Genomic DNA, 144,179 nt, shown 5'->3' on the forward strand with positions numbered 1-144,179 from the left:
GAGTGCCCTCAAGGACTCATGTCTGGTGAGTATGGATAGTATATCGAGACTGTCCAACACCACCACTGCAATATGAGATTCACATTGTTTGCAACATGGCAACACGAGTTTTCAGAAAAACAATAAGGCAATTGTATCACAATAAATGTGGACATTTGCACTGGATAACCGGACACAAATGTTGCTCCAGAAATCGGAACTAATAGTCACTGCTGAAGGTTTGTCCCTCAGGTGTAGCAGGCTTAAGGATAACACCTTTGTAGTCATATGCCACAATCTGAATAAGGATCCCAAGACTAGATTCCTGTCAGAATTTCTGTGGACATGGCCAACATGAGCGACACCATTCATTCAACTGGTGCTTTAATTCAGGCTTGTAGAATTGTTCCTACATCTCATTAATGGTGATAATATGCTGTAGGAATGTGTCGCCTTTGTTGTGATATCTGTCCAGGTGGATGCCTGTCAGTGCACACCTGTGCCCTTTCTGTACATCGATGAGTTGATGTGAAAACACAATGAATGCAATTTTCCTCATGTCAAGACATTTCATCAGTATGTGCCACACCATTTCATGACTGAGACCAACCTCTATCGGTAATTCCCAGACAGCACATCAATGGTGTATGGAACTGAGACAACTTACGACATCAATCTGATCTTGAAGAATGGATGGCTGATCTGTGTGGCGCATATCTGCAGTCTCATTCTGAGTGGCACAAAGGCATTGACCCACTGTGCAACCACCCTATACAGTAAAGTATTCTGGCCACGGGCAACCTTGATTTTAATCCACAAATATTTACCACCTTCTGGAGACATGCTTTAGAGGGGTGGAATTGACACTCCTCAGCTGAATGCTAGACAGCAACAGTACTCTCAACTGGATGCCTCTCAAATGCACACTCCACACCAATACTGGTGCTACCTGATTGCTCCCATATTCTATTAGCGCACGCCGAAGCTCCTGCAAGTGTCTGGGCTATATTGGCACTTACTTTATTTACAGCCATCATATTGTTGTTTGTTTTTCAGGACAGTAAGTTGATAGATGGATACTTATGCAGTCAAATCACTAGTATTTCGATGTGTTATTTTCCAACCATAATCATTTTCCAAGCATAATCATCAGTGGTCTTTTAGCCACTCTCAGCTGCCAGTGTTCATGTTACTTTGGTTTAATATTTAACACACACTGTGTAAATTTTTTTATATTTTTTCAATGATTTACGAAGCTTTACGAAGCTGGGAGATCACACTTACTGAACATATTGAACTACAAGGAGTCCTATATGTGGGGCCAGCAGAGTATCTGTGGAAGTTAGTACAACTACTATAATGTCATGGAGATGTAGAACTTATACTTCTGATGTACAGATATTAGGTTAACAAATGACACATTAAAAATTGATTATATTTGACAAATTTTCATTATTAATGGTTTTCAAATCTGTCTCCATTTAAAACAAAAATACATATTCAAAAACATTAACAAATACAATTTACAACCATCATTTCACAAGAAAACAATCTCTCTCTCTCTCTCTCTCTCTCTCTCTCTCTCTCTCTGACACACAGACGCACACACACACACACACACACACACACGCACACGCACACGCACACGCACGCAAACCTGCATGCACATGCATGAAACAAAGCAAAAATAAGCCCATCGAATAATGGAATATTGCCTTTTCCGCATAATAAAGCACTTGGAAGTCACTTATAACACTGTCCGAAAAGTGAGCTGCATATTTACTGACTGTCTTACTGACACAATGAAGAAGTCTCACACAGCATTATTGAACTTGCTACACATGCAGGGATCCTTTATGTAGTAATAAGTTACATAATTTCTTCACTGTGGCTGTAAACTCAGACAAAGCATTAGCAGACCAAGTAGTAGAAAGCCAAAATAATGTGAAAGCTTCAGTACTACAGTGACATATTCAGAAGGCTTAAACAGTCATGGGCAATCATACACTGTACTGAATGCCAATACTTCATGAACTGCGATGTGAGGAGGCAGGAAAAAGTTGCTAACAGGCAAGGGATGAAATATTAAAGCCTTAAGTAAAACAGTGTGGAAGAAGTCTAGAGAGTCTTTTGTTGCTTCTGGTCATCTTTTACTTTCTGTTAGTATTAATGCACACTTCTGTTTCATTTGTCTCTTTATGAGAATACAGCATGTCTACCAATTCAAAGCCCTCAAACCTACTGATTAACTTCAAGTTTGTGTGATAGTTCAATATGCTTAACTTGTTCTGTCTGGTGGATATTACTTTTTACTTTTTGTATGGATTGTTATTGTACCTCATTGTTTGATGCTTGTTTTTTCTTGTTTATACTATTTGATTCTGCAATGTTAATTGATGATCTTCACAAAAAAAATAAAAAAGATACTGAGAGAATGTGTTTTGGTGCACAGGAGGTGAAAAGAGAAACATTTCTAGCCATTTCTTGAAACTGTCTTTGCAAGATTTGAGTGAACACTGGATGATTCTGCTGTTCTGGAATTTCAATCAAACTCGGGTATATCATCAAATGAGTAACCCGGATATCGTCGAAATGCACAATATGCTATGCGTATGTGGTATGCTCCTGGCAAAAACATGATGGATCCCAAAATGAGTAAAGGCCATGTCCGATCCGCGTACTGGAACAAAAGAGAGAGACAACAAAATGACTGAATCTTTAAACCCAATTTACAAAAAAGGAGATACAAAAATGCATTAACTATTGTAGTATTATGAAAGTACAGGGTGTCCATAAAGTCCCTTTACAACATCAAAATTTTATTACAATGGCAGGTGTTGTAATACACTCCTGGAAATGGAAAAAAGAACACATTGACACCGGTGTGTCAGACCCACCATACTTGCTCCGGACACTGCGAGAGGGCTGTACAAGCAATGATCACACGCACGGCACAGCGGACACACCAGGAACCGCGGTGTTGGCCGTCGAATGGCGCTAGCTGCGCAGCATTTGTGCACCGCCGCCGTCAGTGTCAGCCAGTTTGCCGTGGCATACGGAGCTCCATCGCAGTCTTTAACACTGGTAGCATGCCGCGACAGCGTGGACGTGAACCGTATGTGCAGTTGACTGACTTTGAGCGAGGGCATATATAGTGGGCATGCGAGAGGCCGGGTGGACGTACCGCCGAATTGCTCAACACGTGGGGCGTGAGGTCTCCACAGTACATCGATGTTGTCGCCAGTGGTCGGCGGAAGGTGCACGTGCCCGTCGACCTGGGACCGGACCGCAGCGACGCACGCCAAGACCGTAGGATCCTACGCAGTGCCGTAGGGGACCGCACCGCCACTTCCCAGCAAATTAGGGACACTGTTGCTCCTGGGGTATCGGCGAGGACCATTCGCAACCGTCTCCATGAAGCTGGGCTACGGTCCCGCACACCGTTAGGCCGTCTTCCGCTCACGCCCCAACATCGTGCAGCCCGCCTCCAGTGGTGTCGCGACAGGCGTGAATGGAGGGACGAATGGAGACGTGTCGTCTTCAGCGATGAGAGTCGCTTCTGCCTTGGTGCCAATGATGGTCGTATGCGTGTTTGGCGCTGTGCAGGTGAGCGCCACAATCAGGACTGCATATGACCGAGGCACACAGGGCCAACACCCGGCATCATGATGTGGGGAGCGATCTCCTACACTGGCCGTACACCACTGGTGATCGTCGAGGGGACACTGAATAGTGCACGGTACATCCAAACCGTCATCGAACCCATCGTTCCACCATTCCTAGACCGGCAAGAGAACTTGCTGTTCCAACAGGACAATGCACGTCCGCATGTATCCCGTGCCACCCAACGTGCTCTAGAAGGTGTAAGTCAACTACCCTGGCCAGCAAGATCTCCGGATCTGTCCCCCATTGAGCATGTTTGGGACTGGATGAAGCGTCGTCTCACGCGGTCTGCACGTCCAGCACGAACGCTGGTCCAACTGAGGCGCCAGGTGGAATTGGCATGGCAAGCCATTCCACAGGACTACATCCAGCATCTCTACGATCGTCTCCATGGGAGAATAGCAGCCTGCATTGCTGCGAAAGGTGGATATACACTGTACTAGTGCCGACATTGTGCATGCTCTGTTGCCTGTGTCTATGTGCCTGTGGTTCTGTCAGTGTGATCATGTGATGTATCTGACCCCAGGAATGTGTCAATAAAGTTTCCCCTTCCTGGGACAATGAATTCACGGTGTTCTTATTTCAATTTCCAGGAGTGTATTTTAACAAAATTTCTTTTACTGTAATAACTGTTTACTAAAGTTTTTATATATACTAACATTTTGTGTTTCAGATACTCTGTTGATGGAAGGAACTGAATCTCTATGAAATGGCAACTCCTCAAGAGAAGGCACAATATGTGTCCTGGTTTATTGAGACAAAATCGGATGTTCAGACTCAATGAAAATTCAGAATGAAGTATGGAAAAGATTCACCACCACGCCTTTCAATCCATGCATGGCACAAAAATTTTATGGAGGCTGGGCCAGTGTTGGATAAAGGGAGGAGCAGGCGATCACGAGCATCTGAGGAAAACATCGATCATGTTTTAAACGTCTTCACTCATTCCCCTATGAAGTCCATCTGCACTGCTGCCAGACAGTTGCAATTACCACGTTCAACTATGCATAAGATCTTTCACAATAACTTATGGTTGTACACTTACAAAGTGCAACTGTTACCAACACTTGAGCCAAATGATGAGCCAAAACGGACAGAGTTTGCACTCAACATGTTGGAATGCCTTTCGGAGGATGAAGCATTCCTCATGCAAGTTTGTTTCGGTAAAGAGGCAACTTTTCATGTTTCTGGGACATTAAACAGACACAATGTGAGAATATGGGGATCTGAACACTTCCATGTGACTAGGGAGCTTCACCAGGGTAGTCCAAAAGTGAATGTGTGGTGTGGAAACATGTGCAACCAAATAATTGGTCCATTTTTCGAGTCAACAATTACTGCAGATGTTCACCTCGACCTTCTGACCGAAGATGGAGCACCACAATTGATTGACTTATACAACCAACTATCATTTTCCAGCAAGATGGTGCACCACCACATTGGGGACTGCATGTTCGTCAGTTCCTCAATGAAACATTTCCAGGCAGATGGATTGGGAGGGATAGGCCAATTCCTTGGCCACCGTGTTTGCCAAATATCACTCCGCTGGACTTTTTTTTATGGGAGTATGTAAAAGATATTGTGCATCAAACGCAGATACGGGACATTGCTGACTTGAAGCAAAGGATTTGTAATGCCATTGCCACCATTGATGATGCTATGCTACAGCCAACATGGCAAGAAATCGAGTACCGTCTTTATGTGCTTTGTGCAACTAAACTAAAGGCACCCATATAGAGGTCGATTAAACATTGTCAAAAAGCTTTTATAAACACTGATTACAATAAAAGAAATGTTAAAATATTTCAGCAACTGCTGTTGTCATAAAATTTTGAAGTTGTGAAGGGACTTTATGGACATCTTGTATCTAAAACTAACTTTTTTCTGGCATGAGGAAAAACAAGTTAAAATACTGCAAGCCATTAATTTTACTTCAGATTTGTTGTTACTAGTTGCTACTCAACAGATCTCTTTGTTGCTATGTCTTACACTTAATTAAAAGTATTCCTCTATGTGCAAACTAACTTCACATTTGTGACAATAGTGGATGGGTGCAATCGTAGGGATAAGTTGAGCAGCACCATATTTTAATTTGTTCAGTTTTCTAAACATGAAACCAGTGATTGCCCACCATTAAAACTGGTAGTCTCTGCTAACTGAATCCATAACAGCCACAAAATTTTCCAGGAAAATGGCACTAGCAGAATCAGCAGGCTGCATACAGTAACCCCTTTATCAAAATTTTATACTCCAGCACAGTCACGTCATTCCTCTAACTTTTGGTAAAATTTCTCTAAAACTGCTCTGAATTTTTCTTCCTTTTTTTCTTTTTCTTTTGAAAATGTAAACTGATTTGTATGTGCAACACAAAACTTGAAAATACAGTTTAAATATATGCTACATTTTGAACAAGATGAAGCAAACTATTATTCTGTGGTGCTCACCTTAGCTTCAATATGCCCAGTCACAAGTAAGCTGCCCACTAAAAGCAGAATTGTGCCTCCAAAGCAGAGCACTGATGCCAGGACTATTGACTTCCAAGGTATCTGAGCAGCTGGCTTCTCAAACTGCAAACAGTATACCTAAAGCTGTTAAATGCTTCATATAATGAATCTAGTGTGAAAATTGAGCTCCCTTGTGTTTCTAAAATATACAGGTAATATCCACAACCTCTCTACAGATTATGCAGTAAAGAGTTATCAGTAGCTATTGCACCACATAACTATTTATTATATATAATGCATAACTATTTATTATACACAATAGATAATTATTTATTATATACAAAAGATAACTATTTATTATATACAAAAGACATCTTGCACATATCTGAAGATTTATTTCTTAATACAATGTGTACTTCTTACCCTTTTACTATTTTTGGCAAGCTATCACTAAGAAAGTAATGTATATGACACGAGATATTTACTTAAAATTCACTCCCTTAAAAACTACAGGGGCAAGTGACTCCTTTTTAATGCTTCAAATATGCAATTTGAAGGGAATCTGATACATAGTAAACTGCTGTGTAGTATAATTACCAGTAATTACATGTCAAGAAAGAAAGAAAGAAAAAAAAAAAAACCAAAGTGTGATAGCTACATATATGCATTATCTGTTGAAAAATCATCCAATTTACATAAGGAAATGCAAGTCTGAAATGAATAAATTTACAACTCAGGATGAAGGATTGTACTGACATGATGTATCAGATATAAAAAACTTTATTTGTAAAATATATAAAAAAATTTATTTGTCAAAGATATAAAAAAATAAAATTCTTAATGCTACAGGAAGAGCATTACGGACAATTCTGCAGTACACATTGCAAAGTACGGCTTAAATGTGCTTGGCAAACAAACAGAAAATCAATAATGGTTGCCAGGCAGCAAGTACACACATTTCTGAAGAGAACAAACATATTGATTGGACATCTTGGTGGAACTCATGTCCAAATGCGGTGACATGACATGAATTTAAAAAAAAAAAAAACTTGTGGGTAAGTTACTCTGAAGAGTTATTGGTTTAATAGTAAATAACACAACAACATTTCTTTACTGACATACATACAGTACACTGTCCCATAGTATGTTTTACCATGATGGTCTTTGTAATAGAATAATGGAAACCATTAATATCTCTGCCATGTTAAATAACAATTTTCCATTTTCTCTAATTTAACACTTAACATAACTGAAATCATATAAAACTGTACCCTCATGACAAAGTTCTCCATAACACTGGAATATTAGGCATCCATGGTAATTATACACTGTCTCTCCTCCCCTGCTTTCCTTTTAAAAAACAATCACCACCACCATATGGTCTCAATTTATTCCCCCTAAGATTTGTAGGGCTATGGTTTTATCTCCACACTATTTACCATGAGACTAACATAATAGAAGACAAAAATGAGTATGGCTATTGAATAACTGCTACAACGGTGTCTGTTCACAAAGTGTGCTCTATTTTGTTTCATTTGTCATCTGCATCTTTTTCCAGTGTATTTCATTTTGAATATCCAAACACATTTCAACCCTTCTAAATAACCATTGTGGGTAATACACATCAGTTTGGTGGTGGTGACTTCACTGAAGACAACTGGTTTGAATCCTCTTGGTGGAAAGAAAAGTTTCAGTACAAATATTTTGTAGCAAAGGGGAGAGGTGGTAGTATAAGTATTTTGGTCAGCACAGACCACACGCCAATATCCTAGGCTGTCTCCTGATTTTTTCCTCATTATGTATGAAGACATATGACACAAATCAGAGACTTGGTAAGGCAGGCAGCTTCCTAGGTCTATCCAAGGGTAGTGTACTATGTGCCAGCACAGGAGCCTATCTCCTCTCTTCCTTTTACTCCATTAAAAAAGCTACATAGTACAAGTGCACGTTACATACCTACACAAGATACAGACACATGCAATACCTGTTAATTTGTAAGGTTAGAGGAGGGCAAATCTTACCCTGGGCAGCAATGAAGAATTCTCATTTGTTCCGTATGCTCATATACACAAATTTTGGACCAATTTTAACTTGGAACATGTTTTCCAGACTTTCATGGAGCACACTCAATGAGTTCACTATGAAAGTTATGGATCTGGTCTACACAGCTATTTTCTTCTGTAGTGGCAATTTGCTATTAAAATATCCTGCAGTAGCTACTCAGTAATGGCATGTTACATAAATTTAACAATGTTTATATACCTTGGAAGAAATTAAGTGCAACAGAAAAATGAACAATGTTGGTTAATACTAACTGTTCTAACCCAAGAACACTGTAACCTTATAACATGAAAAAGCATAAACACATGAAAGACAAAATATATATAACAGACAATACACCAGTGGCTGGCAGAGCCTTGCACTCTGGCCTACATAGTAATTAGTTCTAACAGGGAGTGCAGCAACTGCTGTCGTACTAGCAGGCCCGGTGGTCTCTAGTGGTTGAATCAAGCACAAACTTCATGCGCAAACTATTAAGTCTGTACACTTTTTGCTTAATAATCCCATTTGTTACTCTCATTTTCTCCAAACTGACAGTTTATTTTCAGTTCATTTCTAAGTTCACAATCATTTGCAATACTAACGACAATCATTTTAATCTAAAATGTCACATGTCTTTTTTAATCCATAAATCTACCATCTTTTTCAGAGTGTGGTGCCATTTTTTGCTAAAACCTTAACTTTTTTGTCTCCCTTTCATCTACTTGGACAATTTGTCAATGTTGTCTTTGTAGCGTGCCACAGACAATTTGCAATGTTGTATTTGTATCTGGCATATAAATACAGTGAGATATAGTGCAGTCATATCACAAACCGACTATTGTTTAATACTTAGTGCTGTAACTACCAAATTTGCATGGGCACATTTGGCAGTTTCAGCACTAAGTATTAGGCAATATCCAATTTGTGATATGCCTGCACTATATCTCACTGGATTTATATGCCAGATGCAAATATAACATTGCAAATTATTTATGGCATGCTGCAAAGACAAAATTGATAAACTGTTCAAACACACACACACACACACACACACACACACACACACACACAGGGGATAGGCAAAATAATGTGAACAGTGGTAGTCATGTAACAGGATGGTTGTGTTTGACGGTCAACAACGCAGGCAAGGCCCGTGTTGCGCTGGACTGTGTGTGTTCATTATGGACCAGGCATCAGTGTAGGTTGTTTATGAGTAGTGCACACTTCATAACTTGCATTCAGAGGCCGAGGTTGAAGTGTAATGAAAGACCTAACAGAGTTCCACAGAAGGCAGATTGTGGGGGCCTGATTAGCTGGAGCATCAGTAACCAAAACAGCCAACTTATCAACTGTTTCAACAATCACGACAGCCTACACAAAACATAGTAAGACATCATTGTGTAAATATAATAGTAAGTACAAATCAAAATTAAATGAAAGAGACTGTCATACGCTAACATGAATTGTGCCAAATCAACACAACTATGGTGGCTAAAGTGACTGCAGAGCTCAATAGCCATCTTCAAAACCCAATATCTATCAACATTATCCTCCAAGAACTCCAGAAAGTGAATATTCATGGACGAGCTGCTATACCGAAACCTTTAGTGACAACCAACGTAAAGCATGATGTCAGCAGCATATATCCTGGATGGCCGATCAGTGGAAACACATCATATGGTCCACAAAGACAACATTTTCGTTATTTCCAACATCGGGCTAGGTTTACGTCTGGAGAATGTTAAAAGAAGCCTACAATCCTAACTGCTTGATTCCACTGGTTACACATTGAGGTGGGAGTGTGATGGTGTGGGCAGCCATATCATGGTATTCTGCTGGTTCCATCATTACTCTCAAAGGCCATGTTACAGCCCATTATTATGTTATCATTTTAGGTGATCAGGTGCACCCGATTCAAATGATGTTGCCCAAAAATGATGACATATTTCAGTATGATAATGCACCCATTCACACAGGCAGGACAATAGAATTGTAGTATGAGGAGTACACAACTGAGCTGCAGCATCTTCCCTGGCCAGCACAGTTCCCAGACTTGAACATTATTGTGCCCTTGTGGGCGGTGTTGCAGTGCCGACTCTGGAGCAGATTTCTGCCTCCCTCATTACTACATGATTTAGAAGAGGTTCCGATTGAAGAGTAGCATAACATTCTATTGGAGACTATACAATTGTTACATGCCAGTATTCCAAGGTGGATTGCAGCTACAACGTATAAAAGGTACTCCCAACAAATGCAAAGCAGCACGGGATATTTTCAAATAACAACATTTCCAAGTCCAGGCACAAGACATACTTCTGGAGCAAGAGACAGTCAATAATTACTTAATACAGCTGAAAGACAAGTTCAAACAAAATGATACACATACATTCCGCTTGGTTCTGGGCCAATTGTAATGGATGCTTTCCATAGTATCTTTATCACTCCAAAACAACTTGTAAACACTGTGTCAAAGTTCTACAATCTCAGAAGTATGGGCTGTTATTAATTCACAAATAATGATGTAGTAGTAGTAGTAGTAGTAGTAGTAGTAGTAGTAGTAATAATAATAATAATAATAATAAACTTAAGAAAGACAATAAATATTTTCTGTCAGCCACTTATTTTTCATTTTCAATATGTCTGGAATTTTCCTTGATGTACTCAAAATGCTAAGTTACGTCAGTTTTCAGTTATGTACAGATAGCTAAATAACTACTTCAAATAGCATGACCTCTTTCTGTAAGCCACTTATTTTTCATTTTCAATATGTCTGGAATTTTCCTTGATGTACTCAAAATGCTAAGTTACATCAGTTTTCAGTTATGTGCAGTTAGCTAAATACACTCCTGGAAATTGAAATAAGAACACCGTGAATTCATTGTCCCAGGAAGGGGAAACTTTATTGACACATTCCTGGGGTCAGATACATCACATGATCACACTGACAGAACCACAGGCACATAGACACAGGCAACAGAGCATGCACAATGTCGGCACTAGTACAGTGTATATCCACCTTTCGCAGCAATGCAGGCTGCTATTCTCCCATGGAGACGATCGTAGAGATGCTGGATGTAGTCCTGTGGAACGGCTTGCCATGCCATTTCCACCTGGCGCCTCAGTTGGACCAGCGTTCGTGCTGGACGTGCAGACCGCGCGAGACGACGCTTCATCCAGTCCCAAACATGCTCAATGGGGGACAGATCCGGAGATCTTGCTGGCCAGGGTAGTTGACTTACACCTTCTAGAGCACGTTGGGTGGCACGGGATGCATGCGGACGTGCATTGTCCTGTTGGAACAGCAAGTTCCCTTGCCGGTCTAGGAATGGTAGAACGGTCGGTTCGATGACGGTTTGGATGTACCGTGCACTATTCAGTGTCCCCTCGACGATCACCAGTGGTGTACGGCCAGTGTAGGAGATCGCTCCCCACACCATAATGCCGGGTGTTGGCCCTGTGTGCCTCGGTCGTATGCAGTCCTGATTGTGGCGCTCACCTGCACGTCGCCAAACACGCATACGACCATCATTGGCACTAAGGCAGAAGCGACTCTCATCGCCGAAGACGACACATCTCCATTCGTCCCTCCATTCACGCCTGTCGCGACACCACTGGAGGCGGGCTGCACGATGTTGGGGCGTGAGCGGTAGACAGCCTAACGGTGTGCGGGACCGTAGCCCAGCTTCATGGAGACGGTTGCGAATGGTCCTCGCCGATACCCCAGGAGCAACAGTGTCCCTAATTTGCTGGGAAGTGGCGGTGCGGTCCCCTACGGCACTGCGTAGGATCCTACGGTCTTGGCGTGCGTCGCTGCGGTCCGGTCCCAGGTCGACGGGCACGTGCACCTTCCGCCGACCACTGGCGACAACATCGATGTACTGTGGAGACCTCACGCCCCACGTGTTGAGCAATTCGGCGGTACGTCCACCCGGCCTCCCGCATGCCCACTATACGCCCTCGCTCAAAGTCCGTCAACTGCACATACGGTTCACGTCCACACTGTCGCGGCATGCTACCAGTGTTAAAGACTGCGATGGAGCTCCGTATGCCACGGCAAACTGGCTGACACTGACAGCGGCGGTGCACAAATGCTGCGCAGCTAGCACCATTCGACGGCCAACACCGCGGTTCCTGGTGTGTCCGCTGTGCCGTGCGTGTGATCATTGCTTGTACAGCCCTCTCGCAGTGTCCGGAGCAAGTATGGTGGGTCTGACACACCGGTGTCAATGTGTTCTTTTTTCCATTTCCAGGAGTGTAACTACTTCAAATAGCATGACCTCCTTCTGTCAGCCACTTATTTTTCATTTTCAATATGGCTGGAATTTTCCTTGATGTACTCAAAATGCTAAGTTACGCCAGTTTTCAGTTATGTACAGTTAGCTAAATAACTACTTCAAATAGCATGACCTCTCCAACAGTCTGGATTCCAACACGGTCAAAACGCTACTACTGCTGTCACTTAAGTGCTAACAGCTTTTGAGAATAAGGATCTGGTGTCTGTTGTACTTTGTGATCTCAGTAAAGTTTATGACTATATAATCTTTACCATCCTATTAGCAACACTGGAATTTTATGGTATACACAACTTATCTTTAGTTCTAATCAAGTCCTGTTTAAGCAACAAGACGTGTCATCACAGTTAAAAACAGATGCTATTGACTGAAGGAGGTTGGGAGTAATGTGATGGAGGGCTCAATCCTTGGTCCATTTCTTTTCATTGGTGTAATTCCCATACAGAAGCTAATATGGTAACATGTTATGCAGGTGATACAATATTGTTTTAATACACACAAAAACAGCATAGACATCCACTAGGCAACTCAAGAAAAATTAGAATTAGCAATGAATTGGTTTTATTGTAATGAGCCCTCCTGCAACTATGTATATCATAAGCCAAAAACTGATGTACCTTCTATACAACATGATCAGATGATCTGCAACATGTATCTTATGAGACAAATAAAATCCTGATAAAACACAGGAACTAATTCTAGGATTAACTTAAGTTGTAAAAAGTATGTCAGTGAGACTTTAATACTGATTCTACTTTAAAGTGAAAGGAACATATTATCTAAGACTGCAAGAGAATAGTCATGTGTGCTGTCTTATATGAAAACTGATAGTTGCAGTCACTAATGCTTAACTTAAGGTGGTGTACGCCTATTCTGGCATTATTCTGTCACACATCTCCTACAGCATAATGATTTCAAGACATTCCTGTTACATCAGTGAAATTCTGAAAAATAGAGGAGATACTCACTGTTGTTAACCTAAGCGGCTATACAGCAATATTTTATGTCAGAAACAACTTACTGGTAAAAACTGGAAACTTACATTAAGTTACATGTTTAAAATATTTTTAATAAATTTTCAGAATCTGCTCAGTACTTACCCAATCATATTTGGTTATGGGCTGTTATTAATTCACAAATAATGATGTAGTAGTAGTAGTAGTAGTTATGGTTGGTTACTGAAACACCCCCACTACAAAGTACAGGGAATTTTTGAAATTATCAGTGTTTATATTAGGTTTTAGGAATCCCAATTCCGTTTTTAAAAAAGTGGGAACTAAACTGTAAAAATGTTTCTGTAAAAATACCATTGCTATCAATTGTTTATTTAATTACCTAATCCAATCTGCTGCACATGAACAATGGTTGAATTGTGAATTTTGTCTTATTACCTGCAACGACACTGTGGAGATGGAACTGGTGTGCCTATTACATTCACCCATTATCATGTGAACCAAGTTTGAATACTTGAAAACCATTGAGTAACAGATTTGTATTATTGACCATTGTTCACTGTGGTTGTGTCTTTGTCATCTCAGTGTATAGACTTTAGTATACAAACAACAACTTCTGTGTTCTGTTTTAATTAAACTGAAAGCAGAACAAGCATCTCTGTTGCCACTTACCATACAAAAGCTTATTATGGCATTTGAGTGCCATTCAGAATGGAAAAAAAAATAATTTATGCAATATTAAGAGAGTTATGTATTTAGATTTGCTTAGATGAAAGGCACAACAGAAGGAAAAATGCTGATGTAGTGCATTGTACCAATGCCTAAGGTACAATCCACAATCTAGAAAGTTAATCTGAGGACTTGTTTTTGTCTTCTGTCTTATTATTAATAAAACAAAAGGCTTCTTTATCAGAGAGAGAGAGAGAGAGAGAGAGAGAGAGAGAGAGAGAGAGAGAGAGAGAGAGATCCATGAACAATTTATGAGGAATAATCTTAAATCTTAGCTATCTTTTTTTTTTATTTCAAAAAAAAAAAAAAAAAAAAGGGTTGCACCCAATGTTTTACATTAGGTGTTTCCACACTTTGGTGTTATCCAGGCTGAAGTAAGCATTTTAGCATTTTTTTTTGTTTACTTTCAACTATTAACATGGTATTAAATGAGATGTAGGGATGAAGAAAAACTTTGCAATAATTACTAAAAAATGCCAAATGTGTAAGGTGGAAAGCATAACAATTAAAATCACGTCAGTACATTATAAACAGGACTTTTGGTACTGGGATAGAAATGTTTGGTGAGGACATTACTGTACTGATCTATCTTTGCCCATCAAACATTGGAACTCGTAAATAATACTCTAGCAATGGTGAAATATTGCTTTTAAATAAAGTTATCACCTCAATGGGAGACCTGAACAACGTGCTTTCTTCCTGCAGGTGGTACAACATTCACCAAAAAGGGTTACTGACCCTGTTCAGAAAATCTGGATAACAGTTACCATTGCTTGTCTGTTGTTTTACAATTGTTGGTTTAAGCTGCTGCCACCGAACTTACTGCACTGACATAGCTTATACGGCAGGAATAAGATCAGTCATTGAACTTTTTGAACAGATAGTGTGTTTAAATGTAGTATTGTAACAGCCATAAAAAAACTGGAGATAAACAAACCACCTCTAATAGTGTGCTTTCTGCTGTCCAGTTGATTGGTTGTTTCCATTTTCTGCATAATGTTTCAACAACTGACTCACCCATCTTCTTCTGGTGCTGCTATTATGTGTATTCACTACCTGGTTTCCAACCAGACTGTGAGCTACTGTTGGCCTCATGCTGCTATTTACAGCTGAGTTCAGTTCCCGATGTCCACTGTGCTCGTTTTTTTTCACAGAGCATGCACTAATACTCTATGAAATACAAATTCCTTTACCATTTTTAAGCTCCAATGGATGTGACAGTTGGTGAGATTTTAATAAATTGAGGGACCCCAAGATTTGCTTATTGAAACCTACCTCCCTTTAATTAAGTCTCCTGACATCTTTATTTCGATATATTATTTAATTATACTGTCCCAGAAACTTAGCTTTCACACTATGATACTGGTCTCATTAGATTTCATTTCATGATTACATTCAAGGCAGTGCTCAGCAACAGCTGATTTGCTTGGCTGTTTTAGCTGGATGTGTCACTTATGTTTCTTGCATCTCTCCTTCAGTTCTGATAATTGGCCCAATGTAAAACATGCCATATTCGCATGAAATGGGATACACACCTGGCTTTTCGAGACAGATCGTCTTTAACATTTAACACACTTATCATGTATACATATTCTGTAAATTAACTTGTTCATTTTGAAAAAAGAATCGTTCAAATAATGATCTATGGAACATGTAACTAACTAACTAACTTAAGTCTGTTCATACGGCGGCCACCTAGATGATGCCTCCATAAAACACCATGATCCTAAACCTCTCACCTTGTTAGAGCAGTTTTATTATCTATGCTGAGAGCTAAGACACTGTCCTCACTGCTCCATAACCTCTCCTTCTTCTATTCATCCCTCTTTTCCTACTTGTAGGCAAACTCTAAACAACTCTGTCATCACACTCATCCAAATTAAGCTCATTCACCACATACAATACTTTGTATTTGATAGCTGCTATGAGTTCCATGCCAGAAAGTCTTCTGTACAATACTGCTGCAAACATCTGGAGCACTGCATTGATGAGTACTTCCTCTGACAGTGGCCAGTGTAGCAGCCATGTGTGTGAAAGTTGTCCTTGTGTGAATGCAAGTTTTTTATTTCCGAGAAAGGATTTTTTTTGTCTGAAAGCTTAAATGTAGAGCTGTCTTTTTTGTTGTGCCAGTTTGTGACTCAGCGCCTTCTCTACATTGTGAGTGGCAACCTAACTTTTTTAAATATTGTTACGCATTTACTACGTAATAATTGTGATGAACTTCAATCTTTCTTCCTTAGGAATAACTGTATATTTACAGCAGGCATGGTATAAAGCAATTAGTAGATATGATTCTAAGGATACTATTTCTCAGGATTTTAATTTTTCCTGAAATGTGTAGCATTTTTATTATTCACAAAGAAGAGTTGGCTACTCAATTAAAATCACTCACAAGACACTATCGAACATTCATCTTAAGAATAATGTGTTTTATTGTGAAATGCTTGTGTCTATCTTTTCTCATTTTAATGTATTAGAAACTGTCATTGTGGCGTGGAATTTTTCAAATCACTCAGGAAGACAGAGGTCTGTGTTCTATGATCTACATTCCTTGTTCCCAACAGGCCTTGGACGTTCTAGCTGGATTTGTCATCTATTCTACTTATGACAACTTCTGAGGAAAATTATGAGCTCAGTTTCCAACTGCAGATGATGCATATGTGCCTTTATTTAGTTCTACTCCCTTCTGAACCAACTGCTTTGGCAGTACACTAATTAAAAGTTGATAAAGGATACTTTTTGATCTTCTGATGCTGTGAATAATAGAAGAAATATAGAAGGAAATCTTCTTGCACTATTTTACAGGCTATTGCTGAAAGAGATACAAGCTCATCAACTGATCTCTTCAGTTACCAGTCTGCAGCTAGTGGTCCCGCGGTCGCATTCCACTTCCCGAGCACTGGGTCCCAGGTTCAATTCCCGGCAGGGTCAGGGATTTTCGCCTGCCTTGAGATGACTGGGTGTTTGTGTTGTACTCATCATTTCATCATCATTCATGAAAGTGGTGAGATTGGACTGAGCAAAGGTTGGGAATTTGTATGGGCACTAATAACCACACAGTTGAGTGCCCCACAAACCAATCATCATCATCATCATCCCCATCTTCTTTTAACACCCCCTTTAGGTCTGGCTTTAATTTCTTAACATGCTGGCTCCTTGATTCAACACTGCCGTATTATTATCTTAAGCTACATTAACAATATATAGTGTCATACCACCTTATGCTTCCAGAATTAATATTTTATCCCTGTTTACAATATTTTTTATTGGTCCCTTCAATTTCTCAAAGTTGAGAATGTCAATTCTTACCACCTTTCGCATTATGATAATTATAAATTCCCCACTATTTACACTCAATGAAATAATGTTAATGGCGAGAAAGGAAAAACCTGTAACTGAGATGTAATGATGCTGACAAGGTGTCAGCTTTCGAGCAGTATTCACAAACACTGCACAATAAGCTTTCTTCCATAACAATAACTGTACCGTAAGCAGTATTCTTCATAGTTATGTAATCGAATAAAATGTTGATTTCTGCCTAAGTTCCTTGTTAATCTGAACAAAAGGAAAGTTGTCAACTATAAAGTAGAGCTATAGTAACACGCTTTCCATATAATATACACACTACCTTCAAACCATTACTGATGTGATGCCTCCTGTAAAAGAAGTATGAACTAGATGGGAATTGTGGGCATATTATTTTGTAAAAAATGGATTAACTTTGATCTGCAGGGAGATGTTATCAACTGATGTATGGCACTGTTTATTCACAATACATTGTGGTTTCTGAAGTGATAGTTTAGTCGGGAAAAATGGCAAAGCCTAACCAATTTAAACATAATCTAATTGTCACAAAATTTATGCGATTATTTCAACATATGCCCTGGTTTCAGAGGTGTTGGTTTGCTAACTTTTAACTGTGCATTCCAATCTATATCATGTCTTATAGAATTATGTTTCACAATGCCATACCCATTATAAGCTACTATTCTGTATTTCGTACATGTGCTGGCACAAGTTGTCTGCAGCACACCGGTCAACAAAGATGAAGCGCGAAGATAGATTAGTGGGCACTGGATCAAGTGCATCTATCATGAGAGAGGCCAGAGACATATTCACAAGCAACATGCTGCCAACACCCTCTTGACAGCATGTATTTAGGCCGCCACTTTCCGTAATGCCTTTCTCATTCAATCATACAGTTTGGCATTTCTCTGTGTACTTGCAGAGCATGTTTAGTTCGTTACACACTATGACAGGGTGTAGTGACCAGATTAGCAACTACAGCAGGACTAATTTACTACAATCAGAATTGTGCTTTACATCAGTCTGCAAGAGGACTATTACTGATGAGCTTATACCACAAAACATGGACTCGATTCAAGTTAAGTAAATGTTTCCAGTTCATGTAAATAAAAAACTGTATTAATCATGTTTCCTTGCAGTACACGACTCTACAATGGTGCACGAGGATAATTCAGTGGTGAGTGGAGTTAATCAACTTGGCCAAAGATTTTTCTTTCTTCTTTTGGGCTTTAGCTTGCGGTGTGCTCGTATTCAAGTGTTTCTATTAGCTGATTTGTTGTTGTGTTCCAATGATGTCTGACGATAAGAAGCAATGTGAAGTTTGATTGCAAAATTCGAATTCTCTCACATCGGTTGACTTACTTGATCTGCACAGCCGATCTTCTTCTCTGGATTGCCGGCTCTGTCGATCTCTAAAACCTTCTCCGAAGAATAATGCTGGTTATGGTAATTTATAAGACTATCTATTTTTCAAATAATTTAGTACTTGAATTATACCTGTAGTTCAGTCATGATGTATTTCAACTTCCGCAAGTAACATATTCACCATTTCTCACATTAATATTCAAATGATAACAAATCAACCAATTCATCTTGCTTTAGACTCAAAAAATGGCTCTGAGCACTATGCGACTTAACTTCTGAGGTCATCAGTCCCCTAGAACTTAGAACTAATTAAACCTAACTAACCTAAGGACATCACACACATCCATGCCCGAGGCAGGATTCGAACCTGTGACCGTAGCGGTCACGCGGTTCCAGACTGAAGCGCCTTTAACTGCACGGCCACACCGGCCGGCGCTTTAGACTCAATTAAATACATCTGCAATATATTTGGTTTAACAACCACATAATATATGAATATGTCTTGCCTCTAGCGAGTAAAATATGTGAAGTACAATTAACAATGATTCAACTGTTCTTCTTTTTCCTCGTTACAATAGACAACGATATAAAACACCATAAGATACATAAACACTCCTTGTTCTTCCGATATGTCTTCTGTGGCGCAAGCGGTAAACACTTGTCGATGCTGTTCAACCACTGCGTCTACCTTGTGCTCGTGACTTCTTTCCAGCCTGCACACACAAACGGGTCGAGCAGGATGTATGTTCTCTCACACTTATTCTTAAAATATCGTGTGTTCGAGATGGTAAAAGGACGAGTGGTTCTAGAATTTATGTGGAAATTCTCGAAGCACTACAATGTTCTTGGATGTATTCCAGGAGGGGAGCCACAGAACTAATCAAATTTCTCTTTTCAGAGGCTTTCCTTGCTTTTTGATATAACATATTTTCGTAAACCACGAATTCCCCAACCCTTCACAACCCTGTGCCCCCGCCCCAGCCACAGATGGCCAGTGTGTTGGATTTAACACCACAAGTTTTTCAGTTTCAGAACCAACAATTCACTACCTTACTGGTTACAGTACAACAACTAGTGGCTGTGCAAGCGGCATCAACTGCACAATCACAACCGACCAACCAAGTAGCCCAACAAGTGCCGCCGACCAGTATACCAACATTTTGACAATTTAAGGAAACAGAGGAGGAATGGATTGAATACCTGACTCAGTTCCAAGAACACTGTCAAGTTCATCGTGTTCAAGGTACTGCAAAGTTATAATACTTCCTTTTGATTGCGATTTCCTCAGTGTTCAAGTTAACACAAAAACCATTCCCAACCGTGTCTCTCGACAAACTTGTCTATAACAAAGTAGTTGCTACAATAATCCAATACTATGACCAGCAAGTCCAAATAGCTGCAACTAGATATAAGTTCTTTCACTTGCAGAAAAAGCTGGAACAGACACACCACCAGTGGTACACAGAATTAACAGGCATGACATGAAATGTAAATTTAAGTGTAGTTGTGTCAACTTTTACAGTGATTTAATGACACGTGATGCAATAACATTAAATGTTCCAGGTAGCAGAATATGGGAACAGATCTTAAAGTACTCTGGCCATCAATTCCCCAAGTATTGCAAATCTTAGAGCAATATGATTTGGTGCCATAGCGACCAATAAGTTTGACTACACCCCGATTTGTCAGGCTTTTTCGCGACCGCCCCAAGCAGCCACAACAACGAACACATACACAGCTGCACGGACAGCCATGTAGAGAGGTAAACAGACCTGTGAACTTAGTGAAGTCTTGCCCGAGATGTTTTGCTTGTCATAAAACACAGGACTGGCCCTCGCATAACGCAACGTGTTACATGTGTGGGACAAAATGGCAATGTCCAAGCAGTTTGTTTGCAATGGCACAAAAACGCCAATTTTGCCTGGTCCCAGAAAAAAACAGGCTTGTGCACATGCAGTGAACGCTGTGTTTTCAAAACCTACAACAAGTTCTGACGAAAGTAAGATTAAGACTGTGCTGCCTTCTCACCCTAGTGCTGTGAACAACAGTCTAACAAACTATTTGTCTCATTATGAATTGCTGGCCATCGTGCGAACTTCCAGTTAGCCACAGATGCCTCAGTAACTTTGCTTAATCGTGCCATGTACCAATTGTTAGGCTCATCACTCCTTTCTAAATCTAGCAGGCACCTCACTGCTTAGAACAGACAGGAAATTCCAGTGCGTGGGCAGTGCAATCTGCCTGCCACTTACAAATTGCACACTAGGGTAGTGAACTTTACTGTGCTGAAATCAAGAGACAGTGAAAACATATTTGGTTTAGATGCCTTTGATTTGTTTGAACTTAACATCGAAGACTATGTAATTTCAGTGTCTGCTTTTGAGCCAAAAGACAGCATAGCTAGCTTGCTAACGATTTCCTGGATTATTTTCAGAAGGAATGGGAAAAGCTACAGGAATGCGAAAGGCTAATAACTTTGTAGCACATGTTACATTGAAAGACAAAGCACACCCTAAGTTTTTCCGGGCCCGCCCCGTTCCAGTTACTATAAGAAACAAAGTAGCCAGTGAATTGAAAGAATTGCAAGATAATGTAATTGCTCCCATTCAAGATAGTCAATGGGTGAGTCCTCTCATTTTGTTGCCTAAGCCTTCTGGTCGCATACGCATTTCTGTTGACTTCAAGTCTACAGTCAACACACAGACAATAGTTGACACTTATCTGTTACCTCACCCCGAGGATCTCATGGCCAGGCTTGGTGCAGGACATTACTTTTGTACGTTAGATTTGCGTGATGCCTACTTGCAGTTTCCATTGGATGAAGAATCACAGAAACTGTTTTTTGTAAATACACACTTAGGACTGTTTGAGTATTTGTGTTTGCCCTTTGGCAGTGCTTCCGCACCTGCCATTTTTCAACATTACTTGGAACAGCTGACTGCAAAAAGCGCTATTTTGTTCAAACTACCTCGACAATATTGTCGTCTCAGGTCGTACAACAAAGGAACACACTGCCAATTTGTATAGTCTTTTTCAAGTGTTGTCAGAAGCAGGACTCAAGTGTCATTTCAAAAAGTGTGACTTTTTCCAAACTGAACTACAGTATTTAGGTCATGTGACAAAATCAGGGTGTGCATCCCCTCCAATCTCATTTGCTTGCAATCTGTGACCTGCCTGTTCCCTATGGAATTGGCACTGTGGTTTTTCACAGAATTGGTGCACAAGACAAACCCACTGTTATTGCTTCAAAGTTGTCAACTCAAACTCAGTGGAATTATTCACTAATTGAAAAAAAGAGTCTCTCACAATTGCGTATGGTGTGACCATATTCCATTATTATTTGTATGGTCACACATTATTTTCGGCAACAGATCGCAAGCCTTTGCGGTCCTTGTTTCAACTGTCAAAGCTGGTTTCTACATGCACTGATCAAAATTGCATTGTTAGGCTTTGTTGCTTTCGCAGTATTGGTGTGAAATTGTGTACAGATTTATGGCAAAGCATGGTGCTGAAGGAAAATTGCACAGGCCATGGAAGAAGACCTAGATCTCAAGATTTTGTTGCATTACATTGACATGCCTTGACCTCGTTCATTGAACAGCATCCAAAACTCAGCTGTGCGCTGACATTTTGCACGTTGGCCTGACCTTTCAGTTCAACAGGGTGTGAGTCCAGTTCAAAACGACAGTGGACAATTGGGTGTGCTTGCTCCCATAGTGATGTGTTGTGACTGCTCCACCAAGGACACTGGGGATTTGTTCGCAGTAAACAGTTAGTGTGACAGCATTATACTTGGCACAGCATGGATGCCCATACTGAAGAGATGACATCACAGTGGTGCACATGCACGGAAAACCAATTTGCTCCACCATAAACCTTCTCAGCTTGGCCTAAGACTCAATTCTCATGGCAACGAGTGCACATAGACTTTGTGGGACCATTTTGGAATACTCGTCGGCTCATAGTAGTAGACTCTCTTAGCATATCACGTAGAACCATTCAAGTGTTGTCCTCCATATTTTGCATAGAGGGTTTTCCAGAAGTATTGTGTCGAAAAACGGATCACAATTCACTTCACGTTACTTTGAACAGTTTTGTGAACATAATTCACGTTCGTCATCTAACAAGAGCTCCGTTTCACCCCCAGTCCAATGGAGAAGCAGAAAGCTTTGTATGAACTTTTAAACAACAGATGCCCAAGCTTTGCACCACCCACACACGGGAACAGGCACTGCAACTCTTTCTCGCCCTCCTATCACTCCTACTCATGAGACGGACCATCACCAGTGGAACTTCTGCATGGCCACCACCATCAGACGCTGCTACAACTGCTACACTCACTGCAACATCTGGCACCACCAATGGTCTGCAATGCACTGGCTCTTTTATGTGCTCGATTTCAGGTCCCGATGGTTTGCAGCGCCACCACCAGAACCAAATTCATGCGTGTCATTTGCCCCATGATTCTGCTGCTTTTCTCCCCCCAGACTGAAGGGCTAAGGGGACCGCTCAGCCTTCACAGCTGCACACTGGTGCCATCAGGGCACCCCAGGAGGAGCAGATGGATGATGCACCCTCACTCCCACTGTCCCCAGTCGCCGACCCGATGGACATGGGCCCGTTGTCGCCATCATCACCCCAGAACATGCCCTCAGGCCTAGATGTGTGCCCAGGCGACAGTTTTCTGGATGATGTTCCTGTTGCCTTGCAAGCCAGTTGGCAGGGTACAGTCGAGAGTACGCTATCCTTCACAGTCATTATTAAAAATAAATAAACTTAATGAATACTGGGTGATAGTGTTAACTAAATATATGTCACAATTAAATTTTATTACAATGAAACAATGCTTTAGATGCACAAGGCCACATGTATGGAGACAGAGCTCTCATGAAAGATAAGTAATTTAGGTTGTAATTAATTATAGTTGAACACTTTTAACTAATTAAATATGTTCTTTAGTGTACTCTTCAAGCTCACCATTAATAGTTTTTCTTTTATTTGCGTAGTGTTCTAGTGATTGCGAAAAGTTCGTTTGTTTACTTACTGCTACTTAGGCCTAATTTTTCGAGTGTGCATATTTAGTGTTATACCGCAATTGGAAGCACATTTGCTGTAGTTTAACTGATTAAATACGTTCATTAGGCTGCTTTTCAAGCTCACCATTAAAGGTTTTTCCTTCATTTGCGTATTGTTCCAGTAATCGCGAAAAGTTCGTTTTGTTTATATTTCGCGGCTTTGCCTTACTTTCCGAGTGTGCATACTTACCGTTATACCGCAATCTTATGTGCATTTGGTATAAATTAACTAATTAAATACGTTCATTAGTGTGCTCTTCAAGCTTGCCATTAAAGGTTTTTCTTTTATTTGCATCTTCTTCCACTTCTCGAAAAAAGTTCATTTTGTATAGGCCTAATTTTTGATGGTGCATATTTAGTGTTATATCACAAATTTAAGTGAATTTGGTAATAGTTTACTTACATATTAGTTTCCAAAACATATTTAGTGTCCTTTTGCATCTGTATTTAATATATAATTGTTATCGCTTAGTAAATCCCTTAACTAATTTCCAAACTACCATGGATACTAAGTGTATGAGCTGCAGTAGGAAAGTTAGTTCAATTAATGACTCAACAATTAGAAATTTCAGAGAAAATCTTCAGCAGTTAGACTGGGATGAGGTGTACAAGGAACCTGATGCTAATTTAAAATATAACTTATTTCATGATACACTTGTAAGAAACCATGCAAAAAAACCTCGGCTTACTAAAGGAATAAAAATATCTTGTAACCACAAAAGGGAACTGTATCTAACAACAAAAAAGAGTAATGACCCAGAAACAGCCAAATATTATAAAAACTACTGTGCTACATTAAAAAAAATCCAGAAGCATGTGCATCATGTCTGAGATTAATACCTCTGATAACAAAATCAAAACAATTTGGAATATTATTACAAGGGAGACAGGGCAATCAAGAGTACAGGATGACGGCATCACCATCAAAGCCAATGGAAACTTGATAAACAACAAGCCGGAAGTTGAAAACATTTTGAATAATCATTTTTTAAATGTTGTACAGAAAATAGGATCTAAATGTTCATTAGAAGAAGCAAGGCAGTTAATGGAAGAGGCCTTACCCACACCATTTGATACAATTGAAATTTCACCCACCTCTCCTCCTGAAATTAGGAAGATAATAAATTCTCTCAAGAATAAAAGCTCACATGGAATTGATGGCATTTCCAGCAGGATAATAAAAGCTTGTTCCCAAGAAATAAGTGGGATTCTTAGCCACATGTGTAATAGCTCTCTGAAGCACGGTATTTTCCCAGATACACTGAAGTATGCCATTGTTAAGCCACTGCATAAAAAAGGGGATACATCTGATGTCATCAACTACCGTCCAATCTCTCTTCTGACTGCCTTATCCAAAATTCTTGAAAAAGTAATGTATTGTAGAGTAGCTTCACACCTCTGTAAAAATAAAGTTTTAACAAAATGTCAGTTTGGTTTCCAGAAGGGTTTTTCAACGGAAAATGCTATATATACACTCCTGGAAATGGAAAAAAGAACACACTGACACCGGTGTGTCAGACCCACCATACTTGCTCCGGACACTGCGAGAGGGTTGTACAAGCAATGATCACACGCATGGCACAGCGGACACACCAGGAACCGCGGTGTTGGCCGTCGAATGGCGCTAGCTGCGCAGCATTTGTGCACCGCCGCCGTCAGTGTCAGCCAGTTTGCCGTGGCATACGGAGCTCCATCGCAGTCTTTAACACTGGTAGCATGCCGCGACAGCGTGGATGTGAACCGTATGTGCAGCTGACGGACTTTGAGCGAGGGCGTATAGTGGGCATGCGGGAGGCCGGGTGGACGTACCGCCGAATTGCTCAACACGTGGGGCGTGAGGTCTCCACAGTACATCGATGTTGTCGCCAGTGGTCGGCGGAAGGTGCACGTGCCCGTCGACCTGGGACCGGACCGCAGCGACGCACGCCAAGACCGTAGGATCCTACGCAGTGCCGTAGGGGACCGCACCGCCACTTCCCAGCAAATTAGGGACACTGTTGCTCCTGGGGTATCGGCGAGGACCATTCGCAACCGTCTCCATGAAGCTGGGCTACGGTCCCGCACACCGTTAGGCCGTCTTCCGCTCACGCCCCAACATCGTGCAGCCCGCCTCCAGTGGTGTCGCGACAGGCGTGAATGGAGGGACGAATGGAGATGTGTCGTCTTCGGCGATGAGAGTCGCTTCTGCCTTAGTGCCAATGATGGTCGTATGCGTGTTTGGCGCCGTGCAGGTGAGCGCCACAATCAGGACTGCATACGACCGAGGCACACAGGGCCAACACCCGGCATCATGGTGTGGGGAGCGATCTCCTACACTGGCCGTACACCACTGGTGATCGTCGAGGGGACACTGAATAGTGCACGGTACATCCAAACCGTCATCGAACCCATCGTTCTACCATTCCTAGACCGGCAAGGGAACTTGCTGTTCCAACAGGACAATGCACGTCCGCATGCATCCCGTGCCACCCAACGTGCTCTAGAAGGTGTAAGTCAACTACCCTGGCCAGCAAGATCTCCGGATCTGTCCCCCATTGAGCATGTTTGGGACTGGATGAAGCGTCGTCTCGCGCGGTCTGCACGTCCAGCACGAACGCTGGTCCAACTGAGGCGCCAGGTGGAAATGGCATGGCAAGCCGTTCCACAGGACTACATCCAGCATCTCTACGATCGTCTCCATGGGAGAATAGCAGCCTGCATTGCTGCGAAAGGTGGATATACACTGTACTAGTGCCGACATTGTGCATGCTCTGTTGCCTGTGTCTATGTGCCTGTGGTTCTGTCAGTGTGATCATGTGATGTATCTGACCCCAGGAATGTGTCAATAAAGTTTCCCCTTCCTGGGACAATGAATTCACGGTGTTCTTATTTCAATTTCCAGGAGTGTATTTTCACTAATGAAATATTAAATACTCTGAGTAACCGGAAGTCACCTGTTGGGATTTTTTGTGATCTATCAATGGCTTTTGATTGTGTAAATCATGGAATACTTCTAGATAAGCTCAAGTACTGAGGTATGAATGGGACAGTGCTCAAATGGTTTGAATCATACTTAACTGGAAAAGTGCAGAAAGTTGAAATAAGCAGTTCACATAACATGCAAAAAACTGGTGATTTCTCAAACTGGGGAACAATCAAGAATGGAGTGCCGCAAGGTTCAGTCTTGGGTCCTTTGCTGTTCTTAATATATGTTAATGACTTGCCATTCTATATTCACGAAGATGCAAAGCTGGTACTTTTTTCCGATGATGCAAGTATAGCTATCACACCCAACAGACAAGAATTAACTGGTGACATTGTAAACGATGTTTTTCAGAAAATCATTAAGTGTTTCTTTGCAAATGGGCTCTCATTAAACTTTGACAAAACACCGTATATACAGTTCCACACAGTAAGTGGAATGACACCATTAATAAAAATAGACTTCGATCAGAAATCGGTAGCTAAGGTAGAATATTCAAAATTTCTAGGTGTATGCATTGATGAAGGGTTGAACTGGAAAAAACACACTAAGGATCTGCTGAAGCATTTGAGTTCAGCTACTTATGCTATTAGGATCATTGCAAATTTTGGCGATATACATCTCAGTAAATTAGCTTACCACACCTATTTTCATTCTTTGCTTTCGTATGGCATCATATTTGGGGTAACTCATCGTTGAGTAAAAAAGTGTTCATTGCACAAAAGCGTCTAATCAGAATAATTGCTGGAGCTCATCCAAGATCATCCTGCAGACACTTATTTAAAGAGCTAGAGATCTTCGCTGTAGCCTCACAATATTTATATTCACTTATGAAATTTGTTATTAACAATCTGAACGAATTCAAAAGTAATAGCAGTGTACATTGCTACAACACTAAGAGAAAGGATGAACTTCACTACTCAATGTTAAATCTAACTTTGGCTCAGAAGGGGGTAAATTATGCTGCCACAAAAGTCTTTGGTCACTTACCTAACAGCATAAGAAGTCTGACAGATAGCCATATAGCATTTAAAAGGAAATTAAAAGAATTTCTTAATGGTAACTCCTTCTACTCATTAGATGAATTTTTGGATATAGTAAGTGGGTAATTTCCCCAACCCCAACAAAAAAGTGTCATGTAATATTTTGTGTAATGTAATGTCTATACAAGACACCTTTTATTAACCTGACACGTTCCATATCATTACGAAGTGTCGTATTCATGATCTATGGAATAAGTACTAATCTAATCTAATCTAATAAACCATTTAAATAGGCAACAGGCATAAGATCAGTTGCAGAGTAATGTGAATTATTTCCTCATTTTCAAAAATTTATATCCTTGTTCAGTCAGATATCAGTGTTGAAATTTTTAGAATATGTTGCTTTCATATAGGTGTACAAACTGTGCAAAAATCATATTTTTATATTCAGTACCACCTGAGATAATTAACCCCAAACTTTACAAACAATGAAAATTTTCAAATTTCTAAAATTCACAAAAAATTAAGGAAACATTTGTAAGTGTTCTTGCTCTATAAGAATCTAGTAGTGTGTGATATCTAACTATAGGAAAAAATATACTCTCATAAATCACTCCTTGTTTGTAATTTTTGGGCCTAAAAAGTGGATTTTTGAACATTTGGATACCAAACTTTGGAGGTCAGTCCAGAGATATTCGTATTTTTGCTAACGTCTCTAAACTGAAACATCGTCACGCTCTAACAAATGAAAATAGACGCCATTCAGTAAAGATGAAAGGTAAAATGTTTTAAAAAAACTGTTTTGAACGTCTCAATTATAGGGTAATTACATATAAAGAAAATTAAAATATTTAAAAATGGTAAAGCAACCAACTTAATTTTTATTGGAACACTTCATTTGGACTGACTGACCCTGCTGCACATGCAGTATGACATTGCAGAGCCATATGCTGAACACGATGGTCTTTGCTCTTGGTAGTGTCATGTGGCCATCTGGGGCCCAGTCTTCTTGTAACTGTACTTTCTTATGACCACCACTGCCAGCAATCATGTATAGTGGCTCCATTCCTGCCAAGTCTTTGTGCAGTATTCTAGAAAGAACATCCAGTTTCTCATAGCATTATTAAATGACCTCATGCAAACTCAGCGAGGTGTTGATAATGGTGTCTTTGTCATCTTGAAGGCATTCTTGACTAACATCAACTCATGACATCCAATCTCAAAGATAACTAAAGCTCTTGACCTTTACACTGTATATTTAATGAAAACTTGATTTGCACTCTTACCTGACTGGTACGAAATCTGAATAGATTAATTTCATCTTTCAGAAGTAGAAACACACTTGCCAACTTTTGTTTTTGTCGCACAACTCCTTCTAGGTGTTGCGATTTTTTTTTCCTGTCAAATGTGTTACCTATCTGATACAGCAGAGGCCTTTTATCTGTACTAGTTAACAAGAGGAGAATGATCTTCTTGCAGAAATAGCAAACAGCCAATCAGTTGCCAAATAGAAGTATTAAAACCCATTTACCATGGTTTCAACATTTACAAAATATGTTTTCTTCAGGAGGAAATATTGACAACTGGATTACATGTTATGTTGTAGCAGAGGTACATTAAAATACAGCTGAAAGGTGTCATTCAAATATCCTCTGGCACAACATGTAATCCAGTTGTCAATATTTCCTTCTGAAGAAGACTTTTTGTAACTATGGTAAAAGGATTTTAATAAACCTTCCAATTTGCAGCTGATTGGCCATTTACTATTTCTACAAGAAGATTTCATCCTATGGTTGCTGCTCCAGCCAGGTACACAGTTTTGAAGAGAATGATGATGTGAGCTACTGAAATAAGATAATATATGAAAGTATAGTAACTTTCTAACACAAGAATTAAAATGAGTGACTAGAGTTACAAACAATTAGTACTCCACATCTGACACCTACACCTACATCTACATCTACATCTACATCCATACTCCGCAAGCCACCTGACGGTATGTGGCGGAGGGTACTTTGAGTACCTCTATCGGTTCTCCCTTCTATTCCAGACTCGTATTGTTCGTGGAAAGAAGGATTGTCGCTTTGCTTTTGTATGGGCTCTAATCTCTCTGATTTTATCCTCATGGTCTCTTCGCGAGATATACGTAGGAGGGAGCAATATACTGCTTGACTCTTCAGTGAAGGTATGTTCTCGAAACTTCAACAAAAGCCCGTACCGAGCTACTGAGCGTCTCTCCTGCAGAGTCTTCCACTGCAGTTTATCTATCATCTCCGTAACGCTTTCGCAATTATTAAATGATCCTTTAAGGAAGCGCGCTGCTCTCCGCTGGATCTTCTCTATCTCTTCTATCAACCCTATCTGGCACGGATCCCACACTGCTGAGCAGTATTCAAGCAGTGGGCAAACAAGTGTACTGTAACCTACTTCCTTTGTTTTCGGATTGCATTTCCTTAGGATTCTTCCAATGAATTTCAGTCTGGCATCTGCTTTGCCAACGATCAACTTTATATGTTCATTCCATTTTAAATCACTCCTAATGCATACTCCCATATAATTTATGGAATTAACTGCTTCCAGTTGCTGACCTGCTATTTTGTAGCTAAATGATAAGGGATCTATCTTTCTACGTATTCGCAGCACATTACACTTGTCTACATTGAGATTCAATTGCCATTCCCTACACCATGCGTCAATTCGCTGCAGATCCTCCTGCATTTCAGTACAATTTTCCATTGTTACAACCTCTAGATATACCACAGCATCATCCGAAAAAAGCCTCAGTGAACTTCCAATGACATCCACAAGGTCATTTATGTATATTGTGAATAGCAACGGTCCTACGACACTCCCCTGCGGCACACCTGAAATCACTCTTACTTCGGAAGACTTCTCTCCATTTAGAATGACATGCTGCGTTCTGTTATTTAGGAACTCTTCAATCCAATCACACAATTGGTCTGATAGTCCATATGCTCTTACTTTGTTCATTAAAAGACTGCAGGGAACTGTATCGAACACCTTGTGGAAGTCAAGGAACATGGCATCTACCTGTGAACCCGTGTTTATGGCCCTCTGAGTCTCGTGGACGAATAGCGCGAGCTGGGCTTCACACGACCATCTTTTTCGAAACCCATGCTGATTCCTACAGAGTAGATTTCTAGTCTCCAGAAAAGTCATTAAACTCGAACATAATACGTGTTCCAAAATTCTACAACTGATCGACGTTAGAGATATAGGTCTATAGTTCTGCACATCTGTTCGACGTCCCTTCTTGAAAACAGGGATGACCTGTGCCCTTTTCCAATCCTTCTTTGGTCATCAGTCTACTGACTGGTTTGATGCGGCCCGCCACGAATTCCTTTCCTGTGCTAACCTCTTCATCTCAGAGTAGCACTTGCAACCTACGTCCTCAATTATTTGCTTGACGTATTCCAATCTCTGTCTTCTTCTACAGTTTTTGCCCTCTACAGCTCCCTCTAGTACCATGGACGTCATTCCCTCATGTCTTAGCAGATGTCCTATCATCCTGTACCTTCTCCTTATCAGTGTTTTCCACATATTTCTTTCCTCACCGATTCTGCGTAGAACCTCCTCATTCCTTACCTTATCAGTCCACCTAATTTTCAACATTCGTCTAAAGCACCACATATCAAATGCTTCGATTCTCTTCTGTTCCGTTTTTCCCACAGTCCATGCTTCACTACCATACAATGCTGTACTCCAGACGTACATCCTCAGAAATTTCTTCCTCAAATTAAGGCCGGTATTTGATATTAGTACACTTCTCTTGGCCAGAAATGCCTTTTTTGCCATAGCGAGTCTGCTTTTGATGTCCTCTTTGCTCCGTCCGTCATTGGCTATTTTACTGCCTAGGTAGCAGAATTCCTTAACTTCATTGACTTCGTGACCATCAATCCTGATGTTAAGTTTCTCGCTGTTCTCATTTCTACGACTTCTCATTACCTTCGTCTTTCTCCGATTTACTCTCAAACCATACTGTGTACTCATTAGACTGTTCATTCCGTTCAGCAGATCATTTAATTCTTCTTCACTTTCACTCAGGATAGCAATGTCATCAGCGAATCGTATCATTGATATCCTTTCACCTTGTATTTTAATTCGACTCCTGAACCTTTCTTTTATTTCCATCATTGCTTCCTCCATGTACAAATTGAAGAGTAGGGGCGAAAGGCTACAGCCTTGTCTTAAACCCTTCTTAATACGAGCACTTCGTTCTTGATCGTCCACTCTTATTATTCCCTCTTGGTTGTTGTACATATTGTATATGACCCGTCTCTCCCTATAGCTTACCCCTACTTTTTTCAGAATCTCGAACAGCTTGCACCATTTTATATTGTCGAACGCTTTTTCCAGGTCGACAAATCCTATGAAAGTGTCTTGATTTTTCTTTACCCTTGCTTCCATTATTAGCCGTAACGTCAGAATTGCCTCTCTTGTCCCTTTACTTTTCCTAAAGCCAAACTGATCGTCACCTAGCGCATTCTCAATTTTCTTTTCCATTCTTCTCTATATTATTCTTGTAAGCAGCTTCGATGCTGAGCTGTTAAGCTGATTGTGCGATAATTCTCGCACTTGTCAGCTCTTGCCGTCTTCGGAATTGTGTGGATGATGCTTTTCCGAAAGTCAGATGGTATATCGCCAAACTCATATATTCTACACACCAACGTGAATAGTCATTTTGTTGCCACTTCCCCCAATGATTTTAGAAATTCTGATGGAATGTTATCTATCCCTTCTGCCTTATTTGACCATAAGTCCTCCAAAGCTCTTTTAAATTCCGATTCTAATACTGGATCCCCTATCTCTTCTAAATCGACTCCTGTTTCTTCTTCTATCACATCAGACAAATCTTCACCCTCATAGAGGCTTTCAATGTATTCTTTCCACCTATCTGCTCTCTCCTCTGCATTTAACAGTGGAATTCCCATTGCACTCTTAATGTTACCACTGTTGCTTTTAATGTCACCAAAGGTTGTTTTGACTTTCCTGTATGCTGAGTCTGTCCTTCCAACAATCATATCTTTTTCGATATCTTTACATTTTTCCTGCAGCCATTTTGTCTTAGCTTCCCTGCACTTCCTATTTATTTCATTCCTAAGCGACTTATATTTCTGTATTCCTGATTTTCCCGGAACATGTTTGTACTTCCTCCTTTCATCAATCAAATGAAGTATTTCTTCTGTTACCCATGGTTTCTTCGCAGCTACCTTCTTTGTACCTATGTTTTCCTTCCCAACTTCTGTGATGGCCCTTTTTAGAGATGTCCATTCCTCTTCAACTGTACTGCCTACTGCGCTATTCCTTATTGCTGTATCTATAGCGTTAGAGAACTTCAAACGTATCTCGTCATTCCTTAGTACTTCTTTCCGTATTGATTCTTCCTGACTAATGTCTTGAACTTCAGCCTACTCTTCATCACTACTATATTGTGAGTCTATATCTGCTCCTGGGTACGCCTTACAGTCCAGTATCTGATTTCGGAATCTCTGTCTGACCATGATGTAATCTAATTGAAATCTTCCCGTATCTCCCGGCCTTTTCCAAGTATACCTCCTCCTCTTGTGATTCTTGAACAGGGTATTCGCTATTACTAGCTGAAACTTGTTACAGAACTCAATTAGTCTTCCTCCTCTTTCATTCCTCGTCCCAAGCCCATATTCTCCTGTAACCTTTTCTTCTACTCCTTCCCCTACAACTGCATTCCAGTTGCCCATGACTATTAGATTTTCGTCCCCCTTTACATACTGCATTACCCTTTCAATATCCTCATACACTTTCTCTATCTGTTCATCTTCAGCTCGCGAAGTCGGCATGTATACCTGAAATATCGTTGTCGGTGTTAGTCTGCTGTCGATTCTGATTAGAACAACCCGGTCACTGAACTGTTCACAGTAACACACTCTCTGCCCTACCTTCCTATTCATAAAGAATCCTACACCTGTTATACCATTTTCTGCTGCTGTTGATATTACCCGATACTCATCTGACCAGAAATCCTTGTCTTCCTTCCACTTCACTTCACTGACCCCTACTATATCTTGATTGAGCCTTTGCATTTTCCTTTTCAGATTTTCTAGTTTCCCTACCACGTTCAAGCTTCTGACATTCCACGCCCCGACTCGTAGAACGTTATCCTTTCGTTGATTATTCAATCTTTTTCTCATGGTAACCTCCCCCTTGGCAGTCCCCTCCCGGAGATCCGAATGGGGGACTATTCCAGAATCTTTTGCCAATGGAGAGATCATCATGACACTTTTTCAAATACAGGCCACATGTCCTGTGGATACACGTTACGTGTCTTTAATGCAGTGTTTTCCATTGCCTTCTGCATCCTCATGTCGTTGATCATTGCTGATTCTTCCACCTTTAGAGGCAATTTCCCACCCCTAGGACAAGAGAGTGCCCTGAACCTCTATCCACTCCTCCGCCCTCTTTGACAAGGCCGTTGGCAGAAGATACTATGTGTAAAATCGAACTGGTATCCCATCAGGTCCAGCGGCCCGAACTGGTATCCCATCAGGTCCAGCGGCCTTTCCTCTTTTGAGCGATTTTAATTGTTTCTCTATCTCTCTGTCGTCTATTTCGATATCTACCATTTTGTCATCTGTGCGAAAATCTAGAGAAGGAACTACAGTGCAGTCTTCCTCTGTGAAACAGCTTTGGAAAAAGACATTTAGTATTTCGGCCTTTAGTCTGTCATCCTCTCTTTCAGTATCATTTTGGTCACAGAGTGTCTGGACATTTTGTTTTGATCCACCTACCGCTTTGACATAAGACCAAAATTTCTTAGGATTTTCTGCTAAGTCACTACATAGAACTTTACTTTCGAATTCATTGAACGCCTCTCGCATAGCCCTCCTCACACTACATTTCGCTTTGCGTAATTTTTGTTTGTCTGCAAGGCTTTGGCTATGTTTATGTTTGCTGTGAAGTTCCCTTTGCTTCCACAGCAGTTTTCTAACTCTGTTGTTGTACCACAGTGGCTCTTTTACATCTCTTACGATCTTGCTTGGCACATACTCATCTAACGCATATTGTACGATGGTTTTGAACTTTGTCCACTGATGCTCAACACTACCTGTACTTGAGACAAAACTTTTGTGTTGAGCCATCAGGTACTCTGTAATCTGCTTTTTGTCACTTTTGCTAAACAGAAAAATCTTCCTACCTTTTTTCATATTTCTATTTACGGCTGAAATCATCGATGCAGTAACCGCTTTATGATCACTGATTCCCTGTTCTGCATTAACTGTTTCAAATAGTTCGGGTCTGTTTGTCACCAGAAGGTCTAATATGTTATCGCCACGAGTCGGTTCTCTGTTTAACTGCTGAAGGTAGTTTTAAGATAATGCGCTTAAAAAGATTTCACTGGATTCTTTGTCCCTGCCAACCGTTATAAGCGTCTGAGTCTCCCAGTCTATATCCCGCAAATTAAAATCTCCACCCAGAACTATAACATGGTCGGGAAATCTACTCGAAATATTTTCCAAATTTTCCTTCAGGTGCTCTGCCACAACAACTGCTGAGCCAGGGGGCCTATAGAGACTTCCAATTACCATGTTTGAGCCTGCTTTAACCGTGTCCTTCACCCAAATTATTTCACATTTCGGATCTCCGTCAATTTCCTTTGATACTATTGCACTTTTTATCGCTATAAACACTCCTACCCCTTCACTGTCCAGCCTGTCTCTGCGGTATACATTCCAATCTGAGTTTAGAATCTCATTACTGTATAAATCTGGTTTCAGCCAACTTTCTGTCCCTAGTACTATGTGGGCATTGTGACCGTTTATTAATGAGAGCAGTTCTGGGACCTTTCTATAGACACTCCTGCAGTTTACTATTAGCACATTAATATTGTTATTCCCTGTTGCATTTTGCCTACTCCTACCTTGCCACGTCTCAGGAGGCGTCTTGTCAGGCCTATGGAGGGAATTCTCTAACCTAAAAAACCCACATGTGCACTCCACACGTACTCCGCTACCCTTGCAGCCGCTTCCGGCGTGTAGTGCACGCCTGACCTATTCAGGGGGACCCTACATTTCTCCACCCGATAGCGGAGGTCGAGAAATTTGCACCCCAGATCTCCGCAGAATCGTCTGAGCCTCTGGTTTAAGCCTTCTACTCGGCTCCAAACCAGAGGACCGCGATCGGTTCTGGGAACGATACGACAAATAGTTAGCTCAGATTCCACCCCATGAGCAAGGCTTTCCGCCTTCACCAATTACGCCAACCGCCTGTACAAACTGAGGATGACCTCTGAACCCAGATGGCATGAGTCATTGGTGCCGACATGAGCAACAATTTGAAGTCGGGTGCACCCAGTGCTCTCTATCGCCGCCGGCAGGGCCTCCTCCACATCTCGGATGAGACCCCCTGGCAAGCAGACAGAGTGAACACTGGCCTTCTTCCCCGGACTTTCCGCTATTTCCCTAAGGGGCTCCATCACCCGCCTAACGTTGGAGCTCCCAATAACTAATAAACCCCTCCCCCCGTGTGCCTGCTCGGACCTTGCTGAAGGAGCGGCCACATGCCCTCTGACAGGCAGAGTGGGCGATGCCACACTGCCAGCTTCCACATTGACCCTCCGCTCGTGCGGCGCAAACGCCGCTGAACCCGCCACTCCCCTTGCGGCCGGTACCCGCGAAGATGTCTCGACAGCAGGGACAGTGGGTGAAGCATGTAACACCTGGGGTGTACCATGCAACACACCAGACTCCCCACTGCCGTTGCATTCCTAGGCAGCAGCCTGAAGACGGCCGACTGCGGCCATCAACATGCTCAGCTGTTCACGAACAGTGGCCAGCTCCTCCTGCGTACGTACACAGCAGTCACACATCCTATCCATCCTAAGAAATCAATTTACTGTAGAGAGTTAATCAACTTTTAACTAGACTGCTAATTCACTAAAGGCGGCTGATAGTTGCCTAAACTGTGGTTGCTAGACACTTCTTGTAGAAAACAATGAAAATAACACTACCTGTCTCTGGACTGTATTGAAAACAAACACTAGCACTGCTGGCACTATGGATCACTAAAGGGACTCTCTCTGACTGTATTCAAAACAAACACGAAATCCATGGAACACTATTACTAGCACTCGACAATTAAAGCTTCCTAAAAGCAAAAACACACAGAAGAAGAAGTGACAAGTAAGAAAAATACAGTTAATACTTAAATTAACGTAGCTCGCTGCACAGCAGACGGGACAGACGGCAGTTACGACGACACTGTATTGTCAGTTTTGATACAGTAACACCGGCCAACTTAACTTACTTTTGATGAATGGCTTCTAGCACAGTGAAAAGAATGGGTAGCTCTTAGAGTGTATTTAAGATGCTGTTGGTAGTTCAGAAACTGAATGTTAAATGAAAATCACACAACTTCATCTTTCAGCTAATGGTACAGCAACCTCCTGATGTGTTCAAGATAGAATAAGGAAATTAAATAGATAAAAAGTCATTTTGCCACCAAGACTGCCTATTCTTTCTTGAATGTTAAATGGTAAAAGTAACAATGAACAGTAATGTTTCACAGATGATGGGTAAAATCAAGTGAATGACTACAACTATCTTATTGATCCTCACATATCTGAAGTTTATTTTTATCATTTACAATAAACTGTTTGATACGTACAATGTAAACACGGTCATATCATACTCAATCCGTACAATTTTTATCAAGCTTGCTTGCAGAGAGAGAGAGAGAGAGAGAGAGAGAGAGCGCACTCTTACAATATTTATTTTACTTCTATACTGTTTTTGGTATGTACGTTTTGATGGTACACTGATCTGCGGCACAGACCAAGGTCTTGAGAAGGGTAAAAAGAGGACAGTTTGGTTGTGAGTTGGTAAAGGCAACACATGTGATCATATGTGAATAAGTACAATTCTTGTTATGTATTTTATGCATATTGTATTTCAATGAATGATTATGTCCACTATTTTTATGATGTCATGAGTCAAGGTGGATGAACATCAGTATGTTCAATATTATGTTGGTCGTATCAGCAGTCTTTGTGAGGTAATGTTGCAGTTCACTCCCAAAGACTGTTACTGGTACAAAATGATGTGACATATACAGGGTGATTCATGAAGATATGCAAATATTTTAATATCTTATTCTAAAAATAAAACTAAAGAAAAAAGTTCACATAAACATAGGTCTGCAAATGTTTAGTTACGGAGTTATGGCTAATAAAAGATTTCACCTGAAATTTAGCATCTTTGCTAATATGAAGCCATTGCAAAACTGTACAAGGTTAGAGTAAAGCATGATTTCCATTTATTTTGTTGTTATTGATATGGTGAATCTAATAAAACATGTCCCGGACATGTATCTGCAGTAGTTTTCCTGAACACTCAGAAAAGCAAAGCGTAATTTAGTAAAAATTTTAATTTATTAACTACTTGGCCCAACTTGCTTTTTAAATTCCAGACAACTGCACAAAGTTTTCAACAGAAGTTGTAGAGAATTTAATTTTGGAAAAATTATGGTAATAACATTAACTGACAGTGGACTCCTGGACAGGTGAGTACAGGGTTATAAATACAAAATAAAATCGAGGTAATACAAAGCAAAATAGAATTGTATGTCAGCTAGTATGAAAAGCATAGTGAACGCATTATTATAGCCAAGACAAGCATGAAACCAACCCCCACCACAGTAGTGCAATTTTATACGCCAACTACCTGCACAGATGATGAAGAAAATGAAATAATGAATGATCAAACAAAAGAAATTATTCTAATAGTTATGGGAGAGGAAAAATAGTAGGATAATACTGACTGGGGGAAAGGAATGAAAGAGGAAGCCATCTGGTAGAATTTTGCACAGAGCATGATTTAATCATTTCGAATCCTTGGTTTATGAATCATGAAAGAAGGCTGTATACGTGGCACAGACCTACAGAAACTGGAAGGTGTCTGACTTATTACACAGTGGTAAAATGGAGATTTCACAACCATAAAACAAGAGAGCTTCTGTAAAGTTTGGAAGGTAGGAGACGATATACTGGCAGAAGTAAAGCTGTGAGTACTGGGTGTGTCGTGCTTCGGTAGCTCAGATGGTAGAGCACTTGCCCGCGAAAGGCAAAGGTCCCGAGTTCGAGTCTCGGTCGGGCACACAGTTTTAATGGTTCAAATGGCTCTGAGCACTATGGGACTTAACATCTATGGTCATCAGTCCCCTAGAACTTAGAACTACTTAAACCTAACTAACCTAAGGACAGCACACAACACCCAGCCATCACGAGGCAGAGAAAATCCCTGACCCCGCCGGGAATCGAACCCGGGAACCCGGGCGTGGGAAGCGATAACGCTACCGCACGACCACGAGATGCGGGCCACACAGTTTTAATCTGCCAGGAAGTTTCATATCAGCGCACACTACGCTGCAGAGTGAAAATCTCATTCTGGATAAAACATTTCCATGGGCAGATGTGAACTCTAATCACAATTCATAGTTTATGAACTGTAGATTAAAACCGGAGAACCTGCAAGAAGAACCAAATGTTCTGAGTGTTTCAAAAGGAGCATAAGGCAACAAATAATTGAAATAGGGAAAAGAACATAGTATAAGAAGAACGGATAACTTTGAGAGATGAAATAGTGAAGGCAGCAGAGGATAAAATTGATAAAAAGACAAGGTCTAGTAGTAATCCTTGGATATCACAGAAGATATTGAATTTAACTAATGAAATGAAACTTCTCTTAGAACTTAAGTTACAGAAAGGTAAACCAACATTTACAGCATATGTTGATTAGAGGAAACTTTTGACAATGTTAACTGGAAGACACTCTGAAATCTGATGGAAGCAGAGGTAAAACAAAAGGAGCAACAGATTATATACAACTTTTACAAAAACTGAACAACTGTTATAAAACTCTAAGGGATCTCCTCACCAGAGAGAGGATTACAGGAACATGATAGTATGCAACCTCCTGTTGTAGAATCCAGCTGCATGAAAGCTGTCAGTAATAAATACTGACGAGTGCAAGCCAAGTGCTGTGATCCACTTCCTACTCATGGAAGGAAGAACACATACAAAAAAATTTTCATGAATCTAAATGGTTTACAGCGAAGGTGTTATGGACAGAACAAGTATGTTTAAGTGGTGTAGGGAGATTAGTGGAGGCAGAAGAAATGTTCATGATGAACAGTGGAATGGAAGACCTTCCATTTTGACCAATGAGCTGGTAAAAAAAATTGAGGAAACTCTTTGTGAATACAGCTGGCTGACTGCGGATGAAATTTCTGCTTTGTTTCCACAACTCTCCAGAGCTCTCTTACACAATACTCTCTCAGAAATGCTGGGCGACCGGAAATTGTGCACAATATGGCTTCCGATACAGGTGACAGAGCAGTCCAAGAGATATCGGGTCAATAGTGCCTACAGGTTTCTTGAGCATCTTGAACTGGAAGGAGAGAATTTTCTGAGCTCTACTGTGGCTGGATATGAAATGTGGGTGTATCATTAGACCCCTGAGGCAAAAACATAGTCTTCATAGTGGCACCACAGTAATTCCCCATCTGCCAAAAAATTCAAAACCATGTTTTCGGGCCAAAAAAATCATTCCCTTAGTGTTTGGGGAATGGAAAGGCATCATTTTGGTTGAAATTCTGTCTCGTGGGAGACCATCAACACAAAACGATATTGTAAGAGCCCAAGGAACTCACAAGAGGCATTCAATACAAAAGCTGGGAAATGCTAATGAGAGAGAAGTGTGTTCATTGCACAACAAAGCCCGTCCTCGTACAGCCGTAGCCATCAAGGTGCTTCTTGGCTCATTTGATTGAGATGTTTTGAACTCATCCTCCCTTCTCCCCTCCAAACTACTTCCTCCCCCCCCCCCTCCACCATATTCCCCTGGCTTGACACATGATGCAGACTATCATTATTCCACCACCCTGAAGACATATGAGTGGAATTAAATTTTCAACCGATGAGCTGATGCAGAAAGAGGTTCGGAGTGGGGGAAGGAGCTAGAGACAGAGTTCTTCAAGGAGGGCATAAAGAAGCCTTTGCCAAGGCTCATCATGGGGTGGCAATTATGTGAAAAAAGTCAACAAATGTAGCAACAATATCCTTGTAATACAATTTTTGTAAGAAGATATATATATCTAGTACACTTACTTTCTGAACGTGCTCGTATTTTCCTACAGTGTAGGCCCATGTGAAATGAAAGTGGATGATAAGCTGTTCAGATCAGGAGAGAATAGAAGCCTTTGAGATGTGGTACTACAGAAGAATGCTGAATATTAGATGGGTAGGTTTTGTAATTAATGTGGAGGTAATGAAGAGAATTGAGGAGAAACAAATCTTGTGGCACAACTTGTATGAAATAAGAGATCGGTTGAGAGGACCCATTCAAACCAATGAAACATCAATTTAGTTTTCTAAGGAAGTAAGAGGGAGGGTGGGGGGAATTGTATAGGGAGATAATGACACAATACAGTACGCAGATTCAAATGGATGCAGGTTACACTAGTTATGCAGAGATGATGAGGCTTGCACAGGATAGAGTAGCTTGGGTGGAGAGCTGCAACTACCCAGTCTTCAGACAACATGATGATGATGACAGCCATGTATGCTGTTCTACCTGGAGGTGGTTATACAATAACTACCAAGAAATCTCCCTCATTTTATATTTCCTCATATTACTAGTTTTCCTTGTAATACCACTTGATACTTTTTAATCACAGCCTACAATGTTCACATGTGCATCAAGAGTAAGTTCCTCAATTATGAAAGAATTAAATTCCTCCATGTACTGAGCAAAACTGATTGATTACAAGGCAACATTCTATCGATCCAATGTAAGAATGCGAAGGGAGGAACACACACACACACACACACACACACACACACACACACACACACACACCTGCCCTCCACCCCCACTTATTTTCTTCCTCTAGTGTTCTGATTTAAGTTCTTATTACAAGATACAAACAAAATTCAGCAGTGTGTAACAGGCATATCTTTGCAACACAGTAGCTCCATGAATTGGCTTCTCATGCCATCTACAGACTTTCGTCTGAAGATAGCCATACAGACCCAAACTGGTTACTGGAATTAAAAATAAATAATTTATTGCTATGTGGACTATTTTATTGATTATGTAATCAGTTCAGCTCCGAACGACATGCTGAGCATGTAAAACAATAAAATGGATGATTTCATCTCAAATCATATAAGTGATGTCAATTTGTGGTCATGAATTTCTCTGAAAAAAAAAAAAAAAAGACCTCTATATCGTAAGTATTAAGAAACAAAGTATTTTATTTTAATTTTTGTAAATAGTACGGCCCCTTGTGAAAAATGTATCTTTTGTAAATAATTCTTAAATCAGTATAGAACAAAAAATATATAACTAATAAAGCAAAAGTACTGGAGACCTGGCATATGTTTTGTGTTAAAGCTCCCTCTTAGTGTGTTGAAATTTAGTTGACACCCACAAACTTATGAGCATCCTTTCACTTACAAATTTAAGATGAAAATATGAAGTTTCAAGTTAATTTTCCACTTACTTTTTTTTTCTAATTTGGAAATATAACAGAATGCTACCTTTTCTGTCATATTACGAAATACTACTGATGTAACTATAAACACGATCTTCCTTGTTTCAGCTATCAGCATTATGTAAATACACTCCTGGAAATGGAAAAAAGAACACATTGACACCGGTGTGTCAGACCCACCATACTTGCTCTGGACACTGCGAGAGGGCTGTACAAGCAATGATCACACGCACGGCACAGCGGACACACCAGGAACCGCGGTGTTGGCCGTCGAATGGCGCTAGCTGCGCAGCATTTGTGCACCGCCGCCGTCAGTGTCAGCCAGTTTGCCGTGGCATACGGAGCTCCATCGCAGTCTTTAACACTGGTAGCATGCCGCGACAGCGTGGACGTGAACCGTATGTGCAGCTGACGGACTTTGAGCGAGGGTGTATAGTGGGCATGCGGGAGGCCGGGTGGACGTACCGCCGAATTGCTCAACACGTGGGGCGTGAGGTCTCCACAGTACATCGATGTTGTCGCCAGTGGTCGGCGGAAGGTGCACGTGCCCGTCGACCTGGGACCGGACCGCAGCGACGCACGGATGCACGCCAAGACCGTAGGATCCTACGCAGTGTCGTAGGGGACCGCACCGCCACTTCCCAGCAAATTAGGGACACTGTTGCTCCTGGGGTATCGGCGAGGACCATTCGCAACCGTCTCCATGAAGCTGGGCTACGGTCCCGCACACCGTTAGGCCGTCTTCCGCTCACGCCCCAACATCGTGCAGCCCACCTCCAGTGGTGTCGCGACAGGCGTGAATGGAGGGACGAATGGAGACGTGTCGTCTTCAGCGATGAGAGTCGCTTCTGCCTTGGTGCCAATGATGGTCGTATGCGTGTTTGGCGCCGTGCAGGTGAGCGCCACAATCAGGAGTGCATATGACCGAGGCACACAGGGCCAACACCTGGCATCATGGTGTGGGGAGCGATCTCCTACACTGGCCGTACACCACTGGTGATCGTCGAGGGGACACTGAATAGTGCACGGTACATCCAAACCGTCATCGAACCCATCGTTCTACCATTCCTAGACCGGCAAGGGAACTTGCTGTTCCAACAGGACAATGCACGTCCGCATGTATCCCGTGCCACCCAACGTGCTCTAGAAGGTGTAAGTCAACTACCCTGGCCAGCAAGATCTCCGGATCTGTCCCCCATTGAGCATGTTTGGGACTGGATGAAGCGTCGTCTCGCGCGGTCTGCACGTCCAGCACGAACGTTGGTCCAACTGAGGCGCCAGGTGGAAATGGCATGGCAAGCCATTCCACAGGACTACATCCAGCATCTCTACGATCGTCTCCATGGGAGAATAGCAGCCTGCATTGCTGCGAAAGGTGGATATACACTGTACTAGTGCCGACATTGTGCATGCTCTGTTGCCTGTGTCTATGTGCCCGTGGTTCTGTCAGTGTGATCATGTGATGTATCTGACCCCAGGAATGTGTCAATAAAGTTTCCCCTTCCTGGGACAATGAATTCACGGTGTTCTTATTTCAATTTCCAGGAGTGTATTTATAACTAAAAATTTAAAAAATGTATTTTTCCAAGTTTTTTAATGAATTATTTACTCAAAAACCTCTGTATGAAAACCTTTGAGAATTACACACAATATTGCTTGGTTAATATTTTACTAGACAGTGCAAACACAGTGGGCAATATTTTTCTGTGTAAAGTGTTAAAAAAAATTTTTCAACATTCTGCATATTTTGCATCACTGAATTTCTAGTCTAAAATATGCATGTTGGCAACACTGTATCCAGCACTCTTCTATTTATAACACACGAGTGAGAACTTGCACATAAACCACTCTGCATCGAGTTTTGTGTTTGATTTAAACTTTTTGTTGGATGCAACGGCAGTGAGGAAATACAGTAGTGAAAGAGTGAGGTGTGTGGGCTATGAAAAAAGACACATGAAGGTGGTGTTCAAGAAAAGTGAGAAGCACTTCACAGTTGTTGGAAATCTGTCAGAGGTATTACTGAAATATATTGGTATTAGTATCATATCCATTGTGCAAAAATTGCTGCACTCACTACAAGAAGAAATTCATTCACAACCAACCTGAATGATCACCATCACCTGAATGTGAAACTGAAGAAGACTGTGCAGGTGTTTATATTTCTGGGTGTGGAATTGTTGATGTGTTGAATGTTAGTATTTCTGCTGTAGCTCCTACAATATCTCTCCTTAAAATGTCCAGGAAAGGTAAGAAGCACAAGAAGAAAACAGTATGTAAAAAGAAACGTGGAAGACATTGAAACAAGTTTTACACATGCAACATCTTCAAAACTTTGTGAAATGTAAAATGTAGATGCACTTGGCGCAGAACCTGAAGATGTATACGAAATGTGATGTGTGGTTTCAAAACCTTAATACTGCTATCTCAGCAGCCACTTATACTGAAAAGGTACAGTTACTGATACTGATACCACATAGCTACTCTGAGCAGCACATAAAGAAATTTATATCCACTTCCTCACATTATTTGATTTCAGAAGCTCACAGAATAAAGAATGAGAAAGGTCATGTGGAATAATCGGGTCTACTGCCGGATGTTTGTGTCACTCTGGCACAATATTTCGGCCACGTAACTCGTTGCCTTCTTCAGGTGCTACCTGAGACTGCCGTATTGGAGGATCTTGTCCAGTATTTATGCCCGCAGGGCACCCAACGCCCGGCGGGCATAAATATTGGACAAGATCCTCCAATACGGCAGTCTCAGGTAGCACCTGAAGAAGGCAACGAGTTACGTGGCCGAAATATTGTGCCAGAGTGACACAAACATCCGGCAGTAGACCCAATTATTCCACATGTCAAGATCTCGCCTGGAAAGCCTGAAGAGTTAATGAGAAAGGTATTTGGGCATGCCCAGATTCTTACTGTGGGCATTCATTGTAAGATGACACACTTACTGTTGCTCAGAAATATTACCTAAGTGATGACAAAGATTGCAGCAGGCAAAGTCCTAACCATGCTGATATTATCCCTGTCAGTGAAAATGCTGAAAAAGTTAAAAAGTAAAAACATATATGACAAGATCAATAAGGAGAGAAGGAGAGCATATCTCCTAATGAAAAAGGAGAACCCAGATTTAAACATTCGTCTCACAAAATTCTAATCCTTACGACCAAATTGAGTAAAATGCAAGTCAGTGAAAGACGTATGCACAGGTATTTACTACACTAATTTGAAACTTTTTTGTTTCACTGTAAGCAGTGTCACAGGAAAGAAGTACAAAGAGATGGACTTGATGCTTCTGTGTATATGTCAAGAAACACAAGATAAATGTCAGTTGCAGGAGTGTCTAATGTGCCCTGGTGCTGAAGTGATGACTGTTGAAGCATTACACCATAAGGGTACAGACAATGATGTAACCTATGCATTGTGGGAGGGAGGAGAGTTGATGAAAAAGACAGTTGAGCCAGCTAAATTTGTTACTGAGGTCAGGCTCACCATCATATCGGGAGGATTCAGAAATAACAGTTTTGCATGACATTTACTTAAAATCACCTATAAATTTAAATACACACATCAAAAAAAGTTTTGCATCACTCCGGTTCCCAGAACTTCTGAAGATAGACACTGACTGTGGATATTGTATCACAGACACAGTTCCTTTGACTGTTCAGAGATGTCACTAAACCCACCCAAAGATGTAAACAACCATGGGTGATTAGTGCCTATTAGATGGAGAGGGTCTGACAGCCAATCAGTTCCAGTCATTCCACCAGGAAGGAGGTACACGGCTCGTGTTCAACCATGCCCCGATGGTTGATACCACAGTTCGATCACGTCCGCATTGTTGCTTTGTGCCAGGGAGGGCTCTCAACAAGGGAAGTGTCCATAAATCTCGGAGTGAACCAAAGCGATGTTGTTCGGACATAGATACAGAGAAACAGGAACTGTTGATGACATGCCTCACTCGGGCCTGGTTACTACTGCAGTGGATGACCACTACCTACGGATTATGGCTCGGAGGAACCATGACAGCAATGCAGCCACAGAATGCTGTCTTATGACTCAAACTGTCTGCAATAGGCTGCATGATGCGCAGCTTCACTCCTGATATCCATGGTGAGGTCCATCTTTGCAACCACAACACCATGCAGCGCAGTACAGATGGGCCCAACAACATGCCGAATGGACCGCTCAGGATTGGCATCATGTCCCCTTCACCTATGAGTGCCACATATGCCTTCAACCAGACAATCGTCGGAGATGTGTTTGGAGGCAACCCTGTCGGGCTGAATGCTTTAGACACACTGTCCATCGAGTGCAGCAAGGTGGCCGTTCCCTGCTGTTTTGGGATGACATTATGTGGGGCCGACTTACACCGCTGGTACTCATGGAGGGTGCTGTAACGGCTATATGATACGTGAATGCCATCCTCCAACCGATAGTGCAACCATATCGGCAGCATATTGGTGAGGCATTTGTCTTCATCGATGACAATTTGCACCCCTATCGTACACATCTTGTGAATGACTTCCTTCAGGATAACAACATCGCTTGACTAGAGTGGCCAGCATGTTCTCCAGATGTGAACCCTATCGAATGTGCCTGGGATAGACTGAGAATGGCTGTTTATGGAAGACATCACCAACTACTCTGAGGGATCTATGCCTAATCGACGTTGAGGAGTGGGACAATCTGGACCAACAGTGCCTTGATAAACTTGTGGATAGTATGCCACGACAAATATAAGCATGCATCAATGCAAGAGGACGTGCTACTTGCTATTAGAGGTACCGGTATGTACAGCAATCTGGACCACCACCTCTGAATGTCTCACTGTACGGTGGTACAACATGCATGGGTTTCATGAGCACTAAAATGGGTGGAAATGGTGTTTATGTTGATCTCTATTCCAATTTTATGTATAGGTTCAGGAACTCTCAGAACCAACGTGATTCAAAACTTTTTCTGATGTGTGTATTTTTTATTTTCAGCTTGAGAGTAGAGCTAGGCTGACCTAAAAAAATTCTCACATTTTGTCTAAACAAATATTGCCTACTGTGATTGTACATTCCCTAAGTGCAATGACCAACTAATGTACCATGAAATTTTTAGAACATTTAGGATGGTGGTTTTGAATAAAATCATTTCTGAATAACAAAAAAATCACATTCTTTCATCTTTATGTAAAAAATATTTTGACAGTTTAAGAATTTCATGCATTTGTGTCATAGCTGACAGCAGTCCTTCCACTTCATCACTTATGAAGACAGTCAACTTTTTCAAAACATAATTTTGAAATTTACAAATTTTCATAGTTTATTCCCCCCCCCCCCCAAAAAAAAAAAAAAAGAAGCTCAGAAGTGTGTATAAATTGATCATGTCTCACAGTAATGGGAAAAAGTTTTTATTGAAAATAAATTCATATTTATATCACTTTTCGTTTCTTTGCTACAATTTTTCTTTTTTCCCTTTCATGACATTTTCACAAATACTCTCATCAGTGTTTTAACAAATTGAAACATTGTAGTTTTGGAGAGGTGTCATGTGGAACTTCAACATAGCCTATATTTTTACCAGCAAACTTTGAAATAGTGATGTCATACATTCACTCTTGACCTGTATGATTTGAGATGAAACTGCCCAGATATACGAAACACATAAGAAAAATTGGATAAGAGGAATATTTGATATGAGTCGTCACCTTCGACCAGAGACATAGAAAACATGCGATAAGTGCCACAAACAACATGGTAACTGGATTGTGATATCAGTGGCAACTTCTCCAAAGGGGCTAATCATCGATCTATCATCACAACCATTTTCCTTTTTTTTTAGTTTAACATTTATTGGCTCAGCCAACTAACAAAAAAACTGTGAATAAACAAACCAAAAGGTGAAGTCAAAGAAGCCATTACGATTACATCCAGGTCACAGTCAATGACTTGTATCAAGTATTCCTCCTGGCTTGAAAAATCAAATACCTGTGCATCAATGAAATCAATGGTGTCATTCCCAGGTAATCTTTGATAGGCCACCCTCCCATAAGTAGTAACCTTTCTACGGGACATATCCACTGCAGGAACTGTTGCAGTTTGATGGCTGCTGACGTTTGACCTGAACTGGCAGGTACAGGATGAATGCACCTTCACCAGTTTGCCTGACTGGAACACACATTTATAATGGATACTAAATAATAATAAAATGTAGCTTTTAGGATGAGACTCTGCATATCACTATTATCATACCTTTCACATATATGAAATAAATGAATTATCTGCAAGATATATACCAATAAAAATACAATTTCTGGGATTTCAGACCAATACCTGTCTTTTTGAGACAGTGCTGTTAAATTGTTCAAGGAATTGATCTAAAATGCAGGTATCTGGGTTATCATCCTGGCTGAGCATGCTGTTTTATATTGTTACATTCCATCAACACAATACATACTCTCATTTCATTTATTCGCCCGCGGATCACCTTATAATGATATCGGGTTTGTCGTCATAATACCGTGTGTGTGTGGGGGGGGGGGGGGGGGGGGAGAAGAGTTGCAAATATATAGAATACACAAGAATGCTTTATGAGGATAGGACATGTGGTGGAGCCTGGCCTTGATGAAGGAACCATCCCAGCATTTTCCTGAAATAAATTAGGTACAACACGGGAAACCTAAATTAGGACAGCAGGACATAGACAAAATTCCATCTCATCTGCCCAAATGGTAGGTCAGCAACTTAAAAACTGACTGTCTCATTCAGTTTCTCCTTATTGTATTATGTTATTTTGTTCACATACAATACACACACTGTCACTGCACACACTATGGACAACTGCTGGCGACTCCAGAACCATGAAAATGCTGCTATGCCCTTGCATTCCCTTCAGTCCATTTTGAAAAACTGGCTCCAGGACCATAAACGTACTACCATGAGTAACACACATCTCCACGTCCTCCTTTCAGTCTGTCTGGAAGACTGAGCCAGCACTCCCCTGTGGTGAGATGTTGAACTTAGGGGAATGAGAAGACATTACTACAATGTATTATAGATCTTGGCACTACAGTATTGCAATGTGACAAGGGTGTTCTACTTATATCCTTTCATGATTAAACATTATTCTGAATCCTCTAAGTAATATTTGACTGTGTAGTACGTATTACTTATGATGAATGTTTCAGAAGCTTTTTTCAAAGACATGTATTTTAGTAATCTTCTTCATCTCATTGGGCAATTAATTCTAGATACAGTTTTATTCTCTGATAGCAAATGCTGTTCTGAGGGTTTTTTCCCCCTCCCCCTTGTTAGCTGTAAGTCCAAACTGGCTCTTGTTCTGTGATTATGTATAGATCTACTAGTTAAATACTAAGTAATGTCTTTTCTGATCTGCACAACAGATTGGTAGATGTATTCACTAGGTGCTGCAACAATATCCAGTTTCTTAAACAGTTCTTTGCAATGAGCAGTCTTTTTTTCTGCAATTTAAAAGTTGTGTCAGTGTTTTGTGCCTTCGATCTCCAGAAAAAAATCCCATAGCTAAGAACAGGGTGTAAATAGAAACAATATGTGACTACAAGACACTGGCTGTTATAAACTGGTGCTAGAACCCTAAGAGCAAAAAGTTCTGTTGACATCCTTCCTGCCAGTATCTTTGTGCCTAAATTCCATGTTAACTGAGAAATATTCATCCCCAAAAACTTCATGTTTGTTATACAATTTATAATTACATCATCTAAACTTAATGGGACAGGACTACATTCTCTCTCTAAAAGTCAAAAATAAATGCAAATTTAAGAAAAAGTGTCTCTTATTATTATCATCTTCAAGGCAGAACAATATTAATCATCTTATTAGGAGGAAAAAAGAAGGTAAGCTTTGTAAAGTTCTTATAGCAGTGCTGTCTCCATAATGCGGCACACTTAAAATAATACATCTGTAAGTGCATGCATGTTTTAAGCATGGGGAAATTAAAAAAACAGCAAAAATGGAAGAACAGAGAAAGTTGCAGATGCAGTGAAGAGAGGAAAATAAATAAAAAACCGAGGGAAAGCAAATATGGATATAGACTTTGTGTGTGTGTGTGTGTGTGTGTGTGTGTGTGTGTAAACAAATGGTCATAAAATGTATCAGAAGTACTACACTTGCACGACTACTCTGTACATTGACATCTTCGTACATACACTCCGAACCAACATGAAGTAAATGGCAGAAGGTGCATCTCATAATTCCATACACTAATATCCCCCCCCCCCCCCTCTGATTATCACAAAGTAGTTATTGCTTTTTTGTGTCTGTCAATTTAGATTTTCCAATACTGCCAACATGTGTGTTAATGGAAATAATGACATTTCCAAACTTGAAGTACTCTATGTTTTATGTGTCTGTAAATAAAATACTTACTGAAAGAGAAAAAAATAATAAATTTTGAAATACTTATATGACATACTGTTTACATTGAAAGTGAAACACAGCAATTTCATGTAGATACATAGAAGTATAAATTTTTTGGCAAATCCGGTATGACAAGGACCTCAGATTCACGATACAGGCTCATGCTCTGCCTGACTATGCTGTTTTACGTTTTTTCCTAAATCACTTTAAGCAACTGCCAAGATGGTTCATTTAAAAAAAAGCCAAGTTCATATGTCTGTAAACATGAACTATGTCTTTCTTGCATTAATCTGACAGATCTCATCAAAAAATTATCTTTGAAAAAATAAATTTCTGATACTGTGCATAGTAGCACAATGAAAACATTACTAGTTATGACTCTTCAAATATGGCGGCAAGTAGTATGGTTACAAGTGAGTTAGCTCCCAAGAAAAGTAGAATTCTGATGAGTATAAAGTGCATAAAGTGTAGTAAAGTCGTGAAAAACGGAATTCTGTGTGATGAGTGTGACGGTTGGTTACATTTTCGATGTGCAAAGTTAGAAGAAGACAATCTTCCAGACGAAAACAGCGAATGGTGATGCAATGTCTGTCTGAAGAGTAAGGACAATATGGTGCCGATGGAGGAAGATAAACATGAGGTAAACGCTGACTATAATACTTTACAAGCTATCTTATCAGTGGTAATTGAAGAGAACCTAGCTCTGGCCAAAGAAAACGAACAACTGAAGAAGGAATACACTGCAATTAATCAGGAAGTCATAAACAAATTTCCCAAGAAGAAGTTAGTGTCATGTACACAGAACCAAGCAATCAATGTAGGCCATTAGATCGCCTACAAAGACAATGGCAGGCTGTTCCCGTCACAAAACGCGGTAGAGTCTGTGTAAACTTTCCACCCTTGGAAAACAGATTTAGTGTTCTTGCTACAGAAAAAAACATTAAAGTAGACTCACAAGTCAACGTGCTTAACACAAGTAAGGTTAATGAAAGTGAAGTGAGTAATAGGTGTAGCAACAATATTACATCAACTGTCAATAGAAGTGAAGTGAATAATGGGTGCAGTAAAAATATTACGTCAACTGTCAGTAGAAGTAATGAAACTGAAAACCACAAGAAAGCAAGCCACAATTGCAGACCTAGGCCTGTGAAAATACAGTTATTTGCAGACAGTCAAGGAAGGAAATTAAGGGATATAGTTGAGAACAATTCAAGCCACCATATCTCAGCCACAATAAAACCTAGTGCAAAATTTAAAGATGTAGCAGGTTCTTCACCAGCAGAAGCCATGGAACTGGCAGTTTTTCTGGCTGAATCAAATGACGTAGCGAGAAATGAAGGAAAATACTTCTTGTCCTCATTAAAGAAGAAACTGCAGGAACTACAAAATACAAAAATTCTCATCTTTTCAATACCATTTCGGCATGATCTTCCATCCTGGTCGTGTGTGAATGTTGAAGTGACAAGAGTAAATGAAGAAAATTTGTAAATACTTTAAAAATGTCTGTTTTGTAAACACAACTAACTTAGGTACAAGATTTCACACTGTTCATGGTCTCCATCTGAATCAACTCAGAAAGAAGTATGTGAGTAATGAAATCATAAAACTAGCCAATGAGTTAGGCATAACAAAAATCGAGAGCTCTAAGTCAATACCACTTAGATTTAAGGAAAACTCTTTTTTAGAGGTAGCAAAGAAGGGCTGAGACCAACAGCTTTGCCCAGATTCATACTGGATGACCAGATTAAAGATAAGAATAATATAATAAATGTCAGTAACACTAGAGAGAAATATAGCAGTAATGATGAATGCCTCATTAACAAAAACCACTCACCAACTTTGTCTTTCAAGATAGGTTATCTCAATATTGAAAGTATAAGTGGGAAACACATAATTTTAAACGAATTTGCAACTGAGAACTTATTTGATGCATTATGCTTAAGTGAGCACTGGTGTAAAGGAAATGAAATATCTTTTCATGTACTAGATGATTTCCACTTAGCAAACAGTTTTAGCAGAGAGCAACATATTCATGGGGGTGTATCAATTTACATTAAGAGGGGATTAATAAATTGTAGTAATGAACTAGATCTAGGATTTTTGTGCAGTGAGATACATTTTTAAGCCACAGGCATATATCTGGATCATTTAAAAATTGCTATTGTATCTCTTTATAGATCACCAGATGGAAGTCCATTAATATTTTTAGAAAAACTTGAGACTTTACTAAATTTCTTTCTTAGTCCTCAGTGGAAGAAATATAGTATTGTGATTGGTGGTGACATCAATGCCGCATTTGATGTAAACAAAGATGTGCACACTGTAAATGAATTTAAAAACCTGTTACAACAATTCAACTTCATTTTTACGAACTGCAAACCCACAAGACAGTCCGCTTGTCTCGACAGCATACTTACAAATGTCAAAAAAGAGTTACTGTCTTCAGATGTAGCTGTCTTCGATTTCTCGGACCATGACTCAGTTTGGGTAAAAATAGGTACAGACAGGCCTAACATGGAGTATAAGGAGTTTAAAGAGCCTAAAATAGTCATCACAAGACCAATAACGCAAGAAAAATTGTCTAATTTCATGGTCTCACTCAGTAATTATGACTGATCACATCTGTTTACCAATAATGCTCAGGGCTCTGCCAATACATTGTTTGATAGATTTTTTCATTATTTCTTAAATATATTCGAGACCAACTGCCCTCAGTACAAATGTAAAGTTAACCCTAAAAGTAACAGTAATAGACATAGGGATAAGAGTCCATGGTATACCGCTCAACTAGCCAATATGAAAAGAAGGCTGTTGTTGTATAGAGATTCTTACAGACTTCAGAAAACTAATATGGCCAAACAAAGGTACTCAAGAGCACAAAAGGAATATAAGTATGCTTTAAATGAGGCCAAAAAACAACATAACCTAGTCAGCATTGAGTCATCAAAAAATAAATGCAGAAAAGCATGGACTATAATAAATTCAGTGGCCAAAAGCAAGCAGAAAGTTGAGGTAGTAATTTCAGCAGACGAATTTAATAACTACTGTATAAAATCTGTTAACCAAATTAGGGAAAGCATTGTGAGGCCACAAGAGACTGTTGCTGATCTCATTAAATACCATAATGTAGACTACACCCTGAACGATAAATTCCTTTTAACAGAGGTCACACCAGATGTTGTTTTAACTCTTAGACCCTCTGATAGTGAAGATATATATGGTATTTCTTGTAATATGTTAAAAAAGATAATTGGCTACATAGTATATCCTCTTACTAAATGTATAAATAGATGTCTAATTGAAGGAGTATTCCCAGAAGTATTAAAATTATCTAGGGTAGTGCCCATTTACAAGAAAGGAGACAAAAACTGCCCATCTAGCTATCGCCCAATATCCCTGACACCTATTTTATCTAAAGTTTTGGAATCCATCATCAACTCCCAGTTGTGTGATTATCTGACATGTAATAACATTATTACTGTGGTACAATTTGGCCTTAGGAAGGGCAAATCCACAGTCCATGCCATTGACTCCCTGATTAAAAAAGTTCTTAATGCTTATGAAGGAAAAAAATTTGTTCAGGCTACCTTTTGTGATCTTAGCAAAGCCTTCGATTCTGTGGAGCATATTTCACTCCTCAACAAACTAGTTTATTACGGAATCACAAACAGTGAAGTTGACAACATTTTTGAATCTTTCCTCAGCAACCACAGACAAATTGTTTGTATGGGTAAACAGAGATCACAGCTACCTGAAGTTAAGTGCAGTGTGCCACAAGGCTCAGTATTATGACCTCTGCTATTTATCCTAATGACAAACGATCTACCATCCTACATAAATACTCACTCCATTCTCTATGCAGATGATACCACTTTTTTCAATATTAGCTCAGACATTGATATGCTCCAAACTGTGGCAAATGACACAATATCACAGGCATCAGTCTGGTTCCGAGCTAATGGGTTCCTGCTTAATGAGAGTAAAACTCAAAAGATTGTATTTAGTTTGAGAGATCCGCTAGCAGAAGACTTCAAGAATAGTGTTAAGTTCTTAGGTATTGTTATAGATACTAAACTGACTTGGGAGCTACATATTAAATACATTAGTGCAAGGCTGTCTAGAGTGGTATATTTGTTAAAGAATTTAATAAACCATGTACCTGCGGCCTATGTAAGATCAGCCTACTTTGCTTTTTTTCAAAGTATTATATCTTATGGGCTTTTAATATGGGGCAATAGCTCACACCTTCAGGACAGTCTGGTACTTCAGAAGAAAGTAATTCGAATTATCACAAACAGTGATAAACTGGCCCACTGCAAACCACTGTTTATCAACTTAAAAATATTAACTGTGATAAACATGTATTTTTACACTGCCCTACTGCATATAAAGAGCAACTTATCAGAATACCAGCGTAGAAGAGATGTACACTCTCATGGAACCAGAAATAGTAGCAATCTTGACATACCTTACTACAGATTATCCAAGTCATTGAACAGCTACGAAGTGGTGGGTATGAAGATGTTTAATAATTTGCCACCAGAATGGTAGAAGCTCCATTTGATTTATTTAAAGACAAATTGTTCAGTTGGTTAGCTGCAAATCCATACTACTCACTTCAGGAATTTTAAGACTGTAAAATATCATAGTGGTACCGATTTGGAGAGTGCAGCATAATTTCTTTAACTGAATCAGTTATGATGCAATGCTATCACATTATTTCATTTTAAATATTGTATTTTATGTAAAACCTATGTCACATATTGATCTTTAACCCATGTATATATGCTGTAGATTAGATTAGATTTACTTTCATTCCAATTGATCCGTAGTGAGGAGGTCCTCCAAGATGTGGAACATGTCAGAAAAACAACAATACACGACAAATATTTGCAACTAAAACAAGTAAGCTAATGTACCATTCCACAGGTCCCAAGTGGAATGGTCGTCATTTTTTAATGAACACTAAGAGTCATTTTACAAATACTAATGCACTGAATTTAAAATAATTTTTTTTTATTTATTTATAAGGTAAGAAACATGTAATACAACTACTGTAATACTTATTTACAATGAACACATTACTGCACTGAAATGGTGCAGAAGTTAGATTATACTTACACACACACACACACACACACACACACACACACACACACACACACAAATTTTCAATGAACACATTACTGCACTGAAATTGTGCAGAAATTATGTTGTACTTATATACAAATCAGTTGGTTTTACTAAGAAATTCATCAATGGAGTAGAAGGAGTTGGCCACCAATAAATCCTTTAGGCTTCTCTTAAACTGAATTTCATTGGTTGTTAAGCTTTTTATGGCTGCTGGCAAGTTATTGAAAATGTGTGTTCCTGAATAATGCACACCTTTTTGTACAAGACTAAGTGACTTTAAATCCTTGTGAAGATTATTCTTATTTCTAGTATTGATTCCATGAATTGAGCTGTTGGTTTGAAAAAGTGATATATTTTTAATGACAAATTTCATTAAGGAATAAATATATTGGGAAGCAGTAGTTAGTATCCCTAGTTCCCTAAACAGGCTTCTGCAGGATGTTCTTGAGTTCACACCACTTATAACTCTTACTGCACGTTTTTGTGCCCGGAAAACTTTAGCTTGGCTTGATGAATTACCCCAAAAAATAATCCCATATGACATTATGGAATGAAAGTAAGCCTAGTACGACAGCTTTTTCATTTTTATATCCCCTATGTCTGACAAAATTCGCATTGCAAACAGAGATTTGTTAAGACGCTTCAGCAGTTCTGTGGTGTGCTCCTCCCAGTTGAATTTATTATCAAGCTGTAATCCCAAGAATTTAACACTGTCCACTTCTTCTATCTTCTTGTCATCATATGTTAGACATATACTTTTGGGACACCCCTTACAAGTTCTGAACTGCATGTAGTGTGTTTTTTCAAAGTTTAGTGACAAAGAATTGGCTAGGAACCAGTGATTAATGTCCACAAATATTTTATTGGATGATCTTTCTAAGTCTACACTTGATTTGCTATTTATTGCAATGTTTGTATCATCGGCAAACAAAACAAACTTGGCATCTGGTAATGTTAATGATGAAAGGTCATTGATATACACAAGAAAAGGTAAGGGCCCCAAAATGGAACCTTGTGGGACCCCACATGTAATTAGTTCCCAGTTGGATGATGCCTGATAGCTTGATACAGGTCTCTTTCCTAGTAACACCCTTTGTTTCCTGCCAGAGATATAAGATTTGAACCATTTTGCAGCATTTCCCGTTACACTATAATATTCTAGTTTACTTAAAAGGTTATTGTGATTTACATAGTCAAATGCCTTTGACAGATCACAAAATATACCAGTTGCCTGCAATTTTTTGTCTAATGAATTAAGCACATTTTCACTGTAAGTGTAGATAGCCTTCTCAATATCAGAATCTTTTAGAAATCCAAACTGTGACTTTGACAGTATGTTATTTGAGATAAGATGGTTATAAAGACGACTGTACATTACTTTTTCGAAAATTTTTGAGAATGCTGGCAAAAGTGAAATTGGACGGAAATTTGATGCTATTTCTTTATCTCCCTTCTTAAACAGTGGCTTAACTTCAGCATATTTCAGCCATTCAGGAAATATTCCACTAATAAACGACTGGTTACACAGATAGCTTAATATGTTACTTAGCTCAGAATCACATTCTTTAATTAACTTTGTTGATATTTCATCATACCCACTAGATGTTTTTGATTTTAAAGATTTTATGATGGACATTATTTCTGTTGGGGTAGTGAGGGTCAAATTCATATTATGGAAGTTACTTGAAATGTCTGGTCTAAGGTAATCCATAGCAGCATCTACCGAACCTGACAACCCCATCTTTTCAGTAACAGTTATAAAATGTTTGTTAAAAAGTTCTGCAACACTATACACATCTGTCACCAATGTATCATTTACTCTTAATGCTATTTGTTCCTCTTCATGTCTGGTTCTACCGGTCTCATCCTTCACTATATCACATATTGTCATTATTTTGTTATCTGATATGACTATCTTTTCCTTGTAATATATTTGCTTTGACATCCGTATTACAGTCTTTAATATTTTGCAGTATTTCTTATAATGTGCTATAGCATCAACAATGGAAATGTTTCGGATTGACAGATAGTTTTCTTTTTGTTTTTCAAGATACCCCTATTCCTCGAGTAATCCATGGCTTCTTTGTAGACTTTGCTCTAACCTTGGTAAGTTTTGGGGGAAAGCAGTGTTCGAATAAGGTAAGCACTTTATTAGCAAAAATGTTATATTTTTCTTCATGCCATGAGCACTGTAAACATCAGTCCAGTGAATGTCTCTGAGGAGTGTCCTATAATAATCAATTTTTGGCTTACTGATTACCCTCTTGAGCTCAGATTTAACAGATTTTATATCCTGTTCAGTATTAACATTTAACAGAAGGAACTGCATGTCATGGTCTGAGAGGCCACTGACTATTGGTTTTGTAATATAATTTTGTTCATTGGACTTTTCTATAAAGATATTATCAATGGCTGTTTGTGAGCAAGTGGCTATCCTAGTGGGGAACTTTACAGTGGGAATTAAGTTGAGTGATAGTGTTACTAACTCAAATACGTTCTTATTGGGAGAGTCTTTAAGGAAATCTACATTGAAATCACCAGCAACCACTATTTCTTTGTTTTTGGTTGTTAAATGGGCCAGTACAGCTTCAAGGTGGTTTACGAACAGATTAAAGTTACCTGCAGGTGCTCGATATACACTTAATATTATGAAGGATTTTTTGTGAAATTCTAATCCTGTTGCACATGCTTCCATATGCTGTTCTAGGCAAAATTTATGAATGTCTATGTTCTTAAATTTATGACAGTTCCTGATGAATGTGGCAACTCCTCCTTTCTCCATTTCTGATCTACAAAAGTGAGATGCTAACCTAAACCCTGTAACACTTAAAAGTTCTATACCAGTGGTCACATGATGTTCAGAGAGGCAGATTATGTCAGCTGGGTTTGAAGACTCTAATTCATCTATGCAGATAGTTAATTCATTAATTTTATTTCTCAGTCCTCGAATATTTTGATGCAATAAAGATAGCTGACATTTCACATTGACTGAGTTAAAATTGGGTGGAGTTAAAATATCTGCTGCCAGTTGAAAATTCTTAACCAATGGCTGTTTATGCTGATGTAATAAGCTGGAATTATGTTTTTTGATTTCTTTCTCAAACTGAAGGTTTGTCTCAGTTCTAACCTCTCTTAAAATTTGCTTTCTTTCTGTCCTCACTACCCTAAAAAAGGGTCTTTTCTGAATCCTATAACCACTGATATTTTACCACTCATGACAGTGCCTCCCCCCTTTAACTTTCCTGCTATTTCCCCAGCCAATTTACCCTTCCCCTTCCTGTATATATGTAACTTGACTTTGTCAATTGCTGTAATAGCTAAACGACAGTAAAATTTGATTCATTCATTCATTCATTCACTGGCAACTGACATCACAGAATTTTCATACATGCCTTCTTCCCTGCCCCTTTCCACAACAAATTGTTAACATGAAAATAAACAAATCCGGTTAAACTTTTACATGTGACATTTACTTGAAGCTACATATTTCAACACAGTGTATGGGTAAGGTGTTATAAATCAGCTTTGTAAATAAAATGCAATGGTTTTAAAGTTTAACCATTCTAACCAAAATTCTCTCACATACTCCAGCTGCCACCAACATTATTTAATAACGTAACGATGTAAGAATAAGTAGGCTCCATATGCACACTCCAAGAGAGTGCTATACTTTAATTTTTGCCATATGATTTTGGCTGTAGAACTACTGAAACCTAAACGTGACTCGTAGTATCCTCGCTAAATTGACTGTTGTTTACTTTGATGGTGTGTTATGGTTTAACGTGTAAAGTACATGGAATTAGCTTGCAGTCTGCGGGTATTACGAATAACTGTGTCTATCCTATTGCCTTCAAATTTGGCCCGGGTTCCTGCAGCAAACTTTATTGTTTCACTTTGTTCCTATATAACATGAAGTTCACAACACCTGAAATTCAAAACACAGACCGCAATAGGAGATAATGTTACCTTGTTACATGTACTTTTCTTAGATAACAGTAATTAAGTTGTAAATTTTATTAGTTGTTCCTGAAACGCTTTGGAAGGTGTTAATAGACAGTGTTTGATAGTTTCTGAAATTTACAGATCTGTCTCTCTAATATGACAGGTTATATCTACTAACTGTTCGTTCTTTCAACTAGAATTACTCACCTGACCAATTATGTATTTATTTATTACACGTACTAAAGTAAATATTTTCCGCTTGTCAAATTCTAGCGCACCTACTACTGTACGCAATTCTGTAAACAATACTTTCACTGTAAACACTACCACGCGATAACATTTTACGACATAAACACGCTCTAGTACGAGAATGGGACTACTAGATGTCAGGACGAGTAATATACTGACTGTGAGAAGGCGGGTTTTCGTTTCCCCGCAAAATTCTCTGGTTGACACTTGGAAAGAAAATTCACTGTGACCTTTTTTTACACTTATAAAGTTCTGTGAAGGGATGTTGATGATAATATGGAGATTTATAGCTCTTTTAAGGCGCACTAATTTTTATAGACCTCCGTAAGCCCACTGCGAATATTTCCTTATTCTCTCTCATCCTTAAAAAGTGGATATTTCAAATAGCACAGATTAGTGCTAAAATGGTCAGGAACTGTTATGAAATACGGCGGAACAAAGATGGACAGCGCGAACGTATTAAAATTTACATTCGCTAAAAATTTGTGTTCGATTTCGGGGCTATTGCTTTTCAACGCCCGACTGACTCTCATAATAATCAAACAACATACACATCTGCTACAATCTACGTTCATACATCCATATTTTGCAAACTTTTGTGAAGTGCGTGCCAGAGGATACTTCCCATTGTACAGTTACGAGGTCTTATTTCCGTTTCATTCACGTATGGAGCGTAGGAATAGGAATAAAGACTTTTTAAATACCTCTATGCGCGTTGTAATTAACCTGAACTTATTCCGTAGGGATCGTGACCATCCCTTCGTGGGCATTAAGTAGGTGGTTCTAGTTTATTACTGTTGTCTTCATTTAAAGTCTTTTCTCGAAACTTTGTAAGGTAATGCTTTCGGGTTCATTTGCGACAATCTTCTAATATTTAGCATCTCTGTGACACTATTCCACGTGTCAAATAAACCTGCGACCATTCATGCTGCACTCCTCTATATACGTTCAGTATCTCTTGTGACCGTGTTTCGTAAGGGTCCCACACGCTTGAGCAATATTGTAGGATGAGTTACACGCAGGCGTGGATCCACCATTTATAAAAAATGTAATAAATGATGTAGAAACATAATACGTGTGCCGGCCGGTGTGGCCGTGCGGTTAAAGGCGCTTCAGTCTGGAACCGCGTGACCGCTACGGTCGCAGGTTTGAATCCTGCCTCGGGCATGGATGTGTGTGATGTCCTTAGGTTAGTTAGGTTTAATTAGTTCTAAGTTCTAGGCGACTGATGACCTCAGAAGTTAAGTCGCATAGTGCTCAGAGCCATTTGAACCATAATACGTGTCTCCTACAACCAGCGTTTGGAAAAATTATAATTATATTCTTGGTGTCATTAGGAATATGCCGATGGACGTGCATATGCGTAAGACTGCGTTTCGATTTTTGGTCATGGCTGCTCTTAAACTCGTCTTCGGCGTCACAACGAAAATGGTTTGTCAGCAGATGCAATTGTCCCTGGAAGCGTTAAATGAACCAGTACATTTAAGTGTGTTACGAGAAATCGCACCCAGCCAATATCAGTGGTCATCAAGAGCAATACTGACACTGTGAGTTGGGGGACAGAGTGGGTACCAGTGCAGTTTGTTAGTGCAGGTTGCCTACATTTAGAGGAAAGCATACATTCAGGGGCAAACCAATTGTTCTCTTTTGATTGACAGATCCTTAACCCATTGTCCCTCCACCCATCCAACTGCCCCTCCTCCTTCCCCTCCACATCCTCCTCCATCCCTCAGGGAACTTCTCTCGCTGATACAAGCACACTTTTGATCTCAATTTGATTGTCTAATTAATTAAATCAATCAATTATTTAACCTCGATCTCTGAGAAACACCCCTGTCTTCCCCCTCCCCTCCCTCACCCGGAAATTGACTAGAAAAAGACTCAGTTGATTGGTCTTTTGGAGGGAAAATTGCAACGTACGGAATAGTGTTTAAACAATTTAGAAAATCTGTGGAATATTGTTTATTTAAAAAAATTATGGGATATAAGGTGAAATACAGAATATTTAAACAATTGTGATGCTCTTATATCCTCATCATGTAAGAAATACTCATGAAACAGTCATCACACTTAATCACACTGATAAAAATCTTTTGATCGCAAAGCACACACCTTCCATTGCCCCACACTCAGCGCTGGTTCGTGTCACCCATGCAGGCATCCGGGAGTTTGGGTGCACCCGGCATCCCATAAAGAGACATGTCCATCAGCAGCTGCACCATGGGCCGGTGTCCAAGATGTGTCTGCTTGGGCCCCGCAGCTGACCGACTGGATGTCATGCTCATCCCTGAATAACAGCATCTGTTGGCAGCAGCCCTTTCATACCTGATACCTGACAAATTCCTGTCAAAACATGTGTCCTCTGCCTCTTCCTCTTCCTGCCCAACTGCCAGTCCTGCACATGCCAGAGGTTGTGATCAGACCAAACAGCAAACAAAGCAGCATTTACCAAGTAAACCTCTGTGGGATACCGATGCACACAAGAACTCCTTCCAAGGCAAGTGCCTGATTGAGACTGAATTGAGCCATGGGCTCTAAGCTGCCTTCTGAGCTGAAGAGGCAGGAAATTCAATTATATAGCATAGGATATATTGTTCATTTATAAATTTCAAATAGCAGAGACTGGATCTCACTTTTATTTGGCGGGAAAAGCCTACATCCATCAAGTACATGTCCTAGTTACATAATTACACTACTGCGGATTGGAGGTGTCGTCTTACTGAAAATTTATCATGAGTGCACTCAGCTTGACATGCAGGGATCGACTGAGCTCATGCACAGTGCTGACTGACTGACTGACTGACAGAGGATGTACCACACCCTACCCTCGCCCCTCCCTCCCCACCCATCCCAGAAGAAATTGGTAGAAAAAAGAGTCACTCTGTGCTGGAGAAGAAGGTTATCACTACACGAAATTGAAATCAAAATCAATAACATATAACGTCTTTCTTTCATCAGATTGCGGGAGACAGGGTTCCCCCTTTTGGGTAGACTGCACATCCCCACCCTCCCTCCACATGACATAATAAATGTAATAACCAGGGAATCGAATGAAGTGCAGTATAGTAGCCACTGTTGGGGGGTCTCTCTTGTATGTGTTTATCGTTAGGGCACCACCACAAAGGGCAAAGCAGCCCAGTGTCCTAATTACAGATCACTTTACTAAATACCACCGACCACAGATTGGATATCGGCCTCATTCTATCTCAAGGCCCCCAAACAAAGCATCAAGTAGTGATATTCTGTTGATCAACAACTTCCAGACTCACTTCCTGTCTGTCTCTCTCAAGAGGCCACTCCCTGTTTGTCTGTGTAAACCAACATCTCCAAACACGAAGATGGAGGTTTTCATCTCTCTTCAGAATGCTGTATTCCTATTGGTTAATGCTGGAGACAAAAGGAAAGCTGATGCAATTTCGATATCAAAAATAGAGTGCTGGGGATATATTTCTTGCATTGGAGTCTTAACAGCATTGCATTCCACATGACTAATTGGTCAGAAGCCGCACAGCTCTAACGTTATATCACGTTTTAAGTACAAAACTGTGTAGCCTTGGAATGCATATGTTTATGTTCTCTCTTGCAAATACCTACTTGGTACTGACCCCAGACACTAGAACAATACTTCTGGATTGATAGCACAATAGATTTACATAAAATGCCTCAAACTACATCCATCTGGATCTCCATCATATATATAAACCACACGTTTCTTCTGCATAACCATCTGTTATGTCGTCACAACACTTTCATATGTACTACACACCAATAAGGGATGCTATCCTGCTCGGCATGTGCACTTGGATGGGTGCCGTGAGTAAGATTGCTGCAGCACATGGGTTATGGGTTTGGGTCGCTCTGCTCCTTCATGAGATGTGGAATGTAGCAGTCTACTTCTGATCATCTGAAAATTAAATCGGTGATTATCCCAAGAATGCGAGAATGCTCTGTGACTCCTATCTGTATAGTGAAGGAAGGGCGATCACAGCTGTAAATTGCGCACTATGATTGAGGTGCTAGAAAATATGTAGATTGCTGTCTTGTACAATTTGGTTCATATGTTCGGGAGTTAACAATGAATGGATGTATTGCATAGTCATCAATCTACATCGCAATCTGGTATATGGTACTTGCAATGTAGTGCAGGGGCGGTTTAGCGATGATACAGAAATTGAGAACGATGTTGCAGCATCACAGGTTGGTATTCAAATTACCGAAAAACTGGTAAAATGCTTATTACAGTACATTGATGGTGTCCTTTCCATCCCATCTGTCCGCTGTATGCTGTTGATTATCACATAATGATTGACTGACATCACATGTTTGAGATGAAGAAAGAGTTTTGGCAGAGGGGCAACACCTTCTGGGGATGGCTAGCACTGAAACAGTCATTGGGTACATGACTTCTGTATGAGGGATCAATCGAAACATAGCACCAAGCCATCTGCTATCTCGTCATTGTGAAAGATGAATTTAAATGGAGAGGTTGTCAGTCATCTTTAGACAGCTGTTTGCAAACACCCCACAATGCCGCAAAAGTCCTCCAGTTTTGAAATGTTGTGACTGTCTTTTAGTTAAAATCATCCTCTCTCTCTCTCTGTGTGTGTGTGTGTGTGTGTGTGTGTGTGTGTGTGTTGTGGCAGATGTGATGTCCAGTTTTCAGTCAGAGCCAATGGGTTGAAACGTGTTTATGTCAGTTCAGAACCTGACACAGACCTCGAAGCTGTGGTGGAAAAAATAAAATGTTTGGCAGTGTATAAAGCTATGTCATATGCTGCTTGGACGTGTAACTGCAGAAAAAAATAATGTATCAAACACCAACACAGGCTCTCTCTCTTGTGATTGACAGTCTGTGGCATTTGGTCCTCCTATGGTACAGGCAATGACACTTTACACTGGTCTGTGCAGGTGACTTCGATCACTGAGTGGATCAATACCTGTACATTTAAAGGGGGTCATCATATGTACTCGATGCCAGCATGCAGACGGTATTTGTTTTCGATATGTATATTGGAAGATAGGGGCGTGCTAAAATCTTATCGAGTTCTCTACCAGATGACGTTAGCGGAGTTTTTATAAGTCTCAGTTTTTTATTCTCTGTTGGATGGTACAAAATAACAACGATAGAATGTTTAGGTGACAGACGTGAATGCACCCTGTGGGGTACAGATCTTCTTTGGGCTGCAATAGCTGTATGAGATTTGGAGATGCATGACCATGCAGTAGCAAAACCCTCGTTCTTCTTCCAGTTCCCATACTGTCTCTTTCTGTCACTACCTCGTGTTGCAGGAGAAAGCTTCGTTTGGTGTTGGCGTTACATATCGTACACTTTTGGCGAAACTATGACAACATATTCCCATTTCCACCGAATGATCAAACCATGGTCCTGTCACATTGACTTAGCTCAACCTGTTCCTACACAGGATGCAGAATGTGGTAGATATACCACTGTCTGACCTGTGCTCATTTCCCACTTAAATTGGAATGATCACATGCACAAAGCTGCAGGGAGGACAGGGCACAGACTGAGGAACATTTACAAGATGCATAGGGGCTGCCTAAAAACCATGTTGGAGTTTTACTGGGCCAGGTACTAAGAATGTGCCGACCTGTCTGATCTTGCCCATGACAGCAAGGGCTGGAGAAGTGACCAGTGTGCTGGGTGAGCGCGACAGAGGCGGATGTGTGTGTGTTGCGTGAGAGAAGATTCAAAATGATGGATGTTTTCGCTGGACGTATTGATAACATCTGTGTTCCTACCACTAGAATCATCTCTGGATGCCCTCCACGGCCGGGGGTGGCGCACTCCTGCATATACACACATCCATGATGCGGTTGTGGCCGCGGCTGTAGTTTCCTCGGGCCCTAAACTTCGGCGCTGATGGTGTACGAATGGGTGGATCGCTGTTTTTGGATGTCTGGCAGGTGAATGCGCGGGATGTACAAGTGTTTCAGTGATCTCTAACATCTGTCCACAGGAGCTACTGCTACGGACTGGGTCGTGGTTTAACTGTGTTGTGTTTGGCACTCCTCAATACATTGCAGTGGACTCTGTCTTGCAGTGATATTTGCTTTTGTCTCTATCCTGTCACGTAGTAGAGCTCTCCTTCTTCGGAATGTAGTGGAGAGAACCTATTTAGGAAATCTATAGTGCTTTAAAAATCTAGTCGCGATGCCAAATTTCCGACTGATAGCGATCTCCAACATCTAGCCATTATAACTACTACTGCTATGGATTGGTTCGTGGTTTGAGTGTGTCATGTTTAGTGCTTATCAATACATTGCAGTGGACTCTGTCTTGCCGTAGTATTTGCCATTGTCTCTATCCTATCTTGCTGTAGAACAACCTCCTCCTCCTTCTGAATGTAGCGGAGAGAACCAATTTAGGAATTCTGTAGTGCTTGGAAAACCCTCGAACATCCTATTCCCAACTGACGGAGATCTCTGACATCTAGCCATGAGAGCTTATTGCTACATTTTAGATTGTGGTTCAAGTGAGTCGTGTTTAGTGTTTCTCAATACGTCGCAGTGGACTCTTTCTTACAGTGGTATTTGGTATTGTCCCTGTTCTGTCATGCAGTACAACCTTCTTTCCTCCTTCAGGAGAGAGAACCAATTTACGAAGTCAATAGTACTTTTGTAAGATGTATGCTTCGCCGGCGATGGGCGAGACATGACAGAATCTCTGACCAGAGAGTAGTTTGTCGTTAGTTGTTGCTTGTCGCTAGTTTGCGCTTGTCTGCGTGAATCGACAGTGGTCTGGGCTAGTCTGCGCGAGTCGACAGTAATAGTCTGGTGGAGTCGGCATGTGTCGGCTGTGTGCTCTGCTCGCGACTCTGGTCAGGACTCTGGAGGATGAGTATTGTTGTAGAAGGTAAAGAAGCAGCCTTGCGCATATTTAATAATGTATGTTAATTGTAATTTAATTTGTTCCAAGAAATGCCCCAATAATAATTTTATAATATAAAGTAACTCTTTTAAAAGAAAAGCATTCATTTCAATTTAAAGAACATTTGCAATGCATGATCATTCCTTCCAAGAATATATATATATATATATATATATATATATATATATATATATATATATATATATATATACGCCAGCATTGCACGAAGATGTGTCAAAAAAAATCTAATTAAGAGCAGATATAATTGCAGTTTTTATTGAGGTAAGAAATTTTGCTTTTTTTATTCAGAATACAGGGCCGAAGGGCAGCGCTGCTGTCCTCATAAAATTCATCAGGTTACTAAACTTCTTTTATTATTTTTGGTGTTTAGGAATATTTCTGTTACGAACTTGACATAAAATGAGAAAAGAATTTTGTGAGAACATTAAATGTGAATGCATTTCTGCACACAGACCATAAATGGGAGCCAATTTTGTTCAGAGGTTACAATATTTAAAATTCATTTAATTATTTTTTGTGGCGAGGTTACACTTGGCTCATTTCCATTTTCATTTAATTAATATTGTGTGGGGAGGTTACACTTTTAAAAACCCAATCGTGACCTCAGATTTCCGAATGATGAATTTATTGTTTCCCATAGCTGTATTGTGTGCACGCATGCGTTAGGTACGGGCTGGCATGGCCGGCGCAGGTGTGGGTCTCTCTCTCCCAGCCAGCGCGGATGGGGCTACCATCCAGTCGGCGGACGTCGCACTTCGTGGTTGCGAGTTTGTGTCATCCTCAGGATTGTTTTTCACCATATATGTTTACTGGAAACGTTGCGGTGGAGGAGGGTGTTCATGATCTCAAACGTCGGTGCGTGCAGGACTGCAGATATATTTAGCGCTACAATCTACTTGTAGCGAAAATTTCATTACTTGATTTGCACAATGTTTGCGCTCAAACGTTGAAAATATGTTTTATTATGAAGAAGGATCATCCTAAGGTAGAAGTGAGTGTTTTAAGCGATCTATTTGACTCTTGTAAATTGTTAAACAATTAATTTGACAGGGTAGTGCAAATGAATTATTTCACTCCATTTTTGATATCTAAATTGTGTCAGCTTTCTCTTTGTCTCCAGTATTAGCCAATAGGAATACAGTATTCTGAGAAGAAATGAAAACCTCCATAATCGTGTTTGGAGACGTTGGTTTACACAGACAAGCAAGGAGCGCTCTCTTGAGAGAGACAGAGACAGGAAGCGAGTCTGGAATTTGCCGATCAACAGAATGCCACCACTTGATGCATTGTATGGGGACCGTGAGATCGAAGGGGGCCGATATGCGGTCTGTGGTCAGTGGTATTTAGTAACGTGATCTGTAATTATGACATTGGGCTGTTTTGACCTTTGTGGCAATCCCTGACGGTAGACACACACGAGGGAGACCCCAACGGTGGCTACTATACCGCACTTCATTCCATTTCCTGGTGATTACAGTTATTATATCATGGGGAGCAAGGTTGGGAGGGTGCAGTTATGACGCCTACCCAAATTGGAGAACCCTATCTCCTGTAAACTGATTAAATAAAGAATGTGTATCATTATACGAGGGCTTTTCGGAAAGTAAGGGACGATAGGTCGCGCAATGGAAACCACAATGAAAATCAAAACTGTTTTATTTGCAACAGTTAGCTACAACTTCCAGTTACTTATCTCCATAGTCGCCGATCCGACTTAGACGTTTGTCGTAGAGTTGTACCAACTTTCCAATACACTTGTTATAGAAGGCAACCGCCAGTGCATTCCGCCAATTCTCTACGCTGGCCTACAACTCGTTGTCTGTGCCAAAAGGTTGTCTTCGTAGCTATTGGTTAATGTGTGGAGAGATGAAACTCACAGGTAGACAATTACGGACTGTATTGTAGGTAACCAAAAATTTCCAGTAGAAAACGATACAGGAGCGTCTTCATTGCCCCTGCAGAATGCGGCTGAGAATTGTCTTGAAGAAGAAAACGGAGGTCAGTTACGTAATGTTGGTTGCATAGCTTCAGGCTAAATTTCTCACCAGGCCCACGTACTTGGCGGGAGACACTATTGGTCTAGGTATCTCTGTGTGCTCCCTGTGTGCCCAGAGCTAAAAAGAACGACGTAATGCGATCGAAGGGCATAGTAGAGACACTGCCCAATACACCTGTGCAAAACTTCATCGGATTTGCATTGTAGTTTCCATTTCTCGACCGATCGTTCCTTACTTTCCGAATAACCCTCGTATTATTGACTTTGATTTGAATTTCATGTCATGAGATCCTCCCTCTCCAACACAGAGTTAGTCTTTTTCTTACCAATTTTTCTGGGAGGGGGGAGGGAGGGGGCAAGGGTAGGGGGGGGGGGGTGAGACGTCCTCTGGTGGTGGCACTGTGCACTAGCTCAGTCGATCCCTGCACCTCATGGTGAGCACCCTCATGAAAAATTTCCAATAAAGCGACACCTTAAACCTGCAGCAGTGTAAGTATGTAGTTAGATGTAGTTGATAGGTGTGAACTTTTCCCACCAAAGAATGAAAATTGAATGCTATCAATAAACAGTATAGTCTATGCTATATAATTGAATTTCCTGTTGCGAGATCCTTTCTCTCCATCACGGATGGCAGCTTAGAGCCCATGGCTGAATCAATTCCCAGTCAGGCATTTGCCTTGGAAGGGGTTCTTGCATGCATCGGTAGTCTGCTGTGGTTTGCCACGTAAATGCTGCTTCGTTTGCATTTTGGTCTGATCGCAATTGACTGCACATGTAGGCCTGACAGTTGGGCACTGCAATAGGTGAGAGAGAGAGAGCATGTGTTTCAACAGGAATTTCTTGGGTTTCAAGTATCAGAGAGTTGCTGCCACCTGATGCTTTTGTTCGAGATTAGTGTGACATCCAGTCTGTCAGATGTGAGGCCTGAACAGACAAGACTTGGACACAGGCACATGGCATGGCAACTGACATACACGTCACTTTTCAGGGCCTATGGTGCACCCCAACTCTGATTATCCTGTATGGGTGGTGCGAGCCAGGACTGGGTGCAGGGCAGTGGATGATGCATGACTGTCTCATGAGTGAATGGGGATAAAAAGGCATTGCAATTGTTAAATATTCCATATATCAACTTCTACCCCTTAAATTATCTAAATAAACATTGTTCCATACATTGTCTAAATTGTTTAAACAATATGCAATTCACTGCAACTGATTTCCTGCCAAATTCTTTATATACATAAATAAACTATATTCTTTATGCAGTCTTGTATCCCATAAATTGTTTAAATATCCACACATTGTCTAAACTGTTTGAACAATATTCCATACATTGCGATCGATTTCCCACCAAATTCTTTAAATAAATAAATAAAATATATTTTCTAAATTGTTTAAACAATATCCCATACACTGCAATCGATTTCCTTCCAAAGGGCAGATCAACTGTGTGTTCTCCCCCTAATTTCTGGGAGGGTAAGGGGAGGGGGAGGTCTTGGGGACATTTCCCAGAGGGGGGATTTAATTAAATGATCGATTTAATTAATTAGTCAATTAAATTGATATCAAAAGCGTTCTTGTATTGGTGAGGCAAGTTCCCAAAGGCATGGGGAAGGGTAAGGAGGATGGGGTGGTGGAGGGGGAGGAGTGGGGGGAAAAATACATAAAGTGCATGTCAATCGAAAGGAAGAATTATCCCCAGGAGGTCATAAACCTCTTAGCAGAACAATAGGTTGAGGACCTGTCAATCAAATGTATACTTGCTACTGATGTAGGCAACCCACAATGTAATCTGAAACGAAGTTTGCCCTACTACTATCGAGGCATATACGCGTTCTCACATCGCCAAAGTATCGTTACTTGTTGTTAAAATCCTATAACAGTGTGGCATAGTCTATTTAAGTATTTTCTCTTCTGGTAGCAAAAAATCTTTTCTTATCTTTTACGTTATGGATCACAGGGCTAGTATATTAAAATCATTTATGGCTCATGATGGAGTGTTAAGATGACAGGAAGCCTTCTCACTTTCAAACTTCCTTACTGTAACCAAATGCCTCGCCACATACGAAGTTCCTTAAGTTAACAGCACAGAGAAGTTGTAAATATCAGGTTTATGCTACGTATCACTTTATAAATTCGATAATACATCTGATTTTATTACGATAGTCGCCTCTCCCTGTGTAGGTGAGAGATTCAAATATCGCTAAAGGATAGCGTCGCAACTTTGCATGGCGAGTAATTTTCTTTTTTCTTTTAGAGGAACATTACTGAGGACCGACATTTGAAGCTGACCGCAGACGGATTCTACCTCCGGCAACAAACATTTCTCGTAAGGACCACACTATTAAAAACACCATCACAGCCACTGTGTTACTGCCACCCTGAATAAAAAGCGGTCATGGTTCTACAAGCACACAAAAGAGTCGCTGATAGTGTTATGCTTTCTGGTAGATATGTTGTCTGTGATTTGGAATCAAGATTATCCACTGAACCACACACTTGCGTTCGATCCTATGGAGATGTCTTTGAATGATTACAGCCACTGGTGACTCATATTCGTGACACGCTCATGTCTCGAAACGAGTCGCCTTTTTTCGAACCTATCTGTTACAGCAGAACGCCAGCGCGAGTTTTTAGACACTCTCTCTGCATCTTGTAATTGCTCCTCAGTCTCTGCCCGCCCTCCGTGCAGCTTTGTGCTGTGATCGTTCCAGTTTCAGTTGGAACTGAGCAATAGTCAGAAAGCGCTTACGTACCACTTTCTGCAACCCGTGGACAATCAGGTTAATGCGACAGGACTGTTTTTGACCACTCGGTATCAAGGCTCCGCCAACCATGTGCAATATGTAACACCAGCGCCAAACGAAGCTTTCTCCTGCAACGCTAGGTAGTAGAAAAGACAGTACGAGCAGCTACAGTGGCGTCCGCGACACACGCACAGACACAGACAAGCAGAAAACAGAGCAAATGCACTGCAACTGTTGAATATCTGGTTGGAGGTGACTGGATGCATTCGAGTACAGTGCTATACTATGCCGTCCGACCAGAAAAATATTGCGTTTACGCAAGGCGTTGGCAACTGTACTACATTTACAAGCAATATTAGAATACAGAGTGACAAGTGATGTCATGATCGCATGAGCAGAAGTGACACAAAATCTATAAAATTACGAAAAATGATGGAAAATACACATAAATTCAGGAATACCCCGAAATGTGGGAAAATTGATGGAGTGCTTGCATGTCTTCTGTTTGGTGAAGGAAAATTCTTGTACATGGGATCGAGTATGCGACAGCAAGAGGAATACGAGAAAAAATTGACATGGAAGCACCGGGAACTAGGGAAGCAGTCATTTTTTTTTTTTTTTTGTCGGCAGTGATAAGACGGAGCAGAAGCCTAGTGTGAGCCCAGAGTTGCCGGCAACCACCTTATAGATTTTTGTAAAGTGTCCTTAGCTAAAGAGCGTTGTATTACTAGCTGGGATGACTGCAATATATAACTACGGAATGGATCGCGTGTTTAACCCTGTGCAGGACTGTGTAGGTGTTTTAAACCCTAACAGATAGTATTTATAATGCGCTTCTCTGTACTCTCCGCGAATCAGAACCTTGTGGTGTCAGTTAAAAAACAGTTGTTGTGTGGTTTATTTAAGAACATTGTACTGTACGTTTGTTCAGGTTATAGGTATACAAGCAGGTTTCCTGCTGTCTTTGATGCTTTCCTGGAAAAGAGAGGCATCTGACACTAAAGTGATATAGATCTGCGTTAAAGGACTATAGAAAGTAGATGGAGTGATCGATTGAGGGGGAGAGGGATATGTTACTGCAGGGCGTTTATCACACATTTAACCATTTTTCCCGTTGTTCTCTCGGGGTGTATCGGTTGTCTGGTATAACCTGCGACCGACTGGTATACTACTTCGTGTTCTGCTTGTGACTTAGAGGAGCACAACTACCTGCGATCGTTAACAGCAAACCTCTGCAAACGACAGTCATCAGAGAAATTCCAACTCATGTGAGATGAAACATGTCCACCGGTGGAAAACCTGTTCCACTACCCTCCTCCAGACGAATGAAGATATATGTGAAGTAATCCATTTCTCTGCCCATCTTGGACGTAAATCGAGTCTTCAGTTTCTTATAGGTATGAAACGACTGTTACTATACTTTTCATATTCGTTCTATCCTAATGTCTGCAAGCGAATCATCGCGGGAGGGCAACTCGTAGAATTTTTTAGTAGGTTGTTGTACAAGATGCGCAAACATTTTCGTATAAAATCAAACAGCAGGTAGGTATGTCAGCAACATGACAATATACATATGGAAAACTGTGGAAGCTGTATGGAAAATGACATAAAATCGGTAAAATTCTAGGAAAACCTGGTACCATGACGCAAAGTTGATGCGAGATACGTAAAAATATCTAAAATCGCGAAAACCTAGTAAAATTATGGAAACTGACTGAGAATACGTAAAATTAGAGAAAAATACTGTGAAAAGGGTTCTCAGAGAAATCAGTAAAATTGTGTGCTCTGGAAGAGGAGAATAGACTGATGCTACATATACACACCTTAATAGTGGAAAGAAGAGGCATTCTAGAAACTGGTGTCAAGGCGAAAAGGCAATATTATCCCGTACATGTCCGCCCCCGGTAGCTGAGTGGTCAGCGTGACAGAATGTCAATCCTAAGGGCCCGGGTTCGATTCCCGGTTGGGTTGGAGATTTTCTCCGCTCAGGGACTGGGTGTTGTGTTGTCCTAATCATCATCATTTCATCCCCATCGACGCGCAGGTCGCCGAAGTGGCGTCAACTCGAAAGACCTGCACCAGGCGAACGGTCTACCCGACGGGAGGCCCTAACCACACGACATTTCATTTCATTTCATCCCGTACATGAGCAATTCAGCCTAATATCAGGCTACGATTTCTGTGTGCAAGAGGAAGGTTACTAGGGGAAGTGGTAAACTGCAGTAAGACTTACATCTCCGCTGGCTACTGATCATGGCGTTTACTTCCTCGTAAGATGTCACTGTTTATTCGTGTGCATTTTCGGCTGTCGACTATCATTTGATAGGTTCTTGTGAAGATATCATAATTTACGAAGCATAATCAGGATTGAACTGCGAAAACAGCAAGCGTCCTATGCCTTTGGAAACCTATCTAGTGTTTGTGTTACAAGGAATAGTGTTTTCTTTGGTGTACAAGGTAGTAGTTTTACCACTTTATAATTTGTCATCGTAGTTTGTCATAGAGAAACTTGCAGGTAGAATGTATGTCATGCGCTGGGAATACATTTCTTACATTGGAATATTAACAGCGTTGCATTCCTCATGACTGATAAGTCGGGAGCCGCACTGCTCTAGAACTATAGCATGTTTTAAGTACAAAACCGAGTAGTTTTAGGAATGTGTTTATTTTCCACCTTCATTTCTCTCTTACCAATACCTTATTGGTATTGATCCCAGGCACTAGAAAAATACTTTAGAATTGATAGCGCAGTTGGTTTAAGTAAAATGCTTCAAACTACGTCCGACTGAAACTCCATCTTGCACAAAAACACACGTTTCTTCTTCTTAACCATTTGTTAAATCATCACAACACTTGCATGTCTACTATACACTCAAAACGAGTGCTAACCTCCTCGACATGCACGCTTCTGGAGGAATCTTGTGTACGTGGATGGGTGCCATGAGTAAAGCCTACTTTCCCCGACAACATTGGGTTGCGCCACTCGTTGCGTGGAATGATTTGCACGCAAATGGTTTCATATATGACTGTAGACACGACGAAACCAGTATATGCTTTCGTCGTTTTGTGGGTTCCTGAGTCGTGTCTGAAATCGAAGTTTTGGCAGCTGCACATCGCACGAGTTGTGACTGAGTTAAAGCTTGTTGCGTGGAATCACTGCACACACACACACACACACACACACACACACACACACACACACACACACACACACACAAAAAAACGTGTTTCGATTCGTGACTGGATGAAGAAAAGACGTCAGCTCGGTTGCTCAGCATCCTCGCTGAAATGATTTGTAATGGAAGACCGAAGAAGTTCTTTTAATTATCTTAGAATGTTACCAAAACTGTTAACGTTTCTTCTAAACAGAGTTAATTATGCGATAAGGAATAAAGATATTGTAATGCATGAAGCACTGTCACTAGAACTAATATTACATATCACATTGCATGCATTACAATCGAGAACACTCGACATGCTATTAAGAAGCGGTTTTAGTTGGTGATGAAGCTTTTTCAATAACAGCAATAAGTATTAACATTAATAATTATCAACATGAACAGCAGTAATTATTCGAAGCACGCCGCATTAAGGAGAGAATGGTTTGCAAACTACTCTCTTGAAGATAGATATGTACAACGACAATATTTCAAAAATCAAACATTTTTGAATGGGGAGCATTGCTGCGACGTTTTAAATAGATGAATATTGAATGAAGAATGTAGCTTCTTGATTTGTGTGGCTTTCTCTCCTGTCAAAAATATTCCTTAAAAAAAAAAGAGTGGGCCGACCCGAACGATGGGATTTTAGTCTTGTAGACAAGAGCATTTCTACAGCTAGAATTACATTTGCATGTATTTTTCATAATTCAGTTGTATATGTGCTCCTAATTCAAGAAACTTTGCCCTATGGCTCAGATATTGTTAAACTATCTATGTTCTGATCGCACATGACGGTCCCAGGAGCAGCAATATGTTGCTTAATTTTGTAATCAACGTAACTGAAATCCCACAAACACTTATGCAAAGCATAGATATCCAAAAAGCGAACATTATTCTCCGTTCCCCGCTTCATATTTCGGTTTGTCTACACTCTACGAACACACTCAAAACTCATGCAACTAGTGTCGACCAAGTTGGAACACGCCGAAACTGTATAGTTTCACCGACGAGTTGCGCAAACGCGCGGCGCGCATGCGCAGTGGCCGGTAGCGCAGTTGCTTCAACCTAGTGTCGTCGTGTAAATTAGGCTTAAGATTGGTGCAGAACAGCAGTTACTGACTCGGCTTGCTTTGTTCCTTCACGAGACGTGGAATGTAGCGGTCTACTTCTTGTCAGCTGCCGATTAAATTGGCGACAGTTTTGCAGGAAAGTTTGGTCAAAGACAATGCGGGGAAATCTTTCAATCTCTAACTTTACCCTACGAATGCGAGAATGCTCTGTGACTCCCATCCGTACAGCGAATGATGTGCAATCGTAAAACGTAAATTACGCATTATGTACAGGGTGTCTCATTTGTCTTGAGCACCCTAAATAACTGTTCGTCCAGATGCAAATTACAAAATGTTTCAAGGAAATGTTCTTTAGACGTCAGGGGGACATCAATCATCATGATTGCCTTCGTTGTAGTTTTTTTTTCAGATATATGAACATTGGCGTGACTTTTTTACATGGCACACTGAATTTTTTATTCGGTAATTCATTTCCTCTCCTAAAGACCTATTCAAAATGTATTACAGTGTACCATCCATTGAAACACAACGTTATTAATTACATAACACAACATTGAGCCTGGGCTCACAAACTCGTCCACTTGCTGGAATTATCAGAAAACAAATGAAAACCAGGAAAAAACACGACACAAAATTGACTTTGACTCTCCTGTAGCATTGCCCAGGAGCAGAACATTCAAAGGTGCTCAAAGTGGTGACCCTGGACACCGAAACCCTGGTGCACTCGATGAATGAAAGAATTATTTACTGCTTCCAGTGTTGCCTGCTGAAGAGAATTACAAGCAAGCACGATACGTTCCTTCATGCCCTCTGAAGTTGTTGGAATATCGCGATGGACAACGTCTTTAATGCATCCCCTAAGAAAAAAGCCCAGAGGATTTAAATCAGGAGACGTAGCAGGAAAAATAACTGTTCCACCTCGACCAATCCATCTGGCGGGATACCTTCGGTTCAGAACACAACGAGCACGCAAGGCATTGTGGGCTGGACATCCATCGTGTTGGTACCACATAAGCATTCAGATTCTTAGGGGCACTTCATCCAGAAAAGCAGGAAGAATTCGTCTGAGGAAGTTGGCATACACTGTGCCGTTTAGACTAATACTGATGAAATAAGGGCCAATAATTGTAGTACCAAGCATCCCACACCAGACGTTAACCCTCCATTGACGCTGATGTTCCACCTGTCTAAGCCATCGTGCGTTGTCGCTGGACCAATAATGCATGTTCCTTGTTTTTACCCGTCCTTTGTTTGAGAAGGAGCATTCATCGGTAAATAGAACATTCTAGAAGTAGTTCGGGTTGGCGAGGATTTGCTGCTGTGCCCACTGACAGAACTGTACACGATTTTGGAAATCATTCCCATGAAATTCTTGATGTAGGTGTACATAGTAAGAATGGAACCGGTGACCTGTAAGAAAAAATACTGTACACTGCTTTTAGGAATACCAATCTCGTTTCAAGTTGTCGTGTGCTCACATATGGATTCATAGCAACGGAAGCGAGAACAGTAACTTAGGCAGCTTTGTCTGTGCGAGTGCTACAGCGATTGCGTTGTCGTGGGTTGAAAGTTCCCGTTTCCTGAAGCGTCGCAACAAGACGAGAAAACATCCGTCAGGAAGGTGGGTTCTTGTCAGGATATCGCTTCTGTACAGTTCCGCTGCCTGCGTAGCATTTCACCTACCTTCAACAACAACAACAACAACAATAAAAGAAACATTATGTCGATGAAGTTTGCTGGAAGCACAGCCTTTACTGTATGCCTACTCTACACAACAGTATTTAAAAGGACTAAACTACTGTACTAAATGCGCCCATACATAAGAAAACAGTACTGCATTTACTGTTCTGCTAACTTACATTCCCCATAGATGAGCAGCATTTCTACCTTCTCTTCGTTGGTGTACATTCTACTCACACACCTCTTCAGCTGATGATGGTTGACGAAACGATGGGTGTGCATTCAACTTATGTTTACATTTGTCCTCTGTCAATGTCAGCATGTGGATGTGTTCGATTATCCCCAAGTATCTGCACTAAGCGCTGGGAGCGTCAACGTCAATGATGGGTTATATAATTAATAACGTTGCGTTTCAGTGAATGGTACACTGTGATACATTTTTGAATAGGTCTTTAGGAGAGGAAATGAATTACTGAATAAAAAATACAGGGTGCTATTTAAAAAAAAGTCATACCGCTGTTCATATCTTTGTAAAAAACAAAACTACAACGAAGGCAGTCATCCAGATTGCTTGAAACATTTTGTAATTTGCATCTGGACAAACAGTTATTTAGGGTGGCCAAGATAAATGGGAAATCCTATATATACTGTATATATGTTCTCGCGAAGTAGTGTAGGGTTGATTTCGTGATGATACAAAAATTGGGAAGCATGCTGCCGTGTCACTGGTCTGCCTTGAAATTACGGACAAAATACTTGTAAAATTGCTAAAGTTGATCGCACTATAAACTGTGATGCTTATTATATTACATCGATGGTGTCTTTTCGATCCCATCCGTTCACTTTTATGCTGTTGATTACCACATAATGGTTAACTGACATCACTTGTTTCCGATAGAGAGAGAGTCTTGGTGGAGGGGCAACATCCTATGGGGATGGTCTGCATCGAAACGTGCTCACATACATGACTACAATATGGGGATCAATCAGACGAGGCACCTAGACGTCTGCTACCACGTCACTGTGAAATATAACTTGAAATGTAGAGGTCATCAATGAGGGATCAATCGAAACGAAACATATAGACATCTGCTACCACATCACTCTAAAAGATAACTTCAAATGTAGAAGAGGTCATCAGACAGCTGTCTGGAAACGCCTCACAATGCCGCAAAACTCTTTCAGTTTGCGGAAAGGTTGCACTTCTGTTACGTTGAACGATTCTCTTCAGTCGTCGTTGATCCCATTCTTGCAAGATCCGCAGCGATGTCGGAGATCTGATGTTTTATCGGATTCCTGATATTCACTGTACACTCGTGAAATGGTCGTATGGGAAAATCCTCACTTCATCGCTACCTCAGAGATGCTGTGTCCCATCGCTCGTTCGCTGATTATAACACCACGATGAAACTCACTTAAATCCTGATAACCTGCCGTTGTAGCAGCAGTAACCGATCGAACAACTGCCCCAGACACTTGTTGTCTTATATAGGCGTTGCTGACAGCAGCGCCGTAATCTGCCTGTCTACATATCTCTGTATTTGAATACGCATGCCTATACGAGTTTCTTTGCCGCTTCAATGTAGTACAGGCCTGGTATTTACAACTTCTCTATCATTTTACCTTAAGAGACTTCGTATGTGGCGAGGCATGTGATTATTTTAAGGGAGCTCGAATGTGAGGAGGCATCCTGTGATAGAGGTAGATCTTAGCACTCCATCATGAGCCAAAAATGAGTTTAATATTTTAGTCCTGTGATGCATGACGTAACAGATAAGAAAAGATTTTTTTCTACGTGATGAGAAAATACTTAGAGAAAATGTAGACTATGTCATACTATTGTAGGATTTTCACAACAAACAACGATGCTGTAGCGATGTGAAAACGCGTGTGTGCCTCGATGTCTTCTGCCTTGGAAAATAACTCGTATAAAGTGGAGAAATCTAAATTTCACGTGAGAAATTCGTGGTGTATGGTGAACAAAGCAACTGCCTCGGACCGGTAAAGTAAATGCCTTAAATTGGTGGCTGTAAACGGCTCTGAGCACTATGCGACTTAACTTCTGGGGTCATCAGTCGCCTAGAACTTAGAACTAATTAAACCTAACTAACCTAAGGACATCACACACATCCATGCCCGAGGCAGGATTCGAACCTGCGACCGTAGTGGTCGCTCGGCTCCAGACTGTAGCACCTAGAACCGCACGGCCACTGCGGCCGGCGGGCTGGTGGCTGTAAGTCAGGCTGGATTTGTGTAGAATTACTGTGTATGTACAATCTGCAGCTGCTTGTTGCGCAGTGCCCTGTGGATAGCTGCAAGGGCGGTCACGCGGCTTAGGCAACTGGAAGTTGCGGTTTAGCTCAGCCTGTGATGGGTACAAAGAATGCGCCGACTGGTCTGATCGTGCCCACGGCAGTGAGGGCTGGCGAAGTGACCAGTGTGCTGGGTAAGTGCGACAGAAGCACACGTGCGATTTCCGTCAGAGACGATTCAATATGGACGTGTGTTTGAGTTGGACGTATTGATAACATCCGAACTCCTACCACTCGAACCATCCCGTACCCCATCCATGGCCAGGGTGGTGCACTCCGGCATACACACGCATCCAAGACTGCGGCTGTGGTAGTTTTCACCGACCTCTGAGTGTTGGCGTTTCGTGTGGACTTCGGGACAAAAGCGCGCAGGATGTGCGAGTGTTTCAGCGATCTCCGACATCTGGCCATGACCGCTACTGCTATGGGTTGGATCGTGGCTTAAGTGTCTCATGTTTAGTGCTTCTCAGTACACTGCAGTGGACTCTGTGTTGCAGTGATATCTGGTGTTGTCCCTTTCCTTTCACGCACTAGACCCTTCCTTCTTCCGAATGTTGTAAAGAGAGCTAATTTAGGAATTGTATAGTGCTTTGAAAACCTAGTCACGACACCCGTTTCTTGAACGATAGCGGCTCTGACATCTAGCCATGACAATTTATTACTATGGACCGGATCGTGGTTTGAGTGTGTCATGTTTAGTGTTTCTGAATACATCGCAGTGGACTCTGTCTTGCAGTGTCATTTGCTGTTCTCTCTATCCTATCATGCAGAAGGCATGTAATGGAAAGAACCAGTTTAGGAATTGTATAGTGCATTAAAAACTCAGTTGCGACGTCAAATTTCCGGTTGATGGTGATCTCTGACATGTAGGCATGATGTCCTCGGAGTCTTTCCCGGTGGCACATCTGAATAAAATCTTCTCGTTTTTGAAGCCGCGCCAATTTGATGAAAATTCTGACTGCCGTGGCTGGCACGATTTTCCGCTTATGTACCTTCGTTTACAGCCACTGCCACCAATCAGAGAAAACCAAAAAGACTTGTGTGCTTGGAAGGTGAGATGGGCAGCTCATAGCAGCTCCGGCCTGCCGCGGAACCGAGTGACGTCAGATAGCGCGAGGGACCGGCGCCACTTTTGAAACTGCCGCTCCCAGTTCCCTACAAGCGTTAAGCGTCCGTCGTTGCTTCCTTTCCACATCCTGCCATACTGTGGGGCAACGAGCAGCAAGTTAGGACGTATACTGCAGGGACATGGATTGAGACCAGTGTTCCAGCTCGCCCCTAAGTTTCGAGATATGTTGCGCCCTGTGAAAGACGACATAGCTCTTCGTGTGTCCGGTGAGTTTGGTGTTCCTAGCAAATGCGGCAGCATCTATAGAGGCCAGACATTTCGCAAAGTTGCTGAGTGTTGCACCGAGCACAAGAGATATATTAAACAAAGGGAGCTTGTCAAGTCTGCCATAACTGAGCACTGCTTGGAAAACGGACACAAAATACAGTTTGCGCCCAGTTTTGGCCCATGCGTCATCACAGTGGGATTCCATTGTCCCTCGCGCCATCTGACGTCATTTGGTTCCGAGACAGGCCGGAGCTGCTATGAGCTGCCCAACTCACCTTGCACGCACACATCGTTTTAGCCCTCCCTGAGTAGTGCCAGCAGCCGTAATCGTGGGTATATATGTGGAAAATCGTGCCAGCCACGGCAGTCGGTAGTTTTACACCTGCCGACGATGGCGGAGTGAGCCATCGAAAGCTCGAGAATTTTATTCGAATTGACATGGCTTGAAAACCGAGAAGATTTTATTCATCTAGCATGACAAATTATTACTATGGATTGTATCACGGTTTTAGTGTGTACTATGTTTAGTGCCTCTCAAAACATCACAGAGGACTCTGTCTTGGTATTTGTTGTTGTTGTTGCTACTATCCCATCACGGGGTAGACCCTTTCCTCCCTCCTTCTTCATCCTAATGTAGAGGACAGAACCAATCAACATACGAATTCTACAGCCTTTTCAAAAAGAAAATGCACTTAGCAGACTTGTAGTGGTCGGGAACTTTACAACCCTGGTATAAATTCATGCCGAAATTTGAAATTCCAACTATCATTTCATACATCACAGCTTCCATTAGTGACGCCAAATAATAATTCGTTGGATTATTTAATGAAATTTCTTGTCAAAAACATAATACTATTGTTTATGCATGCAAATCTATTGTGCAGGTCTATATTTTTTTTATTTCGAGTAGTTTTAAACTGTGTGAATAAAATTGTTTAAACACTATATTAACGATTTTATTAATTTTTTCCGTGCCACATCTTCTGAAGCAACATTTGTGGTATCTTCAAGATGAGATATTCCGAGCCAGATTTAATAACTCCTTAACAGTGCGTGAACTGCACCACAGGGAGTGCGCTAGGAAGTCTGGGTCAGTTTAGAGCTCACGGCAGAATGAACTGTCCCATGCTAGTTCCCATGTCATTTGTATTGCAAACTACAGCTCTCTCCGTCTCTCTGTCCTCTCCCTCTCTCTCTCTCTCTCTCCCTCCCTCTTTGTATGCAACCACACTGTTTTTAAAGTGTATTTCGAGTCAGCCTCCTACTAGTTTTGTGACATCGTCAATTTGTGTGAGTGTGAAATAGCTACGGTGTCCACTTTATATCCCCTACATCATGATCACGTGGCCGGAAATAAATTATTTATGAACTTCAGCAGTATTTCAGGATCGATTCCTAATCGGGTATTTGCTTTGGAAGGAAGGCGTCTCTCACGTATGCTGGTATCTGACGGACTGGGTCACGCACACAGACCACTTGAGACGGCAGCCGACAGCCGACAGTGGCGTGGCGAGCGCGCTAGCGTTTCGAAAATCCCTCCCGTGAGTCCCTGCTCCGGGCAGCCTGCGAGCGTGGCAAGACGCGAGAAAGTTTTTCAGATATGTTTAACTGGTCTGTGAAAGTGTAAATAAGTGTTTCCTTTTGCGATAGGAATGAAAAAGTATCACAATTGTTTAAATATTGCATACATCAATTTGTATCCTGTAAATTGCTTAAATAAACAACATTCCACAGATTCCTTAAATTGTTTAAACAATATTCCATACAATGTAATCGATTTCCCGCCAAATACTTTACATAAATAAATGAATTGTATACCACATGAGGCCTCATATCCCATAAATTGTTTAAATAGCCAATATTCCACATATTGTCTAAATTGTTTAAACAATATTCTATACACTGGAATCTAATGCCCACCAAATTCTTTAAATAAATGAACAAACTATATTGTCTAAATGGTTTAAACAATATTCCATACATTGCAATTGATTTCCCTCCAAATAACCAATCAACTGAATCTTTTTTTCCATCAATTTCCGGGTGGGGAAGGGGAGGGGGAAGATGAGGGGTTTCCCAGAGGTGGGGTTAATTAATTGATCGATTTAATTAATTAGTCAATCAAATTGATATCAAAAGTGAGTTTGTGTCGATGAGGGAAGTTCCCAGAGGGATGGGGGAGGAGGAGGGGGTAGGGGGGGGATAGGTGGAGGACCAATAGGTTACGGACCTGTCAGTCAAAAGGAAGGATTATCCACAGGGGTCATAATCCTCTTAGCAGAACAATACGTTAAGGACCTGTCAATCAAAGGAGGACAATAGGCTTGCCCCAGAATGTATGCTTGCTGCTGAATGTATGCAGTCGTCAATAGTAAATTGCACCGGTGCCCACTTTGTTCTCCTACTACAGTGAGCCAGCGCCTAGGGCTGTTTATGTGGCGATATTAGTAATAGGTAACCTACATAAATGAATGTCTTATAGCAAGTGCACGGTAAGTTTGCCATCGGCGCCGAGGTACTGATCTTTGAAAGCCCACAACATTTGGGCACATAGTGTCGACTTCTCTGTTCCAGATTGCTGCCACTCTTAGTGACATTAGCGTTGAGACACCATAATTGTCAAATGAAGTGTTGTTGTGTTTTCTGTCTGAATGGATGATTAATAGATTAATAGCAGTGACTGCACTAACACTGAAATGCATTATGCAAAATCAGACACGAGCACAAATGTTTGATAAATGTTTCGAACGTCATTTTTCTTCCACTCATTGCTTTGTATTACTGAAGCCTCAATTTAATTTCAAAATCCTTGCTCCAGATGTGTACCACATTTGAAGATTATCTCCTAATGCAGATTACGAAACCATGTTATTTCCGCTTGAAATTTGTACCACTGCGGTTGATCAGTACAAGGAACACACGCCCATGAGTTGTGGGCATCGGAAGACAAACAGAGAGACCTTCCCCTATGACGTTCCTTCACCCTGCAACGACAAATCTATGTGATTCTGCACCTACTGCTTCGCCCGTCAGGTACTGGCCAACTGATTCGGCGAAGGATACAGCCAACCAGTTGCCAATGCTAAGTATTTATTCTTTACCACTAAACTGAAGCACAAAAATTATTTACTTAATGTTCCTTGTGATAAACTGTTTTGGCGTTCTCATCCATATTTGCGCTTAATCGATTGCACGCAATCCTAATTGCGTCCTCTAATTCGGAATTTTTGACCATCTTGTGAGACAATATTCTGTTATACTGCGATTAAAATTACTTTGCACCTGAAAACTGACGAAAGGGATGTCTGCGTTACACCTTTCACGTAGCACCAACCGCTGCACCAGATTTTACGTCGGGCAGGACGTAACAGGCAGTGTCCGTATGCTAGACTGCAAGATATGATGGGCCCAGTCAGATACCAGAGAATGCATGGTCCTAAATGTCAAGTGAAATGTAATTTTAATCACACTAAAGATGCAATTAACATCTCCAACTTACTGGATAAACTTCCCTGTCCTTGCTAAGCCACTTACGCAGTGGTCAGTACATCGAAAAAGCTTTAAATAAAACCTCGACCTCACAGATTTTCATAATTTGAAGAGTTCTCGCAAATCCACTTTTCTAATTATTGGTCACATTTACTACAATATAAGGAAAATATACATTGCTACTCACCGTAAAGATGACATTCCGCTCCCAGCCGCAAGAGAAGATGTGTGTGTGTGAGGTATGTATGCATGCGTGAATGAATGTGTGTGTGTGTTTCCATTTGTGAAGAATTCTTTGGCCAGAAGGTAAACTGCAAGTGGCTTTTCGTGTTGGCTGTCTGCAACTCAATGTCTCTGGAGTGAGTAGCAATCTCTCTTTTTTTCTTATACAGGATGTTTCCGTAAGAGCGTGCAAACATTTAACAGCTTATAGAGGATGCTCCACTGAACAATTTGAGGTAGGGAACCTGGGGTGGGAGAAGCCAGCTTAAGGAGATAGCAGAAATAAAATCGCATTACTGTGTACTTTTTTATTTGCATTAGTTACAGTTACCTACAAATACCAATCATTGACACAATGCACATACCATTTGTACTGTATCTTACAAAATGTGCTGAAACTGACGGCCTTCAACCTCAATGCAAACAAGACATCGGCGAACAATATTCTGACGCACACTGACAGATATCCCTGTTGTGCTTTGAATCACATCATAGGCAGCTACAATTCTAGTAACTAATTTCATCTCTGTACCCATCGGGGTCTCATACACAAGTGACCTTAGATATGCCCATAGGAAGAGGATTCAGGTCAGGTGATCTCGCAGACCATTGAACAGGACCTTCCCTTCCAATCCACTGACTAGGAAGTACGGCATTGAAATGGTTGCTGACATCCACACTAAAGTGAGGCGGTGCACTGTCACGTTGTATCTACATCAACTCACGGATAGCCAAGGGTACAGGTAGGACTCTTTGCACAAACCTCAAGATATTCACAGCAAAACGTACGTGATGGTGTGACTCTATTGCAGCGTGAGGGTTTTCCTCAGCCCACACATGGCCGTTCGGAATACCATCATGATCAAATGAGGTCTCGTCACTAAACAGCACGATGTGAAGAAAATGTGGTTGATCAATCCATTGTTGGAGCAATCACTGACATAAATGCGACCCTTGGTGCAAAGTCAGTCAAAAGTATTGCATGGACGCGTGGGTGATACGGGTGTAATTGTTGTTCGTCGGGTAATCGCCACACGCTAGTACGTGCAGCGCCTATTTCACGTGCAATACGACGAGTACTTGTAGTGGGGCCCGCTGTAACAAGTTGCAGCACCTCGTCTTCAAAATCGGGCTTGTGAGTGGTCCTCATTTTAGTAAGTCCCTCGTTTCTTCTTTCCAATGAACCAGTCTCGATCGAGAAAATAAACACTCATCGTGACGGATGACGCCTATTAAGAAATCGTTCCCTGTACAGCCTTCCGGCAGCAAGGGCATCGCAACGTACTGCCCCATCCACAAGGTGCATGTCAGTGAGTTAAGCGGAACTGTGCCGTACTGCTGCCCCATCGTACTGTACAGTACGTCTCTGAATAGCACTGAGCGATGAGCGGATCTGTCGTTGAGTTATGGCACGTTCTGTCAAGGACCAATGTAAATACGATACAGCAGAGTCACCTTATCTAGAAGTAAAGTAAACAAAACCTGCGTCATGACTTCCTAGTAATCAGATTCACCCTTCTTGTTTCCTTGCAGGAAGTAACGAATGTATGTGAAAGTAAACAACACAGTACGTGTAAATTTTTTACGCATATTAGTTGTAAATAAGCTGAAAACAGCAATGCTAGACAAAGAGGTAGACAAGTTTACTTGTATATCTCCTTAAGCTGGCTTCGCCGACCCCACGTGCCTTACCTCAAGTTATTTAGTGGACCATTGTGTATGTCCTCTTACATTTTTGCACGCTCTTACGGAAATACCCTGTATAGTTGATATTCCAAGCTCGAGTTTTTGTTGGTAACATTTGTCATGGGTAGTATTATTCCATAGTAGATTCGCGAGAAGCTGGTATCCCAAAGTACCGATCGCTTCATGTTGGCACCGTTTGGAACACTTCGTGCTGACTGTGGTCTCTTCCTATTTGCTGCCAGCCACGCAATGTAGCAGCTGTGATATAATGGTTCGATGGTTAAGTGTTGTGGGTTTTACTACATGTGCGAATGACTTTAATAATAGTATTTGTCCTTGTGAAGTTGTACTGCAACAGCCTTAACTAATTTAAACTTCCTTGCTAAAAATAATTGTCTAACTTGAGGATGACCGTCTTTGCAATGCGCATTTCCGAATCCATGTTACTTCCGTCTACATCATAGCAGCTGAACGGTACGAGTTGCGGATACCTGTGAGTTGTACTGGAAGACAAACAATAAAGCATTCACCCTCCCACAACCTCCAACCCCGCAGTGGCCCCTCTGTCCTTGAGATGAGCGGCCAACTCTATTCACCCACGGCGAAATTCAACAGTCAATTAAAATGAAGCACGACTTAAGTCGTTACTGTCTCTGTAAATACTTTTTTTGTTACTGGACAGGAAAACTACGCTGTTGAGAAGCTCTTAGCGTTAGTGAACGCTTTAAGACATGGTTGTTAGTTGCTAGATGAAAATTATTATAAAATACGGGCTGCACAAAGCGGGCGACAGTCTGACGACCATTGATTTAGATCAGTCAGGGGAAGTTCTTTTTCCTATTCTTTTTCTAGAGCCCATTTATCTCGCCACAGCAACATTTCATCTTTTAGCAGAAGGGAAGCAGCACACTTATTGACGGCAAGAAGCAATGCGAAATTGTGGAGGAGGGACTCCTATAACTTTGTAATTTTCACTAGTAGAGTTGTTAATAACATTCTCTAGAAGAAAAAATTGTGCCTGAAAGACGTCCAAGTCTTCACCAGATATATTTCTCGCCGACCTATGATTACAAATTCTAATGAGGTTGCATAGATTGATACTCTGTAGCATTCCCTGGCTGAATTCATTCCACTGTTGGCACGATAAATTTGGCGTTAGTTGTGGTGAGGGATTCGAGGAATAATGAGATAGACGCTCAGTTGATTGATTAGATTTTCTGCACGTTGCCGGACGTTAGTAAAACTAGCGTCCACATTATCCCGACATCTGGCAAAAATGGAAATCGTGTTATTGACTTGCAAAGCCCCCTCGCTAAGATTGAGCGCCATCTTCTTTAGTAATTTACTCGGAGACTGCGTTAGAGACAGTAAATCGGACGCAGTACTGATATCATGAACTGTGTGCGGCATAACGTTGTCATCTCTTAAGCTGCCTTGCAAACTGTGCTGGTTCCACTCCATCCTCAAATAAGTCCCTGCTATCTTCGCCTAATCAACTGCAAACTAGAATACTCTCTCATGCCGCTCTACCCATCAAATCTTACAAAGTTATGCAAGTGCACATCTCGAGGTATTCATTTAGGCACTTTTTCATTTCGGGTGTGATTTAAAGAAAGCATCAACACCTTTTATAACTGCAACAGTGCCCCGCTCCCAGATAGCAGGCACGTTGGAGCTACATGAAATAAGATTGTTCAGAATGTGGCCATAGCATGGCGTATTAACAGAGCTTTTCCTTCTGAACCTCCGAGGCAGCACTCGAACTTCGGAAAGCATAACGACACGTCCACCTGGGGCGGTGCAACAGGATGGACAGTCGCATGTGTCCTTCTGGGCGCCAGAATGTAGCGATGAAGTGGTGCCCCACATTAGGAGCCAAAGTGTAGCGGTTCAGGGGTGCAATGACCGCTACTGAGGGGTGAGAGAGCGGTTCTTCTTGTGGTAAGGACAGGGATGGAACTCCCACCTGAGAACTGTCGCTTCGATGTGTTTGCAAGGAGTCTGCGAAGCTACAGCAGCTACGCGGTACGCGCTCTCGTCCGATGCCGAGGCCCAGCGTCGACCCACGGCGTCCAGGTCACACGGTCATAGCCAGGTGCCGATTTCGCAGCCTGCGGCGCCGACAAGTGCTGTCACTAGGGCGGCGGCAACTCCTACAACCTGAGCTCAATTGTCTGCCATGTTTCCCCCAAAGCATAGGACATTCAGACTTGTTCACGTATGAGTCACGATGAGAGTGGCGATTTGCAATTGAATGTGGTGAAGTATTTGTTGTAAATGTGGGGGGCCGCTCAGCTGTGAACTACACTAACCAACGCAAAAATGGTTTTAGCTTTTTTAGATTTCCAAGTGACCGCGAACGAAGAAGAAGAAGCGCCATAAATTGTCGGGGAGACAACTACGAACCAGGACCTGGCGCTCAATTTTGTATATTGTAAATAGTTACAAATTTGAAGTTACAAACTTGAAGCTAACTGTATACAACTGCTTTTCATCCCCCAGTTGAAATCTATACAGAAGCAGTTTGCCTCAAATTTTTTTCGATTCTTGAGCTGTTTTCACAATTGGCTGGTCGTGCGGTTCTAGGCGCTTCAGTCTGGAACCGCGTGACCGCTACGCTCGCAGGTTCGAATCCTGCCTTGGGCATGGATGTGTGTGATGTCCTTAGGTTAGTTAGGTTTAAGTAGTTCTAAGTTCTAGGGGACTGATGACCACAGATGTTAAGTCCCATAGTGCTCAGAGCCATCTGAACCATCTGAACCACAATTGGCAAAGTGGAGAGGAGTATTAATTATGACGTGTTTACACATCGTTATCATAACATAATACTTAACGGTATTTCTTATACAGGTAGGATGGGATGAGTGATAATTAAGATATTTTTAGAACAAACTGGTCATTGTGAGGGAACCTGCACAAATGAGACAACTTCCAAAGATTACAGTTTTTATCACAACTCAGCAAGCAGCAAACCTATCATGAAGTACAAACAATGAACAGTAGTTAAATGTTAGATGAAACTATTAATAAAAACTTGTTTCAGTGTAAGATGAAACAATATTTTTCACCCCTCTGCACAATAAAAATGTCACATTTTTTGAGGTACCTACTTACAATTACAAAATAAACACCACTTTTACACGTGCTTATATACGGACGAAAACTAGTAAATAGGCACGGGTTGTTACTGTGTAATATACATATTTTAAGTCATTGGTATCGAGTTCTTAACTCATTACATTTAACATTTAGAAACTACTATGCAAATTCCCAGCTTAGATATCTATAGCCGTGTAACACTGCATTTCGATTCCCTGTTACATGAAAAGGGCATTCTAAATCTCTCTGCAGAGATTAATTACTGCTCGGTACACTACATACATGCAGTATCAAATATTTTATAAGAAATATTGTAAAAAGTTGCTTGAATATGTCAACCACCCGCAAGGTAGACATTGCCAAATCCTCAGATTTGGGGGAAACGTGGCGGATGATCCAGCCTAGCCCAGGTATGCTGAGGCCCAGGAGTCAGCTGTGCATGTCTCAGGCATGGTGTGGCTGCCTGCGGTAGGCGCCAGCATCACAGAAGTCTGCCAGAATTCTTGCAGGGAACGACAGCTTCTGGGGTGTCGCTCGCAACTGAAAGCGGAGGCACATGGCGCCAGACACCCACACCATCCGTAGGAGGACGAGCGGCTGTACTGCCCGGGCCACAGCCTGCTGCCCGTCTGCTGCCCGCCTCTCCCTCTCTCCCCGAAGTGCAGGTCCCTGGCTGCTGTTGGAGTGAGCCTGAAGGTGGCTCACCAGTAGAAAGGCGCGAAATCTAGGAAGGAGGAGTTAGTGTAGTGCCAGAAAATAGTCGGCAGAGGCAGAGGCACAAATTCGTGATAGCTGCTTGCTAACCCATAGCACTCCGACACCTGGTGCATCATCATAGCCGGTATCACTGGACTGCCAATACATCTGCTAGAATTGACGGGTATTTATACCGGTGAAAAGCTCATTTACTGATCCAAGGCACCGTTTCGAGCCGTGTATGGGACAAGAAATCCGTGGCTGGACGCTGTAGAAGCTTCCTGGCCCTTCCTACAAAAGCACCATCTTTCTGCTGAATCGTCGGGATTGTAGTGCTCGGCCTGGCTCTCCTCGCAATGAGTAAACAGCCCTGCTGGAACGATAGGAATGCCAACGCTTTGGCACCTGCCGGTTGCGTACGGCTGCTTCAGGTGCTGTGCCTGAGTTGCCATTTTCCACAGTACTGCCCAAAAAACTGTGACAGCTCGAAAATACATCTCTCCTTCTCGATACCTGGCCCCTGACTCTTTACCCTGCAGTGACACGCAAAAAAAAAAAAAAAAACGATAGGAATGCCAACGCTTTGGCACCTGCCGGTTGCGTACGGCTGCTTCAGGTGCTGTGCCTGAGTTGCCATTTTCCACAGTACTGCCCAAAAAACTGTGACAGCTCGAAAATACATCTCTCCTTCTCGATACCTGGCCCCTGACTCTTTACCCTGCAGTGACACGCAAAAAAAAAAAAAAAAAAAAAAAAAAAGCTCAGTGGACATGGACAACAACGTACAGTGTTTACAATGTTTTCCTAAGTACAAGGCATTTTGCATTTTGACCTACGAGTTTCATAGGCTGTGAATTTGCCCTACAGCTTTAGCCTTCTGGTTCCTCGCTTATCTATGTTCGAAGAAATTTTCCGACAGCTTCATTTACAACTAACAGGTCAAAACTTTCGTTCCCACTAACAAACAGTCTATTGGTTCCCATAAAATCATTTAACACAATATACACCTGCTAATATCACCTCACGCAAGTCACCCACCATGGCAACTCTCCACGAGTTATTTGTGTTATTTAACATCTCACGAGAATCACTCAGGGGCCTCATGGTCTCTCAATACTGTTTTATAACGTGTTAAATACTGGAAAGCATATCCCTTTCCTTAGTGGGGGTTGCCAGTCCTCCATCAGGTGCCTCCGCAGGTGACAATTCGAGGAATACTCACTATATATATGAACCTGGATCTGCCTAACTCTGCCTAACTCAGTTACATAAATCAACCCATTTTCTTAACACACCTAATGTGCAATACATATTAAACAAAGTAGGTTTGACAGAGCATCTACCACATGCAGTTTTGAGCTGCAGAGCAATTCCACGACTTTATTTTAGCAGAGCACACTACACGGCAGTTAATTAACCGAAATATGCGCAATACAGCTCACAATGTTTAAGCACAGTAGGATCTATAGCACATCACCCACAAGCATAGATGTTACAGCTATATCTCGTATATCTCGTATTTCTGTCAAGTATTCCTCTTGCTGTCACAGTTTGTCCTCTTGTGTAGCAGTAATGGTATGGTTTCACCGTGATATCGTCGAGCTTTCGTAGAGACGAGTCAAGCAATTGCACTGAAGTTCTAACTATTTCACTTTCGGCTACTTTGCAACGTCGTCATTCAGAAGTCACGTGCATAATATCGTAAATAGGAGACTGTATAGGATTTGTCAGTTTAGCGCATAAGAAAATACTGAGCAATGAATAGTTCCAACTACGACAGAGATCGCACTAATAATAGGAGGATGTTTTCAAGGATTAAGCCCATGAGGCTATATATACAGATAAAAGCAGATACCGATTTCTCTCACTACGTAACGCATTACCTCGTTTAAGATCTTCTATGTAACGATCAGAGATACAGTGTTGGTCATTTGATAGAGAAGTCCCAAATTAGTCTAGTCCCATACTCGTATAATCGAAACGTGTTAAGTGAATACGCGTAAATACGAAGAATAGCCAGTATTCCAGCATAGGGGCTACAAACCAACGATCTGCCCACGGCAGCTAAGTACCAAATGGGATTGGATGTGTTATACAGATATAATCTAGTCCATTAAACGTTGACTCTCGCTATATTCTTGCCATTAACGAATGTTCGGCCAGCCGTTGTGGCCGAGCGGTTCTAGGCGCTTCAATCTGGACCACTACGGTCGCAGGTTCGATCCTGGGTATGGATGTGTGTGATGTCCATAGGTTGGTTAGGTTTAAGTAGTTCTAAGTTCAAGGGGACTGATGACCTCAGATTTAAGTCCCATAGTCCTCAGAGCCATATGAACCATTTTTTGAACGAATGTTCCAGCTTTCCAATTCACTCTGCCTCATACAACGCCACCTTATAGGCCTAATCCTTAAACGAGCTTCGTGATGTATTTTTCCGGATGCTATGGGTGCCAGTAAGCTGTGTAGAGCATTTGGGCTGCAGGTAGGGTTTCTTTAGAATATCGTTTTCACTGTAGGTCAAGTTAATCCATTACATCGTTGTTATTTACAAGATACTGACACCATGTCACGGATTCCCCGCTTATAAAGCGTTAATGATTCCATGTTTTAAACAAAAACCGTTTGAACAATACAGAGCGTTGTGAATGATTATCTCGTGTAGTACAAGTATGTCAGCGAATTTTTAGGAAATTTGTGGTACGCATTTACAGAACTTACCTAAGAGAAAAATTAAGAGGATGTTTTTCCGAAAAACAGGGCCCCACGCGCTGACACCATGACAGCAGACGACGACAGCAATATCACAAGCTGTCGACGTTTGTGTATGAGATACTAACAGCTACATCGCAAGCCGAGGTCTTCAGAGCACGAGGCCACGCTGCAGATGATGAAAGAGAGAGACAGGCCGACACACACACGAGCACACGCACAAAAATCGGTAGTCATTCTGCTGCCTCAGCATCAACCTTGAAACACGTGGATGGATGTACCTGAGACGATGTCAGAGTGTCTAACAGAAGACGTAATTTTCAGATGATCTAACAAATATTTTTCATTAGACATCTGTCTCTCTAAATATGGAGAATATTTCCAGTAATGAGTATTTGCATTTATCTGGCAGTGAGTTTTTGCGATTAGTGTCCTTGATGTCTGTTTCAATTCTAAAATGTGTATGTAAAAACTATATTATAAAGTTACAGCAGCTCAACATTTTACCAAAATTACATTGATGTCTTTCGAATGTTTCTTGTTTGCGAACGTCGTAATGACATTCAGCTGAAATTAATTGTATAGTCTGTTATGAATTTGAGCCACGTTATGATTCTGATGAGCATTCTCATCCCACATCTCGCTATCTATTTCGAGAAATCCTTTATTTCGAAGAATGTCAGGAGATGGTAGAGAAATCATGATTACTTAGTCTTACGGGGAGTTCTTGCAGCATCATACTAATTAACAATATTACCGTAAAACACCATCTACTTAATTTAAATTGTTATTCTGTTGAATAAAAAAATCTATGTTCGTTTTACAAGGACATGGGACATGAATATATAGCTAAAACTGTGTAGCGGTGTAACCCACTAAGGTTGAACACACTCCTTATTAATGCGTATCAATAAATGATTTTGATCTCATAGTATTTATGTCTCAACGTTACATAATGTGTCATCTACCTAATCTTAAAACTATATTGTACCAGCAGAAGATGACAGTGCATATAACTACCAGATCACAAATAGTATTCTCAGTTACAGGTAAGCAACAAACGAAATTGTTACACATTATAGGGGGCGATAACAAAGTTCCCGTTCGAAGGCCGTACAGTCCAGAGTCGGTATCCCAATCAGGCAAAATCGCCGTGAGCATTGATGCAATCATCCCACTAACACACAAGGCTGAAGATGCCCGTTTGGTAAAAAGCCTCGTCCTGCTGCAGATCCTTGTCCGACAGGAACTAGCGACCATTTAAGGCCTTTGGAGGAGACCGAAGTCGCGACAATCGTGTGGGGAGAGATCATTACTATGGTGCGGTTACTCGTGTATCTCCCGCTTGAGTTGGCGTAACTTTAGCGTCATATTTGCAGTGTACGGGCTTCTTATGTCGAGTCGCCACCGGTATACTACTTGGTGCACCATTCCACAACTGTGGGTTTCAACAGACATGCAGTTCCATACACTTTCTTCATTCTCTGCTGGATGTCTACCAGTGTTTGCCTTTCGGCAGACAAGAACAGAATAACAGCACGTTAGATCTGTTTGGACGCATTTGGTAATAACGTCGCCAGAGTTTACTTTTCCGCATTTATCGCACGTGCATCGAAAATATACGAATGACAGAATAATCCTTTACCTCCATGTCGGTGCTTACATACGCGCACCGGAGCTGCGCTACGTTGAATATACGCTGCAGCACCACGCACAAACGGAAAATTTTTGGTCGACCATTATACATCGTGGCGTCTACGATTCTTTCTTTTTCTAACATGAAGTCATACTTTACGAGAGTTGAAGGAAAATAATTAAAAAAAACATGTTTTACGAGGAATATTTACTCTCCAAGTGCGATCTCATCGTTACTCTTAGATAAGTCATCGTCAGACATTGATCTTTAAGGGGAGACGGTGGCAGTCTTGCACTGACATTTTTGTAACTCCATATCTTTACCACTTTTTGTTCAATCTCATTGAAATTTTGCACACTTATGTATAGAGATCTAATATGATTTTTTTTGTAAAATTCAGAATTTTTAATAACAATCTAATGCAGTGAGATAATTTTGAATTTTTATTGCATTATCATTTTAAGGTACACTTTTTCATAATTTCGACGCAAATTTGGCAAATTTTTTTAATGGTAAAATAATCTACACTAATAGGTGTACAATTAAGTGCAGTAACTTTTTGGTAAATTAATGCCATTATTTTATGTGATATTTTGGATTCGAACATTTTTTACAAGCAAACTTTCAATGTATTATCAACCACAAAACTGTGTATATCATCTCGAATAAAATTTTGTTCCACTTAAATATTGCTTCAAAGTAAAAGAATAGGTGTGCCAAATTTCATTGGAGTCTTTCCAGTAGTTTCTGATATGTGTGTTCTTGAAAGCAGAAAACCTTAAATTGCAGAAAATCATTTTAAAGTTTGGATGAAGTGAAAAAAAAATCTATCATACCTTAGCCAAAACTACCCATATACATATTCCACTTCTTACTCATCATCGTCTACAGCTCTTTTAGCTTCTCAGCTCCTTTGCCTAGCAATGTTTTGTATGTTTTGGACTGAAATCTCCACCTTCGCGATTCTTTGCTTATCAATGATCTGCAGTATCTGCTCAGTGAAGACTCCATGTGTAAAGCCCAACTTGCTGATGTGAAGTCTTGCCACATCCCATCATTAAACACTGCTCCAGCTTCCAAAGCGGAAATCTTCACCACCAAATTGGAAACAAACACAGTCTTTGGCAGGGTACGATTGGTGCTTTTACCAGTGAGGGGGATGCCTTAATGGGTTAGTAGAATTATATATGTTACTTGCTTGGACCGTGGCGTTACGCGTGGTTAAACAGCTATTTATAAATAGATGTTAATGCCGAAACTCACTATTCACGCGTATGCACTATCAGAAAAGCCATTCTTTGTTATATCTTTAAAAGTACATTATAGGTAAAGCTTATTTACAGAATCATCTACATACAGGTATACGAGGGGAATTCAAAAAGCAGAGGCACATTTGTGAAAAGCTGTACTTATTCTGATGATAGAAAACTGAAACATATTAATAGTATTAATAGTAAGACTTATTAAAAACTTTCAGTGTTCGGTTTCACAAATTTAAATTATATGTAAGTTTTACTCCAGTGCGTGGGAAATAAACAATGCAGGTTGGGATGCATAAACTAAAACCAGAGGAGGGGATGGTCTGATGCAGAGGGGGGGGGGGGAAATCCCCCCCCCCATCCCCCCCTGCAAATCGCACACTGGTCTTTGGACATCTTTTCCAAATAAGAGCATTGAAACTTTCATTTGGGTTCTGTGTTTTCTCATGCAGACATTTTACTAGCAGTTCTGGTGAAGCCAGTGCTCTAAAAGTTGGGTTAATGGCCTTTGAGACCTCATAAGGAAGGTTATTTTTATGGGTATAAGCTTCCCCACTTTCCTTACTTTTCAAAAATTTGCACCATTCATTAGAACAGAGGCCATGTTGAGGTATAGTGTCTGTCGACAAGTAATGAAACCAAATGGCCAATACTGCTTTCCTCATACTGTCCAAGCTTGTGAGGTTACTTCTAATTGCAGCACCATAATAGACTTGTAGGCTGTCAATTCTCTTCTTTGTTAGTCTGTTTTTACCTCCCAGTGGCTTCCCATCCTCTAGTAGCTTACCTTTATTGTCTGCAACAAGTCTTCGGAGTCGTCCACCCATCCTCTTCTGAATATGGCCTAAGCACTCCAGTTACTCAATAGCGCAATCTTTTCCATAGGGCTGACTTTCCACTACATTCTTGAAAGCACTAGAGTCTCCATCTCCTAAATACTGTACGTATCTTACTCCAACTAGATCTAAGGAAAATGAATTTCATACCTGCAGCTTCCATCCCACCACTGGAGCCTGCATAATTTCTTCTATAAACAGCTTTATGAGCTTCTTGCCATTCTGTTTCTTTACCTGCATCAATATATTTCTTGTGCAAGGAACATGCAGAACAATATTTAGACATCACCTCTAAGTCTAATACTTTCCCAGTGTTGACACTAATGATTGTTGAAACTCCATGCAATGAAGTATGCCCCCTCTTCATCCAGGAACTGTCACAGGAAACTGCTATATCGTTGCTATTAGTTGCTTCACAATTTTCTTGAATTGCCCCCAGGACTGCCATTTTCATGCTCTCTTCACTTAGTTCTGCAATTCCATTGAGGAGAGCAGTATTCATTGCAGAAAATTTTAGGGGAGGACCCGGCATGTTCATAATACCACATCAAAGGTTTCCACCATCTCTTCCAATCCCTATACATTTTAGTCCATAAGCAAAACTCATATTGGCTTAATAGATTCTATTACTGATCTCTGATGTCTGGAATGGTCTGTCAGCATCACAGTTTTGACGCAAAATGTGCAATGTGCAAACTAAACCCTCTCTCTTTCCATCAACCAAATCCACATTTCCTCCACAAACTTGCAGGCTTTTCTAAGTGCTTCTGCCACCATTTCCAGATTCACAATTCTGAAACCTGTATTTCTATCATGATTTTTTTCTTCTGACATAATCCCTGTCCCAAGTTTTATTTTAGATGTTTGCATCTTCAGGCCCGACCCTAACCTCAATGTCAGTTTTTCACTTTATATTAGAAATATGGGACTTACTATATTTTTTAAATACTTTACCAGGCCTAGGCATTGTAAAAAGGGATCAACAGATTCAACCTTGCACAAAGAATGGCACAATAAATCAAGCATCACTCGAATTCCACTGAACAGCACAAAGCTTGTTTACAACACTCCACAGCCTTCTATACCACACAGCACACTGACTGAACCAGAAAATGGCTCCACAGCCTTCTTTACAACACTGCTGTTATGTTTACAAAAAATCACAGCCTTCTAAAGCTATATTTTCTAGGTCCACAGGCTAAATTCTGCAATAAAATTTTTCCTCCATTTGGTACATTGAAAAGCGGGCTTGGCGCATAACAATGCTTAGAGTTTTAATTTTTAAATGCCATTTGTAGTTCGAATTTCAAGGAAAAAATTTGGGATAATAATCTCAATTATATTTACTATCAAATAAGCAAATAAAAATAATTTGTAAATTTTTCATTATTTCTGCCACTGTTTCCCCTTAAGAGTACTGAAACAATTTCTTCAATTTTTTGAGTGATGGACAATTCTGAGATTACACCTTAACAATTTTGACAGGATCCACACCTAGCAGAGAGGAAACCATTTTAATTTCTCATCACCCTTCACCATAGTGTTATCTGCACATCTACGCAGCTCCCACAGCGCATTTCTCGCAATAAGTAGCTGCTCTCCAAACATCCTGCATTGCTGATGGTAATGATATCGCGAAAACCAAGAGTTTCAGTATACCCATTGTGGATGAGAAGCTGCGACTGTGATTTAAATTGGCGTTTATCTGACAATAAATATGCAACCAGTCGCTTTTATACGATTTCTTCAACCATAAACATGTTTTCGAGCCACTGCAGGCTCATATTCAGATGGAGGTGTTACAATAAAATTATGTTGTGGTCAAAGTGTGGTTAGATGCAGTGCTGATGAGTGCACTGCCTTGTGGTATTCACATCAGATTGCTTCTTATAACGTGCATTATTAAATGAGGTACACAAATAAACACAGTATGTAGCTACATACTGTGTTTATAAATGTAGCTACATACTGTGTTTATTTGTGTACCTCACTTAATAATGCACGTTATAAGAAGCAATCTGATGAGAATGTTGTTGAATAAATCGTAAAAAAGCGACTGGTTGCAAATTTATTACCAGATAAACGCCAACCAAGAATTTGCCTTCTATATTTTATCTAGGAGGGTACCGAATGCTGCATCTTGTGCTGTTGTGGGAGAATCCTTGGCAATAACTTGCTTGCCAACTTTGAGAATAACAGCAGCTTGTTTTAGCACAAAAATTATTTACATCATCTTTAAATCCTTGCACGTCTACAAATACCGTATTCTGTCTGAAATGATTATGATGATACCATACAATGTTTTATGCCATTGACCGCACACTGAAACATCAAATAAGATGTTTGCTTGCAGTATTTCTTGTTACTTAGAAATTGTTTATGAAACTTTTTCTTCCAGATGCTTATCCAGAAAAAAACATGTCTTAACATAATGCTGTCACAGCTAACTCATAATACACTCAAACGCTTGGATTGTGGTAGGCGTGGGGGAAGTTGTGGAAGGAGGTGGACGCTACACCAATACACTCTCCTCAGCTATAAGAATTTAAAATATATTTGTGTTCATTACGCCCCGTTTTTTCGACATGATCTTGCTACAAAATGAGGACAATTCGTAAACTGTCGGTTGCCCAAAACCAGCAGTGCTTAGTGTAGAATGCAAAACATGTAGCCCTGCTTTGTCACTGCAGACGATAGAACGCACAGAGGGACGGAGATGTTAAAGCAAACTTGTTCATGAAAGAAGAATCCAGAGATACTGGAGCATAACAAAATAACTAATGGTTTATGCTACATCCAGTGTCAGCTTCAAGTCTCCCTGCAATTAGCTACAGTCTCCCAAACCTACTATTCTTCTTGTACACAGCCCGCCTGCTTGCCTGAGCCGTAACATGTTTGCCCATCTTGGAGCAGGCCCGAGTTCGATTCCTGGCCGGGTTGGAGATTTTCTCCGCTCGTGGAGTAGAGTGGGTGTTGTGTTGTCCTCATCATTTCATCATCACCGACACGCAAGTGTCCCAATGTGGCGTCACCTGAAATAAGCCTGCAAACCGGCGGCTGGACTTCCCTGGATGGGCCTCCCGACCAACAATGCCACATCATTTTGTACATACAACTGCATCGAACCTTTGTCTGTATCACGAAAAAGTGGTTCAATTCTATTTTTCTTCTATGACAGGCTCAAAATCCAGGAAATCTGAATAAATAAATGCACAGTTAGACAGTAAGCGGAAGACTGCAACATATTCATTACAAAGCATGACATTCCTTCTAAATTTGTTGCCTGCGAGTTATTACATGTTTTTGTACTCCAAATTCTGCAAAATAGCCTAAAACGTTAGTCCAGTGTCACCAAATTCAGAAACTGACAGGATAGGCCGTACAATTGACAAATTGTCACGAAAATTTGTCGAATTCGAAGGAAATTGGTAGGTTTTCAGTGTCCAGTGTGAAACACAATAAATTACTGTAGCCATCGCAACACTCGCTGTCACTTGTCTTCCCTCCAACATGATTTGGATATCACAAAGTGGCACACTATCACATCAGCTGCTGCAGCGAGCATGTGGCTGGAATGTGTGTGTAGTAGTTTAGAGTCGAGCTGGTCGCCACCGTGGACATTTCATGTGATGTGTGCAACAATTTTCTCAGACATCCTGGTGATCAGGTCGTTCTGATACTTTTGAGCATAACCTAGATGGGAATAAACTGTAATAACTGGATGAGAGGAGAGGAAGATGGTACACTACGTAGTGTGTGAGCACCACGGTATATAAATCACGCAAAGTCAGCTACCCATATGTGGTTACAGGGTAGATATTTGGAGGGAATATACTCTGTAGATTGGCTTGGGGAGTGTTCACATCCCCAGCGGCTATTGTCTAAGACTGGCCAGGATATTCCCTGGTGATAGATTAATACCAGCTGTCATTACACACTCAGTGGTTATTAATCAGGTGGCGAGGACACTCCCTGGTTCTGTATTAATAGCAGCTATCCTCGTAAGTCGTGGAGCTCTCTCCTATGTTTCGCAAGGAAAAAAAAATTATTATTGGTTAGGAATAATTTTTTCTGACTACATTCTCAATACATTGTAAGATGGCAAGAACTATGCCCCTTACATAAAATCATTAAAGATCACCTAACTCATGTTGAGCGAACAGTAGGGCTGAACAAAAATGACTGACAAGGCACAATTCATCTTGTAGAGGGTATAGTATGGACGTATTGGAATAATTAATGTTGGGTGATGGTTTTAAAGTAATTCACATGACATGAAAACTTTGTGGAAACGCGTCGATTTACTGGAGGCTAGTTTACCCCAGGGAAGTACTCAGAATTGACCGTGGCCGCCGGGGGAGCAGCTAAGGGAAGCGACAATAGGCAGCTTAGGGTGGCTCAAGCTCTGAGAAAGCGGTAACAGTGCACGGCCTCCAGCCGCCTTAAGATGAGTGAATGAGTGACAGTGAGTGGGTGGTTGACCCCAGCTCCATGCTGGTGTACCGGGAAACAGACAGAGAACTTGTACGCCTGTTGATAAATGTCCTCCTACCCGTTTTTTGTGAAACATGCGAGAAAGCCATACAAAGCTACAGTGGAGCGGTCAATAGAGGTCAAAATATCTGTGTTCGTGACTATAGCAACTTCACGCTGAATTCACGGTCCACAGAGTCTGAAGCAAATCAGGTGAAGAGCGACAGAATGAAATACGCCAGCCTCCGATGGGAACGTAGGACCAAGGAATTTGAAGTACTCTCCTGGGAGTCAGAATTCTGGAAAACTTGGTGTTTGTGCAGACGCTAACCTTGATGGGTGGTCTGGGAGGAGCAAAATAGAAGTTGAGAGGAAGGGAAATTTTGTGGGAATTTGTTCAAATGGTTCAAATGGCTCTGAGCTCTATGGGACTTAACATCTGAGGTCATCAGTCCCCTAGAACTTAGACCTACTTAAACCTAACTAACCTAAGGACATCACACACATCCATGCCTGAGGCAGGATTCAAACCTGCGACCATAGTAGTCGCGCAGTTCCGGAGTGAAGGGCCTAGAACCGCTTGGCCACCGCAGCCGGCTGGAATTTGTTCACTTCCCAGAGCAGGCATTGGTCGGCGCTGGGAAGTGACGCATAATTAACGCGACTTGCGCTGCAATTGGTGTAAGTGATTTTGCTGGAGGGGAAACCGAGGCAAAGAGCGGACTGTGAGAAGTCTCTGTAGAGGTCTTCCGTTCCCAGCTTGCCTAGAGTGCGGACTTGGCGTTCTTGACTCAGCTTGCCTGAGAAAGAGTGAGCATCTCTGCAGTTTAGGACTTAGCAAAGGGAACGATTGAGCTTGGAGATAGGAAGTTTTGGTTCAGCTATGTACTGAGCAAGATAGCTAGGAGAGAATATACAAGCGCAGCCTTGCAGCACCACGAGGTCGCCCGACGTCCACACAACGACGCCGCTCCGCCACGCTGAATTCGGTGATATTGTGCCCGCTCTGGCCACTGATTAATTTTTTGGATCACGTCGGCAAAGTTTCCACAAGGGTTTCATGGGCCGTGTATTGTAGAATTCTTCTCGCACTTCGCATTATGCCTGGGTCAGTCGATAGGAATTACTTTCGATTTATCGCGCTTTACTCCACGCAAACCCAATTTATTACCACTGCCTGTTAGGAGAGTCATGTAATGTGATGATTGAAGTTCGTGAGTTAAAATAAATCTGTGCTAATCGACTGCATCTGTTTTCAATCAAGTAGTTGAAATCCCAAGTCACTTTCTTAATTAATTTTATGTTCAACATTTGCATCTGGTGTTCAATAGCTGAATATAACATCAATGTGCACCCCTTTTTAATTAAAAGGGATCAATTCTGAATCAATTAATGTCAACACTGCCACCGCAGTTCAATCAGGAGTCACAGGGCCTTATTACTTTATTTGTGTTTTCCGATATTGTGGCAGTTTTGCACTCTCTGTTGATCTGTTAGTCAACTACCTGGCGTGAACACACACCAAAACCAGATAAGTGACGGGCGGGGTGTTACATGTCGTTCTGATACTTTTGAGCATAACCTAGAGGGAAATAAACTGTAATAACTGGATGAGAGGAGAGGAAGATGGTACACTACGTAGTGTGTGAGCACCACGGTATATAAATCACGCAAAGTCAGCTACCCATATGTGGTTACAGGGTAGATATTTGGAGGGAATATACTCTGTAGATTGGCTTGGGGAGTGTTCACATCCCCAGCGGCTATTGTCTAAGACTGGCCAGGATATTCCCTGGTGCTAGATTAATACCAGCTGTCCTTACACACTCAGTGGCTATTGACCAGGTGGCCAGAACACTCCCTGGTTCTGTATTAATAGCAGCTATCCTCGTAAGTCGTGGAGCTCTCTCCTATGTTTCGCAAGGAAAGAAAAAAATAATTATTGGTTAGGTATAAATTTTTTCTGACTACATTCTCAATACATCAACGACTGTAGTGGTGTAAGCGTCGGCGGTGGCGTCGGGTGCGTGAAAACCGACTCTTTGGTAAGTAGTAGTTTCCAAGTATACCAAATTACAGAAAACGCCCAATAACCAATTGTTAATTGTGTACAAATCTGGAAAGCAGCCATTTTTGAAAACATCAACTATGGTACAATTGGCTAGCATTTTGTAGGTGGGATAGCATCCTGTCATACATACACGCAAATCGCCATAGGAATAATGGACTAACATTTTTTATCGTGATTTCGTTAAATTATACCAAACTGTAATGTCAAAATATCTTAAGTTAATATTTACTTCCATTTTTGAGAATATGCTATGATGTCATTAATTTATACACATCGTAATGCCAAAGTTTCATATATCATATTTTTTTGTTACCCGTATCATTGTTATTACTTACAAAAGTACCTGATCCCTTTAATAGAGAATACAGATACTCATGCAACTAGTCAAAAAGGTGGAGCTGGAAGTAATTTGTTATAACAAATTGTAAACAATGAAGCATGAACAACCACACTTAATATCAGACAGCTAATTATTATTTAAGTGTGAAGTCACATATTGCACACATATTTTTCTACAAGAATGGATGTAGTTTCACATCACTTTATGGTAGGCACATATACACTGGCACTAAGTGTTCAATTTTTGTGCAAGTACATCTGCAATTTTTGGCTTATCGTATTAATTTACCAATTTGGCTACTAACACCATTCCAAGTTAATTATGGTCCTCTCACTAGAAAGCACAGACCTCTAATGTAATGCATCATGACAGTGACGTAATGTGACATTGACATAACATGACACTGACATGATGTGATGATGATATGAAGCAACCTTGATGTGATGAGACTTCTATTAACACCTCACGTTGTTCAGATATCTTTGTGCACAGGTCATCTCACTGCAGAGTACAGGCCTTAACTGATCCCTATTGACCAAGAGCAATGAGGGGCCTCTGGAAACTGACTGAGAGCATGATGACGTCGACGTTTTGCGATTGGCTGACCTCCTCCCATACCATCCGTTCCCCCCTCCCGCCACCCCCCTTACTCTCGAAGGGTGGTCTTGAATACAGTAAGCGCACCTGCATCAGTAGTAAACTGAAACTGCTGATGTCTCCAAAAACTTTTAAATTAATTTTAGAAAAAATAGACAGAAGACAACAAAAATTAAACCCAGCTGGAATAACAGTGGGTAATAACACAATAAATCAATTGACATATGCAGGCGATGTTGTTCTAATATGTGGTTGCAAAGAGGACTTGCAGTTCATGGTAGGTCCTTACCTAAATATCCAAGGAATGCAGCATTACAAATTAATGAGGAGGAAATAGTGTACATGGTTGTGAGTACAGCATCCAAAAATGATATGAAGTCACTTTTAAAAAAATAAATATACTTAAATATTTGGGAAGTATTTTTAGTGAGATGAATAGAATGGAAATTGAGAGTAAGAAAACGATCATAGCGGCAAATATAGCATATTTTGGCTTACACGATGTGTTGTGCAGAAGAGCAGTTTCAAGAAGTTTTATAAACAGACTATACCAGATGTTATATGTTCCTGAAACATGCACATTAAAGAAAAGAGATGAACAAAAAGTGATAGTCTTTGAGATAAAGATATTAAGGAAAATTACACTGCATGATATACTGAATCAGTCGTAAGTTTTTAGGAAATGATTTTATTGTACAATTACTAGTTTTCAGCCTGTACCTATTGTCAAACAGTGGCGTTAATTTCATAGAAATTTTTACATTTGCGTCCTAAAACATGACAAAGTTTGGTGATCGCATAGTTTAGAAAAGAGCTTGCACATATGTCCTATAACAAAGTTTTATGGTTACTTAGTTTACAAAAGATTTTACATTGTATATAAACTCTATACGTCGTACCTACTTCATGAGAAGCTATCGCTTACATTTTATAAGAATGAGGTTTGATTCCCTTTTCCAATCCATGTTGATCCGTGAGATGGTTGATACATTGAGATGGTTGATACATTTGGTTACATTGGCTGCTTTGGTGCACCAAAGAACATGACTTGTGTACAGATATGGCACTCTTCTGGAGCTACTGAAACGATATTTTTTCATAGTACAGATCACTTTAAAGTTATATGTTTATTTAGGTTTGAAAGATGCTGCTAATGGCCAATAAAGAATATTCTCTCTGTCAATAAATTATTATTTCTGGCCTTTTAAATTGTAAGACTTGTACGAAAATTTCGAAGTACATTTGGTTTGCTGATTTCAGTTGATCATTCATGATGCAGTCAAGTTTATTGTGGAAGTGGTTGAATGTTTCAAGTTCTTCCAACAAAGTAGTTTGTATGTTTCAAAATAAAAACTGTCTTCACTACTGGTAATAAAATTCAGCATAATTATATTCACAATGAACAGTCCCATAAACATAAGAATGCAGGGTGGAGTACATACAAATCAGAGTGTTGTGATTGTGAAATGTCATATAAAGACTCGACTGGCAGAATGTTTAAAGAAAGGTTCAGTGGACACACGCTAACTAAGAAAGACAAGATTAAACAAAATTCTGCATTTACTAAGTATCTACAGTGAACTGGGCACTTGTCTCCCACACTAAAAAACTTGAGATTGTTACATCTTTCTCGGAAGGGGAACAAGCAAAAATTGTTAAACATTTCTTTGTTGGTAAGAACAAGTTACTTGATGATCACGTGATTAGCAGAAATCAAGTATATTATGATACCATGTTACCAGCGTTTAGAATGTTGTTGCAATGATGCCTTTTATCTTGTGTTGATTGTATTATTTTTTAGCTTGTTCGTTTTATTATCAGGGAACTTAAGGGTATTATATTTCAAGGGGTGCTTCCTGGGGCCCTATTTTATCGAAGGCGACTTTAATTTTTAAAATTTTATAACTTATATTTATTTATCTTAATGACTAAAAATAAGTCTTGTCTCTGGTTTGCAATATTTACGAGTGCCCCTGATCCTGATGCCTTGATATTCGGGTTTGTTGATACTGAATGCATGCGCTGTGCATGCACTTTCAAATTTAGCAATTTTATTCCGTGTGAAAGAGATTTGGTGACATTCTGAATCGCTGTTTCTCATGGCATCATTTGTTTCATGTGATTTCATTGGTTTTCACATATGTATTTTAATCCATTTTTTGTATAGTTTTTATATTTCATAAACGTACCTTATACCAATCTTGTGCGCCAGCTACGCACCTTTTGTCACACAATACGCGGTGTTTGCTTCCCAGACTGTAATGGTAATATTTGTGTGCTCGACAAACGGACATTATGAGCAGTATGCAGCTCATACGGCGTTCACAACCGGTGTGTTTAAGGTAGCATGTGGCAGTCTTTAAATATTTTTCCGCTGCCTCTCTGTGATATGCTGGCGATTTTCTATTCTTTTAACTAAGTACACTTTCCATTTTACATGTCATTACGACGGATGGGATACATACACAGTTACTTTTGAGTCCGTATTCCATTTTATATGGCTTTCTAATGAATGGGTTACATATCCAGCTACTTGTTTAGTTTCTATTAATTTCAGTTTATTTTACTGGCTTAGTCATACAAGATAGGGCCATGCCGTTTCCTCTATTTGTTTCTAAAAGATCATTTTCTTGTTTTATAGACAATCTGATGATGCCATAGACAGGCGAAATGCGTTACTGATATTGAATAATTTTGCAATCAAGACTGTTTCTATTCTGAAATAATTCAGAACCGGTTGCTGTACCACCCTGATACAATGAAATGGATTTTTTAAAATTCATTTGTACTCCTTTTTCCGCAAAATGCAATATTTGAAAATTTTCTTCGATGCTTATCTCTTTGTATTCCTGTTGGATCCAGTGAATAGTGAAAGTTGAATCATTTAGATTGTTGAGCCACTAACAACTTGTCTGAGGAAAATAATTCCGGCACCTTGAGCGAGTTTGCTTTACATGACAATTGGTTGAAAGTTGGGAGGAAAGGAGTCGGGATATGTCTTTGATTCAAACATACTGATAATTATCACCGTCAGAGAAGAGCAGCATGTTTACATGCATCTCATGTTCACTACCAAATTTTGAGAAATGGAGGAGGCCGACGACAATATACTTGTTCTGCTTTTCTTCTCCAGACCATAAACATGAACCGATATTCCGGTATCTTGCACCTAAAATTTAGGTTTGGTCTGGATATTGACGGGGAACTAGATACCATCAAAGTTATAACACCCACGAATACTATCACCGACTGGGGCGCTCACGGTAATCTCTGTAATCGTAATTTGTCTCGCAGCCAGGATTGACAATGCAAAACAAGGCTGATCCTTTCTATTTTAGACATTAATGCATGGCTGCTTATTAGCTATATCTTTAGGGAGCTTGATAATAGCTAGACCCTCTATTTACCGGATACTAGACATGTGTGTGGATGTCCAGATGTCGTATTTGGCTGAGTGCTTTAACTGACACTCTCACTTCCATCCTGGGCCAATATGGCACTCAAGGTCGATTTATGAAACCACTCGGCGACTGACATGTTCCATGTTATCACGCCATTTTCCACCCCAAGGATAATGAAGGGTTGTCTCTTCAATGCCAGAATCAACTCTGGCCGGGGGTGGGGTGGGGGGGAGGGGAGGTGCGACATTTCGATGCAGAGCACTGCACTGCATTTAATGGCGGATACTGCGGATTGTTGACTACCTTGAGGAGCTCCTTTCCCATGACAAGAAGGCACGCCCTTAGAAAACATGTAGGGTCGCGGTACCCTCCTGCCGGAATCTCGATCCTTGGACGAGATCCACTCCTCAAAGGCGTCTGCAATCACTGACTATTCTAACTGTGGTATGGTGTCACTGAGCTGATTTCCTTCTCTAAAAGAACGTTACATGAAACTGACATGAGCCACAGTATCATCTCTATTACTAATACTACTACTGTTACTACTACTACATGGTGATGTCCATCCTGTCGATGACAGGGTCGGTGAGGTGATGAATGGTACCTACCATGGCAGACATACCTTTCTCGAGAGACGATTCTGATGAGGATGAGAAAGACGATGAGGCGGTGCTATCGGGTGACGCCAGTGAGATGGATGTGGCGATGGTTCCCGATGCTGTTGCTGCTGTTGTTGCTGCTGCAGCCTGACCCAGTAACCTGAGAGGTGGCAGCTTGTTGCCAGAGCGCGGTGCTGGGGCAGCGGCAGCGGCGGCTTCCAGCGCAACGACTAGCGGCGCCCTTATAGGCGATACGTGCCTCACCAAACACCACTTTGGCGAGGAAGAAGGTTTAACCACCACCGATATCCACGCCACGCTGTCCTACGGCTGTGGAGACGCGTTCGCTGTAAAAGAAAGAAAAAATAAAAATAAATATAAAGTTTGCTGTAATGAAAGAAAGAAAGAAACCACACAGACGATCGCACGGTTGTAAGTGGAGTGAGTGATTACCTTTCCCTCTCTGGGTCCACGGCGTGAGAAACTCATCAACGTTGTCTGGTATTTCTGCTATCTCTTTAGAGAAGTCATCCTTCCCCTCTAAAAGGGCCAGGTCGTGCTTCCTTTCCAGCTCTTCATCTTTGGCCATTTCCCTGACCCATTCAAGTATCTCATCCTCGTCAGAATCGATATGCTACTGATCAATGTGACCTACAACAACAATAAGATATATATATAAATATAGCCGCGTGGGATTACCCGAGCGGTCTAAGGCGCTGCAGTCATGGACTGTGCCGCTGCTCTCGGCGGAGGTTCGAGTCCTCCCTCGGGCATGGGTGTGTGTGTTTGTCTTTAGGATGTTTGTGTGCGGGCGCAGGAGGAACTGGCCGCGGTTCGCGAGTAGCTGAGCGTGCTGTTGGCCACGGTCAGCCGCCTCCAGGCTGCTGCTTCGAGGTGCAACGACGGCGGAGGCTCTGGCGCGTCGTTTGAGACATCCCAGGTGTCGCTTGCTGCGTCCACTGACTCAGCCGCCGAGGCACCTTCTGGTGTACCCGGCGCGTTGGGGCCGCCCTTACCTCAGGGTGAGTGGCGGGCTACAACGCATTCGCGTCGCTCGAGGCGGAGGGTCAATGTGGAGGCTGGCCGGCTAGCCTCGCCCGTTCATCCTGTCAGTGGGCAGGTGGCCGCTCCGTCAGTAGGCCCCGAGCAGGCACATGAGGGCAAAGGCTTGCTGGTTATTGGGAGCTCCAACGTTCGGCGGGTGACGGAGCCACTTACGGAAATAGCGTACATGGCTGGAAAGAATTCCAACGTGCACTCGGTTTGTCAGCCGGGGGGCCTCATCCAAGATGTGGAGGAGGACTTGCCTGTGGCTATCGAGCGTACGGGGTGCAGTCGTCTGCTAGTAGTTGCTCACGTCGGCACCAGTGATGTCTGTCACTTGGGTTCTGAGACGATCCTCAGTTCGTACAGGCTGCTGGCGGATTTGGCGAAGACCGCTGGCCTCGCACGCGGGGTGCAAGCAGAGTTCTCTATTTGCAGCATCGTTCCCAGAGTGGATCGGGGTCCTTTGGTTTGGAGCCGAGTGGAGGGTCTCAACCAGAGGCTTCGTCGACTCTGTGACGGTCTTGGCTGCAGATTTCTAGACTTGCGCTATTGGGTGGGGAATTGTAGGACGCCCCTAGATAGGTCAGGGGTGCACTAAACAAAGGAAGTGGCTACTCGGGTAGCAGAGTACTTGTGGCGTGCACATGGGGTTTTTTTAGGCTAGGCCGTAGTGCGAGGTCTCCTGATGAACACTCACCAGTCACCGTGCAGGCAGGGAAATCAGGACGCGCTCAGTGTAAAGACACTTCAGCTATCAAGATATTAGCAGTAAATTTTCAGAGTGTTCGGAATGAAGTTCCTGAATTTACTGCCCTCCAGGAAGCGTGTGGCGCGCAAATTCTTCTCGGGACTGAGACCTGGCTGAACCCTGAGATAGGAAGTTCTGAAATATTTAGTGAGGGTTGGAACGTGTATCGGAGAGACAGATTAGACACCGTAGGAGGTGGTGTCTTCATTGCAGATGACAAAAATATTGTGTCTACTGAGGTCGAAGTAGAGTGTGATTGTGAAGTTATCTGGACACGTTTAACAGGGCTAGAAGAAATAAAGTTAATTGTTGGGTGTTATTACCGGCCACCAGGTTCCACCGTGACAGTTCTAGAATCATTGTAAGGGAGTCTACACTCAGTATCGCAGAAGTATCCGGATTAGTCGGAAGCGACTTCGACCTACCTAGTATAGACTGGGATGTCTATGGATTCATTACAGGTGGTACAGACAAACCGTCGTGTGGATTACTTTCGAACACATTATCCGAAAACTGTCTTGAGCAGCTAAATCGTCAGCCAACGCGTAATGGAAATATTTTAGATCTGGTAGCCACGAACAGACCAGACCTCATCGAAGGTGTCAGTGTTGAGACAGGGATTAGTGATCATGATGTCATTACGACTATGGTTACGAAAGTTAAGAATTCGCCGGCCGAAGTGGCCGCGCGGTTCTGGCGCTGCAGTCTGGAACCGCGAGACCGCTACGGTCGCAGGTTCGAATCCTGCCTCGGGCATGGATGTGTGTGATGTCCTTAGGTTAGTTAGGTTTAACTAGTTCTAAGTTCTAGGGGACTAATGACCTCAGCAGTTGAGTCCCATAGTGCTCAGAGCCAGTTAAGAATTCGGTCAAGAAGGCTAAGAGAGTATTCTTACTAGAAAGAGAAGATAAGCAGTTGTTAGCATCCCACTTAGTAAATGAATCGACTTCATTTACTTTCGGTACGATGGACGTGGAAGAATTATGGGCAAATTTTAAACACATTGTAAATCACGCATTGGAGAAGTATGTGGCGAAAAAGTGGGTTACGGACGGAAAAGACCCACCGTGGTTTAACAACGCAATTCGGAGAATGCTCAGGAAGCAAAGACAGTTGCACTCGCGGTACAAGAAAGAGCGGGAGAATTAGGACAGGCAAAAGTTAGTAGAGATTCGTGCTGCTGTAAAAAGAGCGATGCGCGAAGCATACAACCACTTCCACCGTCATACCTTAGCAGAAGATCTTGCTGAAAACCCAAGGAAATTCTGGTCTTACGTAAAATCGGTAAGCGGGTCGAAGGGTTCCATCCAGTCACTCACTGATCAGTCTGGCCTGGCAACGGAAGACAGCAAAACGAAAGCTGAAATTTTAAATTTAGCGTTTGAGAATTCTTTCACGCAGGAGGATCGTACAAACATACCGCCGTTTGAGTCTCGTACAGATTCCCGTATGGAGGACACAGTGATAGACATCCCTGGGGTTGTGAAGCAGCTGAATGGGTTGAAAATAAATAAATCGCCAGGTCCTGATGGGATTCCAATTCGGTTTTACAGAGAGTACCCTACTGCATTGGCTCCTTACTTAGCTTGCATTTACCGCGAATCTCTTGCCCAACATAAAGTCCCGAGCGACTGGAAAAAAGGGCATGTGACGCCTGTGTATAAGAAGGGTAGAAGGACAGATCCTCAAAATTACAGACCATTATCCTTAACATCGGTTTGTTGCAGGATTCTCGAACATTTTCTCAGTTCCAATATAATGAATTTCCTTGAGACAGAGAAGTTGCTGTCCATGTATCAGCACGGCTTTAGAAAGCATCGCTCCTGCGAAACGCAAATCGCCCTTTTTTCACATGATACCTTGCGAACCATGGATGAAGGGTATCAGACGGATGCCATATTCCTTGACTTCCGGAATGTGTTTGACTCGGTGCCCCACTGCAGACTCCTAACTAAGGTACGAGCATATAGGATTGGTTCCCAAATATGCGAGTGGCTCGAAGACTTCTTAAGTAATAGAACCCAGTACGTTGTCCTCGATTGTGAGTGTTCATCGGAGGTGAGGGCATCATCTGGAGTGCCCCAGGGAATTGTGGTAGGTCCGCTGTTGTTTTCTATCTACATAAATGGTCTTTTGGATTGGGTGGATAGCAATGTGCGGCTGTTTGCTGATATGCTGTGGTGTACGGGAAGGTGTCGTCGTTGAGTGACTGCAGGAAGATACAAGATGACTTGGACAGGATTTGTGATTGGTGTAAAGAATGGCAGCTAACTCTAAATATAGATAAATGTAAATTAATGCAGATGAATAGGAAAAAGAATCCTGTAATGTTTGAATACTCCATTAGTAGTGTAGCGCTTGACACAGTCACGTCGATTAAATATTTGGGCGTAACATTGCAGAGCGATATGAAGTGGGACAAGCATGTAATGTCAGTTGTGGGGAAGGCGGATAGTCGTCTTCGGTTCATTGGTAGAATTTTGGGAAGATGTGGATCATGTGTAAAGGAGACCGCTTATGAAATACTAATACGACCTATTCTTGAGTACTGCTCGAGCGGAGTATGTATGTAGATGTAGATGTAGGTTAAGTACTGTGTAAGCTTAGGGACTGACGACCTTAGCAGTTAAGTCCCATAAGATTTCACACACACACACACACACACACACACACACACACACACACACACACACACACATATATATATATATATATATATATATATATATATATATATATATATCTGGGAGGCTGTATGTGACATCAAAACAAATAATTTTCCCTAATGTCATTTTGTGCTATGAGGATTATTTAAACCGGTGGAGGCGTATTACGCTCTTCAGTTGTAGGCAATTGCTATCCACCAGTGTAGTAGTGCATTGTCTCTGTTTACTAATGAAGCGATACACCTGGGGTGAGTACACTATGGTTGGTGCGTACTACGTAGCGCACCACAAAGGACGAGCTGCACAGCGGGTCTATCAACAACAATACCCTAGTCGCCGTATCCCGCATCATACGACCTTTGCTGCTGTGTACCAACGTTTGCATGAGACCGGCTCATTTAGCAGATTACCTGGACAGGGACGCCGTCGCACGGTTAGAACGCTGCAATTTGAGGAAGCTGTCTTGCAGCATGTGGAGCAGGATCCTTCAATCAGCACTCGTGCAATTGCACATAATATCGGGACGAATAAGACAAATGTAAGACCAGTTCTTCGAGAGCAATTGTTACGTCCATTTCACTTACAGCGTGTCCACAACCTGGAACCAGTTGATCATCCACCCAGAGCACAGTTTTCGCAGTGGTACCTGGAACAGTGTGAAATGCATCCTACATTTCCATCCTCTGTGTTGTTTACTGATGAAGCAACGTTCGGGAGTGATGGAGTCTTCAACATGCACAATTCGCATGTTTGGAGTGAGGATAACCCACATGCCACAGTTACTAGCGCTCATCAAGTGCGGTTCTTCGTTAAAGTGTGGGTCGGTGTTGTTGGAAACTGTTTAATTGGACCGTATCTGCTACCTAGGCCATTGAATGGCAGACATTATTACAATTTTCTCGCCAGAACATTGCCAGAATTGCTGGTGGTTCCAACATGACGGGGCGCCGGCACATTTCAGTCGTCGTGTGCGTCGATTCCTGGACCGACGGTTCCCAGAAACGTGGATTGGCAAAGGTGGTCCTGTACCATGGCTTGCTCGATCCCCAGATATGTCCCCTCTGAACATTTTTGTATGGGGAGAGATGCGCAACCTTGTTTACGCAACTCCTGTTGCATCAGAAGAGGTTCTGGTTGCCCGGATAGTAGCAGCAGCAGGAACAATTCAGGATACTCCTGGGGTTTTTGCCCGTGTCAGACCGAACATGATGCGACGATGTAACCTTTGTTTACGTATCAATGGACGCATTTTTGAAAATCTACTGTAATTGAAATTGGGTTGCGTTAATGTGTTGTCTCTTGGTCATAAAAAAATGGAAAAGTGTTTGTTCGTTTAATTAATTTGCCGCCAGAGAAATCTTCCTCTACCGGTTTAAATACTCCTCATAGGAATAAATGACATTAGGGAAAAATATTTGTTTTTATGTCCCCTTCAACCTCCCACAGTTTGTCGGTTTAAATACTTTTCACCCTGTATATAAATATACATACTTGTCGGAGAACAAGAAGAAAAACCTTCTGTCCTACAGGCACAAACAAACCAATAAAATAGAAGTCTTTCTTTGTCAGTTGCAGGACTGCTCTGCTGTATCACTGGGTGCCAGAGATTGCTGCTGTAGTTGGCGAACAGCTTCCAGCTGTATTGCAGGCTTTCCACCTGATGAGGAGTTTCCCGTGGCCCAGCCTCGTGCTCCTCCTCCTGTCTACCCTCGCAATACAGGATAAAATCCTGGAGATGCGTTGTGAAACAAGGAAAAGAAACTGAATTACTGACGAGAACTTTTTAACACTACATTCCCCCCCCCTCCCCCCCCCCCCCCGATTTCAACATCACAACCAATATTTACAAAAACAGATTATTTACTTATGTGGCAGTTCATATTCTTCTTCTTCTACAATTCTACAGCGTTTGCTGCCAACATTGATGGGGTTTGTTTTCACCAAACTCTTCATCTTCAACAACAAACGGATGCACACACAACTCAAAGAACGATCAGATTGGTGAAGTGACGGTGGCAGAATGAGACTGGGAGTCGAGGGGGTAGGGTTTATATACATGCATCAAAAAAAGTTTTGTATCACCCCGGTTCCCAGAACTCCTGAAGATAGACGCTCAAAACCGCGGTTCGATAGCGTCCGCATTATTACTTTGTGCCAGGAAGGGCACTCAAGAAGAGAAGTGTCCAGGCGTCTCGGAGTGAAGCAAAGCGATGTTGTTCAGACATGGAGGAGATACAGAGAGACAGGAACTGTCGATGCCATGCCTCGCTCAGGCCGCCAAGGGCTACTACTGCACTGGATGACCACTACCTACGGAGTATGGCTTGGAGGAACGCTGACAGCAACGCCATCATGTTGAATAATGTTTTTCGTGTAGATACAGGACGTCCTTCAAAAATGGTTCAAATGGTTCTGAGCACTATGGGACTTAATATCTAAGGTAATCAGTCCCCTAGAACGTAGAACTACTTAAACCTAACTAACGTAAGGACATCACGCACATCCATGCCCGAGGCAGGAATCTAACCGGCGACCTTAGCGGTCACATGGTTCCAGACTGAAGCGCCTAGAACCACCCGGTCACAGCGGCCGGCCAGTACATCGTGTTACGACTCAAACTGTCCACAATAGGCTGTATGATACGCAACTTCACTCCCGACGTCCATGGTGAGGTCCGTCTTTGCAACCACGACACCATGCAGCGCACTACAGATGGGCCCAATAACATGCCGAATGGACCGCTCAGGATTGGCATCACGTTCTCTTCACCGATGAGTCTCGCACATGCCTTCAACCAGACAATCGTCAGAGACAAGCTGAACGCCTTAGACACATTGTCCAGCGAGTGCACATTTTGTGAATGACTTCCTTCAGGATAACGACATTGCTCGACTAGTGGCCAGCATGTTCTCCAGACATGAACCCTATCGAACATGCTTGGGATAGATTGAAAAGGGCTGTTGATGGACAACGTGACCCACCAACCACTGTGAGGGATCTACGCCGAATCGCCGTTGAGGAGTGGGACAATCCTGATGAACTTGTGGATAGTATGCCACGACGAATGCAAGAGGACGTGCTACTGGGTATTAGAGGTACGGGTGTGTACAGCAATCTGGACCACCACCTCTGAAGGTCTCGCTGTGTGGTTGTACAACATGCAATGTGTGGTTTTCATGAGCAATAAAAAGGGCGGAAATGATGTTCACGCTGATCTCTATTCCAATTTTCTGTAGAGATTCCGGAACTCTCAGAACCGAAGTGATGCAAAACTTTTTTAGATTTGTAGATTCACCAATCTGGCGGGAACCAATCAAAAAGGGTGGTTGATGGGAAGTCCTGAACAGTATTTCCAGGAGCCAATAGGAGTGCAGCGCTCTACCCTACCTGCACATGAATGCTGCTCTGAGCACGCAGGACAAGTTGGTGCTGGTCTGGCCAGCTACGGTTTTCGCATGTTCATGCATACAGCCGGAAGAACCCTGCTTCCGGTCTGGTCTTCACTCTGTGGCGAGCGGCGGTCGCTGACAGAAGCGCCGCCGCTTTGCGAGTCCTCCAGTTATGACCGTGTCTCGTGTAGCGAACAACTATGGTTGTGTATTTAACATTCAATTTTTTTACGTGATGCAGGATCGTCTTCAGACTTTCGACGCGGTGTATTTGCGCTCATTTATTTTAGTGATGTATTTTTTTAGTGTATTTGGCAATAATGTATTTCCATTCCATGTGCACCTGGGAAGGCAGTTCAGTGTTTTGTGTGCGAATGTATTCGAAGCAAACTGCTTAAAGCAAGGTCTGCAAATGTATTGATGTGTTAAACACTTTACCTAATTTGTTTATGCGCAAATATTCTGGAGTAGTGGAGGAAGACTGAGAGGTTTCACAAGTGTGCCATGATCTTGTTTTAGAGTCTCTGTTCAAGTGTGGCGGTATACAAAGCAAAACTGAGGCACACTACTGTGCAGCGATCTTTTTGAAAGTGCCTTTAGGGACATATTCAGTTGGATTTAGTAACTCCTGAAGCAGCTCGTGCTCAAGGACAAGGGTCTTTTCTACAGAAGTGCACGAAGTGTTTCGGGGACGGTTTCAAAAGTGTGTCGCGATCTTTTGTTTTAGAATCCGTGTTCAACTTTGGAGCTGGTGATATTCCTCGGAATAAAATGTGTAATTGTTTAAATATTCACTCGTCATCTGCAAAGCTCTCTCTTTCTCTCTTTGTGCAGTAGTACATTTAGTTCCAATGACATCTCCAGGTTATATGTGTTACACTATAGCGCAGCACTCATGAAGCAGTTCGTGTTCAATGACGTATCCGTGCGCCGGGGATGGGAAGGAGGAAGGCTGCAGGTATTTCCACCGTAACAGGGAGTGCTTAGCGCGCGGCCCTGCGGCTACTCCGTGGCCGTGCCGTAAGCCAGCGCGAAGACTCTTGGGGCAGGTAGCCTGGCGCGTAGCCTCTCTTCCAGCGGAGTGCGGGGACTCTGAGGTGAAAGTCTTGCCTCTTGCGCTTCAGAAGACTGACTGACTGGACTTTTATCGAATGATCTATGGTTACAGCACATGCATTTACCAGCGTGAGTTGTGAAGTGTAACTAAGCCCATCTTCATTATTTCACGAAGCGTGTTCGTCTCCACCAAACATCATTACTATCGACACAATCCTCAGTGCTAATATAGTACTCCTTCTCCAGCACGAACATCTCGTTCCCTGAAGACAGTTAACAATTACGTCCGTCCTCCCAGTCCAGCAGCTTGTCACAGACTGAGTTCTTTCTCCGCCATTTTTTTCGCAGACTGCCATCTTGGATTAAATCAAGGGAGGGAGGGGGGGGGTATGGGGAGGGATGATAGCGCGCTCTGGTAGTGGTGCTGTGAAGTAGCTCAGTTAGACTCCGGACCTCATGGTGAACATACTGGAAGAAGCTACTGTCTATGACAACGCAAATTGTTTAAACAAACAATGCAAGCAAAATAAAGACTTACTTCCATCCTATCCAGCAGCCAAGCTCAGACTGAGTCCTTTTCCCGACAATTTCCAGATGGGGGAGGGGGAAAGGGGAGGGGTGAGGGATGAGGGAAGGAAGAGGGTTGGTTGGTGGAGGTAGCCCAATTGACCTATATTCCTGCCAAAATTTGAGCTTCCCACAATGACGTCACTGCGACATTGTCACATCAATGGTCACCATCTTGGATTCACCATCTGCAACAAATCTGGCAACAATGCAACATGGGGTGGCACATAATTTGTCCCACTACTTGCTTGTAGATGCTTGACAATTATCTCTTCTGGCATACCAGCAGATTAATTTAGGTTTAAGCTCTGTAGATATATATTAGAATATTGTAAATATTAATGTGTTTTGTGTCATTGTATTTCTCATTTGATATGCTATTAAAATCCGTTTAGAAAAGTACATCGATCATGCATGAGGGACCCAAATGGCACCTGTGCGTGGCTTGCCAGATGCCACTGCATCCCGACTTCTGGGAGTGTGTGCGGTAGCTTCCTGTGTGGTCCAGCGGAAAGGGGGCGGCGGTCGGCGCCTGCACACGTTGTTTGCATGTCTGTTGCATTGTTTTGTGAGCATCTCTGTAGGCTGTGCTATGTGTTATTTGAACTGTTTATGAGTTGATTTCGTGTCTGCACATCAGAGTACTGCATTATTTAGGAGGAGTTTGCATGTCTGTGTGCTGGGTACTGAAATTATTTCGGTAATTTAGGACTTGTTTGGGTGTCTGCGTAGCATTATTTAAGTAACTTGTGAGTAGTTTACAGGTTCGTAGGCTGTGTGGCGTGATCCCAAGCATGTCAGAGTGTATGTTTTGTATCAGTGTGATAAATATACTATCTAAAATCCATCCCTAAATAAATTGTTCCAAAATAAATAAAGTACACTCCTCCCTTTCTCCAGCAACCCAGCACAGGCTGAGTCATTTTTCCCTCCAGATAGCCATCTTGAGTTATGTCACAGAATGGACGACAGTGCCTTCTGGTGGCGGTACTATGTACTAGGTCAGTTGGAATCTGGACCCCATGGCGACCACACTGTTTCCCTCCATTTTGACCCACCATCTTGGATTACATCACGAAATGGACGACAGCGACCTCTGGTGGCAGTACTGTGTACTAGGTCAGTTGGACTCTAGACCCTATGGCGACTGCACTGTTTCGTGCCATTTCCCCCCCACATTTTGGATCACATCACGGAATCGACAACAGTGCCCACTGGTGGCAGTAGTGTGTACTAGGTCAGTTGGTCTCTGGACCCCCTGGCGACTACAGTTGATGGTGGTACTGCTTCTAATTGTTTGAAGAAATAATACAGGCAAAATAAAGACTTATGTCCAGCACAGGTCGAGTCCTCTTCCCACCATTTCCTAGGTGAGGTGGCGGTTGGATGACTTAGGTTAGTGGAGGTAGCCCAACTGTCCTTTCTTTCCTGCCATTTTCTTAGGTTAGTAGAGATAGCCTAGTTGACCTAACTTCCCTCCAAAATTCAAACTTCCTGCCAGTTCCTAGGAAGAGGTGGCCGTCAGATGACTTAGGTTAGTGGAGGTAGCCCAAGTGACCTATCTTCCCACCATTTTCTTAGGCTAGTAGAGGTGTGTTGCATTGTCCAGACAGAATCTGAACTTCCCGCCATTTTCTGGGGGAGGGTGGATGTGAGGGGGGTTAGGTTAGTGGAGGTAGCCCAATTGACCTATATTCCCACCAAAATCCTCCATCTTGGATGACATCATGCACTGTTGCCAAGTCTACAGGCCGCCACTTTGGTAACATCATCGCTGCCATCTTGGATACATCTGGCAACAATAGAGAGTGTGGTAATACATAGTTTGCTTCCCTACTGCTGTAGTGCCTCTACTCAGCTGTCGCTAATGCCCAGTGGTGGGGAAAGCTAAAAACCAGTCAACTTCCTCTCATTGTAATCCACAATACTCCAAATGTACTGACACTAAAGCAATGTATATGGTACTTTAGTACCAACATGTTGGACATTCTCCACTTCGATTAATAAGTCGAAGTCACTGTCAGGTGCCAGGTCTATGTTCACAAATTTTTAAGTGCTATTTGTCACATTATAACCATTGTCAAATATAAGCATTCTAATACTGCTCAGCTGAGATAGTTCCAACAGATGCTGCAGCTGTGGCAGTACACAGCTCTCTTATGGCATACACAATAAATCTGGAAGACTGCCTTTGGGCTACTGGGTGGCACAGACAGTAGCAAGCCAAACACATCTGTGTCCTGCTCCAGTGTTACCATTAGTGCTGCGTCAGGGACCTGTTGGAAAAAGTAACAGTACTTAAGTATAATCAAATACGATATTAATAATAGTGTTAATATTATTAATAATAACAATGAATGGACAATTACTTCTTCTTATTCTGGCTGGAGTCCAATCCTTGCTGCTGCTGGCATTTCATGCCGATCCTTTCACTGCCATGCACAGAATGTGAATGATGATGCTGATGTAATTGGATTTATATTAAGAAGGAGGAAGTGAGGGGGAAACTGTTTCTTATTGGCCCAGAGGGGCGTGACCTCATTCTAGATCGTTATCGGGACCAGAACTCTCATAGTTACGCTGTGACCTGACTATGTGCCAGGAGGAGAGTGTAGGGTTGGTTCTTGTGTGTCCACTGTGGTTTGATCTCGCCATGTATCTGGAGGGCAGGAGGCTCGCATCAGTGACCTTGAGATAATATCTTTATCTTGACTCTTACGCCCACTGATTAACTGCTAAAAGTATTTTAACTAGCATGATTTATGAGCTGCCGGCCGCGGTGGCCGTGCGGTTCTAGGCGCTCCAGTCCGGAGCCGCGCTGCTGCTACGGTCGCAGGTTCGAATCCTGCCTCGGGCATGGGTGTGTGTGATGTCCTTAGGTTAGTTAGGTTTAAGTAGTTCTAGGTTCTAGGGGACTGATGACCACAGCAGTTGAGTCCCATAGTGCTCAGAGCCATTTGAACCATTTGAATTTATGAGCTAATATGGTCGACAGACTATGATGCCACTGTCAAACATAGTTAACCAAAATTTTTACGCCACTAGCATCCCAGTTTCCATGGTGCAGCAGTCACCTGCCCCCATCACTCATCTGCAGTATCTGTTTATTCTAACCATCAGGTGGACTCGGCACTCATGATCTAGCGAAAGGTCAGTTACCATAAAGGGCCCGCAGAGATCTGACATGTACAGACAGAATAAAAAACTGACTCACAGAGTCACATGTGAATATTACTCCTCTTTCTCATTGCTCATTATTATTCACTGAGTATGTGTTTTCATTTATTATTATCTTTCCTTTCTCAGACGTTATGTCTGGTTAAAAATGGAAAGTGACGCGGTCCTTGTTCAAGCGTGACTTCCTTTTAACTGTACGGTGTATGTTACATTGCGTTTAGGAACTTTCGGGTAATTGAACATGTATCAATAACTACAGATTTCTGTAGTTGTATATATACGTTTGGATGTAGCTGTATTGCGTTGATGTACTGGTGGATATTGTGTGGTATGACTCCTGTAGTTGATAGTATAACTGGTATAATGTCAACTTTATCCTGATGCCACATGTCCTTGACTTCCTCAGTCAGTTGGATGTATTTTTCAATTTTTTCTCCTGTTATCTTCTGTATATTTGTTGTATTGGGTATGGATATTTCGATTAGTTGTGTTAATTTCTTCTTTTTATTTGTGAGTATGATGTCAGGTTTGTTATGTAGTGTTGTTTTATCTGTTATAATGGTTCTGTTCCAGTATAATCTGTATTCATCATTCTCCAGTACATTTTGTGGTGCATACTTGTATGTGGGAACGTGTTGTTGTATTAGTTTATGTTGTATTATTTTTGATACATTGTCATGTCTTCTGGTCTATTCTGTATTTGCTAGTATTGTATATCCGCTTGTGATGTGATCTATTGTTTCTATTTGTTGTTTCAAAAGTCTGCATTTATCTGCTGTGGTATTGGGATCATTAATAATATGCTTGCTGTAATATCTGGTGTTTATTGTTTCATCCTGTATTGCAATCATGAATCCTTCCGTCTCACTGTATATATTGCCTTTTCTTAGCCATGTGTTGGATGCGTCTTGATCGATGTGTGGCTGTGTTAGATGATACGGGTGCTTGCCATGTGGTGTTTTCAGTCAGGCGCCAGAAGAGGAGCCTCGATTAGGTCACATGGTCTCACTTGATAGCAGCAAAGATCTAGGTCTGAACCTTTTTTTCTTCTCTGCTCTCTGGTATGGACAACCTCCCCTTAGGTGGTCTACAATATCGGAGTCTTTGTCTGTTGACATTTACTCCACAAATATAGGATAAAATTAATTGACTGAGAGTAAAAGGATTTGCTAAAACTTGTCTGAGCTCGACAGGATAAAATACTGTGGGTGCTAGGAAACTAGCGGTGCGAGGAAGAGGAATGTTTGTTCTCCTTCTCCTGCAGCGATTATGCGTTGCCAGTCATACTCGGTAAAAATAGGGAAGCGGTTTATAAGGTCCAACAACTCCCTCTTAGGAACGACGGCAGTCAAATTTGCAGTTGCCCAGCCGAAGTCTTATGACTTGTGGGATAGAGGAGGTTTAGGAACATTGGAATCGGTAAAAGGTTAGGCGGTACTGTGATGCGCGTACGTCTTGTCACGCAGTGATTTTGCCACCATCTTCAGTAGTCCTGGCGCAGTCATCTCTGTCTCTGCTGGCCCTGTATTGACTACCTCTTCTGTGTCTTGTTCTTGGAGGGGCGCAGCAGCTGTGACTTCGTCTCCCAGCAGCGGCTGTTCAGCCTTGTCCTCGGGAGGGCGGGAGGGCGTTTCGATGTCTTTGGCCACGTCATCCCGTGCTGGTGGTGGAGGTGGCTCGGAATCTTGTTTCTGCAGGCCCTCTTCTTCCGGGGAAGGGGCAGACATCTCTATCGCCACCTCCGTGGGCATCCCCACAGCGCCCTGCGTTACCGCAGGAGTCGGGAGGGCGTCCATTTGCGTGGCGATGGTGGCAGTCGTAACGTCTAGTCCTTTGCGAGACTTGCAGGCCAGCAACTCGCGGAGCTGCGTGAGCTGAAGGCGCACCTCGTCGACCTCAGACCGAAGTGCAGCCCTCTCCTCTGCCGTGGCAGATTTGAGAGCGGCAACTGCGTTGGTGATAGCGTCAACGATCTTGTGAATGCTGTCGGGACTGCAGCAGCACGGTCATCCACTCGCGCCAACACCGGCAAAGTGCCAATGTCATGATGACGGGCAGAGCAGTTACCGCGTCTGGGTCCATTGCCGCCTCCTCTTGCGCGGTGATTCGCCGTCGGCGTGTGTGCCGCCCTTCCCTCGGCCACAGCTCTTGAGATAACTGCAGCCACGGTAGTTGGCGGCGTGGAACATGTAGCTGCGGCGTCCCTAGGCTTCGTGCACTCACGTGTGAGGTGTGACTTTGCACACTTTAAACACGCGAGTACGCCTGTGCAATCCGCGACGAAGTGCCCCAGCTTCTGACAGCGGAATCACTGTACAGGCTTCTTCCTCTTCTGCTTGCTGTCCAGCCCGAGCGTTTGGCCCAGGAGGCTGACGATCGCGGCAATTTGTTCTCCTAGTCTTCCCTTCGGGCGTCCAGGCATGTTGGCGTGGCGAGCGAGAGTAGCAGCGAGCAGCAGCAATGTGACCCACTGGGGTCTGAACCGCAACTCAGTCTAATTTCTAACACCACATGCGCTCAGTTGTATCATTCGATCCTACCATGTACTTGGATATTATGCTTTAGCTTCTTAGCCTTTGTTTAGTACTCTGCTCAGGACAAATTTGGTTTTGTCCTTGGATCCTGCATTGGCACTGGCTACAGATTCTGTGGTGGCACCGAGTTGTTACTCCGCAGTGGTTACGCCGTTTTATTCGCCTGCGGCTGCTTCATTGTGGACCCAAGTTAATGGAACTGTGGCAGCAACAGCTGTCCCTAGAACAGCAACAGCTTGCGGATCAGCAGGAAGAACAGTCTCCCATCCTGCAGCTTGTGTCTCAGAAGCAGCAACAACAACATCAGTCGGAGGTAGCAGCTGCGCTACCACAAACATTCGCTCCATTCGACGAGACTTCACAGAGCTGTGACGTCTGCCTCCAAAGTTTTGACTTACATTGCTGTGTGTACGATTTTCCAGTGAGTGGAAACGCGATTTACTCTTGTCTTCTACCAATCGTTTATATGAAAAGGTTATTCCATTTCAACGTGGACAGCAGGAAACATTGCAATTTTGTGGGGATTCAGTTTATGTCATGGTAAAGCAGACGTTACCGTAATCTGATAAAATCATGCGACTCTGAGACTCATTGCTCAGAAACTATTCAAAGTAAAATTCTCTTATAAATTTTAAAATGAAAGTAACATTGTATAGTTTGAGGTGGTGTTTACGCAGTATGTTTATAACCCAAATTTTATGTAATTTTCAACACATTTCATATTTTTACTGCAAACGCCGCTTTTAATGGTGTAAAAATTGTTCTATATTCTGGAGTATTTCATTTAAAAACAATATTAGTAACCTTTGTATCTTCAGTGCGGAGCTCTAGAAAAAATAAAAAGTAAATTGAAACAGCTTTGTCAAAGTATACAAAACTAATGGATCATGATTAGGCCGTTTTCGATCGACTGCCGTTTACATGCCACTTGAGAGGATGCCGATAAATTGGATGCTACGACCATGACTAAACAAACAACCCTGATACGTTCCCCTCAATTCTTTGCCACGCGTGGCTGTGATACGATTGTGTGCTCTGTGAAGTTATTTTTGAGGGTATGATAGTTTTCCGTTAATTTCATGTCAGTTTACCTACTATAATGTCAGAAAAGCTCCATGTTGCTGCAAAATAAGTTGCTACATGAAAAATTTAGGTGTTGTAATAAACAACCTCCTCTCCCATCACTGCTTCAAACAATTCAATACGTACGTCACAGGTTGCATAAAATGGAAGAAAACGTTATGCAACCCACAACTGCTTCAATATCTCGGCATTATCCAACCACTAAAGAGAAGAAATTAAATCCCTCCGAAAGCCAACGCTGCAAACGATGGAAAGTATGATATCCCAGGCCGATGCAAAGAAATTGTTAAGTTTTGCTCTGCCTGTAGAACGAAATTAACAGGGACCGAAAGAGTTAGTATTGCTACTTGCGCCACACAAGATATCCAAGTAAATTTGCATCATAGTTCTAGTGCATTGCAGGAATCATTTGTGATCCTGCTTAGACATCCATCTTTCTTAACAAATGTAAAACATGCTCTGGCGCTTCAGGACTGAAAGAACATTCTGAATCTGTTTTCCAATCTGCTTTGGTGGATAACATAATCTATAAACAGTGGATTCGGACTGAAAGAACAACGTCAGAAACCTTGAAGATGAATTTATTGATGTCTTATTGGAGAAGTTGATAATACTGAAAAAATACTCGTTTATAGCGTCACAGCAAAATTTATACTATCAGGAAACAAAAAACAGATCCAAAAAACATAAATTTCCTTTTTAATGGATTTTCGGAAAATTACTCATTTCTATTCCAAGGAATAGAAAAGCAACTGAAATCACTCAACAGAGGAAAGTCCACTGGACCTGATGGGATACCAATTCGATTCTACACAGAGTACGCGAAAGAACTTGACCCCCTTCTAACAGCCGTGTACCGCAAGTTTCTAGAGGAACGGAAGGTTCCAAATGATTGGAAAAGAGCACAGGTAGTTCCAGTTTTCAGGAAGGGTCGTCGAGCAGATGCGCAAAACTATGGGCCTATATCTCTGACATCGATCTGTTGTAGAATTTTAGAACATGTTTTTTGCTCACGTATCATCTCATTTCTGGAAACCCAGAATTTACTCTGTAGGAATCAACATGGATTCCGGAAACAGCGATCGTGTGAGACCCAACTCGCTTTATTTGTTCATGAGACCCGGAAAATATTAGATACAGGCTCCCAGGTAGGTGCCATTTTCCTTGACTTCCGGAAGGCGTTCAGTACAGTTCCGCACTGTCGCCTGATAAACACAGTAAGAGCCTACGGAATATCAGACCAGCTGTGTGGCTGGATTGAAGAGTTTTTAGCAAACAGAACACAGCATGTTGTTCTCAATGGAAAGACGTCTACAGACGAAGTAACCTCTGGCGTGCCACAGGGGAGTGTTATGGAACCTTTGCTTTTCACAATATATATAAATGACCTAGTAAATAGTGTCGGAAGTTCCATGCGGCTTTTCGCAGATGATGCTGTAGTATACAGAGAAGTTGCAGCATTAGAAAATTGCAGCGAAATGCAGGAAGATCTGCAGCGGATAGGCAACTGACCCTTAACATAGACAAATGTAATGTATTGCGAATACATAGAAAGAAGGATCCTTTATTGTATGATTATATGATAGCGGAACAAACACTGATAGCAGTTACTTCTGTAAAATATTTGGTAGTATGCGTACGGAACGATTTGAAGTGGAATGATCGTATAAGATTAATTGTTGGTAATGCGGGTGCGAGGTTGAGATTCATTGGGAGAGTCCTTAGAAAATGTAGTCCATCAACAAAGGAGGTGGCTTATAAAACACTCGTTCGACCTATACTTGAGTATTGCTCATCAGTGTGAGATCCGTACCAGGTCGGGTTGACAGAGGAGATAGAGAAGATCCAAAGAAGAGCGGCGCGTTTCGTCACAGGGTTATTTGGTAAGCGTGATAGCGTTACGGAGATGTTTAGCAAATTGAAGTGGAAGACTGTGCAAGAGAGGCGCTCTGCATCGCGGTGTATCTTGCTGTCCAGGTTTCGAGAGGGTGCGTTTCTGGATGAGGTATCGAATATATTGCTTCCCCCTACTTATACCTCCCGAGGAGATCACGAATGTAAAATTAGAGAGATTCGAGCGCGCACGGAGGCTTTCCGGCAGTCGTTCTTCCCGCGAACCATACGCGACTGGAACAGGAAAGGGAGGCAATGACAGTGGCACGTAAAGTGCCCTCCGCCACACACCGTTGGGTGGCTTGCGGAGTATAAATGTAGATGTAGATGTAGATGTAGATGCCATGCAAGATGAAGTATCTGGTTTCACTGGAACTAGGCCACGCTACATCCTTTAGATATCTACTACAGTGGTACTCTCAACTGTATGTCGTTCGTTGTAATTTCCTATTGTTTTAAGCACGATACAGTTGCAGTTCACTTGTTTCATAGCTATGAACTAAAGTTTGTCTAAGATAAATTTCAAACTTTGGCAAAAATGATTTACTGTACTGTTGGTGCTTCATCGCAATACAAAAATCAGAAAAACTATGGAGATCTAGGCAGTCATCTAGAAGACTTTTGAATAAATGAAGAGAGGCACTTTTTTGCAACATCTTATGGAAAGGGGCCATGCGATGGTGTTGGGAGAACTGTCAAGCAACTAGCAGCTCCAGAAAGTCTCCATAGTTAGAGACAAAATTAGGTAACCATACCTTATGAATTGTATCAATGTGCAGCATAGTGTTTGACAAGTGTAAAACTCTGTTTTCTTATGAAGGAGGAGTTCAAAATTGAAGAACAAGTGCTTCGTCCTCGGTTCGAAAATGCACACATACTTCGAGGAACTCTAACAACGCTTGTGCATTTCACGTTCGAAGTAAAAAATGTTTACAAAGAGGGTGCGGTATAACGATATACAAGCAGACGCAACCAGTCAGTCCATGAGGCCTTCTGGTGACCTTGACCAGCTTCTGAGCCTCTCCTCCTGCTGAGTGGCAGGCGGCAGCCCATCGCAACCCAAGTAATTGCTTTTTCCACGTTTCAGATAAGGGGCTCCATAAAATTTAGAACGGGAATCAATACGTACTAAAAAGAGGTTCTGGCCCATGTTTAAGTTCAATCATTATGAAAATGGTGTTTATGCTTAGTACATGAATAAAATGTTTTTAAAAATAGTATTAATTACTGTTAAGCTATTGTTATACGCTTCTGTCAACAAGAGACATTCATCTTCAAAATGAGTCATAGCTCCTGAAATTCGATATAAGGTTCATGAGCTACATGGTAAACAAATTGCCTCGTTCGCAAAAACGCCAACAATACCGAATTTTGGCTCTAAATGTAGTAAAAATTTAAGAGATAACTTCATGAAGGGTGTTTTCTTTTACAGAAATTAAAACACGTAACAAATATTAATGATTTAAAAGTAAAAGCAAAAGAAATACAAGGTCGGATTTCTCATTTTTCGTCCGAAGTGGTGCTGAAATTACAGCCACTTTGAGAACTTAGTGAATTATCTTTTAGTGTTCTATGTACCGTGTTTGCGGAATAATATGGTCAGCAGACGCACCTCGAAGCAGCTAGGCCTTACTTTAATCAGTGTCATAAACAACATGGACTATCGTACACTGTTTGCATGGTAGATTTGCAGGATCTTGCACACATCTGCCGTTCCAGAATTTGAAGAAAGTTGTAGAACTGTAAAGTTTCAAACAAGGAATCATTGCTTCAAAATATGATTGTGAGCCATGCCCCTGACAGGTAGGTTACAGCTTAAGTTCTGGTCTTAGTTTACATGAAATGTTTAAAGCTGTTAAATCTTTCTAGACTATTTAAGTGGCTCAGTATACTTTTATAGATGAAATTTACATTTCTCAGGTTGTTAGTCACTGGTGTAAGCTGTGGTCATCTGATGATTCTGACTCACCATCCTCTGCTCTCGCTCCTAAGTCTCACCCCAGTTCACAGGCGTCTGGAGCACCGGCATCTCGTGAGAGTATCAGGTGACCTTTTTTGTAATGCTAACCTGGCGGATCAGATACGCCCCCGTGCTCGCCATCACATCATCAGTGACTTACGTCGACTAACCTACAGTCTTGTCCTGAGTGAGGCAGCAAGCACACCAGAAGCCAATGCCTACAGCGTGCAGTTTTCTGCTGGGCATGTGGCAGCCTGGTCACCTGGCAGTCGTGTGTCAACAAGCAGCTTGCCACGAGGACAACACTGCCATACACTCTGTCACTGCTACCGAACCGGCAGTTTTATTTCAATGCAAGTCTCTGCCATGTTAAGCGGAAGAGCTCAGGCTACTTCAGTGATATCAGGTGATCACAGAATCACCACAGGGGAGTCCCCTTAAATAGTTAAACTTTTCAATGAGACAAGTTGCACTTATCTGCAAGAGCAAACTTTTAGAAATTTAATTTATGCCAATTGCACTATCCAACGCGCTCTATACAAACGCCTGAGCTGGTAGCCATATGTGTACAGACTACATGACAAAATAAGGACCAATTTGCTGGTATTAACATGTAAAACTCCATCCACTGAAAGATGACCACTCAATCATATTACACATGCTGCACGTCAATACATAGGAATACGTATAAACCAGCCATGTGAGATGTAGGCACTGAACTACGTTCTTATTCAAGCAAGTTCAGTTATCAAGCTGTATCTAAGAATTTATAAATAAAAAATTTAAGAGCCACATGCACGTGTTATTTTTCTCTATAAAATCCCTTGTATGATAATGTAAACATATACTCGTCACCATAGCACAGTGGATAAAAAACTTTCATCATAAAGACGTCTTAGCAGCTGACTGGTCTTGCTATACTACTGTAAACCACAAGAAGAAGACTAAAATACTCTTTTCCAATAATCTACAACTGATAATTTTCAATCCATTAGATTGCAGCAAGATGAATGTTATTTTCTCACTACTAACAAATCCTGATTGGATACGCTTCTAACACTTATATATGCCTTCAAAAACATTATTTCAGCCCAAATACCAGCTATTGCAGGAGATATTGTCTGCTATTCATGGTGTAACATACATGACATTCAGCAAATGCACCTTTATCCCACCAACAGAAAGAGCGAAGTTGAATTCTATGTTTATATTAGATGATGTGGAAAACGAGGATCAAGTACGAAAATATTTGTGTTTCGGTGTCATATAGGGGCTAACTACTTTTGTTTAAATCAAACATATTCTAGGATATCCCAGCAGTTGCTAAGGTATAATGCAAACTTTATTATATATTTCAAACAAGACAACATGAATTTAAAGAGCAGACATATGTAGAAACTGACATGACGTTCAGTGAATTTATACCCACATACGAAGAATGTTAGAATCACATGCAGTGTGGATTTCTGTTTATTGATAAAGCAAGAAAATTGAATGACGAGTGATGTAGAGGATATTTCCCAGAGTTTCTTTTAAAAAGATGGTGTACCAATACGTAGCTGTGTCAGCACATTGCATACCACGGACGAATTCGAAAACACGTTACGAAATTGCGGAAGCTCACGATGCGTTTGATGCTCTTTGTGTAGTCCAGTTTTATTCCTCTTCCAGAATATATAGCCATTAAATAGCCATGTATTAATGTCCAAAATACTGATGATGGGAATGAATTTGGCTTCCGCTACGGTCGCAGGTTCGAATCCTGCCTCAAGCATGGATGTGTGTGATGTCCTTAGGTTGGTTATGTTCTAAGTAGTTCTAAGTCATAGGGGACTGATGACCTTAGAAGTTAAGTCCCATAGTGCTCAGAGCCATCTGAACCATTTTGAAATTTGGCTTCACAGACCAGCGATAGAAATTACCTGAAACACACACACATCTTACATCTTCATACCAAATAGCTAATGTATGCACACATTGTAACTTCACCAGCATCTCGCCAGACGGGGTGGCCGAGCGGTTCTACGCGCTACAGTCGGGAACCGCGCGACCGCTTCGGTCGCAGGTTCGAATCCTGCCTCGGGCATGCATGTGTGTGATGTCCTTAGGTTACTTAGGTTTAAGTAGTTCTACGTTCTATGGTACTGATGACCTCAGAAGTTAAGTCCGATAGTGCTCAGAGCCATTTGAATCAGCATCTCTTTCGCTGTTAAGCTCCTTGACCTACCATAATCTGAGAAACAGAATCCATATTATTATGTTCATGTTTACAGCTTGGAGGTAGATAAAAGCATGCTCACTGTGCCGTATACTTTTTCAATGTAGCTGGTCAGTGCCCCATCACATACATCTGTTGCTACTCTCAGGGGGTGGGCTGCAACACAACATCTAGATGAAAAACATGTCCTGCCTGCCTTTCCCCTCAGTTGTTGAAACATTATGTTGAACGGAATATCTGTCATATGTTCTCAAGCTAATTAACTTTGCCGCGCGGGGTAGCCACGTGGTCTAGGGCGTCTTGTCGCGGTCCGCGCGGCTCCTCCCTTCGGACGTTTGAGTCCTCCCTTGGGCATGGGTGTGTGTGTGTGTCTTCCTTAGCGTAAGTTAGTTTAAGTTACATTAAATAGTGTGTAAGCTTAGGGACCGATGGCCTCAGCAGTTTGGTCCCATAAGACCTTACTACAAATTTCCCATTTCATTAACTTTGGTACAGCATCTACTTGACTGCACTAGGCAGGAAGCAGTATGTATGGAAATGCCTACAGAGACAAATACGTTTTTATTGTTTAGGAATGCCCTATACCAGGAGCACTGCTACTCTGTCGTATATGCGGATTTCGAGAGCCTCCTAGCTAATGTGGTGCATTGTGAAGGTCACCCTGCTGCCTCTCATACTTCCTTCACAGAATGGTCTGTGCCATATGTGGCAACATATCAAGTCGTATGCTGATATTGTTCCCTTCTTTACCAATTCGAATGATACGTAAGGGTAATACTACAAGACGTTTGCTCATTGAGCTAGAAAAAGTTGCAGTGAGTATTTATTAGATTTATAACAACACACTCCCATGGCCAAATTGCAGGAGTATGATGCTTATGCAAGTAGGCAGTTGATTGTCATATATCTAGATCTTAAGTTGCCTAGTAAACCACAAAAAAATTGTCCTCCTATTCAAAATAACTTTGAAATAATGTGTTGTAAAAATTATTGCGAATAAACCTGAATTTCGTTATATGGCTGTTAATATTTACGAAGAAAATACCTGTTACTTTCACTTTGGTCAGAGAGAACAAATAAAGAATTGCTCTAGAGAAGAAAGGACGAAGGGAGTGACCTTGATTGTGATTCATGAAGCGGTACAGTCGACCTTCATTTGCAATTGCTCGAGAAGCAGCAATACCAATGGTGATGGTGATGGCAGCAGTGTGTCACAGATTACTACATCACACAATTCTCCCAAATGGGAGAGAGTTGAGGGTGACCTTGAAGGTAACAAGCTCAGTGACTGGGAGGTATGACCTCGAATCTGGGCTCATATCTGCCCTACATGGCACTGATCTTAATTTTGGGCTCGTACTGGCCCCGTTACACTACTGCTATCTTGGAAAAATATATGGCATCCATATTGATTCATAAATTATGGTGATAAAGATAAGGGTTGGATAAATATAGAGACCCATAAATTGTGCCGATAAAGGTCCTGAATAAACACAAGAGATCTGGGGAACCATGCAGGTTGTCCTCGTGAACCTCAGTCAATAGGAGGACAGTCAACCTTCTGGGCGGCCTAGAAGGGAGAGGGAGGGGGAAGGGTGTTGGGGAGGGGGAAGAGGAGGGGAGATCTAGCAACAATGCAGGTCTGGCCTATGACTACTGCACTATTCCTGTAATTAATTTCAGTTCTACATCTGCTAGCACAACACTTTGATGTCTTAAATCGCTCCAGAATAAGACCCCTACATATTTAATAATTGTGACTTATTCTAGTGCCTGAAAGTAGTTTAATGAAATACACATCTTACAAACGCAAACATTAACTAAGATAATAACATAGTTCCTGCCCTATATTATGGTGCGATTGTCTCTTTATAAAATGACATGAGAACTGTTCACGATGTTTTAGTGGTGTCTATAACTAATGTCCCAGCTTCAGAACGCTGTAGAAAGGGAACCCTTGTTCAGAATGATATCAAGTTTGAACAGCATATTATTAACGCAGGGGGAAACGTCATGGAACAAAAGGAAATTTTACCAATAGCTGGCGCTGTAAACGTCTTAACATAAATGGTGTCAGCTACAAATGACAAATGAATCGCATTACGACGGCACATTACACCATTTTCATTGTTCAGTCTGCATGGTTGCACAAGTTCGGCAGTCGGCATCCACCAGGACAAGATCGCATCACATCATATGGGAAAAATGGGTTTTTAATTGTCATGAGATCAAAAACCGCATAAAAAGCAAAATGATATCGGTTTTTAATTGTGCTGGAGTAAAAACCGCATAAAAACCAAAATGACATCCATTTCTAATTGTCGTCAGACTGACGCAAGACATGTTCAATATGCTAGTCACCTTTTTCTGCCACAAGCGTAAATCGACAAACAGCATGTTCTACAACAGGTCGGAGTGTCTCGAGGGTCATATTCAGAATGGGTTGCACAATGCGTAACTTCATTTTAGCTACGTTCGTAAATGGAGGACTGAACACAACGTCTTTCAGATAACCTCAAAGCTAAAAGTCACACATATGAAGATTAGGTGATCTGGACGGACAGGCTATAGGGAAATGACGGCATATAGTTTTAGCGTTTCTGAAATGTCTCTGCAGCAGCCGCTTCACTGACTGAGAAATATCCGGAGGAGTGCCATCTTGCACAAAAATGATCCTGCCCACACGTCCACGCTGTTGAAGGTTGGAATGACGTTTGTGCCCAAAAGACTCTCACAGTGTTTACCAGTGACGATACATGTAACATGAACTGTAGGGCTCATTTCCTCGAGAAAATAATCCCCTACAATAAACGATGCCGTCAACCCGTATCGTAGAAAGAAGTGGTACCGGTTGATGTGTGTGAGGATTTGCCGTTATCATGTTCTGAAAGTCTGCGTATTTACATGTCCTTGTAGATGGAAATGGGCTTCTCTGCCCACTGGATGTTCCATGGCCACTCATTGTCCATTTCCATGCAAGCAGGAAATTCCAGGGCGAACGTTTGTCTTGCCAGCAGGTCAGCAGGAACAAATCCTGTACATGAGTGACTTTGTGTGGATAGCAACGCAGGATGTTTCGTAGATTTTATGCCCAGTGCTCGCAGGCATGTCCAACGTTCGAGCATTTCCACGTGCACAGCTTGTTTGCACACCACCACTCGACCCCTCCTGCATGCTGTGGCCACATCTTCGACAGACGGCAGATCAACCGATTTTCTTGCTCTGCCACAATACACTTCAAAAGAACATATATTTTCGAATTTTGTAGTCATTTTTTCCAGACCCTTAGCAGACATTGGACCGATGACTTTTTTCATACCCTTGAGTGTCCTGAAATTCGGCATGGCTACTGGCACACAGTCACATTCTTGTAAAAGAGCTTTACCAGCAACGTGCAATCCTTCACGTGTACAGACACATTGGGTGTCTCTTTGAAGCATAATGACGCATTATGAAAAATATGTTGTTGTTGTTGTCTTCAGTCCTGAGACTGGTTTGATGCAGCTCTCCATGCTACTCTAACCTGTGCAAGCATCTTCATCTCCCAGTACTTACTGCAACCTACATCCTTATAAATCTGCTTAGTGTATTCATCTCTTGGTCTCCCTCTACGATTTTTACCCTCCACGCTGCCCTCCAATGCTAAATTTGCGATCCCTTGATGCCTCAAAACATGTCCTACCAACCGATCCCTTCTTCTAGTCAAGTTGTGCCACAAACTCCTCTTCTCTCCAATTCTATTCAATACCTCCTCATTAGTTATGTGATCTACCCATATAATCTTGAGCATTCTTCTGTAGCACCACATTTCGAAAGCTTCTATTCTATTCTTGTCCAAACTATTTATCGTCCATGTTTCACTTCCATACATGGCTACACTCCATACAAATACCTTCAGAAAAGACTTCCTGACACTTAAATCTATACTCGATGTTAACAAATTTCTCTTTTTCAGAAACGCTATCCTTGCCATTGCCAGTCTACATTTTATATCCTCTCTACTTCGACCATCATCAGTCATTTAGCTCCCCAAGTAGCAAAACTCCTTTACTACTTTAAGTGTCTCATTTCCTAATCTAATTCCCTAATCTAAATGAAAAATAAGGGAGACGTAAAAAGCAGCCTAGGACAGACAAAGATGGACTCGTGGTCAAAGTAAATCTATTAGTATGAAACATTTGCCTTAATTTAAGGAATAAATTTCTAAGAGCTTTTGTGTGGAGCACAACATTGTATGGAATTTTACTGTCGAAATACCCGATAGGAAGAGAATCGAAGCGTTTGAAATGTCATGTTGTAGAAGAACTTGTTGAAAATTAGGTGGACTGATAAGATAGAAAATGATGTTCTCCATCTAATCGGCGAGGAGGGGAATACGTGGAAAACCTGGAAACTCTCGACAAGAAGTGACAGGAAATAGGACACTTGTTAAGACATAAAAAAATAGATCCCACTGTACTTCAGGAAAATGCAGAGAGTAAAAACTGTAGATGAAGATTGAGATAGGATCATCTACAACAAATTATCGAGGATTTTGGGAGAAACTGTTTCTCTGGGATGAAGTGTTTCCCACAAGAGAGATAGCAGTCGTGGTAAGACAATTACCGTATTTTTGAGTTCCGTCTTTTGAGATGAATCAGTGGAAGCAGTCACATCCATAAAATATCTAGGAGTATACATCCAGAAAGATTTAAAGTGTAACAACTACATCGAAACATATGTAGGAAAGTCAGTACCAGACTGAATTTCGGTAAAGAATCCTAAGGCAATGTAATTTCCTCATAGCTTTCAAAAGCCGCATTCGACCGTTATTAAGTGAGTCTGGAGCCCTTAAGACGTAGTAGAATTAATACAGGAAAAATAGAAAATCCAAAAAAGAGTAGCGCGTTTCGCGACAGTCCTTTAGTAAGCTTAGGTGTGTTATGGAGGTTCCCATCCAGTTCCAGCGGCAGACACTAGGAGATACGCATTCTACATTACGGAGACGTTTACAATTAAAATGACGTGAGCATACCTTCCATCAAGAGTCGGCGGCTCCTGAATTTTAGTTTCTTCATCAAAAACTTAACAATTCTTAACGAGCCCTTGTTGCGAAGAGATAGCACCACTAGAGAAAATGCATTTCAGATACAAAAAGAATCTGCTTGACTTAGTATGATGTAGGCATAAGTTGATTATCAGGCATATACAGACAACTCAGACCTATTCCCGATAGTAAGTTGTCTTCTCCTGAAGGAAGTGAAAGAGACAGGCATCGAAAAGCCACAATGGGAAATTTCACTTTCCCATTACACTTAATACTGTTACGTGTTGTATTGCATGTGTAAATAATCAAATTTATCTTACAGTTTTATTAGAACGTTGTTCTTCATTTATATCTCATGATACTTCATTTACCCAGAAAAATATTTTTGCATTTAGTTATTTTCGTCAAATTCAATAATTTAGTACAAGTGCACTAGAATTTTCTGTAGAGTCCACTGATTCCATTGACCAATCGTTCTAAGAGTTCTGACTGGTTGCGCATGTTATTGTAGAGGCAGCAGTACAGATTCAGAAGCTCATGAGTCAGTCCTCCACAAAAAAGAGTTAAAAGTGTGTTGCTTCCCTGCACTGACACTGCAAGAGGTGGTCTCAGCCACCACCTGTGAGTAATAGTTACCGATTTGCTCCACGGGCTGCCAAGGAAGGCAGTCTCGTTCCAGCTAACACGGAGCAACGTGCACACGCGATCAGTTTCACTTCCTTAACAATGGTTTCCACTGGCGAGGACAATGGTCGTAGTTGTCACTGGACACGGGAAGATAGCTCTCTCTATTGTTCGCGCGCCTCATCGGCTTAACGGCGAGGGCAGCGCTTTGTAGCCGTGTGGAACCAATCAGGGCGCGCCTTTGTCCGCCGATGATTGACGTCGGCGTACCTCGGTCTCCGGAACGTTGCAGGCAGCGGGGCGGGTGGAAGAGAGAGGCGGGACGCTGCATCCAGGAAGCGGCAAAGAGGAGGCGGCGGGTGCGGAAATGCGCTGCCTGCACCGAGAGGGTTTCTCTTCTCGCTTTGGGTAGTTGCAGCGCGATGCTGCCCGTAAATCCGAGTCTGTTGGCTAATAGGAACAACTTCTTAGACTAGGACACGAACAGCTTTCTAGACTCGAATTTCCTCACTTCTACGTACAAATACGCTGGTGTGCCAAACTTATGGACGAAAGTAACTATCGCATGACGTGTCACTGCCACATACAATAGCTAGATGAACCTGTACTACTCATAGGAAGAACTGCTACAGTATAGTACACAACTTAACTGAAAGGAATACGCGATGGGACGAACAGAAATGGCGCTTCTGTTTGAAGCCATTAATTATACTGACTTTACCGTGATTGATGCTGGTCCCCTGGACGTTATAAGAGCCGGGACATGGTTCTTAATAGGGTATGTTCAAAATTATGTTCAAAACGATATAATTATATTATTTCTATAGTTTTTATTTGTATCTTGAGTCATGCTTTCTTGGTTAACTTAACTCAAGTATACAGAAAAAATATGTAAAAGATTTAATTTACTTTGTTATTAGCTTTGGAAAGACATAGTCGTTAATCCTGTAAAATTGTTTCGCTGCTACTTTACATCAAAGAGTTGTGGTATCTTTGTAAAGTCTTCATGTAACAGAGTCTTAGTTCAGATCTCTAGGAGAACAGTCTAGTTTTGACAATGTTATGAACTTCTGGCTGTCCTCTGTAATTAAAAAACTGCTTATGTATACAACAAAGAACTTGAAGTGGCGTCATGTGAGTCCGCTGAGGCTGAATTATCAGAACAATGATGAACAAAACGAAGGTAGGAAAGGGGATAGCGTCTTTAACTAGTAATCGAAACACCCTGAGTCCCGGGTTCGAACCTCTCCACTGCCTAAATTTTGAATAAAAATCATCAGTAAAGATGGCTGAAGACTTCCGGCGTAAGAAATCCCCCTTGCTGTGGCAACGGCTTTGTCAAAGAGGGTGGAGTAGCGGATAGAGGTTCAGGGAACTCACTTGCCCTTGGAGTGGAAAACTGCCCCTAAAAGTTGGAAGAATCAGCACTCATCATCATATGCACACACATGTGCATGCACATGCACACACACACACACACACACACACACACACACACACACACACACACACATAGACTACATATTTTCATCGTTATTGGTAGCTATCTGCGATGGAGCAGCTAACATACCAATATATGGACTTATATCCACACACCATCCATCTGAGTCTGAGAATGTTGATGGTGGATTAATAGCAATGGATACTGAGATTTTTTTTTAAAAAAAGAACACTGCCTAAGAAGAAGAAAAAGTAAGTAGAGACACTCACACATGTACAGAGATGTGTTACATACCAGGATCAATTACATCTGGCCCCTGACTCATCAAAATGTGACCAACAAAGCTTATAAATGTACGTAACAGGCAATAAACACTGAGAAAAAATTTAGACACACAAATAAAACAACCGCTACTTATGTGCAAGATCCTCATCTTGTATTACTTCTGCATGGTGTGTGACCAGGAGCTGTCATGATATTCCACAACAAAAACAATGAGGCAATCCATTTCCTTCACCTAACTGTGTGCAGCACTTCAACCCGAGAAACCACACATCAGTGGCGATGTGCTTGCTACACCCTGCTGCCATAATCTGAAAATATCCAGCTCTGCAAGCTCCTCATTATCAGTCAACACTGTACCGCACCTGAAGCTGATATGCACCACTGGCACTTCCACCACCATATACACTATGCGATCAAAAGTATCCGGACACCTGGCTGAAAATAACTTACATGCTCGAGGTGCCCTCTATCGGTAACGCGGGAATTCAGTGTGGTGTTGGCCCACCCTTAGCCATGATGACAGCTTCCACTCTCGCAGGCATAAGTTCAATCAGGTGCTGGGAGGTTTCTTGGGGAGTGGCAGCCCATTCTTCATGGAGTGCTGCACTGAGGAGAGGTATCGATGTCGGTCGGTGAGGCCTGGCACGAAGTCAGCGTTGCAAAACACCCCAAAGGTGTTCTATAGGATTGAGGTCACGACTCTGCATGCCAGTCCATTATACGGATGTTATTGCCGTGTAAGCACCACAGGAGGTGCATTATGACAGGCGCTCGATCGTGTTGAAAGATGCAATCGCCATCCCCGAATGGCTCTTCAACAGTGGGAAGGAAGAAGGTGCTTAAAACATCAATGTAGACCTACACTGTGATAGTGCCACGCAAAACAAGGTGCAAGCCCCCTCCATGAAAAACACCACGCCATAACACCACCGCCTCCGAATTTTACTGTTGGCACTACACACGCTGACAGATGACGTTCACCAGGCATTCACCATACCCACACAATGCCATCGGATCGCCACATTGTGTACCGTGATTCGTCACTCCACACAACGTTTTTCCGTTGTTCAGTCGTCCAATGTTTTCGCTCCTTACACCAAGCGAGGCGTCGTTTGGCTCGACCATGAAATCCAAGTTTTCTCACCTCCCGCCTAACTGTCGTAGTGCTTGCAGTGGATTTTGATGCAGTTTGGAATTCCTTTGTGATGGTCTGGATAGATGTCTGCCTATTACACATTGCGACCCTCTTCTACTGTCGGCGGTCTCTGTCAGTCAATGGACGAGGTCGGCCTGTGCTATACGTGTCCCTTCACGTTTCCATTTCACTATCACATCGGAAATAGTGGATCTAGGGATGTTTAGTAGTGTGGAAATCTCGCGTACAGACGAATGACACACGTGACGTCCAATCACCTGACCACGTTCGAAGTCCGTGAGTTCCGCGGAGCACCTCATTCTGCTCTCTCACGATGTCTAATGACTACTGAGGTCGCTGAAATGGATTACTTGGCAGTACGTGGCAGCACAATGCAAGTGATATGAAAAACGTATGTTTTTGGGGGTGTCCGTATACTTTTGATCACATAGTGTAGATAATGTCTCCTGCATTAAATAATTACCTGAATCCCGTAAGCGAGAAAGTGCAAGCTTATTGGTAAACCAGTTCAATAGTAGTTGTATATTTTCTGAAGCATTCATAAACTCATGTTGTCCATATCTCTTATTCAGCTACTTGAGGGCAGGGTATCCTTGTGTCTCTACAACTTTCCCACAGTCTTTGACATAAACTATGCTGTCTCTATGATCTTACGTCCAGAGGGATGGCACCATATCTTCACACGCCACTCCAACATCGTCCCAGCGTTTTACACGATGAAATCGTGTCAGTCACACCGCTGTTTTTCAAGATTTAGCGCACTACACTGATATAGACTGTTGGGTAAAGCGACGATTGTGAACCACTCGTTAATGCTTGTACTATGTCATAGAATGCAATGAAAGCAACGTCTTTAAACAGAAATTGTCTACATACGTCGCAAAGCCCTTGTGTGTCTGGAATGGTATTCGTACTTAGAGGTTCACTGTAAAATACTCCAGGTGTTGTGTAATACCACTACATATATACTAAAAATTGTACAATTCCTGTTAGCGGTGAGCAGTTTATGAGCATTTATATAGTAACAATGCATATTCTGTAGTGCCTGCAGAGAAGTTTTGCAATGATCCTCTTTCATTTCGTATGTGCACAGTTCCGGTCTTTACCATCTCACATTGCTATGAACACTCTATCACTACTATGGTTGATAATTCCTTAAACTTCTGTCGGCTGAGTGTGCATCTGAAACCATCTTCAAATTCATAGTGAGATGTGTAAAATCTTGAGTACATGTCATACAATAGTCCGTATCTGTTTTGGTCTCAGTCAAGTTGTAAATTATCGTACGGGATAAACTGGGAGTTCAGGTAAACTCTAGCATTGGTTAGTTTGTAGTTGTTAAATATGCTCAAATTCTTTTCAGATACCTCTTCCTGTCTGTTTGCAGTGCTGGAGTCATAAAGGGAGGCATTGCTAGCTGTACAGAGATCTCAATCATCCACACTTGGCGACATGTCAAAGTACTGGATAATGAAACAGCTCCCATGAACGGAAAGCTAATGACAGCTGAACTCCAAAATTTCATTCCTGTAGAAGTTTCAGATTCTCTTCGTCTGATAGAGTAATGCGGTATACTTCACACCAATTGTGCCAGCACAATTTTAGTTTTCTCAGTCTTCTAGAATGTGCTAGTTATTATCTGTAGCATTTCGCAAATCCGCTCCTGTTAACGTTCACAATAATACATTTACTCCTTCACATTTTGAGTGGGATATATGCGCTAATGGAATTATCTATCGATCTGTCTCCGAACCACCCAGCGTTTTGTTGGCTATTCATATCTGATGTTGATGCGGAAACAAACGTTCCGATAACCGACGTGATTCCAGCGTTTCTGATGCAGTCGATTTCAACACCAGTAAGTTCTTGACTTATTTCTTGAAACACAAAAGACAAATGCATTACTTGTGATATGTAATGTCAGCGCTGCTGCTGGAGTCTTCTTCCAAATACAAGAAACGCTTACTTGGAATTACCAAACAATCTTGATTTTGAAAAAAAATTTGTATGTCATCAGTATTATTAAATGTTGCTGAGGCAAACAGATTGTTCGAGAAGTATTCCTGACTAATGATACAATCGTCATAATGAGCTGGAAACGTTATATCGATTAATGTCATTGTGAGTCTTCAGTCCTATGGATTTAAGGAACTCATAATTGTCATACGTTATCACATCCTGCTTCTGCTGCAAAGTGGTCGTCTGATGGCTGTGTGAGCAGTATTTATACTTTATACCCACAGTGCTGCTCCAGATGAGTACCTACTATAATTTCCTCCCCGCAAAAGTTGACTACATTCACATTCTGATCTGTGATATTCGACTCGAGATGATCTAATGTCCAAACAGTCACTGGTAAGTATATTGGGTTACTAAGAACCTCTGCAATGTTATAATCTTGACGCACTTAGGAAAAAATCCTTAGATGGTGTAAATTAATCTTGCATTAAAATATGCATTTGTTGTTTTTTCCAAAGATAATTCCGCACTGGCTGTAACAATGATTTTTATTAAATCTGCGACCGGTTTCACACCACTTATCGGTGCATCCTCAGGCAATATACGCTATTTATAACATGGTACCGTTGAATATTGTCTTATAGCCACTCCCCACCATTCACGTCCAGCGTACCGTCATCTGGATGTTATAAATATCGTCATGTTATAAATAGCGTACATTGCTTGAGGATGCACCTGTAACTGGTGCGAAACCGGTCGCAGATTTAATAAAAATCATTGGTACAGCCAGTGCGGAATTTTCTTTGCAAAAATGTCGAAGTTCGGCTGTAGTTCAAATGGTTTAAATGGCTCTGAGCACTATGGGACTCAACTCCTATGGTCATAAGTCCCCTAGAACTTAGAACTACTTAAACCTAACTAACCTAAGGACATCACACACATCCATGCCCGAGGCAGGATTCGAACCTGCGACCGTAGCGGTCGTGCGGTTCCAGACTGTAGCGCCTTTAACCGCTCGGCCACTCTGGCCGGCTCGGCTGTAGTTGCCCGCCCTACAAAACACCATGCATTTGTTGCATTATTACACTCAACACGAATCGCACTGACTGGTAGTGTATCCAGGTGCTGATTCAACTTGTAAATTAATTTAGTATTATGTTCCAGCATAGTGATTAAAATTTTTCTGGGTATTATGCCGTTAGTTTTTGGAAATGACGCGGCATAATACCCAGAAAAAATTTAATCACTATGACACCGGCCGCGGAAGCCTCCGTTCTTGTATGTTCCAGCAGTTGACACCTCGATAGACCTAGTAGCAATCCTATTGCACATTCTTAGCTGAAGATCACTGTCTCTTCTGTTGTTTTTAATCTATGTTTTAAATGTATTAACGTTTGCATATAACTCTAACCCTTTTACACATCGTCTTATGTACACATTTAAATCGTCAATGTCGTAGGAACCAGGATGTATTACCACAACCTCCCCACTTCTTAAATGCAGTTTACTGTTTACTCCAGTGACATTAGCTACGCTATTGTGTGTTTCCAGCCCTATCAATGCAATACTGCACTCCACCTTGCTGAGATATATTGGAGGAAATTAGTTCACTTTTACTCCAGTGACATTAGCTACGCTGTTGTGTGTTTCCAGACCTATCAATGCAATACTGCACTCCACCTTGCTGAGATACATTGGAGGAAATTAGTTCACTTTTAATGTAGACGAACGTTCTTTTAAAGTTACAGTGTACACCATTGCATTTAGACCTTAACTGATAAAGTGAAAAGCTTACTGCCGGCCGCGGTGGTCTCGCGGTTCTAGGCGCGCAGTCCGGAACCGTGCGACTGCTACGGTCGCAGGTTCGAATCCTGCCTCGGGCATGGATGTGTGTGATGTCCTTAGGTTAAGTTAGGTTTAAGTAGTTCTAAGTTCTAGGGGACTAATGACCACAGCAGTTGAGTCCCATAGTACTCAGAGCCATTTGAACCATTTTGAAAAGCTTACTGACTGTTTTTATGCAATTGTCAGAAGATAGATTGGACACAGGTGACCGCAGAGATATGAACTGAAGTCTTTTTTGAAAAATATGTAAAAATCTGCCAACCGGTTGCATAAATTTTCTATATACCTTGACCAGGTTTCGTCACCTCTAAGGGTGACTTCATCAGAAGGTAAGGTAATTACCTAAAATGAATATGTCTTTTTTTTCCTTTATTGTAATTTTAAGACCTGTACATCAGGTAGGCTGGCAGCAGCATCCTACGCAGCTCTTCAGCCTTAGAGTCGACAATGAGAAAACATAAAGAAGATACAATATAGACAGATTGACGGGCAAAAAACAGTAGACACAGAAATACAAAAACACGGAGCCGTTCACACTCGACGAAAAATACACTGAAACACGTTGGCTTGGCGCACAAACACTGATGATTTCGACGGCACAGGCGAACGTTGGAGATAACGGCGAATACTAAATACAAACATGATGCCACACACACGAGAAAAAGGATGGCGATGATCTCCGGCGCGCGAATGTCCACGTAACATGTGCGAGTCCGGAGACCTGCCAAGAGGGGTAGGGGGAGGGGGAGGTGGAGAGGGGAGAGCAAAGATGCAAATGGCAGAGGAGGTGGGAGGAGAAATGGAGGGATGGGGGTAGGGGAAGCCTGGGGGAGGAGAGGGGAGAAAGGGAGGGGAGGGGGAGAGAAGGGAGAGAGGGTGCCCAAAGGAAAAAACATAGGAAGAGGGAGGGAGGATCAAAGTTGGTAGGAGGGGTAGATGGAGGGAAGGAGGCCATCATCAGGAAGGGGGAGCTGGCGGAAGCCACCTTGGGAGAGGGTGTGCAGAATGGAGAGATGGAGAGCAGGTGGGACGTGGAAGCACAGGTGCGGCAGCAGATGGGGGCGGGAGAGGTTGGGAGAGACCAGTGGGTGAGGAGGATCGAGTTTGCGGGAGATGTAGAGGATCC

At 41.7% G+C, this 144,179-nt stretch overlaps 1 protein-coding gene across 1 annotated transcript; it reads right to left on the reverse strand.

Annotated features, from left to right (window-relative positions):
• Positions 1–1,411: 1,411 nt before the first annotated feature.
• LOC126191908 (uncharacterized) lies at positions 1,412–108,968 on the reverse strand. The gene is made up of 5 exons (XM_049932566.1): positions 108,833–108,968; positions 60,013–60,212; positions 48,322–48,501; positions 6,087–6,209; positions 1,412–2,659 (listed from the first exon to the last, which is right to left on the reverse strand). Exons 1-5 carry the CDS (start codon positions 108,966–108,968, stop codon positions 2,522–2,524), a joined length of 777 nt encoding a protein of 258 aa, XP_049788523.1. The 3' UTR covers positions 1,412–2,521.
• Between the last annotated feature and the right edge of the window lie 35,211 nt (positions 108,969–144,179).

This window comes from Schistocerca nitens, chromosome 1 (assembly GCF_023898315.1).
Source record: "Schistocerca nitens isolate TAMUIC-IGC-003100 chromosome 1, iqSchNite1.1, whole genome shotgun sequence".
Classification (NCBI taxonomy): Eukaryota; Metazoa; Arthropoda; class Insecta; order Orthoptera; family Acrididae; genus Schistocerca; species Schistocerca nitens.

Coding starts and splice junctions, on each gene's coding strand:
- LOC126191908 (XM_049932566.1), bottom strand. CDS start 108,968: ATGGCCAAAGATGAAGAGCTGGAAAGGAAGCACGACCTGGCCCTTTTA. Junction 60,213..108,832: donor GTGGACCCAGAGAGGGAAAG/GTAATCACTCAC, acceptor GCCTTCTCACAG/TCAGTATATTACTCGTCCTG. Junction 6,210..48,321: donor TTGATTTCATTGATGCACAG/GTATTTGATTTT, acceptor TACTGTTTGCAG/TTTGAGAAGCCAGCTGCTCA.